The sequence below is a fragment of the Schistocerca cancellata genome, chromosome 6, assembly GCF_023864275.1.
Source record: "Schistocerca cancellata isolate TAMUIC-IGC-003103 chromosome 6, iqSchCanc2.1, whole genome shotgun sequence".
NCBI lineage: Eukaryota > Metazoa > Arthropoda > Insecta > Orthoptera > Acrididae > Schistocerca > Schistocerca cancellata.
Window position 1 is genome coordinate 394,697,596 of NC_064631.1, and position 144,179 is coordinate 394,841,774.

The window sequence follows — 144,179 nt, forward strand, 5'->3', positions numbered from 1 at the left end:
ATTCCACCTGCGGTATTTTCCCTGTCTGGTGGCCGCTAACGCCCCAGTTACCTACCCTGGGGATTAGTGTATGTAACAGCAGTGTCCTTTTCCTCGTCTTGTCGCTGCTGTCCGGTAAGGCGTGTAGTTTTGACAGCTTTCTTGATTGTAGGCCGTTTGTGATTCTTCTACTCTGGTGGTAATGGTTCCTTTCTCGTTCCAGATGCTCTAGGCACAGTATTCTGGGTGCGTAGTGCATTCCGCCGGTTCCGGCTTTGACGTGTTGTTCCATTCTTGCAATTGGTTTATTGGACGTCAGGTAGCTTCAGCAAGATTATCATTAGTCATTCTTTAAACTACCACTAGTCTTAGTTACCATATTGTGAAGTGAAAGCAATTATTGGTTGCCTATCTCATCGCTCGCAAAAGTGTTTCTTGCTGGACTTTCTCAGAGGTCGATTCCTGGAGCACTGTCTGTGAGTGGTCCATGTGTTTTATTATTGTATTATTTATTACCATACCTTGTAATGCCTACATTAAAGGTTATGTATGTCTAGTTAATAGTTCCAGTCGCCTTCTGGAAGAAATCTGGCAGTGTAAGGGTTGTGTTACAAGGTTACCATAATCTCATTTCACTCTTTTGGTGGTCAGTTGCTTGTTTGTCTTAATTAACCTTTGCCTGTCTTCACTGTTTTACAGCAGGTTTCTAATTTTTTTATATAATTATACTTACTGGCGTGTAAGGCTTTCAGCTGTGATTGTTGTCATTTGCTTTTTAAAAAATAATTCGATATTTGTATTTTAGCAGTTACCTCATTTACTGCCATTCCTGGCGTCTGATACCTTCTGCTCTGCTTGTGGCCACTTACCTTTTAATATTTCAATACTTGTAATTGCGTCGAGTTCTTAAATGTTCTTAATTTAGCCATTCTTGACATGTAAGGCCTTCAGCCGTGATCACAGTGACTCGCTTTTTTTTTAACATTATCTTGTAAGTAGGCTGTTTAGGTTTTTACATTGGTAACGCCACGTAGAGCTCTGTATGAAAATCACTGACTGTGCTGTGCGCAGTCTTTGGCTGGTTTGTGTTGTTGGAATATTTGCTATCGTAGTGTTGGGCAGTTGGATGTTAACAGCACGTAGCTTTCCGCAGTTGGAGGTGAGCCGCCAGCAGTGGTGGATGTGGGGAGAGAGATGGCAGAATTTTAAGAGCGGACGATCTGGACGTGTGTCCGCCAGAAAGAGTAAATTTGTAATATTGGTTATCATAAACTGATATATATATATAGGGTGTTACAAAAAGGTACGGCCACACTTTCAGGATACATTCCTCACACACAAAGAAAGAAAATACGTTATGTGGACATGTGTCCGGAAACGCTTACTTTCCATGTTAGAGCTCATTTTATTACTTCTCTTAAAATCACATTAATCATGGAATGGAAAAACACAGCAACAGAACGTATATATATATATATATATATATATATACTCCTGGAAATGGAAAAAAGAACACATTGACACCGGTGTGTCAGACCCACCATACTTGCTCCGGACACTGCGAGAGGGCTGTACAAGCAATGATCACACGCACGGCACAGCGGACACACCAGGAACCGCGGTGTTGGCCGTCGAATGGCGCTAGCTGCGCAGCATTTGTGCACCGCCGCCGTCAGTGTCAGCCAGTTTGCCGTGGCATACGGAGCTCCATCGCAGTCTTTAACACTGGTAGCATGCCGCGACAGCGTGGACGTGAACCGTATGTGCAGTTGACGGACTTTGAGCGAGGGCGTATAGTGGGCATGCGGGAGGCCGGGTGGACGTACCGCCGAATTGCTCAACACGTGGGGCGTGAGGTCTCCACAGTACATCGATGTTGTCGCCAGTGGTCGGCGGAAGGTGCACGTGCCCGTCGACCTGGGACCGGACCGCAGCGACGCACGGATGCACACCAAGACCGTAGGATCCTACGCAGTGCCGTAGGGGACCGCACCGCCACTTCCCAGCAAATTAGGGACACTGTTGCTTCTGGGGTATCGGCGAGGACCATTCGCAACCGTCTCCATGAAGCTGGGCTACGGTCCCGCACACCGTTAGGCCGTCTTCCGCTCACGCCCCAACATCGTGCAGCCCGCCTCCAGTGGTGTTGCGACAGGCGTGAATGGAGGGACGAATGGAGACGTGTCGTCTTCAGCGATGAGAGTCGCTTCTGCCTAGGTGCCAATGATGGTCATATGCATGATTGGCGCCGTGCAGGTGAGCGCCACAATCAGGACTGCATACGACCGAGGCACACAGCGCCAACACCCGGCATCATGGTGTGGGGAGCGATCTCCTACACTGGTCGTACACCACTGGTGATCGTCGAGGGGACACTGAATAGTGCACGGTACATCCAAACCGTCATCGAACCCATCGTTCTACCATTCCTAGACCGGCAAGGGAACTTGCTGTTCCAACAGGACAATGCACGTCCGCATGTATCCTGTGCCACCCAACGTGTTCTAGAAGGTGTAAGTCAACTACCCTGGCCAGCAAGATCTCCGGATCTGTCCCCCATTGAGCATGTTTGGGACTGGATGAAGCGTCGTCTCACGCGGTCTGCACGTCCAGCACGAACGCTGGTCCAACTGAGGCGCCAGGTGGAAATGGCATGGCAAGCCGTTCCACAGGACTACATCCAGCATCTCTACGATCATCTCCATGGGAGAATAGCAGCCTGCATTGCTGCGAAAGGTGGATATACACTGTACTAGTGCCAACATTGTGCATGCTCTGTTGCCTGTGTCTATGTGCCTGTGGTTCTGTCAGTGTGATCATGTGATGTATCTGACCCCAGGAATGTGTCAATAAAGTTTCCCCTTCCTGGGACAATGAATTCACGGTGTTCTTATTTCAATTTCCAGGAGTATATATATATATATATATATATATATATATATATATATATATATATATATATATATATATATATAGAGAGAGAGAGAGAGAGAGAGAGAGAGAGAGAGAGAGTGAGAGAGCTCGTCTCCGCCATTGCCATGGTTCCCCCCTCTGAGATGTCAGTGTCTGTTGGTGAATCAGTATCTGGATGACTTGGGATGGTCATTTACCGTGACCCAATAGGTGCCGCAACTGGACGTCGTCTGAGAAGCGACAGGTGACCTTTTCAAATGAATCAAGTCTTGTACCGCATTCGACAGATAGTCTTTGGCGTGTATGGTGTCATACTTCTAACAACAAACACCTTGCAACAATAGTTGGGGAGGACAGTGCAACGTGTGGTACAGCTCGCAGCTACGTGCGTGGTTCGAAGAGCATGAGGATGAGTTTACCGTCCTCCCCTGGTCACCAAACTTCCCGAATTCAAAGCCCGTCCAGAATCTGTGGGACCATCTGGATCGGGCTGTTAGCGCCGTGGATCCCCAACCGAGGAACCTGGCGCAGCTGGCCGCTGCACTGGAGTCGGCGTGGCTGCACATCCCTCTCGGTTGCGCCGAGGACTTCACTGACTCTCTTCCTGCACGCCTCGCAGCGGTCCGAATTGCAAAAGCTTGTCATTCAGGCTTTTGACAGGCAGTCCTATTAATGTGACTGGACAGTGTATTTGAATATGCAAATAATTATCTCATTTTACAATGCAACAAACGGCACTGATTACGTATTTGGTTATATGTTCAGATGTGCTAACAAAACTAACGGGGTTCCATTTTTAAAAAACCGTAGGTTTGTGTTAAAAAACATACTTCCATGCATTTTTTTTTATGGTTTGTATTAACCAGTTACACTAGCCCTCTCCTCACGTTCGGTCTGTGGAATCGATTCGTCAGTATTTGATGTGGTTTACAAAATATATGCAGCGGAAATGTTAGGTGACTCACCCTGTATATATATATATATATATATATATATATATATATATTCAGTTTGGATTCCGTAGAAATATTGGAACACGTGAGGCAATACTGACCTTACGACTTATCTTAGAAGAAAGATTAAGGAAAGGCAAACCTACGTTTGTAGCATTTGTAGGCTTAGACAAAGCTTATGACAATTTTGACTGGAATACGCTCTTTCAAATTCAAAAAGGTGGCAGGGGTAAAATACAGGGAGCGAAAGGTTATTTACAATTTGTACAGAGACCAGATGGCATGAAAGGGAAGCAGTGGTTGGGAAGGGAGTGAGACAGGGTTGTAGCCTCGCCCAGATGTTATTCAATCTTTATATTGAGCAAGCAGTAAAGGAAACAAAAGAAAAATTTGGAGTAGGAATTAAAATCCAGGGAGAAGAAATAAAAACTTTGAGGTTCGCCGATGACATTGTAATTCTGTCAGAGAGAGCAAAGGACTTGGAAGAGCAGTTGAACGGAATGGACAGTGTCTTGAAAGGAGGATATAAGATGAACATCAACAAAAGCAAAACGAGGATAATGGAATGTAGTCGAATTAAGTCGGGTGATGCTGAGGGAATTAGATTAGGAAATGAGACACTTAAAGTAATAAAGGAGTTTTGCTATTTGGGGAGCAAAATAACTGATGATGGTCAAAGTAGAGAGGATATAAAATGTAGACTGGCAATGGAAAGGAAAGCGTTCTGAAGAAGAGAAATTTTTTAACATCGAGTATAGATTTAAATGTCAGGAAGTCGTTTCTGAAAGTATTTGTATGGAGTGTAGCCATGTATGGAAGTGAAACATGGACAATAAATAGTTTGGACAAGAAGAGAATAGAAGGTTTCGAAATGTGGTGCTACAGAAGAATGTTGAAGATTAGGTGGGTAGATCACTTAACTAATGAGGAGGTATTGAATAGAATTGGGGAGAAGTTTGTGGCACAACTTGACTAGAAGAAGGGATTGGCTGGTAGGACATGTTCTGAGGCATCAAGGGATCACATATTTGTCATTGGAGGGCAGCGTGGAGGGTAAAAATCGTAGAGGGAGACCAAGAGATGAATACACTAAGCAGATTCAGAAGGATGTAGGTTGCAGTAGGTACTGGGAGATGAAGGAGATTGCACGGGATAGATTAGCATGGAGAGCTGCATCAAACCAGTCTCAGGACTGAAGACCACAACAACATATATATATATTTGCTGCCATGAAACTGCCAGGCTGTGGCTAAGCCATGTCGGGAGTGCTATTCCTGCATGGTTCGCAGGAGAGCTTCTGTAAAGTTTGGAAGGTAGGGGGCGAGGTACTGGCAGAAGTAAAGCTGTGAGGACGGGGCGTGAGTCATGCTTGGGTGGCTCAGACGGTAGAGCACTTTCGCGGGAAAGGTAAAGGTCCCGAGTTCGAGTCTCGGCCCGGCACACAGTTTTAATCTGCCAGGAAGTTTCATATCAGCGGACACTCCGCTGCAGAGTGAATATCTCATTCTGGAATTTGCTGCCAGTTGCTACGATATATATCTTCGATATGCTAGTGTATTACGCGCGTGCTGGGCCGTCTCGGGGGCTCGTCCCTCTAGCATTACTAGGGACGAGCTGGGCTAATAGCTCCCAACCAAAAGTTGATAAGGGACTCGGATCGCTGCTGGCGGCCGGAAGTTTCGGTCTGATAACTGGCAGCTGTATAAGTGACCTTTCTGGTAAGACGGCGTCAGTCGTCGAGCAGCCGCACGTGCAGCAGCATTGACACAGACTAGTTATGTCGTGTTATTTTTGGAGGAGAAGGCGTTCGCGCCTTACAGTGTATAAAGCTATTGATACTGTACTTATTACTACGAAGAGCGGAGTAGGTGCGCAAGTTATTCTTCATGCTCCTTCAGTACTTTGTGGATGCGTACTGAATTTTACTCTTACTAATACTGATGCTAGTGCACATGGTAATGGTTGGGTTACTGTGGCTATAGTTCGTGGTGGTAAAGTGGAGACTGTATCAGGGCTGGAGATTTTTAACAGCCGAGAAATTATTGCTTATCGTACATTTCAGATATGTGAAGTGTATAACAGAGATCGTGGTGCATATTACTACATGTCTACATTGCCGTTGGTTCTTCGGACAAGGAATCGTCGTAAAGTAAATGAATCACAGTCTGTGTCTGTATCGGTTAAAAATGCACTGAATTGTGCCAAGATTAAAGTCTGACGTCCCGTGCAGTTGCTGTGCCCTCGAGAATGAAGAGAACACTTAGGAACGAAACAAAAACATTCCCCACACCATACCGGTCCCTACTTCGACCTAGACCCTCCCAACCATGCGAACAGTTTATAAACTCAGCCATTTCGGAAATGCTTTTAGCCTTCGCCGAAAGCCATTGATCATGTCCTTTTCGACGTCAGACAAATTGCTCCGTTTTCGGATTACGACAACGACTGCACTATTGTCCACGTCCGTCCGATACGTTTTATAAACCCTCCACTGCTAGTGCTGCCACTACCGTCCGTGAGGGGTTATCGCACGCTGTCGTGCAACGCAGGCTGTCGTCACGTTAATGTGACTGGGCTGTGTATGTAATACACTTCATGCTCGTTTGACATTCGTTGCATGCCACCTACATGGTGTTGCAGTTTCAATCGTCATTGGTGCAGTTTCTTATTATAGTTAGTTTGTCTGAGTTTTTTAGTTCAGATGCCTGTATACAGAGCTCTTTTTCCTCTTCAGCACGTGTCGGTTACCTCAGATCACATCGAACGCACTGCTCTTATTCTATTCGCTACTGTTTTCATTTTTAAATGTTTCTGAATCTCAGGCCATGGTACTGTCTTCGATATATTTTGAATGACGTAGCTCATTACGGCTTAGCGTACTCCTAAGTAATCGATCTCACACTCACTGTCGAACCTCTTTATTGTGGGACAGGGGTTTTACTATGGGTTAGAAATGTATCACGGTGAATATTATGTTACAGAAAGGAACATGCAGAGTGTCACCACTATTATGCACCAAAGGATATCTATCCCGCTTAAAGCGAAAAACCATAATGATCATTCTAACTCATAATTATTTTCACATCGTTTGGTTGCAGATTCCTTTAAGAACTAGCTACTGTTTGAAAAGAAATAAATAAAAAGCAAGTTTTAGAGCGAAATGATCTTGAAACACCACACCAGGATCAGATGGAGCCACTATATCTTCAAAAATGCCGTAACAGTGATTAAACAGGAGCAGGTAAGATAAATAATAATGAACACATACCCCTGGCACATATCATCCGACCAAAGAAATTGCAATGATTATTTCACACGCACAAAGACAACATTCTAAATTATGTAGAGGATTGGTTGCATAACGAGAGCAAACTGGAAAGAGGATAAAGTCAATGCTGACAAAATTACATTATAATACTTACACTGCGAATTGTGACTCATTCAGTTCGAATGCAGCGACGTTTCCTAACTGACTGAACATAATTCCGCACAATAAATCAAAGAAAAACCAATATAATTTCGAATCGCAAGATTCAAGAATACGGTCATGCTTCACAACGGGCGTATGAAGGCAGAATAACGCAAGGATTTATGCTAAAGATGTCTGTATCTATTGGATAAGAATTCAGTATCTGCAGTTACTTCAGAAATAAAACATTTACATCCATACAAATTCAGTAATACGAAGGTTGACGTAAATACACAATAAAACTTGCAACCTAAGCAGTAGTAACTGTCGCCATCATCTTCCTTTCAGGGTTAGGCACCTGCCTGCTCCAAACTAACAAAAAAAATTGCTTATTTTTTCTGAGGTTTTCCAATGTATTCTTCTTCCCATTCGGGTTCTGGGGAAATATATGAAATGGCGTTACCTAGTGTTGCCTCGATTTTCACAGTACTTTAGAATTTTTTCCTTCATGTTGAAATTAATTCTTTCTCATTTTATTTCAGATTGCGTCTTTTCTTGTTCAGCCCGTCACCTTCCTCAGGAATCTCATCTCTGCTGTTTGAATATTATTTTCTTTCTTTCTTTTGTGGTAGCCCAGACTTGGTTTCCATAGGATAAGACAGGAGTAGTCATCACTTTAATGAGTTTCGTAGTGATCTTTTATTGTTTTAGATAATTCAGTTTTAGAACAAGTGTCTCGAATTTCTTATTTAGGCTGTGATATAAGTTTTGATTTTGGCTCCGATATTGGAAATAAATTCCGATATTGGAAATAAAGTACATAAATTCCAAGCCTTCTGTGGTAAAATTAGCAGAACAATGGGCTTCAAAAAGCAGTACCAATATGAAGCATTTTTTTCTGTAGAACACATCTGGCATGTTTTATAAATGTTTCCAGAAAATAAATTTTTAATTTGTGAAATAGTAAATTAGAATGCAAGTCTTTTGGGCTCACAAGAGAAAGTTTTAATAACGCAGTACAAGTAAATTCCAAACCAAATTCTTTAAATAATCCAACTTCCATGGATAACGCGTCACATTTCCCTAACTATGTGTCGTCCAATGATAAAATTTTTCAAGTTCAATCAATGGTATTGCGGACACTGTCTACAAAATGTATTGCGAACGGAGTTACTAGCAAAGTAGTAATAAATCAAAACGACACGCTACATTCTGAAGTTTTGCCACACGAACAGTGAAAATTAGTAAAAAATAAACCTTTTTTTCCTTCATTATGTTGTTAAATAGTCAGCCAGAAAAAGTTTCGTAAATGTATGAAATTTTGTGTAAAATTTGATTCAAGTCGATAAGTGCTCTCAGTCTCAAATATTGTATGAATTTAGTCTTGAGGCAGAAAGACTTGCCGTGGCATCACTGAAGTTAAGCCCTGTCGGGCTTGATTAGCATTTGGATGGGTGACCGTCCGAGTCTACCGAGCGCAGTTGGCAGGCGGGGTGCACTCAGCCCTTGTGAGGCCAACTGAGGAGCTACGTGACTGGGAAGTAACCGCTTCAGTCAGCACAGGTGGCAGCGGCTGGGAGAGGGGTGTGCTGACCGCATATCAGCCCCCCCCCCCCCCCATCCCACATCCTCGTCCAGAGACACCTATCTTTGGAGTATGACACTGCAGTCGTTCGGTACAGCTGAGTCTTCAAGACCTGTTCTGATGGAGTTTTCTGACAATTATCACGCCGTGAGTTATGCCGGCTCAGGACATATGCACAGTTTCTAAGTATTATATTTGTCTTACAGTGTTAAACCTTTAACATAAGATTATACTTGTCAATTAGTGGATTACGAGAGCATCTTACATTTTTAAATTCAATCAATAACTATATGAAATACTGGAAATCAAAGTTTTGCTGCCCGTGGTAGCTGTTAGATAGGCAACCTGCCAGTGGGACTAAAATGGCTCTGAGCACTATGGGACTTAACTTTTGAGGTCATTAGTCCCCTAGAACTTAGAACTACTTAAACCTAATTAACCTAAGGACATCACACACATTCATGCCCTTGGCAGGATTCGAACCTGCGACCGTAGCGGTCGCGCGACTCTGGACTGTAGTGCCTAGAACCGCTCGGCCACTTCGGCCGGCTCACTGGGACTGTGTTCCGGATTAGCCATTAGTAATATAGATAATCTGCATACGCTGTTTAACAAATGCATTCGTGGGCTGTCAAACTGCTCATCTCGAGTAAGTAACCGACTGTACTATCTCATGCCATGAACACATGCTTCGACTCGCACTAGGCATCTACACACATCAAAAAAAGGTTTGCATCACCTCGGTTTCCAGAACTCCTGAAGATAGACGTTGACTGTGGATATTGTATCACTAAACTCGCCCAGAGTGTAAACAACCACGCATGAGCAGCGCCTATTAGACGGAGGGGGTCCGACAGCCGAGCACTTCCAGTCATTCCACGAGGACGGAGGTACACGGCTCATGTTATCTGTAGTTCAACCATGCCTAGACGGTCAACACCGCGGTTCGATCGCGTCCGCATTGTTACTTTGTGCCAAGAAGGGCTCTCAACAAGATAAATGTCCAGGCGTCTAGGAGTGAACCAAAGTGATGTTGTTCATACATGGAGGAGATACAGAGAGGCAGGAACTGTCGATGACATGCCTCGTTCAGGCCATCCAAGGTCTACTACTGCAATGGATGACCACTACCTACGGGTTAGGGCTCCGAGGGACCCTGACAGCAACGCCGCCGTGTTGAATAATGCTTTTCGTGCAGCCACAGGACGTCGTGTTACGACTGCAACTGTCCGCAATAGCCTGCATGTGCGCAACTTCATTCCCGACGTCCATGGCGAGGTCCATCTTTGCAACCACGACACCATGCAGCGCGGTACACATGGGCCCAACAACATGCCGAATGGACCGCTCAGGATTGGCATCACGTTTCCTTCACCAAAGAGTGTCGCATAGCCGGCCGAGTGGCCGTGCGGTTCTAGGCGCTACAATCTGGAGCCGAGCGACCGCTACGGTCGCAGGTTCGAATCCTGCCTCGGGCATGGATGTGTGTGATGTCCTTAGGTTAGTTAGGTTTAATTAGTTCTAAGTTCTAGGTGATTGATGACCTCAGCAGTTGAGTCGCATAGTGCTCAGAGCTATTTGAGCCAGTGTCGCATATGTCTTCAACCAGACAATCGTCGGAGACGTGTTTGGAGGCAACCCGGTCAGGCTGAACGCCTTAGACACACTCTCCAGCGAGTGCAGCAAGGTGGAGGCTCCCTATTGTTTTGGGGTGGCACTATGTGGGGCCGACATACGCCGCTGGTGGTCATGGAAGGCGCCATAACGGCTGTACGATACGCGAATGCCATCGTCCGACCGATAGTGCAATCATATCGGCAGCATATTGGCGAGGCATTCGTCTTCATGGACGACAATTCGCGCCCCCATCGTGCACATCTTGTGAATGACTTCCTCCAGGATAACGACATCGCTCGACTAGAGTGGCCAGGATGTTCTCCAGACATGAAGTATATCGAATATGCCTGGGATAGATTGAAAAGGGCTGTTTGTGGACGACGTGACTCACCAACCACTCTGAGGGATCTACACCGAATCGTCGTTGAGGAGTTTGACAATTTGGAGCACTGAGGTCATCAGTCCCCTAGAACTTATAACTACTTAAACCTAACTAACCTAAGGACATCACACACATCCATACCCGAGGCAGGATTCGAACCTGCGACCGTAGCGGTCGCGCGGTTCCAGACTGAAGCGCCCAGAACTGCTCGGTCACACTGGCCGGCGGAGCAACAGTGCTTGATTAACTTGTGGAGAGTATGCATCAATGCAAGAGAACGTGCCACTGGGTATTAGAGGTACCGGTGTGTACAGCAATCTGGACCACTACCTCTGAAGTTCTCGCTGTACGGTGGTACAACATGCAATGTGTAGTTTTCATGAGCAATAAGGGCGGAAGTGATGTTTATGTTGATCTTTATTTCAGTTTTCTGTGCAGATTCCGGAACTGTCGGAACCGAAGCGACGCAAAACTTTTTTTTTATGTGTGGATATTGTTGCTTGGGACGTATTGTCTTAGAAATGAATTAAAGGTCGCTCGGTTTTGACCAATGGCTTCGGAAGGCTTCACATCGTTGTAGGACAAATTCCGCAACCAGAAATTCCACTGTCCGGAGGCTGATTCGAGTGATGTTTTGCCGTAAAGAACTGTGCTGGTCACTCGGTCGGTTCTCTTATTGCCCACTCTAGCCTTCGTTGCAGATAATGGAACTTATTAAAACTGTAATAAAGCGCTGGAAAAGTCGGTTACTACGTCCACACACGATAATTTATCCCTTATAAATTGTCTTTTTCCGTTTTGTAAACCTGAGAACTATCACAGACATGTGGAAAGCTCAGCAGAGATGCAGTCCAGTTTCATACGAAGAAAGAGCTTTTAAATACGTAATAAGAAAGTATCTAAATAGGTAATAACAATGTTTCTAATCAGGGAGTAATACAGTATTTTTTTTACGATTCCAGTAATAGTAATGTCGGGCCTGTTGCTTAGTTAACTGTGAGGTCGATAAATTTAATCGACAAATTTATACATTAAGAACGATGTTCGTCAGCTAACTGGACCCTCTGATGTGTTTAATATCCAACGAAAGCCACAAGATGGTGTGAATCACTAAGGTTTCGATCTGTTCGTTCAAATTTGGGCTGCAGAAGGGCCGTTGCAGATGTATACGCTATTCTCACGTGACCTTTCTCTGGCGCGACGACATGTTAGCCAACCTTAACGCCGAGAGGTCTGGCCGCCTCACCTGCCAAAAGCTGCTGGAACAGTCTTAATCGCCAACTCCGGTTAAGGTGGTTACAGGAACTGCAGTCTCTCTATAGGAACTGTAGTCACTCGGAGCAGGCGCACTACCGTGCTCTCGCCGAGTCCATAGAACCACAGAGAGACGCTCTGCGAGCCCCATTTCGCTGCGGACCTGAGACGGTGTCACTTCGTTACAGCATGCGACGATAGTGCGGAAGTTGGTGCCATCTTTGCGCAGGTGCTGGCTTCCATCACCTTGGAATCAGTTTTGTGTAAATTCAGATTAGTAACAGCTAGGTCGCTTCGCGGCAGTATTCCCCTGCCTATTTCGCCCACCTTCATTGCGCGAGTAGGTAGCTTGCACCGAAGCTGCTGTTGCCACCCGTACCGCGATGGTGACGTAAGAAATGTTCTCACTTGCCCTTCCTTGTGTTCGGATCCTGTACTTCTCATGGGCAACTTCGATCTCTCTTGTCAGCTACTAACAATAATTCGTCTCCTTAGGAAATGGACGATCCATTATTACTCGTTTTATAGTTTTTCTTATGTCATTAACTGTTTCATTAGGAGAATGACTTACCGACGAGTAACCCAAAATAGTGAGTTCATGTCATCCCGTGGCGTAACAAGTCTATGTGGCATTTAATCTATTCTTGATGTTCAATACACACTGAATCCTTCAATTGCTGTTTTGCCACTTGTAGCTCCTTCTGTGCCTCAATCATGAGGGAGGCAGGGGAGGGTGGTGGGGGGGGGGGGGAGGGTGACAGTGACTCGTGCTTGAATAAAACGGCGAGGCTTTCTCTAAGAGCGCCAAGTTCGGCAACACACTCGATGCCATCCGCCCACCTTCGATGAGCGCTTTAGTAATGTATCTGTAGAGTGATAATCCTAAGCTCCCACATCAGTCCACGCTGCTGCTATAGCCCCTGCTAGTGGGCATACAGAATAGGAGAAGTGTTGCGCATTTGCATGCCTGCAGGCGCATACGATAACGTCATGGATTGTCTCAGTAGGAGATTTCTAAATTCCTCAACCAAGGTGAACGGGTGGCATCGAGAGAGTTGCCACACTGATGGTCTTTGACGGATCCTTTGCCATTTTAATCATGCATGTGTCAATTTTGCTCCCCCCCCCCTCCCGATCATGCCGGAGGAGGGAGCGAAACGGGATGGCTGGAAAAACATAAACACAATTTGCTTTTCCAGATCACGCTCCGATATCGTCGAACGGTTTTGAATGGCTCCTATTGGTTCCGTTCTGTTCACCAGAGCAAAACTATTGGTCACACTGCACGAAAAAGCGTTGAAATGCGCTGTTCTTGTCATCAGTGTCAAAGGTTATCAAGAACATCGTCCTGTTGCTCGTCGCACTGCCAACTGTCGTTTATGGAAATCAGTGCCCGAGGGAAAGGGGTGGTTTCATTGATGTCCTTTATGCCGCCGTTGAGGTCATTTCGTGTCGATTCTGAGCGGTGGTGTATCTATGTTTTCCTCGGCCATCCGTAAGAAAACTGTATTATTTCAACGCTGGCTTCCCGGTTCTAACTTCCATCTCGAAAGCTTCAAAAGAAGGGTTGAAATGCGGGTAAGAGGGGTTGTGACGACCTTCCCATTGTGTCAGACAGTCCACTGCGGCTTTGCCAGAATTCTGATGAGATCTCACGCCAACGTATGATCGTTAACCCACGTTCCACCCCACCTGAACTTCTGAGCTTTGGCCTCTTTTTCGCATACGTCGACTATTCCCGTTTGAAGCGTCGCCAAGCCCGAGGGTGACATTTCAGAGCACCACGCATTTGCACAATTTTAGAAGAAGGTTGTAGGCACCTTTAAGTCAAATTACAAACTTCTTCCTCAGAACATGAGACCATTACGGCGTTTCGAAAAAGTGATCCTTTACTTGTGTTGTTCAGTGTAAAATGGTCATATATTTTGTCATGTGGTCTTATTGACCATATAGAAATCCACATATTACAAAGTTTATTAACACAAGTACTTTACAAAATTTTCTTTTCGTGCTTGTACTACCGATTTGTTTAAACAAATATATTATACTCCTGTAAAAACTAGCTAAAATGTTGTATACTGGTATCGTTGGTGGTTAACAAATAGTCATAGCAGTTGGTAGTTGTCAGCCATATTATACTGAAGTACCAGTAGAGCTCTTTTATCATATCACCCACAGGGAAAAAAGAAAACAGAAAAACTACACGGCGAACCCTCCTATTGTTGTCAAACACTCAACAATGGGACTTAATAACACTGATTCGACTCATATAATTAAGAAATGAGCTGTGGGGAAATTTTATCCTCATTAGCGATTTTATTTGCATTCTGGTTTCTTTTTGAAATGGGTTAGCAAGGCGATCCGGTAAACATCAGTAAATGCAATAAGATTACCAATAATTCGCTAATATCTGGAACTTAAACCATTTTACGTTTATGGTGTGTAATTATGCCATTACTTAGACCTGTCACAAACGTGATGATGCCCAGTGTGCATTCAGGCCTTACAAAACATACAGAAAAACATTTCAGTTAACTTGTATTCGAAACAAAAATACATCAGTCCCCACTTGAGACGGCCGGTGTCGCCGAGTGGTTCTAGGCGCTACAGTCTGGAACCTCAAGACCGCTACGGTCGCAGGTTCGAATCCTGCATCGGGCATGGATGTGTGTGATGTCCTTAGGTTAGTTAGGTTTAAGTAGTCTAAGTTCTAGGGGACTGATGCCTCAGATGTTAAGTCCCATAGTGCTCAGAGCCATTTTGAACCCACTTAAGATTTGGTCTACATGTCAACTGACAACTGTGAGCTCAGCAGCTGTAACAACCAATGGGCAATTATAAATAATTTAAACTATAAATTTTATCTAAATCATAGAAATACTACGTGCTCTATTTTAGTAACTCAGGATATTTTTATAAAAATGTTTAAATAAATTTAAAACACTTGCCCACCAACCTTTTTTCTAAAACAGCAAGCAGTGAAATTAAATACTGAGTACAAACACAAATTACATAAAGCCAGCACAACTAAAATTCATAATTTACAAACTGGGCACGAACCTAATAGGAATAACTAACGCATAGACAGACCAAATCACTTAGCAATGTAAGCTAGCCGTGTTGGAACCGATAAACTCATAAAATAAAATAAGAATTAACTCCAGTCTAAACACTTAATGTAAAGAACCTTGTGAGGTAGTGGATAGCTCTGAATAACTGTTCACACAGTCTACATACAGGATGGGGCAAATAAAAGTGGCCCCGACTTCGGCGCGTTACATTGCCAACATTTTGAAGTCATTTGTGGCAGCATTAACAGAGGGGGAAAAGATCTACATTAACTTCCCACAGGATGGAGAAACTGCCCATACAGCCGAAGGAACCTTGGAGCACATTTACACTCCTCTTCACGCCTGACGGTGTTGTTAGCAGAAGTCTGACTGGTCGCGGCCCTAGCTGGCCATCAAGGTTACCTGATATGTCAGTGTGCGATTACTTTGTGTGGGAAGCCCAAAGTCTACGGTGTACCGCAACAACCCTCGTAGTCTTCAAGAACTGCAGCAGAACATTTGGGATGAGACTGTAGCTTTTCCAGCAGTTCAGCTTCAATCTGCCTTCAGCAACTTGCTGACCATGGCCCAAAAAAGCCAAGAGATGAATGTTGGTCACTTTCAACATCTGCTGTAATCAGGTTAGTACTGTATTTCCTTTCCTCTGCTGTGTTGCACCCTGGAACTCTCTTCTCTGGGCCACTCTTATTTGCCCCACCCTGTACTACGGTGCTCAACGAACGAGTCAAACGAGTGCTGATGAGTAAGGCTCAGTAATCGCACTTTACTTGTGAATTCTGTGGCCGCATATAACAGAAGAAGTCCCAGAGTAGTCTCCCACAAAATCTAACAGGTATGTAAGTTGACAGACTATCGACATACACTCACTGAAAACGATATTCAACTATAGTACACTACTGGCCATTAAAATTGCTACACCAAGAAGAAATGCAGATGATAAACGGGTATTCATTGGACAAATATATTATACTAGAACTGGCATGTGATCACATTTTCACGCAATTTGGGTGCATAGATCCTGAGAAATCAGTACCTAGAACAATCACCTCTGGCCGTAATAAGGGCCTTGATACGCGTGGGCATGGAGTCAAACAGAGCTTGGATGACGTGTACAGGTACAGCTACCCATACAGCTTCAACACGATACCACAGTTCATCGAGATTAGTGACTGGCCTATTGTGACGAGGCAGTTGCTCGGCCACCACTGACCAGACGTTTTCAGTTGGTGAGAGATCTGGAGAATGTGCTGGCCAGAGCAGCAGTCGAAAATTTTCTGTATCCAGAAAGGCCCGTACAGGACCTGCAACATGCGGTCGTGCATTATCCTGCTGAAATGTAGGGTTTCGCAGGGATGGAATGAAGGGTAGAGCCATGGGTCGTAACACATCTGAAATGTAACATCCACTGTTCAAAGTGCCGTCAATGGGAACAAGAGGTGACCGAGACATGTAACCAATGGCACCACATACCATCACGCCGGGTGATACGCCAGTATGGCGATGACGAATACACGTTTCCAATGTGCGTTCACCGTGATGTCGCTAAACACGGATGCGACCATCAAGGTGCTGTAAACAGAACCTGGATTCATCCGAAAAAATGACGTTTCTCAATTCGTGCACCTAGGTTCGTCGTTGAGTACACCATCGCAGGCGGTCCTGTCTGTGATGCAGCGTCAAGGCTAACCGCAGCCATGGTCTCCGAGGTGATAGTCCATGCTGCTGCAAACGTCGCCGAACTGTTCGTGCATATGGTTGTTGTCTTGCAAACGTCCCCATCTGTTGACTCAGGGATCGAGACGTGGCTGCACGATCCGTTACAGCCATGCGGATAAGGTGCCTGTCATCTCGACTGCTAGTGATGCGAGGCCGTTGGGATCCAGCACGGCGTTCCGTATTACCCTCCTGAACCCACCAATTCCATATTCTGCTAACAGTCATTGGATCTCGACCAACGCAAGCAGCAATGTCACGATACGATAAACCGCCATCGCGATAGGCTACAATCCGACCTTTATCAAAGTCGGAAACGTGATGGTACGCATTTCTCCTCCTCACACGAGGCATCACAACAACGTTTCATCAGGCAACTCCGGTCAACTGCTGTTTGTGTGTGAGAAATCGGTTGGAAACGTTCCTCATGTCAGCACGTTGTAGGTGTCGCCATCGGCGCCAACCTTGTGTGAATGCTTTGAAAAGCTAATCATTTGCATATCACAGCATCGTCTTCCTGTCGGTTAAATTTCGCGTCTGTAACACGTCATCTTCGTGGTGTAGCAATTTTAATGGACAGTAGTGTAATTACTTATGGCATTGATGAGATAGTGACTTGCGCAATGGAGAGAAGGAACAGAATCAGTCTCTCGTGCTGCTGACGTCAGGCAGAGAGACGGCCGATAACCTGACCGTGGGCCATGATCCTGAGGTAAGTTATGCTCTGTTCTGTGCTTGGATGTGGTTCTACAGTGGCAGACGTCCACACTTGGGCAGCTCAGGCCCGGCAATGTCTACTGCAAGGGCGAAGGAGGCGGCCGTGCGCTGGACACGACCCGCTGCCCACTTGACCCAGTCTGATGGTAGTAGGTCTGGATGGCAGGTCAGTGGTGCTGTGGCACATTGTCCCATAAGGAGACTCAGTGCTAGCGGCGGCTGGCCTGACCAGGTCTGAAACCCATGGCTGCAGTCAACAGTGTTCAGTCTTATCATTTGACATGGACCTGGCATTGTGGTGGTGCTGCTGAACTCTGCCTCAGAAGTTGCTACTATTTATATGGTTTTAGCGCTAACTTGATATACTAAAACCCTGCACCCAATCAAATAGCTCATAACAAGAGTCTCTCCCTGGCGTGGTGACACTGTACAACCCTCTCAAGCTGTTACCGTTGCATGGTGCAGTTTTCTGCTGAGAACGGCTAGGCCGTTCACAGTGCTTTTGCATACATGGTGCGATGACCCATATGCTGTGACACAGTGTTTACTGTCCAGGTGAAGCTTGGCAAATTATTCCAGTTTCTACTAAAACTAGGTAGTGACACTACGCTGTGGACTCCTTATCCCCACTAAATATAGGATTCAGTGCATCAGCCAACTGGTTGCCATTAATGTGTTTTAAAGCAAACTGAAAATCGGAAATTCGAACAACCCAGCGTACCATCGAGTCAGTATTATGGGGTTTAGAGGTTATCGATTTAGCACCTGATTGTCTGTTTCTAACAAGAAATATACATCCTCCAAACAGAACTTAAATTTTTCCATGCTAATAAAACTGCCATTGCTTTCATTTGGACTCCTTTGTCGAGAGAGACCTTGAAGCGCATATAAATGAGTGACAATCTCCCTCGAATTTTTGTAATAGGCAACGAAGCTCAAATGAGAGGAATCAGTCTGTAGAATAAATTGTGGCTGAAAATTGGAATGGCTAGCAGTGATACGTTACCAAGAGGCAGCTTAAATGTATCGGAAGCTGACTGCAGGATATCTGACCACTGAAATAGTTCTCCATAACGACGATATTGGTTTTAGCGAGCAGCTAGTTGGCTGGAGTCGGGAATGAACTTCCTGAAGAAGTTAAGCATTCTAATAAAGACCGCAATTCCCTCGTTATCCTGAGAGGGCGGAAAACTATAATGACTCTGATATGTTCACTACCAACTTTAACACCACTGGCCGAAACTATATGACCCAGCAAAGAAATCTCGGTACACGTTAAATTAACATTAATAGACTTGACTGTTGATCCCACCACCTTAAAGCGGGACGCCACGTGCCAAAGATGTTGCAGGAGCTCCGCAAAGGTCTTGGTGCAAACAACATCATTGAGGTAATTATATACATAAAAAACTTCAGTTCATCCGAAATGGAATCTAACATATGTAGGTAGGACTGCTGCAGCAGTTGAAAAATAAAAGGAAGCTGCTGAACTCAAACAAGGTCCCATCTGTGCAGAGGTGCAGGGCATTTGGCGACAGGCTTGGTTCAGATCCAAGACTGTGAAATAGTGTGCTCCAGCAAACCAACTGAAACATATGTGTAGCTGAGACGAGGGCGCCGACTGAAAAACTATCTTCTCCTTAAGTGTTTGGTAGTCCACGATGGGCCAATAACTTTCACCTCTGTCTTTTTGGGACTAAAAACATTGTCAATGCATACAGAGAGGTAGAACACCTAATGACCCCCTTTTACGAGTTGTTTATATATAATCTTCCTTAACTCGCGCGTTTTGGATGGCGATAATCGATAACGAGGATGACGTACCAGAACCTGGTTAGTGAGGTAGACCTAATAATTTATTTGTTACCGCCAAGCGATCTATCAAAACGTTCAGAAATTTACTTGCACTTAATAACTTTTGGGCTTGTTCGCCCCCAAGTGCAGGACATCAAATTGTAAAACACTGAAATCGGCGTTATTAACAGAAGGAGATTGACCATGGCTACACAATTGATAGACCTTACCTGAATGAAATTTAAGGGCAAACTTATTTCCGGAGTAGCCTATGAGAAACCTGTTTCGTCAATTAAATCGCACCCCAATAGTAACTCTGTAGACAGATATTTGTCTGCAAAGATTTTAAAAGACATCGAGAATTATTCAATTTCCAAATTAATTAGCGTCTCTCTAGACAAAGGTAATGACTGAGCACTGTCGGCCTGTTTATCGAGTAGTTTTAAAGTACAAAATTTACAAATCTTTCTATTCTTGAGATACTATGCGTGAATAAGGAAGGAAATTTTGCTGTGAATCGAACAATCCACAGACTGATTCATGCCACACATCAAAGGCTGAGAGGACTTACTGATTCCACTAACTGCTTGCGCCTCATTGGTGGCCACCCTGTTCGCCTTGCCCAACCCTGCTTCTGAAAACATCATTTGCAATTACCTTTTCGCCTATAATTGGACAATCCTAAGCAAAATCTTCCACTTTATTACACCTAATACAATTTCCACTACCTCGTATATGTTGACTAATCCTGTGTTGTTAAGGGAAAGAGAGGGCAAGCAAGTTACTCTTTTTGTCGGCGACCCTTCTATTCTGATCAGTAAAAGTACGCTGATGTGACAAAAGGGATGCCTCCTAGTTCAACGTCGGACCTCCTTTTTCCTGGCATAGTGCAGCAACTCGATGTGAAATGGACTCAACAAGTCGTTGGAAGTCCCCTACAGAAATATTGAGCAATAGTGCCTCTGCAGCCATCCACAATTGCGAAAGTGTAGACACTGACGGATTTTGTACAAGAACTCACCTGTCGATTATGTTGCAGAAATGTTGGATAGGATTTATAGAGGGCGATCTGGGTGGCCAAATCATTCGTTCGAACTGTCCAGAATGTCCTTCCAACCAATCCTAAACAGTTGTGACCCAGTAATATGACACACTGTCAGCCATAAAAATTCATCGTTATTTGGGAACATGAAGTCCATTAATAGCTGCAAATGGTCTCCAAGTAGCTGAACATAGCCATTTCCAGTCAATGGTCGGTTCAGTTTGACCACAAGACCCAATGAATTTCTTGTAAACACAACCCACACAATGATGGAGCTACGAAGAGCTTGCGTAGGGTCTTGTTGACAACTTGGGTCCATGGTTTTGTGGGGTCTGCAACACACTTGAACCCTACCATCAGTTCTTACCAACCGAAATCGGGACTCATATGACCAGGCCAGGGTCGAACTGATATGGCCATGAGCCCCCAAGGGGACCTCTAGGCGATGTCGGACTGTTAGCAAAGGTACTCCCTTCAGTCGTCTATGCTATAGACCATTAACGCCAAATTTTGTCACACTGCCATGTCGGATATGTTCATCGTATGTCCCACATTGATTTCTGCGGTTATTTCATACAGTATTGTTATCATTGACAAGTCTAAGCAAACACGACTGCTGTAGGTCTTTAAATGAAGGCCGTCGGCCACGGCGTTGTCCGTCATGAGAGGCAATGCCGAAAATTTAGTATTCTCGGCACAGTCTTTACACTGTGGATCGCCAAATACTGAATTCCATAACGATTTCCGAAATGGAATGTTGCACGCGTCTCCTCCAACTACCATTTCTCGTTCAAAGTCTGTCAATTTCCATCGTGCTGCCATAATCACATAGTAAACCTTTCCACACAAATCATATGAGTACAAATGACAGTTCCGCCAATTCACTGCTCTTTCATATGTTGTGTACGCGAGTCTACCACCATCTGTGTATGTGCATATCGCTATTCCGTGACTTTAATGAACTCAGCGTAGTGTTCTCTGTATCTTGCACAGTTTGATGTAAGTCAAGGAAATTACTAGGTTTATTAGCAATGATCCCAGCCGCATACTTTCAATTTTATTATTGACAACGTGGACAACGTGGTTTTCACCGGACTCAACAAATAATGCTTATTGAGCACAACTAATATTCTCAATATAAGTCACAAAGCTTTCTTGTTGACCTAGTACCAGAAAATAATTTTTGATAATTCATTTCTCAACCTTCTGACAAAGGTGGGTTAACAGTCGCACGATGAAAACCAGTCAAAGTACCGCCTTCACCTGATAACCTGATCAATATTACTAACCAACGGCCTCTTGGGTAAACGATCTGAAGAACTACAAGATCGGGAATTTGATGCGCGTTAGCCTTCTGTTGCGATGTAACTGACGGACACAAAAGTTCTAAAATTTGAAAGTTTGGTAATTCCTCGTGTAATAGCCATTACAGAGTTAGATGAACAATTGAAATGTTCCCATACTTCCATACTAACACCATCCCAAGAAATAGCCATCGGTTCAAGATCCATCTTCTACCCTTTTCCGATAGTCAGTAATTTCATTCCACTGACATAAATTAATACGATTTTGAATTTCCCTAACTCCCTCTTGCAACTTTTTGATTTCTGTGGGCTCCTTTACATCTTTATTGATTTTATAAAAACTCTATCCCGTTACTTGAGTGGTCGGGAAGAACTTACACGCGAAATAACTGAGACCATCGACGTGTTGCACACTGGCGAGATACTAGAGGCAAACAACGATGGTTTGACTCACCTGGCGCAAAAGACAGGGGTTCCACTATGGGGGCAGACCATCTAGCAATGGAGACATTGTGCCGACTCATTAACACTGTCACTGACTGCCTGGTCCTGGATCCGTGTAGCTTATATTAATCTTTCTTCAGATGCCCAATCCAGGCCGCCTCTCTTACAGCCATGATTAATAACAGAATCACCTGGGAACAAAAAACACTTGAACAGTACGCTTGGTATGGCTCTTCTGGTATGACAGATCACTGAACAGCGCAACCATGCTCTGCTCCTACTGAAATGCGTTAGCATGAGAGGAGCTGAAAGCTCCAAACTTATTATGAATTCTTTTTAACATGTGAAATCTAACAGACACCTGTAAATGCAGTAAGATGACCAATAAGTCGTTGATATTTGAAACTTAAGCAATTTTCAATTAAGGTTTGCAATGGTGACGTCATGTAGACCTTTCTCAAATTCAGTGAAGGCAAGGGTGCATTCAGGCCGAAATAAAACAGGGAAACATTTCAGGTAAGACATGTTCCGAAGGAAAATACATGTCATTCAAACAATTAGTGAATACATCAGTTGGCACTTGTGAGTCCAGCAATCAAAACAACCAATGGACAATTATAAAATAATGTACAATATAAATTTCATCTAGATAAGAGAAACTCCACTTGAATTCTTTAAACAGAATCCAAATTACTCAAATTAGTTCTATAAAACAATATATACATAAAAATTATACACAACAGCCGCAAGGTTTCAACTAAAACGGCGAGCAGTAAAATTAATCTTGAACACAAAAATAAATTACACAAGGCCACCGCAAACAAAATACATAAATAACAAAATGGGCTCAAACCCGACGGGAATAACCGTAGCAACATTAAGTTAGCCACCTTGGAACCGGTAAACTCTTTCAATAAATTCGGCATTAACTCAGGTCCTCCAGGATAGAGGATATCTCTGAATTACTGTTCATATAGTCTACATACTAAGGTGTTCACCAAACAAGTCCAACAAGCGTTGACGATTAAGCTCAGTAATCCCACTTTGCTCGTGAATTCTGTAGCCACAAATAGCTGACCAAGTTCCAACGCGTCTTTCACCAAATCCCACCGACGTCCTTTTCAGGTTTGTAAGGTGATAGAACATCTACACACAGTCGCTCAAAATGATGCTCAACTGCAGCAATTGCTCATAGCGTACAGGTCCCATATGAATGCCAGTTCTTTTCGTTGGATGGCGCTCCTTCAGTTACCGGCGGAAAGCGACTGACATCGAACTCACGCACATTGTTGTTAAGTTGGCTTGATAGAGAGAGGACATGCTCCCTGGCTGGTCGTCAAGGCGGTGCTTGCTTATCTACAAACGGGAACAGAAATTACATATTACTTTCAATATGATATCGAAGTACCACACGGGTCAGTTTTAGTGATGTAAACGAATGTTTTTTGCGGCATATCTCCAAGTACTTATGCATAAAATTTGTTGTACGTTCATTGCCTCTTTTGCTACAGTGTCCACACGCTCATTGAATGTTATTTGTATGTCGCTCCTTAATTTTAACTGTTGGCAGGCTACGTTGTTTTTCCACGTCTTGCTTGATATCCAGCACAAGCTTAGGTTATGTGGTGTTTATATCGTACTGGACGACTACAAAGATTGAAGTACACTTGCTATCTGATACACTTGCTCCTTAGGCGAGACAGTTGTTTCATACGTCACTGTTTCACAAGTGGCACACGCTCCCACGAACAAGACAGTCATTTCTTTGGGGATGGAAATTTGTTGGTGGTACTCAGTTGTTCGGCAGAAAATCCAACAAGCTGCATTGTTTTCATTCTGAGATTTTGCTTCATCAGTAAAAATTTTGTGGAAGTCTTGGTACTTTCCACGAATGACATTTCCCATTTATATTGGTACTGTGCTGTTTAAGTGGCACTTAGATACCGCCAAGCTGGTAAGTAATACTGCTACGTACTTCGTATTCCGGTGAGTAAGTTACAAGTCGTTTACATGTATCACAGCGGTACTTAATACGTGTTCAAAACAGTGTTTTGGCGGAGAATGAGATTTTCTCTAAAAGTATAATCGCACCCAGCATTTCGACTTTCTAGAGGAGTCGGTATGTTTTGCCAGTTTCCCTACTGAGGATGAATTTTACTAGAAACATGAGCCTTCTAACTACCCGTAATATTTTTACAGATTCCAGTACGTATACTCCTAGAAATTATGTGGCTATCACAGTTTCTAGGAAGTGATTACCAATAGTCAAACAATAATTACCGACTATTAATACACAATGATCTTCCTACCAAGTGTCAGTCTGCTAAGATCTTCCTGCATTTTGGTACTACTCTTTAACGACCTGTATTCATCAGCATCCCTTAGCTTTGGACGTTATCCTCTAGGTTACTCATACGTATCGTGTACAGAATTGAACACTGGAGCGTGTCCGAAATTGCTTTCACGTTTTAAAATTTCTCCCCATTGCGACGTTCAGAGTTAAGGTTTTAAGTATTCATTTCTGTCTCAAAAAGAATTCGATATTTTGTAAGTTTGATTTTTTTCGTTGGGTGATAGTGTGGGTTCATACGAAAAGTCATTTGGAAGTCAACAGTCTCATCAACCAGAGCTCAGCTATATTCTGCCTTATGGCTCTTTCAGACGAGCGGTGAGAACTGTGTTTCACAAGACCGCTATTTGCAAAATCTATATTGATTCACTCAGAAGAAATGTATTCTCTAAAATACCAATGATAGATGAGCGCAAAACGTTTTCCCATATTCGTAAAAGGGCTCATGTTATATGCATAGTTCGCGAGGACAATTTCTTTATCTGCGTAACTTACACCTATCTTGTTTCCTTACAGTCCATTTTTCAGTATAAGAAGGAAGTGGTAAAGACGGCGCTACAGCTCCATACACCAGAGCCAGAGATTGTGTCACGGAAAATCAGTACAAATGACTGCTACGATTAGCAGGTCTTTGATACTGCTAGCTATATACTTGAGAGAAATATCGGCGATAATAAGCTACGATAGAAAACAACATGTAGGAACTGAGAAAAAGAAAAACCTTGCAGTAAATTGTGTAAACTACAGCAGTAGATCTAGTATTTTCTTTCTGTCATTATTATACATGTTTAATTAATACAAAGACAATTATTTCCGTTATCTTTTGCCAAGGTCCTCTATTCAGTGCAGCCTCTGTGCTACACTGCGAACCTCTATCATTTCTCTGGTATGGTCATTCGAAGAAAGTCATGATTGCTGTCTATCTTGTGTTTTCCACGGAGAAATTATCTTTGGCCACAGATGATCTGGTATTCTCAATAACTGCCTATAGCACTTTAATGATTTTATTTCTCTGCCATCTATACACTGCTGTGGTTTCCAGAATTTACTGCAAGATTTTTCTTCTTCTCAGTACTTACATGCTGTTCACGCTAAGGGGGCCTAAGGCTTCCATCCAGTCACTCGTTGACCAGTCTGATGTGGCAGCTGAACACAGAAAAAGTAAAACCGAAGTTATAAATTTCACATTTAAGAAATCGTTCACGCAGGAGAATCTTACAAACATACTGTCGTTTGACCATCGAACAGACTCCCGTATCGAGGACGTAGTAATAACCATCCCTGGTGTAGAGAAACAACTGAAGGAGTTTAAAGCGAGTAAGTCGCCAGGTCCTTATGGAATCCTAATCCGGTTTTACAAAGAGTGCTCTACAGTATTGGCTCCATAATCAGCTTGCATTTGTAGCGAATCTCTCGCCCAGTGCAAATTCGCAGCGACTGGAATAAAGCGCAGGTGACTCCTGTACATAAAATGGGTAAAAGAACGGACCCGCAACATTACAGATCAAGATCTTAAACATGGGTTTGCTGTAGAAGCGTTGAACATATTCTCAGTTCGAATATAATAAATTTCCTTGAGAGGGAAAAGGCTTTGGCCACTGATCAGCACCGTTTTAGAAAGCATCGCTCATGGGACACTCAGCTTCCACTTTTGTCACATGATATACTGCAAACTGTAGAGGAAGGGCAACGGGTGGATTCCATATTCCTAGATTTAACGTAAAGCATTTGACACTGTGCCACACTGCCTAATGTAAACGAAGGTACAAATAGGACTAAGTTCCCAGATACATGAGTGGCTCGAAGACTTCTTAAGTAACAAGATCTAATATGTTGTTCTCGACGGCGAGTCTTCCTCAAGGACAAGGGTATCGTCCGGGGTGCCCCAGGGAAACCTGATAGGACCACTGTTATTTTCTATATACATAAATGATCTGGCCGACAGCGTGAGCAGCAATCTGCGGTTTTTTGCTGGTATAGCTGTCGAAGGTGTTGGCTTTGAGTGACTATAGGAGGATACAAGGTGACTTAGATAAAATTTATAGTTGGGCGATGAATGGCAAATGGCTCTAAATGTAGAAAAATGTAAGTTAATGCAGGTGATTAGAAAAACATACCCGCAAGAGTGGCGCATTCCAGAGATAAATAAGATAATGTTTTTGCTGGGGTAAAAAATAACGCCACGATAGTAACTGGGGGTTAATCTCTGTGTTACATTATTACTCTACTGTACGACAACAACAAATAAGTGAAATCAAATTAAGAAGATGTTTTATAAAAGACCAGTTAAAAGTTAAAAACATTTTGATATAGAAGCTGTTGGTAGCGAACACAAAATTTCATTTTCGAGAGGTTCACGATTATGCGTAACTGACGGTGTGTGGCTTAACTGTCTGCACGTTATGTAACTAATTTTAAAAATGTGCAGACTTTTAATTACCATAAAACACTGTGAGTGAAGAATTAACAGTATCCTCCAATAGCTTTGATGTGTTATACGACAACTCGACTACCTAGATATCGTAATAGCTACAAACGCTGCACAACACGCGACTTCCCCAAAACAACAATAACAGTAGAAAGTACCGGAAACTGCTTATGACGTTCTCTAGTGCGCTTTCCTTTACGTGATTCTAAAATCGGTCCCCAGGCTGAAACACTGACCAAGAAGCATCATACGCTCCTAGGTACACTGTCCTCCAGGTATAACATTCTTCCCTACTCCTTCCTTACTATTATAAATGTCTTCATTAGCTGTTGTAAAATACGATTCGACATTATCTGTACAGGATGTATTCTGTATAAACTCACTTTGATTTTCCCTCATATGTTGGCTAACATTCTTCCTTATTTTCTCATTCATAATTCTGCGAAATAAGCAATACCTCTACAGCAGTTACGGTCTCTTCCATTCACCTTCCTGAAAAAGGAAATCATGTATATTTCCGCTCTGATGGTATTTCCATTCGATGACAACAGTTGTTATAAAGTGAGTTTTAGTTTCTTCAAACGATGTCGTCCAGCTTTCAATGATTCCCCAGGAATAATTCCAGGAACTGGTGACTGGCCATTCATTTTAGCTAATGCGCTATTCGTCTTCTTTATTGCAATGGTCACATTTCGAACAGTTTCTTCAGTCTTACCTTCTTCCTCCTTTTCGTGGTAGGGTCTCTCTTGAATTAGATCAAGCTTTGTCCTCTCCGTTAAAAGGATTGAGTTGTCAACTGCTTCATTTACTATGTTTTATTCATACATGTAATTGTCATCTACACTTCTGTGGTTAATAACCCAACTCTAAAAACTCTCAACCTGACTGCATTTCTGTTGCCACAACTTTTCTTTTCTGTTTTAATTTTGTGCGTTGACTCTTGTTTCATTGTCTAGTAATTTTGTCCGTCTTGAGGTTATTTAGTTGATAATCATTTCTAATGCCTTCTTCTTTTCCCATATCAACATGTTGAGGTCATCCACATCCATGGTGAATCCTGTTTGGGCATACTCTCATTCCCTATACCTCCCAGTGCTATTTTTCTAACTGGGCTTAAAAAATTATTGTTTTCTCTTTCATCGTCATTATGTTCTGGCATAATTTTTAGTTCGCACTCTATTCTTCATTCATGCACATCTTTATTCTGCATTGCTGCAGGAGGAAGAGGTTCTTGCTGCGTCTGCTCCAGTTTCTCTTCATAGCATGATTTGCCAGTTTTCCTTTTGGCGATTTTTTTCTACACGGCTGTATCATCTTCGGCAAACTAAGTAGTGATCAGATCCACAGTTGGCTCCGTGGACGAGTCTATAGTCTTGGACTACAACTGTTGAGGTTTGATTAATAATGTATATTATGAATCATTTCTGCTGTAATGAGGATCTTTCCCATTTATGTCTGTGAATATATTTATGTGGATAATGCGTGTTTAAAATTTTCGAATTATGTTAGTTACAGAATTGTATAAGCGCTTTTTCTAGAGTCGTTAAGACATTTTGTCTGTAACTTCCTACAATTGTATCATTTACTTGTGAGTCCACTCTTGCATTAAAACATCCTATTGTTATTGCGTCTTGGTGGCTTTTAACTTGATTCAGTAAATGATCTAAATTCTGGTAGAAATAATCCGTTTGGTTCCATAAAATTCGATGGTAATGATGACAGTTATTTCAAATAAAAATGCGTAGTCTTTGATGTACGTTCTCTGAGCTTTGTTAACTGTAAAGAAAACCCTCTTTATACTCATTTGTGTCTATCAACCTGAGAACGAAAATTCTGATTTATCATTCCCTTCTCCTTTTTTTTCGTATTTTATTTTCAGACAAGACGATTACGTCGATATTTAGTCGATACATTTCATTCACTATGTCAGTGTATTTTTTCTGCAATCGAGAAAAGATAGCATTCTCCAGTAACTGCTTTGAACTTTGAGGGTCGCACGCCAGAGAAACACCACAAATCGGTACATGTAACCCACTGTTAATAGATAGCATTGTCCGACAATACTTACGGGCACATATACATTTTACGTGCCACACTGACTGTGTACTGTGAAATATTGCGTTTAATAACTGTGGGACTGCCAAACGTCCACTGCGTGTCGTAAACGCTGTCCACTCAGAGCAGCCTATTATAATCTGGCGACCGTGACAGGATCGGAAGTCAAGAAAGGTTAACCAAAGCCTTAATTGCTGTTTGATGGCGCCTAGGTTCGTTTTCTACATGACAGGATGCAGCAATTGTTTTAGTTCTGTACAAAAGACTCTTTCATCACGAAGAACAAAGTGGATGACGGCGGCATAATCAGTGCGGAGAGCCGGCTCGTGCCGTGCAGCTGCCCTGCAATTAGCAGAGCCGGCGGCCATTAGCGAGAGAGGCGCAACCAACCCCCTCTCCCCCCCACCGCCCCCGCCGACCCCCTCCGCGGCGACCTCGACACGCACCGGCAAATTAAATCTACCGGCCGGCTCATCTGTTGCCCTCCCAGGCGTTTGAATCATTATTGCTGCTGCCATCGCGTATGCGCGGAGGGGGTCAGGGTTCACCGCGTGCAGACAACGCCGCGAACAACCCGTGACGCCCCTGCTGTTGGCCCCCGACACCAGCAAAACTCTGAAACTCTGAAAGTTCAGTCCGTCGGGCCGTGTGTGGAAAACGGGTTAAGTCTCACGTCACCTGAAAGATTAAGTGCCAGACTGACTCTCGAACTCGGGTAGTTGTCTTTTGTTAGTGGGATTATCCTAATTGAACCAACCGAACACGTTTGACGACGATATTGGGAGCTTATATCTAATAGTATTATTCGTCTCCGTTGTGTCGTGCGGTTCCAGCAACGTTAGACTAATAACCTTTCCCTGGAGTTTGGAACCTAGAAGTGAGAAAACTGGCAGATGAAAATTTGGTACCTAGCCATGAGACTTGATCCAGCAGCTCACTTAACACGGGCGCTACACACCAAGTAAGTACAGGTGGTGCATGGAATATGGCTTGAGATTCATGTCAAGTGATAAATTATGCGCCAGACTGGCTGTCGAAGCACTTAAATCGCCTAGGAATTTTCATATCAACTTTCACTCTGCTGTAGAGTTCGAAATGTCACGGATGTCGGCTTAACCAAGTATAAGTAGGTTTCCAGCATATGCCTCATGCAGTTGTTGGAGTGAAATAAATTGTACAAATTTTCTGCTGAATGTGGGCTTAGTCGCAGGAGAGCTTCTGTAAAGTTTGGAAGGTAGGAGACGAGATACTGGCAGAAGTAAAGCTGTGAGGACCGGGCCTGAGTCGTGCTGCGGTAGCTCAGATGGTAGAGCACTTGCCCGCGAAAGGCAAAGGTCCAGAGTTCGAGTCTCGGTCGGGCACACAGTTTTAATCTGCCAGGAAGTTTCATATCAGCGCACACTCCGCTGCAGAGTGAAAATCTCATTCTGGTGTTGATTGATCGTCCAATCATTCCAACATAAACTTTTTCGCATGTGCGAGGTATGCGGTATATTCCCAACATTGCAAGTGGGTTCCTTTAAACCTTTGCAGATCTAATACACTCTTTGATCTTCTTTGTCGGTTTGTACATATTCTTTATGCAGTGCGTGTGGAATATACGGCCGATTCTGTCCGTCACTCCGGGAATGCACGGCAAAAAGTCCATACCCGGCATTTATTTTTCTGATGTGTCACTTCGCCGAGTGCGATACGCTACATCGGATTTGCGCTTAGTTTTCGATACGTCGTCAGATCTAAAAGGTCCCGGATCTTCTTTCACCAACTGAAATAAATACGTTCGCGGAACACTTACTGGTTGCGGATGGAGACAAAAAAAGTTCAGTGATGTTTTTGACTGTCTGTGGAGGAATGGCAACCAGTTCTTTCTCAATAGCCGAAACCGGGAATTACACATTATGGCAGTTAACGTTCTCGTAGCCTTTGCCAAGCCCAAACCCTTCCATCGGATTTCCACTGGTTGTGACGTGGTTCATCACTCCAAATAAGTTGTTTCCAGTCATCCAGTTACGTCAATCTTTACACCATCTCAGGCCGCGCTTAGAAATGACTACAGTAACGTGTGGCTTACGAGCTGCTGCTCGTTGTAACTCTCTACGCACAGTCATTAAGGTAGCGGAACTGCTTGTAGTCTTTTGAACTGACGAGTGATTCCTTGTGGTAATTTCGTGCGACATTTTACAGTCACCTTCAGCAATGTTCGACGGTCTCTGTTCGTCAGTGAAGGAGTTCTGAATGGTCTTTGTTTAGCTGTGTTTCCTTCGTGTTTCCACTTCACAGTCACGTCACCAACAGTCGACTTGGGTAGCTTTTATGCTGACAACAAAATACTCCCCGATTCCTTTTATGATATATCGTGACGTTTATGGTCGATTCTGCATTCGTATGGGTGTGCGGATACTTTTGATCAGATTACTAAACGAAATCGTGAGGAGGTTCCGAATAGACACTGCTGAGAAACAGCTCCCTAAGACCTACCTGATCCTGGTACGTAGTCACATGCGCCTTGTTTTTAGTTACTATAGTGCCACTTGTTATTCCAAGTGATACTTTATGTCCTCTACTCTAAACCGAAAACATTTAAAAGTAATTTGTCTGTTATTTCTGTGACAGAATTATATTAATGAATGTACTCATCCAAATGTATGGCTAACATGGGAGACTCCCATCCTACGAATTATCTTTAGCATCTATCTAGCAGACATGTCAGTATATCTTTTGTCACAGTAGAACAAGTGCAAGCGGACCGACTTCAACCTTTTTTTTTTTTTTTATTCACTGTACAGCCAACGCGTTCTCATCATCATGAAGTAGCAACAACACATACGTAGTCTCTATGCTAGCCACTAGTGTCGGAAGCAGTAACACTCGTGTGGGGATCACTTTGCATCACTCCGTTCGAGGCTTAACTACCATCTGTTCATTAGCAGGATGCTGGAAAAATGCCTCCCGCCCCCGCCCCCTAGGGGAGGGGGGCGGAAGGCAACTTTAATATTTCAAATGGGAACTCCCATTTTTTTTATTGCAGAATCAGATTCTACATAAAAACTACGTAAATTTTGTCTTAAACATTAGTTTTGATTCTTGGTAGTTGGCGCTGTAATTCAAGAAAATCCATGTTCTCATTTTTGCGTGGAAAATATTTACGGATAAATAAAAAATACTTATTTACTACGTAAATTTTGATTCGCTAAAACTAAAACTCTCCCTCTCTCCCCATAAGGTGAGGTTTGAGAGAGAGGAATTAGAATTTTACAAATGTTTACCCACGAAACAAACGAAACTTATCTGAATCTTCGGAAAAAATTAATATGTGCGTCAACATTTGTTAAACTCTAATTCCTCTCTCTCAAGCCCCACCTTTGGGGAGAGAGGGAGAGTTTTAGTTTTAGCGAATCAAAATTTACGAAGTAAATAAGTATTTCTTATTTATCCGTAACCATTTTCCACGCAAAAATGAGAACATGGATTTTCTTGAATTACAGCGCCAACTACCAAGAATCAAAACAAATGTTTTAGACAAAATATACGTAGCTTTTTATGTGGAATCTGATTCTGCAATAAAAAATGGGGGTTCCCATTTGAAATTTTAAAGTTGCCTCCCGCCCCACCCCTAGGGGGCTGGGGTGGCGGGCTAATCTTAGCACCAGCAGATGTCCCCCTCGAAAATAATCAACTTTGGATTCTACACGTTTTTTCGTGTGAAGCTTATTTTTCGAGTTATTCTTATTTGTCATCTTAAATTTACACCATGTATATAGTGTAACGTCGATTTCAGTACAGATACGTAAACGAAGGCATTATGCCTGTTCCGAATGACCGTCTGCTGTCTACAAGGCTGCTGTCTACAAGGCGGAGCCATCTATGATCGTGGGACGTGTGATCGACATGCCGTTAATCACTTCAGCCATTTATTCGCAGTAGATGAATCCTCATTCTGCATTCATGCCGTTCCTCAGTTGGCTTCAAGAGGCTGAGTGGATCCCGTATCAGGCCTTCGTACTTCGGAAAAATCTGAGGATGCACAGGGAATCGAATCCGGGCTACATTTTACAGATAAACAGCACAAATAACGACAGCTATCTGGAATACGTCAAACATATATTATTAGCACGAGTAAATACAGCTGAATGCAGTAAAATTCCATTTAGCAAAATGAATCACAAGAAATGTCACTGTTTCATTAACTTCTGCGCGGACCGTACCAGTCTTTATTCCCAATTGTATTTACGAACTTTTTTTCTAAATCTGGTTTTCTTTATTTTAATTTGAACACCGAGCAGACGTCTATTTTAGTCGACTGCTTTGCTTGGAATTATAGTCTTTATTTAACGTTTAATACCAATGAACGTTCAGTTTGTCTTCGACTTTGCTAAATCTGCGTAGGGTGTTGTGCTTCCACCATAAACTCAGTTGCTGGAAGAGTAAAATATCATTCATTTCAAAAATATGCAAATTTTGGGTAAATAAGACTTTAATCAGTTATTTCAAGAGGATGCTAAAATGAACAGTATACCTGTATACTTCACAGGAACGGTCTGTGAACGATGCTATGAAGCTGAAACATGCTAAAAACTTTTATTTATGATTTTTTCTCAATCTTCTTTCTCAGTATAAAAAAACCATTAGACATCTATTTTATTCGGTTACAGTGAGTAAAAATATTACGCTTTAATATATCAGTAACAGATTGCAAATTTCCAACACAGTTGAGCGGAATGAAATGACGTACTAGCGATTTTAGGTAGTGTATTAAGTAAAGAGGCAAAGTGTTCAAATAGTTCAAATGGCTCTGAGCACTATGGGACTTAACATCTGAGGTCATCAGTCCCCTATAACTTAGAACTACTTAAACCTAACTAACCTAAGCACATCACACATATCCATGCCCGAGGCAGGATTCGAACCTGCGACCGTAGCAGTCACGCGGTTCCAGACTGAAACGCCTAGAACCGCACGGCCACACCGGCCGGCGGCAAAGTGTTACGTAATGCAATGTAAACCATGTGAAAACAACAGATATAAGAGGTGAGACAGGAGAAGCGCTTATTGAAAAGTGTACAAGCTCAGTATCAATAAACATGTTGAAGAGCCAATGAAGACTGCTCCAGAACTGGAATAAAAGAACAAGGAAGTAACGATAACTTAGACGAGCTATTACATTTAATAGCAGATAATGCTTACTTAGCACAGGATTCAGATTAAAAAGCACGAAAATAGCAAATGAAATGACGAATAAAACGTGTGAAAATCAAAATGCGAAAAAGTACCGTAGAAAACAAGAAGGTATAAGATTGTCCTGAAAATAAAATCACTCAAGACAAGCGAGATAACACAGATGTAAACTGAAGACTGAAAGTAGCTTGTTTTAACAAAATGAATCTCCTATTCTCCATCACTGAGAAGTTTCGCTTCTCTCTAGCACAAGTAGGACAAATATGCAAAAACAAACTGAAGGGAAATGGAATACAGTGTCTAATCCGATGCAGTTAGCAACATACTTACTTTAGAACCTCAGACTCTTATCAGAGGTGAAGCAGGATCTTTGGTCACCCGTTCCTTGGTAGACGAGTGGCTGGCTACAGGAGTGAAATAGCGACCTGTGGTGGAAGATGGTACAGAATGACTCGGACGTTAGGATAACGAGGTTGATGAGAGGTTGACAGCAGAAATGAGACTCTCGTTTTGCTTACTGGCCTGCTTTTTGCACGTATTTGCAACGAACATGCACTGGTTTCTATAAGAACATTGGTGATGCTTACTGGATTCTCCAATCAATTACCAGAACAAATGGCCATCCTGGCCTATAAATTAGTTACGAATGGGGTATACGTAGTAATGCATTGTACTACAGACCACAAACGATGGAGGTGCCAAATTCTATTGTTCTAATCGAAACCATTAGGTTCAAATACTCGTTACAATATAGGTGACATATAGACACAGGTACATGTAAAGATAAGGGCGGTTCAAAATGGTTCGATTGGCTCTGAGCACTATGGGACTTAACATCTGAGTTCATCAGTCCCCTAGAACTTATAACTACTTAAACCTAACTAACCTAAGGACATCACACACATCCATGCCCGAGGCAGGATTCGAACCTGCGACCGTAGTGGTCGCGCGGTTCCAGACTGAAGATATGGGCGGTGGAAACCAATAACCGTAGCCCATGGTACATACAGGCAAACTTGGCAAATTCTCTTTAGTGCACAAAATTAAGTAAATTCTCACTTACCAAGTATGTGCTGTAGGCTCGTCCATCCGAGGCCGCAGTCGCCCTCTCTTAAGAACTCTACCTTGCTTGGCATTTGAGTGCCTCTATGTATGGAGTTTGAAGCTGTTTCCTCATAGATGATATGTGACCGTCGCTTATCACTTCCAATTCGCAATAGGTGAGCATGAAATCAGCGATTTCTCTATGCGTATGACCTCTTATTGGACTGACGAAAGCGTCTTGCACTGTGCGCTTCTAGCTAAGTTACAAGACTTGCAGTAATATTTATACATGGATGACAATTTTTCCTTTTTTTCTGGCAACCTTTCATGATTCGGTCCTTACAACGAAAAAAATTGAGAACTGAAAGTGTTGCATGTCATGCTACAGAAGTATGTTGAAATTAATGTGAGTGGTTTTAAAACTTAGGATGAAGACCGGGACGGCGAGATTTTTGATTGAAAACTAATGCAATATTTACTTGGCAAACCCGCTCCCACCCCTAATTACGTGTCATACTGGCGTTTTTTTCGCTGTACTAACAAAACTAAAGGTAAATATATGCACCTAACTATACGGGCTAACACCATTCAAAGGAAGAGAGGAATTTTAGGGTCTGTCGACGATGAAGTCATTGTTCTCTATCCGGGCATATTTATCATCTTGGAAAATCATGGGACACTTAAATCCGGATGGCTGTACGGTGCATTTGACCTTTACTACTCGGAAATGTGACTCCAGTGTGTCGATAATTGTGCTACCTATCATAGTCATGGTTTTCGTTATCAGTTATAGAGGACGAACAGAATTTCACAATCTGAATCTTTCGAAGCCGCTGGTTGCTTAAAAGAGATACAGATTCAATGCAGCATGCAACAGGGCAATAAAGTCGTAGATGTTGAATCCTGAAGTTGATAAGGCGGCAACATTTGGAAGATTGCGGATAGCTTCCGGGAGACTTCGGTATTCTCATTATTGATACGCGAACTTCCGAAATCAATGACTGTAATGAACTTTTTATTCACAAAATGTTTTATCGACGTAATAACTTACAACTTTTTTTTTTAACGCAAAGCTGTTTCCGTTATCACAATATAAACATGAACTTTAAGTAACGTTTAGAGAGAGTGAGAGATGAAAAAGGTTACTTGAGAAGCTAATTTCCTAAAGTCGGTATCCTAGTTGGGCTTTCAAGAAGGGACACTACTGAAGCTATCTCACAAGCTTATTTACTAGACGCCACTGCGGGATCGCGTCGCCGGTTGACAGGTTCCTGTTCCACGCGAGCGTTGAAGTCTCCACCCGGCGCGGCGCGCCGAGGCGCGCGAACTTTCACTGGACTTCCTGCAGAGCCTGTTCGGCAGGTGTACTACCGGCCGTGAGGTAATACGTTATTACGAGGAGCGGCATGTGCGTCATTGATTCCACTGTATGGTCCCCCAGAATACTATCTGAGTTATATGTTTGACGTTCGAGAAATAACGGCTGTATAGCACAGCCGGGGGCAGTTCTGCATCATTAGCATCTTGCTTGAGACCAAGTTTACGACAAGAGATACACGCACACACACTTCCGTCCAACTGCTCCTCGTATAATCAGGCGAGCTTCAATAACTGTATTTAAGCAGATGAGTCAACAGCTTAGGTTCGTGGGAGAGGAGCCTCTTCGTGTCACCCACATTTGAAATTTAAATTTTTAACCGAGCGAGGAATATGAGACTCACGTTTTTCGACTCTGATGTGAAATTATGATTGCAACCAGCAGGTGCCAAACGCCATAGTGCATTGGACACTCTGTCTTGATGGAGCTGTAATTGAAGTTGATTACCGAAACAGTGAATGGTTTTACAGGTGATTCGAGCTAAACCCAGTTTCGACGTGAATACTTTAAAGGTAATTCTGTGTTTCCACACAACCATGTTGTTGCTGCGATTTTTTGACAAGAAATTTGGGGTTGTGGGCATGAAAAGCAGTACTGGTAATGACAGTCGTATAGGTTTCTGGTAATGCAGTTCCTATACGGCAGAAAAGAAAATAACACTGGCGTGATATATGAATTAAAGGTGTACGTCACTTTTTCACTGTGTATGTTTCTCGCTTTTCACATGTTTATGTGACAGCCAAATGCTGAATGAAAAACTCACTTTCATCTTATTGTAGAAAGCAATAGTGACAGGTTCAGAACAAATAGAAATCCCTTTGTGGTCAGTAGGCTACTTGAGTCATCTGAATGACTTGCTTCTCAACAACGGACAATGTTTGTCTGAAAGGAGACGGGAAGACAGCAAAATATGACAAGGGTTCAACAGTTACTTGCAGTCATATGGTGTTGCGGCACTTCAATTTCTCCTGCCGTAAGTGATGAGAAATTAGTTCTGGCCTCATATCTGGGAACCAATTTCTCAGTAGTATGGTATTCTTGTCTACGTGACTCAGATGTGTCTAACAGCATGAAGTCTCACAAATGGCTCTGAGCACAATGCGATTTAACTTCTGAGGTCATCAGTCGCCTAGAACTTAGAACTAATTAAACCTAACTAACCTAAGGACATCACACACATCCATGCCCGAGGCAGGATTCGAACCTGCGACCGTAGCGGTCGCTCGGCTCCAGACTGTAGCGCCTAGAACCGCACGGCCACTCCGGCCGGCGAAGTCTCTCATATTGTCACCTTTCTTTCCTGAGTACCGATCAAAGTTAGGGAAGTCATCTTGACATACATTACCTGCGGTTTTCCTTAAACGATTAAGGCGAATACTGGAGTGGTTACTTTGTAACGAACATGAACGGTTTCTTTCTCCACTTAGCTTCTATTCCGCCTGTAATGATGTCGTCATCGACAGATGTTAAAACCCGATCTTTTTCTCTTCGATTTCAAAGTAATTTTTATGTTATTGCAGCTGTTCACTACAGATGCCTATGATGAATGTCTGAAGAGTGTAGTGTTTATGTTTGTGTTGTTCAAATGGTTCAAATGGCTCTGAGCACTATGGGACTTAACATCTATGGTCATCAGTCCCCTATAACTTAGAACTACTTAAACCTAACTAACCTAAGGACAGCACACAACACCCAGCCATCACGAGGCAGAGAAAATCCCTGACCCCGCCGGGAATCGAACCCGGGAACCCGGGCGTGGGAAGCGAGAACGCTACCGCACGACCACGAGATGCGGGCTTTGTGTTGTTGACGATGGGAGAATAGAAATAAGGAATCAGATGCCAGCACTTCTCGATTCAGCAGCACCATGTAATTGACATACTACGATCAAGGAAATAGCCATCTCGAACTATTTAAGGAAGGACATTTGGGCAAAAATTTACAATAGCACTTCTTTTCCCATGGATGATCAAATTTTGCAGATGAAAATTTCTTCCAACAGCGGAATCTGGGGACAGACCCGTATTTCAGTACAGGCCACACTGATCAGTAAAATTCACGACAAGGGGAGACGTTGTGCATTGTGTGTTATCGTTTGAGAGCGTCACACACACAACGACTTTATGAATGTACTGGCGCAGGGCCATCACGCACACAGCAAGTGTTACCCAAGGTCAGCGGTACAATTCGTTTCGCAATGCCACGTAACAAACTGTTAGTAAGGTACCATTTGCGCGTAAGTTATTGTCATATTTCATTTCGTTTAGTGGATTTCAGCGACTTTTTAATTTATGTTCATAAAGGCAATGAGACCTGGTGGCCAAGGAAGGCAGGATTCGGTTACGATTGTGGACGGGGCCGTAATCAGTTACTATTGGTTGGCTTTTCTTTTAATCACACACAATTTATTTAAAATCAACAACAATGGCGAAATTTAAGACTTGTTTCACGGCTGAAGGCCTTAATGGCAATAAATTAAGAACTGATTAAACTTGCTGCAACTAACAGTTACAGTTATTACAATATTAAGACAAGTGACCAAGGTCTTAAAGGTTAACTGCTAAAATACAATTGCCACATTAGAATTTTAAGACAAGCAGCGACAGTCACGGCTGAAGGCCTTTAACGCCAAGAATGGCAATTATTAAGAAATTGAACAAACATACTAACAAACAACAAGGCAATAACAAAAGTCAATTTAAAAGACAGGCAACTGATCACCAAACAGGTGAGAAAATGATGGTAGCTTGATAATACAATAATAAAATAATAACAATAATAAAACACAAGGGCTAGTCACAGACGGTGCTCCAGGAATCGACGTCCGAGTAGATCAGGCCAAAAACACTTTCGCGAGCAATAAGAAAGGCAGCCAAGAGCTGCATTCACTTCACAAGATGGTAACTCAGACCAGTGGCAGTCTAACAAATGGCTAACGATAATCTGCTGAAGCTACCTAACGTCCGGTAACCGATGCAACGATGGAACACCACGCCAAAGCCGGAACCGGCGGTCAGCACTACGTCCTCAGAATGCTGTGTCTAGAGCGTCCGAAAGGAGAAGGAACCACTACTACGAGAGTAGAAGAAACACCAACCGACCTCCAGGGCAGGTCACTGGGGCATTAGCGGCCACCAGGCAGGAAAAATACCGCCGTTGAACTTAACAAATAGTAACACACAGGATGCAGCAATTAGTAACAAGAAGTGGAGAAAAATTAATTAAATCCTCCTTCGCCAAGCACTCCACTCGCTCCTCTTCGTCTTGGCGACACTGCGAGCAGCCACACGTACCCAAGTCACTGGAGAATCGCGAGACCTCACAATGGTGGAAGTTTCACTGTTAGGATTAAAATGCACTTAACTTAAAGCTTGTTGGATCCGTTTGACGACTAGGTCGTGGACCCTCGTGACCACAGCCCTTCCGTCCGGCAGTGCGTGCGTGCCGCCAGCGGTCCCGGCGTGTTGCCGCACTGCCCTCTTGGCTCCTCCAGAGTCCCCAACCGAACTGCTTACTCACACGACCTGGAAGAACAACGACGTCACACCAAAGATAGGGCCACAGTTATTACATATCGATAACGCCGCTGCTGCCGCTAGTGGACAGGCAACGCTTGCGAAACCAAGTGGCGCCAGTCAACACAAGAAGAATACAAACAACCGCAACCATGTCAGCTGAACGATACAGTCTGGCCTCCAACAGAGAATGGAAACCTACAACAGCACCAATGCGAGCCGCAGCACGTCTCAGGCAAGACTATGAACCAGGCACTAGTAACGTCATTACCAGTTGAAAGGCTAAATCAGGTTAGTATCTTCAAGCTCCTGATAGCCTAACAACGGCAGGAGAGTACTGAGTCGAAATAGCGTCGAAAGTTTGAACCATAGAAGCTTGTGTAGATTTCATTCAGATTGGAGAAATTACTGTAAAATGTTGCTTTCATACATACTCCATATTCAGCCGATTTTAGCGCAAATGGTCGATCCTGAAGGAAGATCATGGTTCATTGTAATTACAGACGAAGCACAACTTGATTTTGGAGAAGTATGGGGAAGAAAGTTAGACTTGTCGTATTGAAAGGAATCTGCCCAGCATCTTCCTTACACGATTTACCAAATGTGTGGCAGTGGGTAGATGACCGGAATAAGATTTGCACTACCATCCTCCCACACACAACTCCAGAGGGCGAACCACTGTAACATACGAGTGCCATTTCTGGGCCGACGACTGTATGCTAGTTCTTGACGCTGCAACGGCAGCCACATCACGTATTCGCTTGTATGGGGCTTTTGTCCGGCCTGAAGATGGTGGGCCAATCTATTCCTAATCCTCCTTAATGGGTGGTGGTCGAAGCTGATAGGTAGATATTAAGGTCGAGTACTTTCGCTGTGTCGACTGGTATTTGCCGACATCTGTGGCAATCAAATTTCTTTATGTTCTGCCTTGAAGCAGCTGTTCACAGAGGGGCTGTAATCTCGAGCTGAAATTGAACAGTGAAAATGAATGTATTCTGCTCCTGCTTCTGAGTGGGTGAAAGCCTATATGTTAAATAGTTTCGTGGAGCGCTTTTGAAACTCACGAAGTCGAGACGTCGGTCAGCAGCTCAAGTGATGTGGCCTCTGGACCAGAGGCGTTGTTTTTACAGTGCATTTCAGAAGTTGGAAGAAAGTGACCCTTCACCGTCAATCGAGTTATACTCAGACTGGGAGATTCCGAAAATGCGTTCCCTGTGCGAATTATGGATTGTTCTTTCCGGTGTTAGCCGGCCACGGTGGTCTAGTGGTTCTAGGCGCGCAGTCCGGAACCGCGGGGCTGCTACGGTCGCAGGTTCGAATCCTGCCTCGGGCATGGATGTGTGTGATGTCCTTAGGTTAGTTAGGTTTAAGTAGTTCTAAGTTCTAGGGGACTGATGACCACAGCAGTTAAGTCCCATAGTGCTCAGAGCCATTCGAACCATCTTTCCGGTGTTACCAGGCGAGTGTTTCCTTTATGTGGGCTTGTACGTGCTTGGTAGGCGGAGCGCGAAGCCCAGCAGCTAACTGGACTGTAGCGTTTTAATAAAGGAGACGGACTTGACGAGGTTTAGTAGAATACAATAAATCACGACGAGCGTTCAGTAAGTAATGCAAGGCAATTTTTTCTGAAAGAAGGTTGGTTTTATTCAGGATTCCAGTATACCATATTATTCCCCATTCTTTTGTGTACAATTCCCTATTTTTCGACATAATCTCTGTTCAGCGCGATTGCCTTACGCCACCTTACTGGGACGACCTGTATGCCTGCATAGTACCACTCAATCAGTCGACGTCATAGCCAACGTCTTGCTGCTTCAGTAACCTCCCCATCAGCCACGCACTGCTCCTGCGCAAGCAACTCCGCACAGATGGTCTTCCGTTGCTCTTTATGGTCTTCTGTTAGGCGGCGAGGAACACAGACGACACACACCATTGAGTACATCAACTGCTGGACGACTGTGCAGCACTGCCAACAGAAACGTCCAATTTTGCGGGGAGTTGTTGATTGTGATCCGTCGATCACCTCGAGAGTGTCCGCACGTTCCAACATTGCAAGACTCACAGCTGTGTGCGGCGGGCCGGCGCGCGTGATATGGGACAGGTTTGTGCAACCTTGTTGTGATGATGACAGACGCCTCGTCCAACGACTCACCGTGATTTTGTTCACTGATAGGTAGACATTCTGCAAGCGTCTGTGAATATCTTCGATGCTCTGGTTTACCGCCAAAAGAAACTCTGAGGGGGCCTTGTGCTTTGAAGGCACATCCAAAACAGACGCTATTTTGAAGGCTGCGTTTAGCGTCGCCATCTGTCGTAACTTCATGAAACCATAGCGGCTGGAGTGGGAATATTTCACAATGTCCCATAACAAATTCCGCATTTTTTCAACCGAAATTGGCCGAGGAGAAGATATTTTTTATTAGTTACTGAACACCCCTCGTATATTTATTCCGTGGCAGTCTGAGAACGGTGTTCTTGTGTCACACTTCGCTATTAACTTTCAACTGTTTTGCTGCTCGTTGTTGTGATTTCAAATGGGACTGCCAGTAGCTAGTTGGAGGTGATGTGTCCAACTGTTTGGGTGAACACATTCCAGTCTAGTGCCGGCCGGAGTGGCCGAGCGGTTCTAGGCGCTTCAGTCTGGAACCGCGCGACCCCTACGGTCGCAGGTTCGAATCCTGCCTCGGGCATGGATGTGTGTGATGTCCTTAGGTTAGTTACGTTTAAGTAGTTCTAAGTTTTAGGGAACTGATGACCTCAGAAGTTAAGTCCCATAGTGCTCAGAGCCATTTGAACCATTTTGAAACAGTCTAGTGGTCGGACAATGGAATCTTCCTAGGAGCGATCAGGGAGTTTCAGTGCTTTTCACTACCGTCTTTGGGGTTGTAAGAAGTTTAACTCTCTCCTTGTGGCTGGTGACCCTTGTTTGGAGTCACTTTATAGTATAGTAGAACGTAGAATTAATCCGGACCTGCCAGTAGACGTTTACGATTAAATCCGTGGAACAGTGCTTCGCGTTATTTGTTTCACAAGTCGCACGTCGTAAGGGTGCGTTCATTCTGGCAGCGGTCGCAGAGACTGATTTCGCGGCACGCTACGGCAGCTCCGAGACACGGACGAAAGTAACGCTTCACCAATGGCCCACGTCGCTCAAGCTATTGACTTCCACAACCAGACATTGTAACGAAAACGACGTGACACCCTAACGAATAAGTTTGAGGTAGAAGTTGGGGTGATCTGTATAGCTAGCACCAGCCTACCGGAGTTTGACGTTCGCAGCCGACAGCTAGCGCACCCGTTTGGCGCGTCTGTTGCCGCTCGGCGCATGCGCAGTGAGCCGCGTTACGTGGCACGCGACAGCTGGATTTGTGTCAGGGCGGAAGATAAGGCCGGCTGCGGGATGCGCAACCCTAGCCCCCGGCGCTTCTGCATTTTCCGCGTGGCCGGCCAAGCGTCGCGGGCGGACACGCGCAGCGGCGTAGGCGGGGGAAGAAGCCCCGGGCGGGCGGCCGGCAGCCGGCAGCGGCGCACGCGCCCGCAGACACACCGGACACCGCGGGCGGGCGGCGGCGGGCGCCATGTGGCCGGCGCGGGGCGGCGGGGCGGCGGGGCGGCGGGGCGGCGGGGCGCGCTTCACGCTCCGAAGACGCCGGCGTCGTTAGCGCCCGCAGGGCTCCGGCGTTCAGAGTGTCTCACTGTCCAGCTTTCTATTTATCTGTTACGTACGTGGCACCGTGGCCTCATTCTAGCAACTGTATCAGAAGCACAGATTAGGCTTTTACAGCAGGCGTTTGCTTCAGTTGAGACCGAAGCACGCGTGGTCTTAGGGGTAGCGTCTTTGATTCGTAATCAAAACGTCTTCGGTTCCGGGTTCGAATCGCGCCGCTGTTTAACTTTTGATTAATAATCTTCATTGGCGGCCGAAGACTTCCGGCAGAAGAAGTCACCCTCATTCTGCCAGCAGCTTTGTCAAAGAGGGCAGAGCAGCGGACAGAGGTTCAGGGCACTCTGCTGTCTTAGAGGTGGGAATCTGCCCCTGAAGGTGGAAGAGTCAACAAAGATCAGCGACATGAGGATGCAGAAGGCAATGGAAACCACAGCATTAAACACACGTAACGTGTATACACTGGACATGTGCCCCTTCGGCAAAAGATTCCGGAATAGTCCCCCATTCAGATCTCCGGTAGGGGATTGCCAAGGGGGAGGTTACCATGAGAAAACGATTGAATAATCCACGAAATAATAATATTTTACGAGTCGAGACGTGGAATGTCTGAAGCTTCAACGTGTTAGGGAACCTAGAAAATCTGAAAAGGGAAATGCTCAATCTAGGTATAGTAGGGGATGAGTGAAGTGAAGTGGACAGAAGCGAGGATTTCTGGTCAGATGAGTACAGGGTAAGATCAACAGCACCTGAAAATGGTATAACAGGAGTAAGAATAGGAAGGTGGGGCAGAGAGTGTGTTTCTGTGAACATTTCAGTGATAAGGCTATTCTTATCAGAATCGACAGCAAACTGACACTGACAACGATAGTTCAGGTATACCTGCCGACGTAGCAAGCTGAAGATGAAGAGATAGAGAAAGTGTATGAGGATATTGAAAGGGTAATAGAGTATGTAAATGGAGATGAAAATGTAATAGTCATGGGGGTCTGGAATGCAGCTGTAGGGGAAGGAGTAAAGAAAAGGTTACAGGAGATAAGGAATGAGAGAGGAGAAAGATTAATTGAGTTCTGTAATAAACTTCAGCTAATAAAAGCGAATACTCTGTCCAGGAATCACAAGAGGTTCAAATGGCTCTGAGCACTATGGGACTCAACTGCTGTGGTCATAAGTCCCCTAGAACTTAGAACTACTTAAACCTAACTAACCTAAGGACATCACACAACACCCAGCCATCACGAGGCAGAGAAAATCCATGACCCCGCCGGGAATCGAACCCGGGAACCCGGGCGTGGGAAGCGAGAACGCTACCGCACGACCACGAGATGCGGGCGAATCACAAGAGGAGGAGGTATACTTGGAAAAGGCCTGGTGATACGGGAAGATTTCAGTTAGATTACATCATGGTCAGACAGAGATTCCGAAATCAGATACTGGATTGTAAGGCGTACCCAGGAGCAGATATAGACTCGAGGCACAACATAGTAGTGATGAAAAGTAGGCTGAAGTTTAACACATTAGTCAGGAAGAATCAATACGCAAAGAAGTTGGATAAAGAAGTACTAAGCAATGACGAGATACGCTTGAAGCTCTCCAAAGCTGTAAATACAGCAATAAGGAATAGCTCAGTAGGCAATACAGTTGAAGAGAAATGGACATTCCTACAAAGGACGGTAACAGAAATTGGGAAGGAAAACTTACGTACAAAGAAGGTAACTGAGAAGAAACCATGGGTTGGTTGGTTGGTTGTTTTGGGGAAGGAGACCAGACAGCGAGGTCATCGGTCTCATCGGATTAGGGAAGTACGGGGAAGGAAGTCGGCCGTGCCCTTTGAAAGGAACCATCCCGGCATTTGCCTGGAGCGATGTAGGGAAATCACGGAAAACCTAAATCAGGATGGCCGGACGCGGGATTGAACCGTCGTCCTTCCGAATGCGAGTCCAGTGTGTAACCACTGCGCCACCTCGCTCGGTGAAACCATGGGTAACAGAAGAAATACTTCAATTGATCGATGAAAGGAGGAAGTACAAAAATTTTCCGGGAGACTCAGGAATACATAAATACAAATACCTTTGGAATGAAATAAATAGCAAGTGCAGGGAAGCTGAGATGAAATGGCTGCATGAAAAATATGAAGAAATCGAAAAAGGAATGTTTCTCGGTAGGACTGACTCAGCATACAGGAAAGTCAAAACAACCTTCAGTGACATTAAAAGTAAGGGTGATAACATTAAGAGAGCAACGGGAATTCCACTGTTAAATAGAGATGAGAGAATGGATAGGTAGAAAGAACACATTGAAAGCCTCTATGAGGGGAAAGATTTGTCTGATGTGATAGAAGAAGAAACAGGAGTCGATTTAGAAGAGATAAGGGACCCGATATTAGAATCAGAATTTAAAAGAGCTTCAGAGGACTTAAGATCAAATAAGACAGAAGGGATAGATAACATTCCATCAGAATTTCTAAAGTCATTGGGGGAAGTGGCAACAAAACGACTATTCACTTTGGTGTGTAGAATGTATGAGTCTGGCGACATACTATCTGACTTTCGGAAAAGCATCATCCACACAATTCCGAAGGCGGCAAGAGCTGAAAAGTGCAAGAATTATCGCACAATCAGCTTAACAGGTCATGCATCTAATTTTATGGCAAGAATAATATACAAAAGAATGGGTAAGGAAATTGAAGATGCGTTAGATGATCAGTTTGGCTTTAGCAAAGGAGAAGCAGTTATGACGTTGTGGTTAATAATGGAAGTAAGACTAAAGAAAAATCAAGACAGGTTCATAGGATTTGTGGACCTGGAAAAAGCGTTCGACTACGTAAAATGGTGCAAGATATTCGAAATTCTGAGAAAAATAGGGGTGAGCTACAGGGAGAGACGGGTCATATACAATAAGTACAACAGCCAAGAGGGAATAATAAGAGTGGACGACCAAGAACGAAGTGTTCGTATTGTGTGTGAAATCTTATGGCACTTAACTGCTAAGGTCATCAGTCCCTAAGCTTACACACTACTTAACCTAAATTATCCTAAGGACAAACACACACACCCATGCCCGAGGGAGGACTCGAACCTCCGCTGGGACCAGCCGCACAGTCCATGACTGCAGCGCCCCAGACCGTTCGGCTAAACCCGCGCGGCTTGTTCGTATTAAAAAGGATGTAAGACAAGGATGTAGTCTTTCGCCCCTACTGTTCAATCTGTACATCGATGAAGCAATGATGGAAATAAAAGAAAGGCTCAGGATTTGAATTAAAATTCAAGGTGAGAGGATATCAACGATACGATTCGCTGATGACATTGCTATCCTGAGTGAATATGAAGAAGAATTACATGATCTGCTGAATGGAATTAACAGTCTAATGAGTACAGAGTATGGACTGAGAGTAAATCTAAGAAAGACGGAGGTAATGAGAAGTAGTAGAAATGAGAACAGCCAGAAACTTAATATCAGGATCAGTGGTCACGAAGTAGATGAAGTACGGAATTTTGCTACCTAAGCAGTAAAATAACGAGTGACGGACGGAGCAAGTAGAACTTCAAAAACAGACTAGCAATGGCAAAATGGGCATTCCTGGCCAAGAGAAGTCTACTAATATTAAATATCGACCTCAAATTGAGTAAAAAATTTCTGAGAATGTACGTCTGGAGCACTGCATTGTATGGTAGTGAAACATGGACTGTGGGAAAAGCGGAACAGAAGAGAACCGAAGAATTTGAGATGTGGTGCTACGGACGAATGTTGAAAATTAGATGGTCTCATAAGGTAAGGAATGAGGAGGTTCTGCGCAGAATCGGGAGGAAAGGAACACGTGGAAAACACTGATAAGGAGAAGGGACAGGATGACAGGAGCTACTAAGACACCGGGGAATGATTTGCATGGCACTAGAGGGAGCTGTAGAAGGCAAAAACTGTAGAGGAAGACGGAGATTGGAATACATCCAGCAAATAATGGAGGACATTGGTTGCAGGTGCCACTCTGAGATGAAGTGGTTAGCACAGGAGAGGAATCATTAAACCAGTCAGAAGACTGATAACAAAACAAAGGGACTTCTCGGCTGACAACCTGTGGTCGATACATACTGGCTGACAAAAAAGGTGTATAGGTATGTGTGTATGTCCAGGATCTTCTCCCAAACACTTGGATTGATTTAAACCAAATTTGTCACACAGAAACGGCGGGCCTCACGAGTATCAGCAACCTCCTCGCTTCAATAGGAGTGGAGATATGAGGCAAAACGTGTCCTTTTTTTTTCACCCCTAGCGTATAGACTATCCTGAACGACAGGCATGTTATGTGGCCTGCCAAATCAACGTGCTTACAGGGCAGCCGACATTTCAGAGGCAAGAAATGATTTCCTGGCTCTGAGATGAAGGCTGTTCTGCATGACAAGTGTGTTGTGCTGGGGTAGTGTTGGCCTACTTTATTGAATTTTACTGCGGGGATTACACATAGCGATAAGCATTATTCGGTAGAAGAGCGGGTGGACAGAAAGAGGGGAGGAGGAAATGGACAGAGAGAGGGGAGGAATGGCAGACGCATGAGGCAGGTGGAATGTGTAGGTGCTGTGGTGGGCGGCTGGAAAAGGAAGAGGGGGATGTGGAGGTGGATAGAGAGAGAGGGAGGAGGGAGGAAGACATGGTGAGAGAGAGTTGATGGAAGAAATGGACCAAAAAAGTGAGAGGAGGAAGTAAATAGACAGGGAAAGTCAGGAGGTGGAGACAGACAAATAGAGGGGAGAGGATGAATTGGACAAATGGAGAAAAGGTAGACGCAGAGATGAGGAGGAGGAGGTGTGTTTAACATGTGCATCGAACGCATGAACGAGTGAAAAGTACCAATAATGAAATAGCCACAGGCTGCTGGTATAGTGTTATAACAAACAATCCTGTTGGAAGAACATCCGGAACTGAGCATTATACCAGAGGTTGAAAATACCGCTTCAGTTGTAAATGGCTTTTACTATCACGAGCGATTTCGGGCTCTCATAAGCCCATTCTCAGGTGTCGACACTGTGCTGTGACCCCCGAGCGCCGCGGTGGACGTGTACTAGGCGCGGTGTGCTACCTATGAGCGCAGAACAGGGAGTCTTCTGGTATATTGTTATAAGTTTTAATTCATGATCAATTCCGAGTTTCACGTTTTATAATCTTATGCACTTAAGTACACATCTAACTCACGGTTATGTATTAGGTTCCCAGGTCACAGCAGGTTCTCAACCAAAAGACAGATGAATACATCTTACATCTAAACCTTCAAGCGAGATGGTATTATACCCGAAATTAACATGTAACGTGTACTAAGATACACCTATATTATAGCAGCAGCCTGAGACTATTTTGTTATCATTATTACTATTATTATTGTTACTATATGTGGCTGCAATCTCACCATCTACTATGATCGATGTCGAAGAACTAAAACTTATTTCAATGATTACAAAACTGAGTCAAATTTACAAAGAACTTGGAAAAATGAGCCTACTTATAAGTAAGAGGGGTGTTCAGTAAGTAATGCAAAACATTTTTTTCTCAGATAGATCCGGTTGAGAAAATACGGAATTTGTTGTGGGACATCGTGAAATACGCTCGCTTCAACCCCTGTAGTTTCATCAGGTTCCGATAGGTGTCAACACCATACGTAGCCTGTAAATGGAGGTGCGTTCCATCCAGAGAGCTGTCTCTGAATTTCTTTTGGTGAAAAATAAGAGCATCTCGAATATTCATAGGTGCTTGCAGAATGTTTACCTAGCAGAGAAAAATGGCACGGTGAGTCGTTGGCCAAGTCGTCTCTCATCACTGCGACAAGGTCGTGCAAACCTGTCCGATCTCCCGCGTGCCGCACACAGCAGTGACTCCTGCAACGTAGGAATGTGCGGACACTCTCATTCGAGGTGAGCGATGGATCACAACAAAAAACCTCACTGCACGACATGACGTCTCTGTTGGTAGTGCAGGCACGCCCCTCCAGCAGGTTGGCGTACTCTACAGTGTGTGTCGGCGTGTTCCTCGGCACCTAACACAACGAAGCACCATCTATGCAGAATTGCTTGTGCTTTTCTGTCGAACATCGTTGCAGGCGACAAAACGTGGATTCACCACTTCGAAGCGGAAACAAAACGGCAATCCGTTGAATGGTGCCATACCACCTCTCCTCCAAAGGAAAAGTTCAAAGCCGCACCCTCAGCCGGTAAAGGCATGGCGACGGTCTTCTGGGAATCTGAAGGGGTTATTCTGTTTGATGACCTCCATCACTGCGCAACGATCAACTCTTAAATTATTTTAAAACCCTGAGGAAATTGAAGGAACCTTCTTCATGACAAGGCCTCACGCAAGTCTGCTCAGCAAGGAGGAGCTAACGAAACATCATTGGACTGTTCTCCCTCATCCATCCTACAGCCTGGGCGTCGCATGTTCCGACTTCCATCAATTTGGCCCAATGAGGGATGCACTCCGCGAGAAACGGTACGTGCATGCAGCAAGATGTTGCCTCCGAAGTCGACCGCTACAGTGGTACCATGCGGTCAAACAGGCCCTCCCAATAATGTGGCGTAAAGCAATCGCATTGAACGGAGATTATGTTGAAACATAGTACCCGTACTTGTAGCTAAAAGATTGGGGAATATAATGTAATTCTGCTTTTATAAAAAAAAATTGTTGCGTTACTTATTGAACGTCCCTGGTACAACGTTGCACCCAATCTCGTTGGATGTATGCACTGGTTAGATTAAGCAAGATGTCATAAAGCCGCTGTATCCTCTCATGAGGCTGACTCATAACTGTTATACACTGAAGAGCCAAAGAAACTGGTATACCTGCCTAATATCGTGTAGGGGCCCCCGCAAGAACACAGAAGTGCTGCAACACGTGACATGGGCTCGACTAATATCTGAAGAAGTGCTGGAGGGAATTGACGCCATCGATCTTGGAGGGCTGTCCATAAATCCGTAGGAGTACGAGGGGTTGGAGATCTCTTCTGGACAGCACGTTGCGAGGCACCCCAGAATGCTCAATAATGTTCATGTATGGTGAGTTTGATGGCCGGCGGATGTGTTTAAACTCAGAAGAGTGTTCCTGGAGCCACTCTGTAGCCATACTGGACGCGTTGAATGTCGCATTGTCCTGCTGGAATTGCCGAAGGCCGTCGGAATGCGCAATGGACATGAATGGGTGCAGGTGATCAGACAGGATGCTTACGTACGTTTCACCTGGCAGAGTCTTATCTAGACGCATTATGGGTCCCATATCACCTCAACTGCACACGCACCACACCATTACAGAGCCTCCACCAGCTTGAACAGTCCTCTGATGACATGCAGGGTCCATGGATTCATGAGGTTGTCTCCATACCCGTACACGTCCATGCACTCGATACAATTTGAAACGTGACTCGTCCGACCAGGCAACATGTTTACAGTCATCAACAGTCCAGTGTCGGTGTTGATGGATCCAGACGAGGGGTAACGTTTTGTGTCTTGCAGTCATCAAGGGTCTTCGGGTCCGAAAGCCGTATCGATGATTTATCGTTGAATAGTTCGCATGCTGAAACTTGTTGGTGGCCCAGTATTGAAATCTGCAGCAATGTGCGGAAGCGTTGCACTTCTGTCAGGTTGGAAGATTCTCTTCAGTCGTCGTTGGTGCTATTCTTGCAGGATCTGTTTCCGGCCGCAGCGATGTCGAAGATTTGGTGTTTTACCGGATATCTGACATTTACGGTACACTGGTGAAATGATGGTACGGGAGAATCCCCACTTCATCGCTACTTGGAGATGCTGTGTCCCAGCCCTCGTGCGCCGACTATAACACCACGTTTAAACTCACTTAAATCTTGATAAACTGCCATTGTAGGAGCAGTAACCGATCTAACAACTGCGCGAGACACTTGCTGTCTTGGTTAGGCATTGCCGTCCGCAGCGCCATATTCTGCCTGTTTACATCTCTCTGTATTTGAATACGCATGCCTATACCAGTTTCTTCGGCACTTCAGTGTGCGAGGTGCCGGGGCTAGTAGTGTATTTAACACTAAATTCTTCGAGAATCTTCATATATAAATGATGTTCTAAGCCGACTTTTGCTGTTGCACGTGGATTAAAAAGAAATGCGAACTGACTGTAATTGACCCTGCAAGTGGGGTAGAAAAGAGTTTGGCACCTGCAATAATTTAATTTGATAGACATTAATTAAATAAAGGAAAGTTTCAGTAACGTAGTGAGAAATGAAAGGGTTGCTCTACCGATTAACAGAATGAAAGTTCTGTCCAAAATAACAATTTGATTTATTATGACTAAACTCAAAATCATAAACAAAACACATGAAACATTTACAATAAATCAAAATGTATCAAATTGGATACTCAAATAAATGCTGTGAAGGTGAAGTTGTCCATAAACTAGATTGTGACATTTATGACGAAGTGGTATGTGGAGCCAATCCCTTGCAACTCAAATCTTAAGAGAAAACACACAACCAACCCAACATTAATTGCTGCTACAGTAGTGAGCACTCAGACAATGAAGACCCAAGACAGAACAAAGTTAGAAAAAGACGAACAGGCGCGCTCTGCTGAGCTCTGATTATCACAGTGCAAATTCCTAATCTTCCGGTGCTGCGGACATACATTACCAAGCTATCTTCTTAACTGCAAGGACACGATCTGGCGTACCGGAAGCGATGGCTGGTTGCTTCGACATCCCATCGTGGTGATTATAATGTCGCGAGTATAGCCTGAAACAAATTGTCCTGGTCTGGTTGTTCCAGGCTAAAGACTTCCTACCAATACAAATGCGCCTCTGAGGGAGACGAAGAAGGCTCGTCACACAATCACTGACGGTACAGTGATTGATTTTAAGAAGCGAAGTCACACAGTAACTCCGATACAGTCAACTTTAGCCAAAACTGCCCAAGACAGACAACATAGGCCTATTGTACGCAGAACGCTCAATTGGCAACTGTACTCGGAATGTTACGTTGAAGTCGAAACTTCAGCAACTTCGTTAAACAGTTACAATCAAATAAAAGTATATTAGACAGCCAACGGAAGGCAGGCTGTCCAGAGCAGCGAGAGCTCAGTCTTGTAACCTACTCCGACCGAAAGGCGAGAGCCGACTACCACAAGAGCACCCGTACAAACCGAACACAGAACATTCCCGCCCCCACGACAGTGACCGTGATCAAACGTTCCAATCAGCAACTCGAAAACCGGCGGAAAATTCCACTCTATTGCCGAAGCACTACCATTCCACCAATGGAGATTCTTGGCGCCAATTTCTGCGCCGATTTTGCTACGTCATGGAGTTATGTCCTGAGCAAGCCAATCACAGTTACGATTTGGCAGAAAACGCGGGAATTTGCCCGCCAAGACTGCCTGGGGACACAAGTCATTCCCACGCCTCGCTGGTAGCCCGCCAGAAAGTGTTTTCGCTAAGTTTCTGTGAAGTAACGGAATCTCTAGCCCAGCCGCTCCTTCAGGTCCCTGTGGGCGTGTCTCCGCCGGTCTACTGACAATGTCGGCGTCTGGAAAGCATTCACTCGACTCCCTCACACCCGTCAGCTTAACCCTTTCAAGATCAGCAGATCCCACCTGTCACCGGACCACCCGGGTGACGAGAGACGCTGCGTGGGAAGTCCGCATGTGAAGTAATAGCAACTTTTCACCGCATGCAATTAGAGAGGAAAATCGAATTACTCAGAGTAAGATATAAATATGAGAGGGGGCTTCTGCCACCTCTCAAGTGTAGCCGGTCCCTGAGATCCTGAATACAGATACTCGAACAGATAAGGAAAAATCACCAAGTTGACCTCATGTTTTAAGGAGAAAAAAGTTCACATACAAGATATCTGTCCAAACAACTGACCCAGTACGCAAATTTGGGCCATAAGAGTGATAGCAAGCAATTACGAGTTTCTGAAAGGACAGCTCTTAAATTTTCGTGTGCAGCGTTTGTCACTTGCTCCGCTCCACAGACGCCGCTTTGTGTCCGAGCGTGAAGTACATTGGAGTGACAACCAGAGCTCTCTTATTCGTGGATTGGTGAAAACTAGGGAAGAGATGTGGGAATGTGGACGCATCTGCCCAACGAGTTTCCAAATCTTATTCGAGAACACATGTTATTTTATGCGAAAAACAGGACTATGTCAACGTCATGCACATTACCGTTCGATATTACTTAAACAATATTATCGTAGTGACACTCTGGAGCTACATATATGCCTCAAAATCAAAATGTGTATGCCAAAGAAACTGAAGAATTATTGCGATATAAAGGTTTATCGATTTAAAGTGTAATTATGCCAGTCAGGATGAGAATTAGCACCACCTCTTGCAAATGCGCTTCGCTTTAAGTGTGCCAGTTTTAAAATCCAATGAAGATAACGCACAACAGCGATATTAATAATGAAATAGCCCTACGCGACTTTTTTAATGACACTCTCATTTTTTTCAGTCATTTACACTGTTTTTGTGAATCCGAACATAGATATGTTCAAAGCAAACAACTTGTTGGCACCAGCTACAGGTTAGAAAATGCGCACTTTGGCACAATGAGGAAATCATATTACCCATACCAAAAGAGATTCACAAACCTCTTCCCATCTCCACTGCATAGTGCTTCCCACTCGGGTATTAGACGGCTGCAGTGGGACAGCGCGAGTGACAAACCATGCCCGCGGATGTTTAAAAGCTGAATGTTCAGATAGCCATAACCGCTTAGTACCACAATTGTGGCCGATATTTTCGCATGGAATAAATTTGTGGGGCTAATATCTTGCAAGTGTATTTTTCCATCCCTAAAACAAGTGGCCAAATTGGTGATGTTTTCTTGTGAGCTGACCTCCGAGCTGCTCGTATACATATTCCAACATGGGCAGATCTTGCCGGTCACAGGAGTACCTCAACATCAAACAGGCAGTTCATAGACACATGCCACATGGGGTAGCTACGTGGTCTAAGACGCTTTGCCATAGTTCGAGGAGCTCGCCCCGTCGAAGGTTCGAGTCCTCCCTCGGGCATGTGTGTATTGTGTATGTGTTGTCCTTAGCGTAAGTTAGTTTAAGTGTGTAAGCCTAGGGACCGATGACCTCAGCAGTTTGGTCCCATAGGAACTTAACAAAATTTCAAATTTCATAGAGATACGTGACATGAGTGGACGAAAAATCTCTGTGGAAAAAAATAGTACCACAGTACTGTCGCATAAGAGGCAAACACAGGAGGACGCAGTATGCCCGTAACGTAGCACTGTGCTGTCACAGTTCCCTCAGTCACTACCAGCCGTGACCTGATGTCCTACGCGATGGATCCCCACACCATGACGCCGGTTGTAACACTGCTGTGCAATTCCAAAACATTGGAAAGAGTGAGAGATCTCCCGGACAGCTGCCATACTCGCCGACGATGATCATCTGGAATAACGCAGAATGTGATTAATCGCTGAGCACAATGTGATGCCACTCATCAGAAGTCCATGTTTCCCGGTCACAATACAACTCCAAATGGAGTTTTGTATTGTGGTGCTAGCGGCAGCTTACGCATGGAACGGTAATTCCTTTCTCCGACTGCTTCCACTCTCACATCAATGGTGGGGGATTAAGCAGATATTCCAAATGAGTTCATTACTTGTTTCCCGTTGGCAGGTGCAGACTTGAGGAGTGCTTGGTGCACAATACAGCTATGCTCCCTTTGGTGTTCACACGTGGTCAGCCGGAGGCTTGACGGTGAGTACTAGAGATGGGGGATCCGCTCCTGAACTGATACATAGAGTTGAATCTTTCAAAGGAGTGAACAATCAGTGATTCAGAAAAAAAGAACGGTAGCTCCAAACGTTTCCCCCGGCAGAGAGAGAGAGAGAGAGAGAGAGAGAGAGAGAGAGAGAGACGGAGCATATCAGCGGCGCCTCTGCTGGTCAGAGCACAGTGCACGCCACACAACACAGCCAGCGCCGGCCTCTGCCCTGCTTCTACCTTGGCTGCCTGCATTGTGCAGTGCCCCATTGGATTTTGTGTTTCACATATGCCGTGCCGTCTCTGTGCATCGTCTGCCGCATGCAGTGTCTGGCGCAGCTTAACTTAGCATCGCACTCTGTCGGCGATCGTTTCAGTCGCACGTCCTGCCCTCTGGGCAGTTTATGCGAGCAGCAGGACAGAGAGCCTCCTAGCGGAGAACATAGGAACTACTTGCAACAACCTGCTCGCAAGAGAACGGACTATTTGTCTCGGAGCGGGTGACTGGTGGCCATTCACCGCTCCCCCCACCCTCGGAACTCGCCCGCTCAACGCTCACCCCACCGTTCTCGACTCTAGGCAGAGTGTTGAGCAAAGCAACTCAGGTGTCACTCTGGTCTCTGCCGTCTTAGCTCACGCAGTAATACAGCTCGCGGCTCGACCTGCACGACTCAGTGCTTCTGCATCGGAGTTCGTCTCTACTGGATATTGTTCTTCGTAGTAATACCACTATGTATATTATATTATTATGTTATGTATACATCATTTATTTTAATTTTATTTTTATTTGTTTAAACATCAGATTAGGTTCCTGACGACTCCTGTTACTATAGGATTTTTACTATGGACACTCGAATTTACGCTTTAATTACGAGCGAACCGATAAACGTATCGCAAAATGTGATACACCAATATTTTCCTTTTTTTATTCTTTGTAAGGCTATATGCAGCACTTTCGTCTTACAGTCAAGTTTATATTTTTTTCTTATTCTGGTACGGATTTTGCGATTTTAGGCGTCTTCGGAAGGAAACGTTCACTTTAAAAATATATGGCATGTGATGTATTTGTATGAGGTTAATGAAATTTTAATACATTATAGCCAAATATATTGTTAATGTAAATCTCAAGTTACAACATTTTCCGATCACCCAAAAAACCATGATAGTGCAAAATAAATCAATAATCAAAAACTTTGTCATATCGTGGAAATTTCAATAAACAACACAAAATTCTTACTCATTATCTGTGTTACTTCAAAATAGGATCAAATAAGATCAAAATACAGGTATAGTACTGGAATAAACCAAGTTTAAAGGGCAATGTGCCTTCCATTTATTTTCTATTGTAAATGAGTGGTGAGTCATGAAAAAGAGCTAATTCATTTCAGGGAGTGTACAGTTCTGATCCGATCTCTGAAAAGAACAGTTTTTCCCATCTCTAGTGAGTACGCCTGCTTTCAAGCTCCCATGCAGTCCACCATCAGACCCCCGTCAAACATGAATGCTCCACTAATATGGATATTTTAGGATTCGACCGACTGGCTAAATGGCGACCCAGAATGAGGCTCCTTCCCGACTCTCTTAGGCGCTGTCTCAGTCGTGTAGGCAGCATCATCATGTCCTCCAGAGTGATCACTCAACATCTGCCTCTGTTCACGCCCCTTATACACCCTGTCAGGCCTGGTAACAACACTACACACGAACAACATTAATGCACACTGGTGGCCGTTCTACCTGTCGCAGAGAATTGCGATTCTAATTACTTACATAGCCGCCGGTGGTGCATGTGTGTAGGAAGTTACACCGGCATCCGACCGTGTCATCTGGGTGCTTCACTTCTTTTGTCAAGCAGTTTATGAAACCACTTACTGATATTTGGTCCGCATGTGTGGGAGACGTCTTCAGAGATGAATCGGGAACTGCACCGAAAGCGCAAGACTGCATAGAGCTGTGTAGAGGGCAGCACCATTCATCACCTGATGTTGAATGCATGATTATCTCTGGCTGGTGACAAGGTTCTCGATTAAAAATAATCAACAGTTGCACTGTTGTCTGTGGGGACGAAAAGTCAGTGAATAGATCTATATATCGACCGCGGCTTCTCGCCCTGCAAATTTTATTTGAAATTATGTTTTTAACGGCACAAATATAAGTTACTGGGCAACATCCTCGTTTACAGTGCTTGTTACACTATTCCCGGCCGCGCCTGGCTGCTCTTCATGTTCCCTAAAGTGGAAGCCAAAGCCAGATTCCGATGTCTCGGGGATGGAGGCTTTTGTCCAGCCTGGAGATAATGTTTCAGTCTTTCTACCCTAGTTCTAAATGGGTTGTGGTCTGGCCTACTATGGTGACTTAAGGTAGAATGAGTTTCCGATAATGGATGGTGTTTTGCAGAACATGTTGAAAATGGGAAGAAAACTGGTGGGAAGCAGCTCTTTGCTGATGAGGGCTGTTAGTGGGAACAGGAAACAGAAGATGAAAATGCCTGTATTCCGTTCCTGAGGTTGCCTGGCTGAAAGGCTTCAGAGTTGAAAGAATTTTCGTGGAGCAGTTGGGAGCTTGTAAAATCCGGGAAGTCGATCGGCAGCCCTGCTGGGTGTTTGAGTCTTAGACTCCGTGAAACGGAGGTGGTGATTCGAGGAGTAATGATTTTCGAAGATTTACTGAATCCACAAAGCGTTTCTTTCAGTGCGACAAACTCAGATAATTAGCAAGCCTATTTCCTGTAGGAGCGTGGGAAGTGCTCTGCGGATTTCAGCATACTGCATGCAAGAGTGCTGTGTAGGGTGTGCGAAAATGCTCTGTAACCACAGGGCCTCATATCCGATTGCGAAGCCAGTAACTAGCTGGCGTTATCACGGCACTGCCTGCAGCCGCTCTCCTGGACTTTTGATCTTATCGGTTGGACACTAGACGGTTGGAAAACCGTGGCCTGGCCAGATGATTCCCACAATGGACTTGGAGTAGTTTAATTTAAACAAATAAATTCCACTAGTTTCACGTGGACTGTAGTGTTCTTGTGTAATTTTTGACCAATTGACTTTGCCGGCCGTTGTGGCCGTGACGTTCTAGGCGCTTCAGTCTGGAACAGCGTGACCGCTACGGCCAACCAATTGACTTTCATCTGTATTTTTGATTTGTTTTCCTGAAGATTATCGGTGAATGCCATTAGGAGTCAGCTGGAGGCGGTGATCATCGGCCGTGTACTTCTTCCGTTCAGGTGGTCGGTCCTCCGAATCTTTCTGGAATTGCAGGGAGTGGACAAAAATAAGGAAACACCAAAAACACAACTCATTATCAGTGCCCAGTATGGTGCTGGAAAACTATTGTCATTCAAAATAGCTTCTAGCGTCTAGTAATGTATAAATACACGTCCTGTACGGTTTTCTGCCTGTAAAATATTGGCAAGTTCAGGTAACGGTGATCGTGATGAACAGCGAACGAGCACTCTTTTCTCCAAAGTAGAATACAAAGGCTTAGTAATAACGAGACCTGGAGACTGTGGTGGCTGGGGCAGATGCGACGATTCACCCTCGTGCTTACAGAATCAGCACTGGACGATGCCAGTTGCGCCCTATCGTCTTGGAACGCAGTCTCACATTATTTTTTGGGATGGACCTGGACAGCCAGAATGGTCACATTATCCTTGGCAGTAATGCGATCTTGCACAATAACCGTGGCGGCCGTGGAATACCACGATATGGTTGCCAACTTATCATCGAGCCCCGCCGTGTGTCACTCTTGGGACGCAAACTCGGCCAGAAGTTGGAAGCAGTGTGAAGCAAGACTCATCCGACGAAATGACTTCTTCCGTTGCTCTATAGTCCAGATTTTATAGCTTCGGCAACAGGTTTTGCCGTCATGGGCATTTGCATTACTGACAAGTGGTTTTCGAATTCCAGCTCGCCCTCCAATTAACTTTGTGTTGCTGTGGTACTGAAACCCTTCGCGAGTACGACAGTCAATTCTATAGTGACTTTTCCGGCTTGTGTCCTTTCATTTTTTTGTCAGAATTCTGATCAACGACCGCCCCATCGCGATCACTCAGCACATACTTTCGTCCGCATTGTGACTTCGCGGATGATGATTTTTTCCCTTTTCCCTGTATATGATATAAACGTTCGACATAGTGCTTCCTGCAAAACCAAACATTTCGGCTGTCTTGGTTGCGGAAGCTCCTGCCATACGAGCACCACCAATATGGCCATTTTCGAATCCAATTAACCTCATTATAATGCACTCACTATAAACAGTACACAGTTCTGACCACGAGTAACAATTGGAACGTATTAAGGATAGTACGCGGGTGCCGTTCATAGTTAAATACTACAGTGCAGCCAGCAGTCTTGGCTACCATCTGGATTCATGTTCAAGCATGCATTTCTTGTGGTGTTTCCCAATTTTTGTCCAGTCCTACAGCGCTTTAATTATTGACGTCAGAGGAATGAGAAGTTTAACACCGGTGGCAAGCAAAGCGAGGCTATTTCCAGCGAATTTGTAAGTGTCGTAGCGAAGAGAATTGATCAGTGTCCTCTAATAACTGCTTCCGTTGTGGCGCAGTGGTTGGCACGCAGGACTCGCATTCGGGAGGAGGACGGTTCAAAGCCGCGTCCGGCCATCCTGATTTAGATTTTCCGTCATTTCCCTAAATCGCTTCAGAAAAATGCCGGGATGGTTCCTTTTAAAGGACACGGCCGACTTCCTCCTCATCCTTCCCTGACCCGATAGGACCAAAGATCTCGCTGTTTGGTCCCCTCCGCCAAATTAACCAACCAACCAACCGCCCCCGAGTAAATCTATGGAGCAATATGTCGAGTAATCTGTCTTGCTCGTCACATAACGCAGTGTGTGTCTGGACTCGGACCGCAGTTTGCAGTGGGGCTTCGAGCCACGCGAAATAAGCTCCGTAGTCGCACGAAAGGAACGTTTACTCTGACTGCTGACTCCATGTTGCATACATCTCACTCGACACAGTCCCATTGGAACCTCTTGCAGAACATTGTCAGTTATCCAGAATGAGATTTTCACTCTGCAGCGGAGTGTGCGCTGAAATGAAACTTCCTGGCAGATTAAAACTGAGTGCCGGACCGAGACTCTAAATCGGTAGAGCACTTGCCCGCGAAAGGCAAAGGTCCCGAGTTCGAGTCTCGGTCCGGCACACAGTTTTAATCTGCCAGGAAGTTTCATATCAGCGCACACTCCGCTGCAGAGTGAAAATCTCATTCTGGAAACATCCCCCCGGCTGTGGCTAAGCCATGTCTCCGCAATATCCTTTCTTTTAGGAGTGCTAGTTCTGCAAGGTTCGCAGGGGAGCTTCTGTAAAGTTTGGAAGGTAGGAGACGAGATACTGGCAGAAGTAAAGCTGTGAGGACGGGGCGTGAGTCGTGCTTGGGTTTCTCAGCTGGTATAGCAGTTGAAAGGCAAAGGTCTCGAGTTCAAGTCTCGGTCCGGTACATAGTTTTAACTTGCCAGGACGTTTCATTGTCAGTTATGTTTCTAATGTGTTCCGTAAGAGAGGAAACGGGAACAAACGTGCTGGCGGCATGTCTCCGTAGCCTTTACCTACAAAGCACAATGACAAAAGTGAAGGAAGATTGCAGATTAACGTCCCATCAATGATAAGGTCGTTAGAGACGAAGCACAGCCTAGAACGGAAGGACACGGAAGAAAATTGGCAGGGTCCATTCAAAGGACGATTCTGGTATTGACTTTAAGCGATTTTCGAGGATTTAAACCACCGTCCACCAGAATAAATTAAGATGAAAGGAACTGGACCGGGGGGGGGGGGGGAGGGGAAATAGTTCCTTTACTAGTTCTTTTCACTAAACATCTTCGTCTGAATACGCTCCTGGTTATCTAGGGCAAATATCCTGACCTCTTTGATCGCCCAAGAATGTATTCGTGACCGCCTCCGTCACCTTCAAAAAAATGGTTCAAATGGCTCTGAGCACTATGGGACTTAACTTCTAAGGTCATCAGTCCCCTAGAACTTAGAACTACTTAAACCTATATAACCAAAGGACATCCCACACAGCCATGCCCGAGGCAGGATTCGAACCTGCGACCGTAGCGGTCGCTCGGTTCCTGACTGTAGCGCCTAGAACCACTCGGCCACCACGCCCGGCCCGTCACCTTCACAACCCGGCGTGCTCATCAAAGCAAATATGGGTTCCAGGAATTGACTGGCCCATTAATCAAAAATGTTTTATTTCTATGATACGCAACGGATAACTGGGATGGAACAATTTACTTCACAATATACGAGGAATAAAAGGACAGTGCATTGGTGGTGGTGTCATTTACACTCAAATGGTTCATGTGAAAAGTGTCCGACGTGATTATGGCCCCACGACGGCAGTTAACAGACTTTGAAAGCGGGACTGTGGTTGGAGCTAGACGCATGGGACATTCCATTTAGGGAATCGTTGTGCAGTATTCCGAGATCCACAGTATCAAGAGCGTGCCGAGAATACTAAATTTCGGGCATTGCCTTTCACCACGGACAACACAATGGCCGACGGCTCTCACTTATCGAACGAGAACAGCTACGTTTGTGTAGCATCATCAGTGCTAACAGACAAGCAACACTGCGTGAAATAACCGCAGAAATCAATGTGGTACTTACAACGAACGTATACGTTACGACATTGCGGCGAATTTTGGCGTTAATGGACTCTGGCAGCATACGACCTACGCAAGGGCCTCTGCTGACAGCACGACATTGCCTGTAGCGGTTCTCCTGGGATTGTGATCATATCGGTTGGACACTAGATAACAGGAAAACAGTGGCCTGATCAGATGATTCCCGATTTCGGTTGGTAAGAGCTGATGGTAGGGTTCGAGTGTGGCACAGTCCCCATGAAGCCATGGACCCACGTTACCAACTAGGCACTGTGCAAGCTTGTGGTGGCACCATAGTCGTATGGGCTAAGTTCCCTTATAATGGACTGGCTCTTCTGGTCCAACTGAAACGATCATTGCCTGGAAATGGATATGTTCGGCTACTTGGAGACCATTTGCACCCATTCATGGACTTCATGTTCGCAAATAACAACGGAATTCATAAGGATGACATTTCCCCCTGTCACCATGGCAGAATTGTTCGTTATTGGTTTGAAGAACATTCTAGACAATTCGAGCAAATGATTTGGCTATCCAGATCACCGGAATTAATCCCATAGACTAGTTATTGGACAAAATCGAGAGGTCAGTTCGTGCACAATATCCTGCACTGGTAACAGCAACTCTTTCACAATTTTGGACTGCTATAGGGGCGTTATAGTCCAGTGTTTCTGGAGGAGACTTCCAACGACTTTGAGACCACTCCACATCGATTTTCTGTACTACTCGGACAAAATGAGGTCGCACACGATATTAGGAGGTATCCCATGACTTTAGTCACCTCAGTGTAATCATGTGAGCGAAAGTAAGGCTGATGTACAAATGGAGTGTGTTTTACGTTCATGACGTGGTCGAGGACATGGTCAAGGTGGGATGCAGTGTGAGGAAGTAAGGAAACTGATAAATCAAGACAAGAGATCTTCGAACAAACAAACTGAATTTTATTTCCAGTATACTATCACAAAAGGATAGAGAGGCAAGGGCGGTATGTGGGAGGCCATTGACAGCCAGACCGAGGAGCTTGGTACCCGAATAAGGAGGGGTGGAAAGGAGGGATGTCTGGTTGGGTCGTGAGCTAGGTACGAGGAGAGTATCTCGGCGTAGCCGGTTCACCCTCTCTAGTCCATCGTGCATCCCCCCCTCCCCGGTGACCATTCACAGCCCTCTGATTCGCTGTTGAAAGGTATTTCGCTAGGTACCCCAGTCAGCGACTGAGGCGTAGCACTACGCCAGAGCCAGGAGGGCGATGTGTAAATGGCTGACGTATGGGAATTTACCGCTGCCATAGTTTCTGTCTCTCTCTGACACTATGTCAGAAGCGAGGGGAAAAGCGGTGTAAATAGACGGGCAGTTTTAGCTGAAGAGAAGTGTGTGCCAGGTCAGTCGAGAGTCGCTTCGCACCTGTGCTGGTCTGCACTTATAGGGGCCAGTCTGGCACCGATGCTGTAAATATTCTGGGTAACCTGTTCTTTATTTCAATGTACTTTTTCGGGCTGTATTCCACCTCCAGGGACTCAAAACCGTGGCGGGACGGAACGGCAGCCGGGTACTTGGAGACTGCACGGTCTGCCTGAACGAGGGCAGTGACAGTGGTCTGCAGCGGGTCCAGGATGGGCCACATTCGCTTCCCACCTGGAGTACCAAGGTCCGGGCGAGGTGATCGCTGCAGGAAGCGCAGCAGTGCTGAAGCAGCGCCAGAGATGGCGGAGGGTGTTGCCACCCAGCAAGGATCACTAATGGCAAGTTGTGGCACCGCATCCAGGAGAGCGCGTGTTTGCGTCCGGGCCTGTCCTTGGAGCAGTGGTGGCCGAGGACCATGGGTGACCAGTACAGCCACCTTCGTCTCATGTTCGGACAGAGCAGCCCAAACGGGGTGGAGGGTGGAGGGGACCAGGGACTGTAAAAGTCTCCGGAATCGGGGGTAGTAGAGCAGTGCCTGTCGCTACGGCTTGGCGAGGCGGCGACTGGATAGAGCGCGGCCGACTCCCAGCTGAGTGGCCTTACTGACAACAGCAGCAGCTTCCACATACCAGGGGTTGCTGAGCCGGCCGCACTCACGGAACAGTGCTGCGAGCGGCACGTTGACGCTATGCTGCACCCATTGTAGTGCTGTGAATTATATGAATAAAGGAGTACTTCCGAATACCACTGTATCACTCTGCATGCCCCTAAACGTTATTGAGCTTCCTCGGCCTCCTAACGAAAAGCGTGGCAGTGGGTTCTGGCTGCAGCTCTGCCAACCTGAGTCCCGGGTTCGACTATCGACACCCCCGCAACACGTGAAATGGATTAGGGATGAGTATGTGAAATTTAGGATACTTTTGAATAGCATGAGAATCAGAAATTAAAGTATGAATTTATTAATTTAGCAATGACAATCCATGTCTATATGCATTAACGTTATACATTCATGGCGTTTAAAGGAGAAATGACTCGATGGACAACAGGGCTCTACCGTTAAACTTTTCATTAGCAGTTCCGTACATAAACCTTCAGGTTAAATAAATTGCCGAAACAAATAAGAGCACATACACTACTACAGTCTGGCAGTTTGGAAATGGGGAACTACACTCCTGGAAATTGAAATAAGAACACCGTGAATTCATTGTCCCAGGAAGGGAAACTTTATTGACACATTCCTGGGGTCAGATACATCACATGATCACACTGACAGAACCACAGGCACATAGACACAGGTAATAGAGCATGCACAATGTCGGCACTAGTACAGTGTATATCCACCTTTCGCAGCAATGCAGGCTGCTATTCTCCCATGGAGACGATCGTAGAGATGCTGGAGGTAGTCCTGTGGAACGGCTTGCCATGCCATTTCCACCTGGCGCCTCAGTTGGACCAGCGTTCGTGCTGGACGTGCAGACCGCGTGAGACGACGCTTCATCCAGTCCCAAACATGCTCAATGGGGGACAGATCCGGAGATCTTGCTGGCCAGGGTAGTTGACTTACACCTTCTAGAGCACGTTGGGTGGCACGGGATACATGCGGACGTGCATTGTCCTGTTGGAACAGCAAGTTCCCTTGCCGGTCTAGGAATGGTAGAACGATGGGTTCGATGACGGTTTGGATGTACCGTGCACTATTCAGTGTCCCCTCGACGATCACCAGTGGTGTACGGCCAGTGTAGGAGATCGCTCCCCACACCATGATGCCGGGTGTTGGCCCTGTGTGCCTCCATTCGTCCCTCCATTCACGCCTGTCGCGACACCACTGGAGGCGGGCTGCACGATGTTGGGGCGTGAGCGGAAGAAGGCCTAACGGTGTGCGGCACCGTAGCCCAGCTTCATGGAGACGGTTGCGAATGGTCCTCGCCGATACCCCAGGAGCAACAGTGTCCCTAATTTGCTGGGAAGTGGCGGTGCGGTCCCCTACGGCACTGCGTAGGATCCTATGGTCTTGGCGTGCATCCGTGCGTCGCTGCGGTCCGGTCCCAGGTCGACGGGCACGTGCACCTTCCGCCGACCACTGGCGACAACATCGATGTACTGTGGAGACCTCACGCCCCACGTGTTGAGCAATTCGGCGGTACGTCCACCCGGCCTCCCGCATGCCCACAATACGCCCTCGCTCAAAGTCCGTCAACTGCACATACGGTTCACGTCCACGCTGTCGCGGCATGCTACCAGTGTTAAAGACTTCGATGGAGCTCCGTATGCCACGGCAAACTGGCTGACACTGACGGCGGCGGTGCACAAATGCTGCGCAGCTAGCGCCATTCGACGGCCAACACCGCGGTTCCTGGTGTGTCCGCTGTGCCGTGCGTGTGATCATTGCTTGTACAGCCCTCTCGCAGTGTCCGGAGCAAGTATGGTGGGTCTGACACACCGGTGTCAATGTGTTCTCTTTTTCATTTCCAGGAGTGTATGTTGAAGAAAAAACAGAAAACACTCCATTCACAGCACACACCCACATGCAGAAAACCAGCAGCTACTTTGCAGTCTGTTCTTATTCCAGTGGTCAAAGAGCAATCGATAATGTTGGTGATAGGATGTGGAAGACACTACAACAATCAACACCCAAATGGGAATCGAAACAAATTAGCAAACGAAAGAAATTTCTCAATTGAAAGATAATGATTTTGCTCAGTATAAGACGCATGATAAAACGATAGGCTGTACAGATCCGAAATAGAGCAACTCCGGACATGTGGTGGGGTGGTAGTGAAAAATCAGTTCCAATTCAGAAAATGGAAAACTAACAAAAATTCAAGCCACAAGTAGGAATGCAGTCAATTTGGCACCTTGTGATCTACATCTCTACAGCTTGACTCCAATAGCAGAACGTGGGGCACGATGTAGGGTGAAGGCCAAGTTCACTACATTTCCTAGGAAATCCAGAAATGGGAAACTAGCAGATGTTCCTGTCATGTATATATACTAGTTTGACTTTAAACAATGTAATCTTCAGTTTTAACGACGCAGATAGTAACCAACACACAAAGACGTGGCTAAGTTAACACTCAAGTGGTACTCCAGTGAACACAAAGACAAACCTGTCAAGATATCCGATATTGACGATTCACAAATCAACATTAACAGAAGGAGTGATCGCATGATCAACTAATACGTTACAGATACCTCATCGTTCTATGACAAACTGAGAACGAAGTAAACATCTCTCGTACAGCTATCACAGGAACAAAGCGCTCCATTCCAAGTTCACACAAACACCTGAAGTTAAACGAAATTACGTAAAAGTAAAATCGATATTTAGATTGCGATGCGACTACATAAGCATCACCACTGGCATAATAGAGATTAACCATCCTCTTAAATTAGCTAAGCCAGCGACAGAATGCCCTAAGGCGTGCGAGCTAGCGCCGCCCACCCTTTGGCCAGTGGTGGGAGAAGTTACCATTAGTCCAGAGGTGGAGTACCAACCACTTTCCTGAGATGTAATGACCTACTCTCGCCCTGTCACCGATTTACAGACTCTTTGGATTCTACTTTTTCCTTCTGTCAAGTTAGGATGACAATGCAGACGTTCGACTCTACGAACTCTGGACATACTAGAGGCGTCTTCAAACTACTCTTATGCACGATTCACTGACACATAAGCATGGAAACAAACCGGGTTGCTCCTCCCTTTTCAAGATGCTACGTGTAGTTGGGACCAAGTGAAATGTCGAACGGACTAAACACTGCACGTATGTTACGAAGTCAAACGCTCTTACCATTTGTGAAACGGATTCAGCTGCTACAACAGCGCGTCGCTAAGAGTTTTATTCAGGCAGTGACAGAGTGCTGTGGTTACTGTCGGCTGATTATGAAACTGAAGAAAGTATTGTGGATTTCTTTTTCACTGCTATAGTTGGAAAGCGTAAACCATCTGGGTGTGCTGGCATTTTTCGGGGCGCCCGTATGCCCTTGAGAGGCAATGAATGTTTTTTTGTGTGTCCTGTTGCGTTCAAGTGAGTGTCGCTAGAAGTGCAGCTAATAGGAAATAAGTTTATGCAGAAAAAAATTGTATTTTGTCTGTTATAGAGGAAGAGTGTTTTGTCACGCATATTCAGAAACTGTGTTTCAGTTTTCTATAGAGGAATCACCACAATCAATACCACGCCATTTAATTACTGTCCGCTACACTGTCTGGCACCAGAATTCGCACTTAACGCGGTAAAATATTTTTGGATATTATATTTGGCACCTAATAGCCTGACTACCGACAGGCGGGATTTATGTCTTTATTGTTTTGCGTTGTACACTTCATACAGGTGAAGAAATTCCTATAATTTATGTGGGATCCTACAACAGGAACCATTTCCGAAATTAAGTATTGTTTGAATTACGTTCTGGTTGGCTTAGTTACTTTCTTGGTTGTGGTCTATCAGCGGGTTTTATGTAACCAGCAACTGAATGACCAAATGTAGTAGTATTATCCACTTTCATTACTACATCACTCAAGTATTGCGTAAGTCGCAGATGTGCTGTTTCAGGACTTCCAGAAAAGAAACTCGCTATTTGATTTTTCTCGTTTTCATTTTCCCTGTCGTTCCTGCTTTGTCGTATTGGAAGAAACATTAGTACCCACAGGATCATCCCGCAAATAACGGCTTTTTGGAAATATTTCCTAATAGTGTTCATGCACAATAATTATAAATTCGTTAACATTATTTTCTTAAATATTCGATTTCTTTAATGGTATCTAAATGTAAAAAAGTTGTTTCATTATGCAGCAGACAGATCAACAATATGTCTAAGAGCTATCTTTCTTGGTGTTAGGACATTAATCAGAGCTAGGCGATAGGTTCTCGCTCAGGAACAAGAATCACTCTGGAACGGAATCCAAGTGATCGAACGGCAGTAAATGTGTTTCAGAAATGTGTCTTTGCGGAGAGTACCTGTCTGGTTTTCAGTTTTGCACATTACATATAGGGTGCACTAACAATTTCGTTTACGCACAATGTAGACAGCTTACACAGTTCACAAACAAACATGTGCTTCCACAAACGGCTATGTCCATCAAGGCACTCTGAGTAGTTGATACTTGAGAGTTGCGGCTGGAGAGAATGAGTTACCGGTCATCTGCTGCATCGAGCATACTGCTACACGTCGATGCAACACGGGCTCTTACGCGTAAGAAGAAAGGAAGGCAACGTATCACAGGGCCGAAGGCGTCCGGAAGTTAAGAATGGACGCGCACGTTATCTGTTTTCCATTTCATCTCAATTCAGAGATTGTACATGTGTTCCGCCTCACTATCAACAGTGCAAAATTCTTGAAACTGCCCGAAAATATCAGTTTTCACTTTATTTCTTAGTTAGTAGAATTCATGGACAGTACGTTCCCAAAGTATCAATGAAATCGCGTCCGAATCGCCTGAAAAATAAATGTGTGACGCGACCTTCCCGCCACGCCCACCTTTTGAAGTAACACTTCAAATCTACAGGCTCAGATGGGTAACAATCACTAAATTCACAAGGAGAGGTTTCCAAATCGTGTCCTGGATGTTATGAAGCCCACTTACTGGTCTCTGGTCGATCCCTAACTTCTAAAAAAGTGTGTTCATGGCAAAACTCATAATCTAACGAGTCTCTAAGTTCACTCATATGGAAACGATGCCTTAAGACCATATTTTTCATCTGCTATGGTCGTCAGGATTGCAACTTATGATGCAGTTCTTGTACTTAATGATGCGAAATTAGGGAGTATGAAACTATTAGACAGCATGGGCTTTACGATAGAAAATTTCACCCAAGACATCTAGAGAAAACTAGATTTGCAGGGCCTCTCTGCAGCTGGAAAGTCAGTTGAAGACCTGGTAAAGGAAAGAAGGCAGAAAACAAGAATAAATCTGGTGCCTTCTTAAGCGATGTCATAAGAGAAAACGTTAAGTTGAACATTAAATTGCGTTTTTGAAAATTTTGTTTTTTCAAAGCTGATGTACCTTTTTCTCAGAATCTGTGAAGGCCAGAATTATAAAATTTTGTACACTTGTTTCTGCAAGCACAATAAGTGTTGCATCACGACGAAAGTTTGAAATTCGGAGTATGGGCTGAGATATGAGGCAAAGTGCTTGGAATTTTGCACGAATTTTGTACTGTACTTACAGAATTATAATTAAAAAATTATGAATACTCTCTTAACCGATATATTAAAAAAGACTCATGAGACGCACTTACTATTTGCAAAGAGATTAAACAGAAAAAGCTTTTTAGAAATGGTTTGACTAGTTTCTGAGATAAAGGCACACATATTATTTTTTGAAAATAAAATTTTAAATTCCAAAAAAATATTATATATAAGGGACTTAACAGTAAAAGCGTTAATTTCAGCTTAAGCGCTATACAAAATTTCGTTACTGTATTTTCAAAACTGTGGATTTGGTGCACCTTTTAAGTAGTGCCTTTTTCACGAACTTCCCCCCCCTTAAATGACTTTCTGAAACAAAGAAAACCTCCTAAATCAGAGATTACAAGTCTCTGAAGCAGCACAATAACGACCTTCATGTTACTATCGTCGTTAAACCGCCTCAAGAATACACATCCTCAACTGAAATTCTGAGGAAGTGATTACCCATATGACAAATATCGTGCACATTTCCCACTGCGAATAGAAAGTTTCTTGATTACTTTACAAACAACTGTCTACATTACTGTTGCACCCTTCGGTGTTTTTCGCAGAGAAAATAGTATTTTCACCGTGGAGTCACCACCAAAACTAAGAGTTTGTGACGTTAAGCCTGGTTGCACGTGTCGAAGGTTGCAGTAGCGGGTATGGGACCCAGCAGGACGTTGATAAACGGCGCAGTGCCCCAGTTCCTGAAGCAGCCCTCGCCGCGCTCTCCCAATTAAGCGTTATACCAATAACGGGCAGGCGGCCCTTCCATTATATAGGCCGGATGAATAAATCCCGCCCGTCTATCTTCGATCGGGAAATCCCTGCACCATATGTTGGACGTCTCTCTTGACGGAGCACTGCCCTCATCAATACCTACGCCGCGGGTTAGACTTCGCCTAAAGAAAGATCCATCTCCTCATGATTTAGTAGAAGTCTTCATTGTACATTACTCAATCCGTGATTTTCACTGACTCTCTCTTAGAACACAGAAGCTGCATTAAGTACTTTATCTATTATGTATGTGTCAAATTTAGACTTTTCTGTAGCTGTAGAAGTGTGAAATGAGCGAAAAAAGTTTCAGTTTCACTTTTGTAAACTAACGTGGTCGGATAATGTTACGTATATCACCTTCGGATACTCACAGTGTACGCTACAGTTGATCTACGAACTCGTGTGTAAGGGCGTTGTTTTTTTTTTGTGAAAACTCTTAAACCTTCTGAAATGAAACAGTGGCGACTAACACATTTGCCCCAACGAGGGACCAGTTTGTTAATCGTTTGACTTTATTAGCTGCATCATTACCTCATCTCTGCTTACACCTCTTCATCACTGTTAAAATGAAGTCCTCGAAGGTATTCTTTAAAGTTTCAAAACACTTGAAAATCGGATAGGGTCAATTCGGGATTGTATGAAGGATGACAGTGAACCCATGGTGGCATTGTTATGCTGAAGGAGAGGCTGGTTCCTGTGTGGACGAACTGCTCGAATTCGAAACTCGATTACAGCACGCTGTGTCTCATAGTTACGTCACGCATCGCCGTGTTACACGTTACAATTCGGAGCCCTCTAGCGGCAGAGGACCACAAATGTGAAAACATCTATTTTAATATTACAAATGAGAAAGTAGGTCCGTCTGTTACGTTTTCACCACTAAACCGCTGAACCGATTTGGATGAAATTCGGCATGGAGATAGCTTGAACGCTAAGGAAGAACATAGGCTAGTTTAGAAAATGGGTAGTACAACATGTACATTGATTTGAAGAATATAACGCGAAATATCTAAAAATAACTACCTCTGAAAAAACTATTTATTCTTTGAAAAGGCTGAAAAATATCAACCAACCAGATGCAAACAAAACAAAGGTTTGTTAGGCCTTGACCTAGGTTTCGATATTTCTAAAAATATCTTCTCCATAAGGAGTGGGCCTCGTTACATCACATGGCGAAATATCGAAACCTAGGTCAAGGGCTAATAAACCTTTGTTTTGTATCTGGTTGGTTGATTTTTTTCAACCTTTCCAGATTTATACAGTTGCTGATTTGCAGCCATGCTTGAGATTCTATTAGTTCTTTGACTTTTGAACTTAATCATATTTGTTAAAATGCTTTTGTTGTTTGATATGTTCTACATAGTACGATTCAAAGTACTGAATTCAATGTTTATACAATCCATATTTCCATACTAATATCAGTCACAAACCCGTTACATCGTATATGTGTATGGAGTCTGTTCTTTTGGAAATGTCCGAAAGAACATAAACCATGGTGGATCGTGATAACCGTGAAGAATGAAATTTCGATGAATTACAAACATCAGTTGTGTACGAGACGTTTAAAATGTGTGCCCGACCAGGATTCGAACCCGTGATCTCCTGCTTACTAGGCAGGCCCACCGAGGACACAGGAAATACCGTCATTGTGCGGACTTATCCCGAGCACACCTCCCCCCCCCCCCCCCCCGGCAGGCTCACATTCTCTTCTTACTCCACACGCTACGAAAGTAGTGCTCCCTGCCCATTAATCTCAATGCTCGTAGCAAGGCCTATTCCCGTATGAGTTCGAGTGCATGTGTACATCCACACAGAAATGATCCTGGCTTGTGAACGCCGTACTTAGTGTCTATTCTTTTGGTCAACTGTTCTCTGGGGAGGGCAGTGGTGACATGGCGCCCTCTGCCCTGACTGAAGGCGGGCGCCGGCTCTGGTAACAAAAGCCCAAAATCCGTGAAAACTACCCAACTCCCTGGGAATGGTTGCCCTTCCTAATCCTCCTGTCAACCAATGGGAACTCAGACCACACTGTTAGAGCACCTTCCTATGTCATTAGAGATGGAGCACAAACTTGGATTAGGGAAGTATGGGGAAGGAAATCGGCCGAGTACTTCCAAATAGACTATCGCTGCATTTACCTGAAGCAATTTAGGGAAGTCATGGAGAACCTGAATCAGGATGGCCGGACGCGAGTTTGACCCGTCATCCTCCCTAGCAAGAAAAACGCAATGTTTCCCTCCCAGGCACTCATAATCAGTACATTCAATAAAATAACCACAAGATCATAATAGAAAAAAAAATATATATATATACAGGGTGTTACAAAAAGGTACGGCCAAACTTTCAGGAAACATTTCTCACACTGAAAGAAAGAAAATATGTTATGTGGACAAGTGTCCGGAAACGCTTACTTTCCATGTTAGAACTCATTTTATTACTTCTCTTCAAATCACATTAATCATGGAATGGAAACACACAGCAACAGAACGTACCAGCGTGACTTCACTTTGTTACAGGAAATGTTCAAAATGTCCTCCATTAGCGAGGATACATGCATCCACCCTCCGTCGCATGGAATCCCTGATGCGCTGATGCAGCCCTGGAGAATGACATATTGTATCACAGCCGTCCGCAATACGAGCACGAAGAGTCTCTACATTTGGTACCGGGGTTGCGTAGACAAGAGCTTTCAAATGCCCCCATAAATGAAAGTGAAGAGGGTTGAGGTCAGGAGAGCGTGGAGGCCATGGAATTGGTCCGCCTCTACCAATCCATCGGTCACCGAATCTGTTTTTGAGAAGCGTACGAACACTTGGACTGAAATGTGCAGGAGCTCCATCGTGCATGAACCACATGTTGTGTCATACTTGTAAAGGCACATATTCTAGCAGCACAGGAAGAGTATCCCGTATCAAATCATGATAACGTGCTCCATTGAGCGTAGATGGAAGAACATGGGGCCCAATCAAGACATCACCAACAATGCCTGCCTAAACGTTCACAGAAAATCTGTGTTGATGACGTAATTGCACAATTGCGTGCGGATTCTCGTCATCCCACACATGTTGATTGTGAAAATTTACAATTTGATCACGTTGGAATGAAGCCCCATCCGTAAAGAGAACATTTGCACTGAAATGAGGATTGAGACATTGTTGGATGAACCATTCGCAGAAGTGTACCCGTGGAGGCCAATCAGCTGCTGATAGTGCCTGCACACGCTGTACATGGTACGGAAATAACTGGTTCTCCCGCAGCACTCTCCATACAGTGACGTGGTCAACGTTACCTTGTACAGCAGCAACTTCTCTGACGCTGACATTAGGGTTATCGTCAACTGCACGAAGAATTGCCTCGTCCATTGCAGGTGTTCTCGTCGTACTAGGTCTTCCCCAGTCGCGAGTCATAGGCTGGAATGTTCCGTGTTCCCTAAGACGCCAATCAATTGCTTCGAACGTCTTCCTGTCGGGACACCTTCGTTCTGGAAATCTGTCTCGATACAAACGTACCGCGCCACGGCTATTGCCCCGTGCTAATCCATACATCAAATGGCCATCTGCCAATTCCGCATTTGTAAACATTGCACTGACTGCAAAACCACGTTCATGATGAACACAAACCTGTTGATGCTACGTACTGATGTGCTTGATGCTAGAACTGTAGAGCAATGAGTCACATGTCAACACAAGCACCGAAGTCAACATTACCTTCCTTCAATTGGGCCAACTGGCGGTGAATCGAGGAAGTACAGTACATACTGACGAAACTAAAATGAGCTCTAACATGGAAATTAAGCGTTTCCGGACACATGTCCACATAACATCTTTTCTTTATTTGTGTGTGAGGAATGTTTCCTGAAAATTTGGCCGTACCTTTTTGTAACATCCTGTATATATATAATTGCTTGCATAAGGGCCAGAGATATATATAAACTAATGATTACATTTTCAGAAAAACTGGAAGATTTATTCAAGAGAAAGAGCTTCAAAAATTGAGCTAGTCAATAACGTGTTGGTCCATCTCTGGCCCTAATGCAAGCAATTATTTGGCTCGGCATTGATTGACAAACTTGTTGGACGTCGTCCTGAAGGATATCGTGCTAAATTCTGTCCAATCAGTGCCTTAGACCGCCAAAATTCCGAGCTAGTTGGAGGGCACTGGTCATAATGCTCCAAGCATACTGATTTGAGGAGAGATACGCTCACCTTGCTGGCCGAGTTAGAGCATGGAAAGCACGAACACAGGCAATAGAAATTCTGGCCGTGTACAGATGAGTATTATCTTGATGAAACATAAGCCCAAGACGGCTTGCCCTGAAGAGCAAAAAAAAAAACAGAGTGTATAATATCACCAATGTACCATTGTGCTGTAAGGGTGCCGCGGATAACTAAAGGGATTCTGTCATCACTTGTGCAATATGGCGGGCGACAATCAGGTTGATATCTCATAGCTGTGCGGGGCGTCTCCAGATACGGACTCGGTATGAAATCTCATTGACTGGAGTACAATTGTCTTCAGTGGTGACTCCCGCTTCTAACTGAGCCCCGATGACTAGCGAAGACGTATCTAGAGACGCTCTAATATGCCATTTGGACGGAATTTGGCACGATGTTGCTCAAGAGGACATCCAACAACTCTGTCAATCAATGCCAAGCCAGTAACTGCTTGTGTAAGGGTCCATAGGTGCACTAAAGCATTGTTGACTGCCCAGTTTGTGGCGTTCTTTCTCTTGAACATGTCATCCAATTTTTCTGAAATTGTAATAATTTTCATTTCTGTGCATGTACATCACATCTACCAATTTCCGTCCCATTCAAATAATTCCTTCGTGGTGCATCATTTTTGCTTTAGAGTGTATATGATAGCTTGACGAACACTGAGGTACCCCGCCCTGCTCCTCAACTGGTCCACTAACTCATTTAGTCTTAATCGTATGGAAAATATTGAGGACTATGTGCGCAGTTGGGCAGAACATAACGAACATCCCCGTAATTTGTAGATATAATCAGCAAATAGTAGCTTCAACTGGATGTGACACACATGAAGGAACTTCTGGAGTGTCTTCCTCGCTGGAGTGTGGCCATTATTATGGTTGGAAGCAGTGTTCCACGGTATTATCGAGATATCACCTGCGGGTGACTACTTGTTTCTGCAGTGTGCATATAGCTCAAAAATTCGCACGAAATCCAAGTCCTTTCTTACTGGTTATTTGACGAGGATGGCTACAGTGTTTCCACGGCTGGTCAGCCTCTTCGCTTCAAGCACAGTGGTGGAACGACTCACTCGATTGTATACACCAACATTTTGGAATCCATTTTCCCAAGCTGATCGAGCAGCACTACGGCATCCTATGGTTGGACGTACATACAGAAAAGGCAGAGATGTCATACCGAATTATTCCCTGGAGACGGCAGTGACGGCACAGCGCCCTCTGTCCTAAGTGAGGGCTTGGGCCCGCTCTGCCAAAGAAAGCACAGAGCCGGCCGCTGCCCAGTTTCCGAGAAAACTGCAAAGCTTTCCTCAGGTGCTTGACCCTCCTAATAAGACTCATTGACTGCCTCCTATTATGAGTTGAGTGGCTTCCTAGAGAGAAAAACGCAAAGCTTTCCTCCCAGACAAACATTTCCAGTACACGCAACAAAATAACCCCAAAATCGTGGTCGGAAATGAAACAAAATAGCATAGCAGTCACGCCCAAACATACACTCTAAGACAAAGAAAAAGACGCACCACGAAGAAATTATCCGAATGGGACAGAAATCGGTAGATGTGGTGTACATGTAAACAGAGGATTACAATTACAGAAAAATTGGATGGCTTATTCAAGAGGAAAAAACTTCAATACTTGAGCAAGTCAATAACGCATTGTTTCACCCTTTGCCCTTATCAAAGTAGTTATTCGGCATGGCACTGAATGACAGAGTTGTTGAATGTTCTCTGAGGGATATCGTTCCAAATTCTGTCCAATTGTCGCTCTAGATAGTCAAACTCAAGAGCTGGGTGGATGGCTCTGCAGATAATGGTACGAACGTTTTCAGTTGGGGAGAGATCCGGCACCCGTGCTCACCAATTTAAGGTTTGGCAAGCATGAAGACGAGCAGTAGAAATGCCCGCCTTGCACGAGTTGGCATCATCTTGCTGAAATTCAAGCCCAGGATGGCTTACAATTAAGGGCAACAAAACGAGGTGTAGAATATCGTCGTCGTACCACTAATATCACACCACCGTCTGGGGTGTCTCCAGACACCTCTTCACTGGTCATCGAGGCTGAGTTTGAAGCGGGATCCATTACTGAAGGCAATTCTACTTTAGTCAATGAGAATCTGGGCCAACAAGGTCACCAGATCTTCCCCCAATTGAGAGCGTTTGGAGCATTATGGGCAGCCCCACCCCCTCCCAACCAGCTCGGGATTTTGAAGATCTAACTTACCAGTTGGACAGAATTTGGCACGAGGACATCCAACAACTATTAAAAAATATCAAGCCTAATAACCGCTTGCATAAGGGCCAGAGGTGGAGCAACGCCTTATTGATTTGCCCAATTTGTAAACCTCTTTCGGTTTAATAAATCATCCTACTTTTCTGAAATTGTGATCATTTGTTGGTCTGCCAGCCGAAATGGCCGAGCGGTTCTAGGCGCTACAGTCTGGAACCGCGCGACCCCTACGGTCGCAGGTTCGAATCCTGCCTCGGGCATGGATGTGTGTGATGCCCTTAGGTCAGTTAGGTTTAAGTAGTTCTAAGTTATAGGGGAATGATGACCTCAGATGTTAAGTTCAAATGGCTCTGAGCACTATGGGACTTAACATCTATGGTCATCAGTCCCCTAGAATTTAGAACTACTTAAACCTAACTAACCTAAGGACAGCACACAACACCCAGCCATCACGAGGCAGAGAAAATCCCTGACCCCGCCGGGAATCGAACCCAGGAACCCGGGCGTGGGAAGCGAGAACGCTACCGCACGACCACGAGATGCGGGCTCAGATGTTAAGTCCCATTGTGCTCAGAGCCATTTGAACCATTTGTTGGTCTGTTGGTGTACATTAATCTACTGATTTCCGTTGCATTGCGTCGTGGCGAGTCTTTTTTTTATTTTGGTCTTAGAGTGTACATGTTTCCTGTCTGATGAACATTGAGGTACCCTATCACTCGTCAACTGGGCTGCTAAATCATTCGATGTCAATCCAACAGAATATAATTGGGACTGTGTGGAACTCGGGCAGAACTTAGCAAACATCTCTGTAATTTGGTAGCGATTATGATGTAATCATCAATTAGTGACTTCCGCTGGATGTGGCATACATGAAGGAACTTGTGGAGTATCTTCCTCGCAAGAGTGTGTCTATTATCAATGCAGGAGGCATCGTTATACAGAACTGGTAGGATGTCACATGGGACGACCACCTGTTTCTGCAGTGTGCGTAAAGTACAAGAATTCGCCACCTAGTCAGTGTCTCCTCTTCCTGGTTATTTCACGAGGATCGGCTGGTAGCTGCGCGGTTGCTGGTACCTGTAAAGTAAGCCATCTGACGATTACGGCAGGCAGTAATCAGGCTCGGCCCAGTTTGCTCGCCCTCGGCTCCCCGCCCCGACGACAGGCGCGCGCAGCAGACAATAAGCCGCAAGAACACTGGCCGCTCGTTAATCGTGATGAGAAGCGGAAAAAGGGCGCCACCTGCGCGACAGTAGTCGTCGATCAATCAGGCAGGCCGGCTCCTCATGTAGATTACCGCCGCCGCTGCCCGGCTCACCATACGGGCAGGCGCGCGCAGGGCTCGGGGCTCGCTTATTACGGCAGAGCCGGCGCGCTCGCCGCCTTTGAGGGGGGCCGCGGCAGCTGCCGGCCGCAGCCTCGTGCCGGCCATTACGGCGCGCCGCACTGCCCGTACTCGGACACGTCGTCACTCTCCCGGCTCTGTACAGCCCGGACCCCGCACGTTCACGTGACTCGTCCGCGTCTGCACTTAAACAATTGCAGCTCCATCCAGGAAGCGTACACTTCATGTTGTAAATTATGTACTGCTGGCCATTAAAAGTACAACACCGGGAAGATGACATGGAACAATTGTCAAATTGGCACGGAGTGTACCAAACGCTTCCCTTTAACCTCATGACTAGCTGAATAACCGGTATTGCCCGGGTACGTATCTACCCCAATCTTCTATTACTCCCACTCCTCCTGTTTCCTTCCTCTGTCAATCTCCTCCTTCACCCCCTCTCTGTCCATCTCCTCCGCCCCACTCTCTGTCCATCTCCTCTTGCCTTCTCTCTATTCATCTCCTCTCCTCCTACCCCCCTCTCTGTATCAAATCGATCCACTCCCTCTCTCCACCTACTCTTTCCCCATCCATCCATGTCCTCCTCCCCCCTCTAATTCCACCTCCTATCCCATCTCTCTTTGTCCATGTCCTCCTCCCCTTTCTCCTTGTCCATCCTCTCCTCCCAGTCTTGTCCTCTCCTCTCTGCTCCATGTTCATCTCTTTTTCTCTGTTCGTTTCCTCCTCTCCCTTCTCTCTGTTCATCTTCTCCTTCACCTTCTTTCTGTCCACCTCCTCCATCCCATCTCTCTATCCATCTCCTCCTACCCTTCTCCTGTCCATTTCCTCCTCCTATCTCTAATGTTATCTCCTCCAGCCTCCTTACTTTGTCCACCTCCTAATCCCCCTATACCTGTCCACCTCTCTTTGCCCACTGCCTGTACATCTTTCCTTTCTCTGTCTGACCATCTCCTCCTGTCCCCTATCTCTGTCCATGCATCCTATCCCCTCTCTCTCTGCCCAATTCCTCCTCCCCTCTATCCGTGCCAATCTCCTCCGTCTCCACTGCCTGTCTGTCTTCTCATTCCGCCTTTTCTCTCCACGTTACCACTCTCACCTCAATAGGAGGCTCGTGGTTCTTGTTCCCTATAATATTTCACTTCAGATTGTCACTAGCACGTCTACAAAATTTGGTTTAAATCGTTCGAGGAGTTTAAGATGACCTTTTTACCTGTGTACGCACCTTCCAAATATATTTCACGTATATTTAACATATTTCACACGTATTTGTGCATATGTTTCACCTGTGCCTTCGAACATAAACCTGCAATTTTAGTTTCACCCAGCTCAATGTTTATGATGTCGTATCTCCTGAACTGCGTGCTATACAATGATATAATTTTCCAGGAACCTGTTAGTACATTTGGCTACCGTCTGGGAAATGTGTTGCGATTAGACTTGGTAGTAAAGAACTAATAAAGTAAAACGTCATACAAATGGCACCGAGCATTAAGGGACTTAACATCTGAGGTCATCAGTCTCCTAGAACTAAGAACTACTTAAACCTATCTAACCTAAGGACATCACACACATCCGTGCCCGAGGCAGGATTCGAACCTGGGACCGTAGCAGTCGCGCGGTTCCGGACTGAAGCGCCTAGAGCTGCTCGGCCACCGCAGCCGGCAAACGTCATACATGATGAGACAATTTTTCACGTATCTCCGTGTTTATGACGTCATATCTCCCGAACTATAGGGTTATACGATCATATGTTTTTGTAGGTACTTTTTTTTTAATTATGGGACTTAACTGCTAAGGTCATCAGTCCCTAAGCTTACACTCTACTTAACCTAAATTATCCTAATGACTAACACACACGCCCGGGTTCCCGGGTTCGATTCCCGGCGGGGTCAGGGATTTTCTCTGCCTCGTGATGGCTGGGTGTTGTGTGCTGTCCTTAGGTTAGTTAGGTTTAAGTAGTTCTAAGTTCTAGGGGACTTATGACCACAGCAGTTGAGTCCCATAGTGCTCAGAGCCATTTGAACCATTTGACTAACACACACACCCATGTCCGAGGGAGGACTCGAACCCCCGCCGGGACCAGCCGCACAGTCTACGACTGCAGCGCCTAAGACGGTTCGGCTAATCCCGAGCGGCTTTTGTAGGTACAATCAGCGTCCTATCCGATTACTGTCTGCGAAATGTGTTGCTAATAGAGTTAATAGTAGAGAAATAATGTATTAAAATGTCACGCTTCATGGGACAGTTTTACTGCACGAACAGCGAAAATGTAGTAAGCGATAAACTTTATTCCTTAAATCATTTTGTGGAGTCGTCAGCGAGAAAATGTTTTCTTAAAGGTTTGAAATTATATGTAACGTCCGTTACAAATCTATAAGTGGTCTCATTCTCAAATAGTGGATGACTAAAGTATGATTGTTCGCCCGTCGTGGGCTACACTGCTTTCTCACCCCCACCCCCATCCCTTAGGTAGGCAATTGGTTGTTAACCCACAGCAATGATTTCCGGTGTGTTAGTGACATGTACATCAAGTTGGGCTGAAGTCGGGTCCAGTGGGTTAGGAGGAGATGAGGAACATACATACATACATACATGCATACAAAAAACAGCAATCAATGTTTCGGTTGTGGCAATGTACCTGCCACGGGCGGACATTTTACCTCATCAGTTAAACTAAAGAAAATATCATATGCATAACTAGTACTAGAAAAGATAAGGAATTAATATAAATGTAGATGGCTTAATATCGACAATCACTGAAGTTACTTATTACAAGCGTTGAATAATTATTAACTGACAGCGATAAAACGCAGATTGTGATGAATTTGAATCGCTTATGAATGGATCAAGACTAGTAGTTCAGTAATGGACTGACATGTATCGGATGGTAATACACAGACGGAAAATAATTCGCAGTACGAAGAAGGAGTTGTGCGACGTAACAGAAAGTTGGTAGCCGTGTTTATGCATCTGAAATATGATTTCTATTCAGATTTCGTGCCAGTCGCATAAGAGTGGCGCTCAGATTGGACGTGGTGAGTTGATGTTAGTCAATAATGCCTTTCAGGTGACAAAGGTACGATTATAAACCCTCACTGACATTGTACGAGGTCGTTTAATATGGCTACTAGAAACTGGATATTTCTTCTGCGATACTGCAGAAAGATTTGGCAGGAATGTAGCCACTGTACATGACTGCCGGTAGCGGTTGTCACGAGAATGTGAGGTCGCAAGAAGACCGGGGCTTCGGACGGCCTCTTAACACTACCAAGAGGGAAGATCATGGTGCTCGGAGTATGGCTCTGGTGCACTGTACTGGATCTGCAGCAGCAGTTTGAGCAACCGTTTCCAGCTCAGTGACACAACGAACTGTTGCAAGTAAGTTTCATCAAGGACAGCTCCAAGCCAGACGCCCTGTTGGGTGCATTCCAAGACCCCAAACCACCGCCATTTGTGATTTCAGTGGTGTCAAGCGAGAGCTCACCTGAGGGCAGGGTGGAGCTCTGTTGTGTTTTCTCATGAAAGCTGGTCCTACTTCGGAGCCAGTGATGGCCGTGAGTCTGTTTGGCGGAGGCCATTTGAGGGCCTGTAACTAAATTGTCTGCGAGGTAGACACATTGGCCGGCCGGTGTGGCCGTGCGGTTCTAGGCGCTTCAGTCTGGAACCGCGTGACCGCTACGGTTCGAATCCTGCCTCGGGCATGGATGTGTGTGATGTCCTTAGGTTAGTTAGGTTTAAGTAGTTCTAAGTTCTGGGGGACTGATGACCATAGATGTTAAGTCCCATAGTGCTCAGAGCCATTTGAACCATTTTTAGACGCACTGGATAGACACACTGGACCTACATCTGGAGTTATGGTTTGGGGTGCGATTTTATATAACAGCAGGAGCACTCTTGTGGTTATCCCGCACAACCTGACTGCAGATGTGTACATCTATCTGGTGATTCGAACTGCTGAGCTGCCATTCATGAACACCATTCCAGGGGGTGTTTTCCAACAGGATAACGCTCGCTCACATACTGCTGTTGTAACCCAACATGCTCTACAGGGTGTCAACATGTTGCCTTGGCCTGCTCGATCACCAGATCTGTCTCCAATCGAGAACATACGGGACATAATCGGAAGACACCTCGATAGTCATCCACAAACGGGATTAACCGTTCCTGTACTGACCGGCCAACAGCAACAGGCAAGAAACTCCATTCCACAAACTGACATCCAGCACCTGTACAACAGAACGCATGCACATCTGCATGCTTTCATTCAACATTCTGGCGACTACCCGGGTTACTAATATATAGCCTTTCACATCTGCAGTGGTTTATCTCGCGCTCACAGTAACCTATGTTCTTGCAATGGTAATGACTTAGATACGTTACCCTAGACAAATTGATTCCCGAAATTTCATTACTCTACATTAATTATTTATTGGTATTTCGATGTTTTCCATCAGTGTATTTGATCTGACCCACCAAGATAGCAGGGCGAGTTAGCTCGCCACTTCCAGAATTCATGATGGCGCCCCAGGTCCAGTTCGAATCCACTCCGCAGATTAATGAGGACCGTTGTGACAGCCCGACATAATATGGCGTTTATGTGGTTTCCCACAACCGATTAGGAGAATAGTAGGGTGATATCCACATTCTGTCTCAGTCACACGATTCGCAAACGTTACAGAACGTTTACAGCGTTTCACATCGGGTAACACCAGGGGGTGGGTTGGGGGGCCGGGGGAGGCAGCGAAGGGGGGGGGGGTGGCGATAGTAAGAGCATCTGGCTACACTTTATCACAAGTCTTAAAATTAACATGCCTACCCGGTGGTGATGTGGGCTGAAGGTTAGGAAACAGAAATGTATTGGCTTTTGAGGGCAAAAGGTCTACTACAGGTCTAGAGGTCGCGCAACAGCTGAGATACATCCGATGAAAACTTTGTTTTGTGCAGAAAATGACATGAGAAGACGCAGTGACTCGATCATCCCGGAAACCATATTTTTGACTCAGGAACCTTGCAAACTGAGCGGCGATGGCTTTAAGTAGGGGACTCCCACAGCCAGTCTATGGGATTTGCTAGATGTGCCGTCATGATTCTCTTATCCAATGGGTTAGTTGTGTGTGACGCCAAATTATATACAGTCATGAGGGGACTGGAACGGATGTGATGTAATTGTGGCAAGTGATTCCATAACTGCCCCAATTTCCTACATTCTCGACAAGTTAACTTAGGCTGGTAATCAGCTGATAAAGTAGTCTAAATCTTAACTTATCTCAGGATAAGGAAATGTTCCATGCCGTATGGGTTCCTCTTTCGGCGAGAGCACCCACCGGTGTGCGATGCCTATTGTATGAAGATATTTGTACACTATTTTTAACAGAATACGTGTTACATCGTGACAAGAGGGCAGTGGTGGTTTACGACCTAATCTGTCCTCCAGTTTAAATATCGACAAGATTTAATTAGTAAAATGGTTCAAATGGCTCTGAGCACTATGGGACTTAACATCGGAGGTCATCAGTCCCCTAGAACTCAGAACTACTTAAACCTAACTAACCTAAGGACATCACACACATCCATGCCCGAGGCAGGATTCGAACCTGCAACCGTAGCGGTCACGCGGTTCCAGACTGAAGCGCCTAGAACCTCACGGCCACACCGGCCGGCGTTTAATTAGTAACTGTTCTAGCATTTTGTGCTAAGTCTTACCTTTTACGTAAATTCTTAAGATATTTGTGTTTTATGTATTGATTGGTTTAATGCATTGCCACTTCAACTTAATTTCTTTCCCTTCACTGTCTGCCAGCTACATAAAATTTTAACAGTAGATTTTATAAAATGAATATAGAACGAGTTTTATATGGCCCATGTGCTTTGCTTCTACGTGAACGTATCAGTATAATGAGAAAGGGACAGACAACAAGGAATTTCCGTCGGGGAATTAGGATGCAGTTTCACATGTTTGAACCACATTCGTGTCAAAACATTTGAGTAAGGATGCTGATGACTTGGATGCTGGTTGCTCTAATCATATACCATACTGTGCAGAGATCAACGAGGCCGCTGTCAAGAAGAAAATATAAAAAAATTAAGATGTGAGTTACAGTTCACAAACTGCTTAAACGCCTTGGTCCAGAGTTGACAGGAATATGTTTCAAAAGAAATTGTTTTGCACAGTTGGGCCGTAAAGGAAACGCAATCATCTGCCTAATAGTAAGTAAATGAAAGTGATATGAAGACTGGAATGGATAACGTTCTATGTTCCAAATCTGATATTTATATGGAGAATGAAGAAACAATGTATCTATGCTTCTTCGTAAATGATTTGTATCCATAATATTCACAAGGTGTTCTGATATCACAGGGTCATGATTTTCAGCGCTTCGCAGCAAAAAATGGTGAGACAAATTAGGAAATAAATACTTAATTACAAACGTTCTAAGAGCCATACCAGGAAACTGAGGGGTTCTAATTGGCAGCAAAGCAGCAACCTTTTAAACAGACAGGTTCATCTTCAGACGGTTGTTCCAGTTTACATTACATTTGGTGCTGATTACGTTGCTTGTTGGCTGTTTCCCAAACAGCTAATTTAACAACAACAGATGTAATACAAATGTGAACAAACGTCTGAAGACAAAACCTGTCGGTTCGAAACAGGTAACAGAATGCTAATTGGGTAAATATAGAGCATTATTAACAATTGCTAGCTACTATTTCCTTCTCTTTACTAATCAGCTTATATTTTGTACCTCCCTTCTTGTGAAGCGAACTACGGCAAACTCGGGAATCACGGAAGAGGATGACGAGCGGTACTTTGTAACGTGTGCCCACTGACTGCGGATCCAGTATGTCAGCGACGGTTGTCCTCCGACAGGTGACGCCTTCCCGGTATTCGTCCAACGTTGCAGCTGGAGTCAGTTACCTCGATCTCGGCCTGTAGGAGCCCTGTGGTTCTCCTTAATAGCGTGACTTGCTACTACTTTGTGTGGTGAAGCTTTCGAGTGCTGGTGCGAGAAGCGTCCGAACATTGGTGCCACCCACCGCCTCTGCCTACCGCGAGCGTGTGCCAGCTAACTGATAATTATTCTTCCGCTTCCGGCAGTAATTATGATCATTTCGTCCTTCATTTGGGAACTATTTCGTAAATTAGGTCGTCGATATTCGGCGTCAGCATAAAAAATGGCCTTGTCGAACAATTTCACCCGCATCCTCTTGCTGCCTTGATATAATTTCTAACGTCCAGCAACAAACCCACACCGCAACCGGGAGGCAGGTGCCGGCGAATGCTTTGTCGTACCATGCGTGGTTTTCTTCAAGCGGAAATAGTGTACTATTGGCGGTGATAGCAGTACAAGGATAGTCTGTGTTAACTAATCTATTGTTTTTGACACTGAATAATGGCTGGGAACAGAAAAACAAGAAAAGAAAGAGGAAGTGCACGAATTGTTCTAGTTTCAGGTAACTGGCTCGACGAAACGTTTCCTTTCTGAATAGACCCTCTCTTTTTACAAAGGACATGGTTCCATTAAACTTTATTGATTTAATAGAAGGAAGGAATGAAGGAATCAAGCTTCATATCGAGCACATAGTCATAATACGTAGTAGTAATTGTGTCGATAAAAATAAGGATGGACATGGAATCGACTAGGGCCATATCGATGGTTCGATTCCGGCATTTACCTGAATTTAAACATGTTTACTTTTATTCGTAGACAATGGTTGTCGTTGTCAACTGGCCCACACTCCGCCACGGCTATCCCACGATCGTTCCGAAGACATAGTCTCATCTACATCTGTGACTATACCGTGATAACCTCTGTGAAGTGCGAGCTAGAGGGTACTTCCTACTGTAGCAATTGTTCCTCCTGTATCCACGTATGGACCAGGGGAAGAATGGCTGCTGGAATTTCCATGTATGAACTTTACAGGTGTTGGACAAAAATACGGAAACTCCACAAACACAGCACTTTATCATGCCTAACACTATGCAGGGAAAATTTGGTATTCAAAACAGCTTCCATTAGTACCGGAATGGATAAATACAGGTCCCATATGATTTTCAGGAGAATCTCATACTCTTCTGCCTGTAAAATAGTGGCAAGTTCAGCTAACGACGGTTGAGGTAAATAACGATCATACATCCTTCCCTCCAAAGTAGACCACACAGGCTCAAAGTCACTGAGATCTGGTGTCTATGGTGGCCAGGACAGATGCGACAGCTCATCGTGGAGGGACCACATCATTTCTGAACACAGCATCACCACTGCAGAATGACCATTGTAGCAAGGGATGGACGTAATCAACCAAAATGATCACACAATCATTGACTGTAATACGAGCTTGCAGAGTAATCATGGGCTGCAAGGGTTCACGATATGGCTGCCCAAAACGTCACCGAACCCCCACCATTTTTCACTCTTGTGACGTAAACTCGGCCAGAAGTTGGAAACACTGCGAAAAAAGACTCATCCACCAAATGGCAGCGTTATTAGTTAGCAGCTGATGTTTCGGCTCTTTCCCCACATGCGGGATAAATCTTCGATATACTGTCTCTTGCAACACCAAGAATTTCGTCTAAGTTGTTTACTGAAGATCCAACTTTCACACGTTCAAATTCACTTATCTCCGACATAATGCTTTCACAACCACACAGAACGCTGTTCCGACCACGACGGATACTTGGAACGTGATGAAGACGTTGTAAATCTGCCGTTCGTGGTCAGATACGACCGCGCAACCTGCAGGCTCGGCTAGCGTCTGCATTTATGTGCAAGCATGCTTTTCAAGCGATGTTTCCATATTTTTGTCCAATACCTTTAACTATTGCACTCTTGCCCATGCGATTGTTGAGAATTACGCATTAAAAGCAATGTTTGTTACTAGCCATAAGCCTGAAGTTATTTCAGAAAATAGTGGTCGAACAATGAGGAAACAGTTGCTGAAATTTTATGCCTTATGTCTGAACGAACAACTGGTGAAACGCAAAACCGTAGGAAAACCGAAGATGATGAAAGCGGAATAGGATATTTCATAACTATATTTAGTCATTAAGTTATGCAGACAAATCAATTCCTTCTCCCGCGTCTCCCACGAAACATCAGCGCCATCTTTGTTTTTACTATATCACAGGACCTCCTCAATTCGACAACAAAAAGTCTTCCTAATTTTGTTCGAGAAACGTCGTAGCACCTTTTTTTAAGGCGATAAGCAAAGAAAGCCAATATTGTGGCTGACAGGGTTCATTATGGATAAGAAACCACTATCGTAAATTTCTCTTCACTTACTAAGAGGAGTGAAAAATTGTTATACATAACAGAAGAGGAAAGAAACACGTGAAGAAACTTTGTCACAAGAATAGATGACACATCGGGACGTGTGTCAAGAAACTGACAGCATAATGCCCGACTTTTCATAATGTTTCATTGAGATGCATGCCAGTTTCGTTTATCCTTTATCTCAATAGTTCCTTGTTCCTACTGAGTGATCTCGGTTTTGTAACATCCCATTTTAGAAGAAACGAGACCGTCTTTGGGAATCGACCATGAAACAGTCGTGGTTCACGGAGACGCTCGACACATGTGTTAAGGCGTCTATGACTAAATTAGGAGAGCAGCGGAATTTAAAAATCGCAGAAAGCAAATAGCGTACTATTTAGAACGAATTACAATGTTGCATGTGTCAAGTGTACAGAGATGGAGGTACCGAGGAATGGCGAACAAAGTGAAGACAGTTTGAGGATCGCTGAGTCATATGTAGTGAAGGAATACTACATTCCAGTCGAAAAGTTCAAATGGTTCAAATGGATCTAAGCACTATGGGACTTAACTTCTGAGGTCATCAGTCCCCTAGACTTAGAACTGCTTAAACCTAGGCTATCATACACATCATTGCCCGTAGTAGCAGCGCGGTTCCAGACTGAAGCGCCTAGAACCGCTCGTCCACAGCGGCCGGCCAGTCGAAAAGTAGTTAAACGGAGACACTCATTGTTTACTCGGATAAAATTATTGGGTATCATCTCAAAAGAAAGGTCTTAAGATACGAATTAGCGAATCACTGAGGTGCAGCAGCAGCTTTGCAATTAGCGAGTTGAGGTGCCTTGATCAAACAAGTTAATGGCGCCGCCGTCGATCATTATCCTGATTACAGGCCTGCTTAATGGGCACATCTGCTGGAATCCGGGCGGAGACCACGTCATAGCAAAGAAACCGGTCCTTCCAAATTTTTATTATGTAACTGCTGGCCCGTGCAACGGTACAAACTCGTTCGTCGAGGCCCGGGCCTGCCGTCCAGGTGCGTCTTATAATAGTGCGCAGTCAATGAAAAGTCGGAATTTCGAAGCAGACTCTCTCTCCGCGTTGTTATTAATTCAAATGTGTCGGCTGTAACGGGACAAACAGGTTGAAGCAGTGTCGGTAGCTATGTCGTCATTTATCATGCACGAATTTTATGTCTTCTTTATCGGTAATCTCCAGCTGTTATGCAGTTTCTTAATAAAATAATGACATCCGTCCAAAGACGAAACAGATACCGATAAAATAAAACTTCTTGAAATTCGACTAAAATGTAGATTTATTAGAAAACTGTATCTCTCTCAAAACTACTTTCAGTTTCATGAGCTTCAAAAAAATGGCTCTGAGCACTACGGGACTTATCTTCTGAGGCCATCAGTCCCCTAGAACTTAGAACTACTTAAACCTAACTAACCTAAGGACAGCACACACATCCATGCCCAAGGCAGGAATCGAACCTGCGACCGTATCGGTCGCGCGGTTCCAGACTATAGCGCCTAGAACTGCTCGCCCACCTCGGCCGGCTATGAGCTTCAGATACTCGCCTAAATGGTTTTCAAATTTAGGGTGTTCGCCTTGTGAGCGAGTTCTGCCTTTGAATGATGTACAATAAGGAAATAATTCGAAAACGTGTATTTGGCTTGCATTAGATAAGCTTCGCACGATATTGGGTGCCCGAATTTCTTAAAGGCTGTAATTCATCGTTGTGACTGCGCCCTAGATCATAGAGATATGTACGTAGCCTATGTCGTGGAGTAGCACAATGTTTAGGATATAAACCTCACGTGTGTAAGTTAGTGGGTTCGGAACTTGCCAAAGGGAGCGAAATTTTTTTGTTTATAAATCTAATCGAAAGAGTTTGATTATTACTTGTTTTACAAGTATTTTCTTTATTTCTAATTCTTTACCGCGTCATTTTCATCATCATATTGACTTTTATGTTTGCACCTATTTTTCTTCCTGTCGTTCTTTTCTCGTTTGTAATCTTTCTGTGTCGTCTATAATCTGCAACCAGGTGCCAACGAGAATTGCTCATCGGTTGGTAACGCGGCAGCTTGTATAACCAGTGTGAGGATAGTTTCATGTGACCGATGATAACGAGAAATTACAGTTTACCTTTAGCGCTGACACTGATTTTTTTTATGTATTGAGTTTGCTCGTATAGGTTGGCTGTAATCGCTGTGAGCAAAGCGATCGTGAGTTTAGTTCTGCCGTCGACGGAGTATCTCGCATTTCCGTCGTACCTCGCTCCGGCCACTCCCAACATTGCTCCGCATTACACATAAACAGCATTTGTGAAGTGACCCGTCGTGTTTGTGGGTTACCGATAACCGAGCTGTAGTCGGCAGCCGATGTGGCTACACTGTAGTGGCAACTGACACACATCAACTGTCAAATAGTTGTAATCGGACTATGATGCAAGTTTGTAGACTCTGAACTTTCCTGACAGATCCACTCTGCTGTTGCTGGTTCTCCACTGACAACACAATTTTCTCCGCGTCGTTTTCTACTTTAGAATCCACCTCTCGTGACATTAAGTGGTCAATTCCGCATTACATAGAGGAGTCCCGATAGTAGCCGAGCGGTCTGGGGCGCTGCGGTCATGGACTGTGCGGCTGATGCCGGCGGAGGTTCGAGTCCTCCCTCGGGCATGGGTGTGTGTGTTTGTCCTTAGGATAATTTGGGTTAAGTAGTGTGTAAGCTTAGGGACTGATGACCTTAGCAGTTAAGTCCCATAAGTTTCACACACATTTGAACAGTCCCGATAGTTTTGATCAAATCATGTATTTCCTAGACTTCCTCTGACCTCTGAAATGGTTTACTTATCCCATTACAGGAAGACTTACAGTTTAACTGCGACTCCGAACCACAGTTCACAAATCATCGCCGATAAATGGCAGAAAGAGCCATAAATCCGAGTGAGGACTGAAACCAGGATTTCTGTATTTGTAGTATATCGTTACGTACTTAACAAGCGAGCCGCACACTTAACATGTTAACAAAACTTTCAAATACCTGTATTTGAAATAAGTTACCATTCCTCGCCTAACTACTTTACTTTTGACCAAAAGCATTTTCTGCAAGAATATTTTTTTCTATTTTAACTGAACCATCATAACCGTCTAGAAACTTATAGTTTCGGAAACTACTCGTTGTGGAAATTGGAACAGTGTTTTCTTTCATGGACAGCGTCTGGTCGAGGAACCAATAAATAACACTGGTCTACTGAAGTTGTTTACGCCTTAAGTCATGAAACTATGTACCCACAGTGTGACAATTATTGAACTGTATGACATAAAAGCGTCATAACTTCTGAACGGTTTGCGTTAGGACGTTCAAACTGCACGGTTGGCCGCGGGGCGTGGTCGGAATTAGTATATGCAAGCGCACTTGCACGTGAAAACGTCACGGTAAGGCGTGCCTGAGCATATAACAGTAGTGAAGGCCTACTATGCGAGCAGTAACAGTCCAACCGCCGCTCAAAGGCAGTTTGCGACCGAGTTCAAGCTGAAGACAACCGGTCCAAGTATGCTAACAATCAAGACTGTGATTCGCAAGTTTGAGAGAGCGGGTAGTGTTCATGATGACAGTGTTGGCAATGTCACTCGTCCAAAAAGGGTTCAAATGACTCTGAACTCTATGGGACTTAACATCTGAGATCATCAGTCCCCTGGAACTACTTAAACCTAACTAACGTAAGGGCATCACACACATCCATGCCCGAAGCAGGATTCGAACCTGCGACCGTAGCGGTCTCGCGGTTCAAGACTGAAGCGCCTAGAACCGCTCGGCCACAACGGCCGGTGGAAAAGGGGTGAAAGTGCCTGAAAACATCGAGAAGACACGGGCTGTGTTTCAAACCAGCCCCAGAATACCGATCAGACGAGCTGCATAACAAATGGGAATCAACCGGCAGACACTGCGGCAAATTGTTGTTGAAGACGTGCATCTCTTCCCATACAAAATTCGAACTCATCAGCCACTAAGTCCCAGGGCCATGGAACAACGATCGCGTTTCGCCAACACTATTGTCCACAGAATTGACGATCAGGGCTTTGCTGTGAATGTGGTTTGGTTTAGCGACGAAGCCCACTTTAATTTGGATGGGTTCGTCAATAAGCAAATTTGGCGCGTTTGGGGGACTGAAATCCGCGTTTCGTGATCGAGAAGTCTCTTTATCCTCAACGGGTGACTGCGTGGTGTGCAGCGTCCAGTCACGGAATAATCGGTGCGAAATTCCTTGATGGAACTACCTAACAGTAAGTGAAGGTTTTGTAAAATAGTTTCATCGCCATTATTCAAAGTGATCCTGATTTCGACAAGACGTGATTCATGCAAGACGGAGCTCGACCCAATCGAAGCAGGAGAGTATTTGATGTCCTGAAGAAGCACTTTGGGGAGTACATTCGGGCTCTGGGTTACAAAGGGGCCGCTGATACGAGCCTCGGTTCGCTGCCATATTCTCCGGATCTGAACACATGCGACGCCTTTCTGTGAGCTATTTTAACAAGGTGCACAGCAATAACCCCAAAACCATTGCAGAGCTGAAAACAGATATTCAGGCGCTGTTCCGACACTTCAGCGGGTCATGTAGAATTTCGCTATTTATCTGCACCACATCATCGCCAATGATGGTAGGTGTACCACATCTCATAACCTAAATCAAAATATCTGTAGTGACGTTTACATCTTGAATGAAGTGTTTGCACGCCGTAGTTTGTAACTAATTTAGTTTTTTTCTTGTAGTTTAATAATTGTCGCTCTTTGTAATCAGTTCTGCATTTAGAATTTGTATTTTATTTTCCCTCATTCATCTGTTTCTGGTAAGACGCCAATTTCTTCTCTTTCCGCTTGCGAGTAATTCTCTACAAATGACACATTTAAGCTGTTTCGTAACTGACCTAAAGATTTAAGCATCAACAAATACAGACGGCACTTTATTCTTCTCCTAGCCGAATACCAATGACGAAGGAGTTCTATAAACAGATCTGAAGAGAGAAGCCAACAACTTGTCTCCAATGGAGTGTTCCTTCAGACATGCATGCCTGTGCGAACGAACACTGCATCGTTTTCCTCAACAACACGACCACTGCGACATCGTATTTATGCCCCTGTACCAGGCAGCGACTTCCAATTAAAATGTCCTGCCCTGTACGGGAATTACATAATGTGTGTACGAGTATAGTTTGTGACGCAGAAACTATGACATATGGAAGTTCGAGTCTGGCCGTGAGTCTTGCATGGATAGCCAAAACGGAAATTTCAGTTTTGAGTATCAATCTGGCACAAAATTTCATTGTCGCCATTCCCTTAAACAGCTGATGGTTGTCTGTATTCGCTACTGTGAATACATGTCATGTATACAAAGAAGGACAACATGACCCGTATGAGAGTGCCACAAGATGCTGAGGATCGTAAAATGGCAGACACTTGAAGATTAGATGAAAACTACCAGGAAAAAGCCCATTTACAAACTTTCGAGAACAAGCTTTAAATGATGAGTCTAGGAATATAACACAAACCCCTACGTACGAGTCCAGCAGGGATCTTAAAGACAAGATTAGACCGATGACAGCGCACGTAGTGGTGCTGAACATTCGTCCAACGCTCCGCACGTCAGTGGGACGGGAAGAAGCCCCAATAAATGTCAAAATGCAAGTCATCCTCTGCAAATACAATTCAGAGTAGCTTGCAGATTATGGATGTAAATGTAGAGTTACAAGACGCAGAAGAATTGTTGATTAGAATATACAACTGCTATACCACGACCTTCTGTTTCAGGATAATCACCAAGAAGATGAATGCAATGAACAGAAATAGGAGAAAAATCGCCACGTTGCAAAAAATAAACTCGAGAAAGAGATGAAAGACCTGCAGTATTTTACTATTTAAGAAAACATGGTTATTCTAGATAGCCAAAGCAACGGGAGTGGTGCTGGCAAGGACAGCTCCCTGCGATGCAAGAAACGCTATTTCAGCTCCTTTATTTTTGTGTGGCTCTACTGGTTTCGTATATACACATACAGTTGAAAAATATGTTCCTGAAGCTGATGTCAGGAGCATAGACGTGTATGGAAGCGATTGGGAAAACAGGAATAAAAGAACTAGGAGCGCTGGAAATACGGTATCACAGAAAGGGTTTACTAATTAAAAAGACATCTGCAGTACGACATGAGTAAGTAGTAAACGAAATGAAATTCGGCAGAAAGCTGGTGAAACGTTTACTTCAGAACGGGAAATGAGCAGGAATCGTAGAGGGGAAAAGTAAAGAAAGAATCAAAGAAATGCGAACAAAATTGTCGAGTGTGTGCAAACGGCATTAGCTTCGACCAGCACATAATATTGAACGCACAACTGGTAGAAATTCGCGTAGTTCATGAGAAAATGTTACATAAATGTGAAATTAAATGTCCAATAACGATGTCGATAATGTGTGAAAAAAATAAAATTTACAGATTTAAAGAAAACGCATTCTGTAAACAATCTGTAATGTTCACGTACACTGAAGTGCCAAAAAATCTGGTACAGGCGAGCGTATTCAAATACAGAAATATGTAAACAGGCGGAATATGGCGCTGCGGTCGGCATCACCTACATAAGACAAGTGTTTGGCGCAGCTGTTAGTTCGCTTACTGCTGCTACAATAGCAGGTTATCAAGATTTAAGTGAGTTTGAATGTGGTGGTACAGTCGGCGCACGAGCGATGGGACACAGCATCTCCGAGCTACCGATGAAGTGGGGATTTTCCCGTACCACCATTTCACGAGTGTACCGTGAATATCAGGATTCCGGTAAAACATCAAATCCCCGACAGTGCTGCTGTCGGAAGAAGATCCTGGAAGAACGAAACCAACAGCGATTGAAGAGACAGGTTCAACGTGACAGAAAATTGCTGCGGATTTCAGTGTTGGGGCATCAACAAGTGTCAGTGTGCGAAACATTCAACGAAACGTCATCGATATGGGCTTTCGGAGTCGAAGGCCCACTGGTGTACCCTTGATCACTCCACGACACAAGGCTTTACGCCTCGCCTGGGCTCGTCAACACCGATGTTGGACTGTTGACTGGAAACATATTGCGTAGTCGGACGAGTCTCGTTTCAGATTGTATCAAGTGGATGGAAGTGTACGGTATCGAGACAACCTCATGAATCCATGGACCCTGCATGTCAGCAGGAGACTATTCAAGCAGTTGGAGGCTCTGTAATGGGTTGGGGCGTGTGCAATTGGAGTGATATCGGACCAATGATACATCTAGATATGACTCTGACAGGTGATACGTACGTAAGCACGTAATCACCTGAATTCATTCATGTCCATTGTGCATTCCGACGGAGTGGGGAATTCCATCAGGACAATGCGACACCCCACACGTCCAGAGTTGCTATAGAGTGGCTCCAGAAACACTCTTCTGAATTTAAACACTTCCGCTGGCCGCCAAACTTCCCAGAGATAAACATTATTGAGCATATCTGGGATGCCTTGCAACGCGTTGTCGAGAAGAGATCTCCATACCCTCGTACTCTTACGGATTTACGGTCAGCCCTGCAGGATTCAGAGTGTCATTTCTCTCCAGCACTCATTCAGACATATCTCGATTTCGTACCACATCGTGCTGCGAAACTTCTGCGTGCTCGCGGGGACCCTAATGATATTAGGTAGGTGTACCAGTTTCTTCGGCTCTTCAGTATAATTCTCTATGTACCGTTCATAAAGTGATTAATAATGGAACATTAAATAAAAAGAAGTCACTTTTAGGCCTTATGAAAGTAATAAGAAGCACATAAAAATATTTCGCGATGTCTGTTACTGGCAACGACAGTTTTCGGAAGAAAATAGTTTTAACTGTACGAAAACAGTGCTGTAGATCCGCATACATTTTTATTTTCATACACATGGTATTGTACGACAGTGGATTCAGAAGATGAAGGACTATTTGCCTAATGTATGCTATACTTAAGAATAAATTTTTTATTCATGAATGACCTACTAATATTGACACGAATTCTTATAAAGCGGCGTCATAAACTTCACTTCATATCTCTGGATAACAGTTTGAATATTTAAACCAATGAGACTGAAGGCATGCTATGTGGAGGATCAGAGCCTGTTAACCTTTTAATGGAGATAGATTATTAACTGGAAGATATGTTTAACTTCCTAGGATACATCTTACTATTCCAAAGATTAGTGGACATCAGGTAGACAAATTAATTTGCATCCATGGTCTACTTTAGTGTTTTTTTTAAATAAGTAGAAAGATAGATCATGAATAAATTTTATAAAACGTTTCTACGCCGTATGGAAGAGAGGTATGGGTTCTAATGAACGAGGAAAAAGCTTTAGACAAGAAAACGTGTTTGAGAGCAGAAAGAAATGCAAGATGAGAGAAAAGTGAACTAATACAGAGATAAATGTATACCTACAAACAAAGACTGTTTGAGTACTTAAAAAATAGTTTAGAACAAAGCGAACAATCCTCTTAGAGACGATGAGCCTCAAGGCGAAGGAAACGGTGGGCACACGGACACGGCTAATCAAAAGTAGCAGTTGTAACAAGCTACGCAGCTGAATTCATGAAGAAAGAAGAACTTTAATTATGCGTACTCAAGCGTAAAGGATCGCTCCGTCCATTACGGTGGAATATTTAATGGAAATGTACAGTGAAAAGTACGCTCTTCTGTCCGCTTGACAACCGTCACGCATGCAGGTGCAGTTGAAGGATGTCGACGTTGTTTCTCGAACAAAGCCTTCAGGTCCTTGTTATGACAAATTTACATGGGGTATGGACAGATGCTTCCACTATAAGCACATCCCTACCGACAGTACAATAAATATTGACCAAAATATTAAATGTTTTGGTGACCGGACAATGGAGTGCGCAGTATCTCTGTAGCTACCAGTAACTTACTTTTTCCACTCGACCGGTCCCTGATTAATGTCAAACCGGTCAGGTCTCTCCCCTTTACAAGTTCGCAAGTCCAGTCACGATTTGGCGGCGGTTTTTCACTGTTTCCTCCACGATGAAGACATTAGCCTCGCGCGGGCAGTACGAACCCTCGCCGCGCCGCAGCGCTCGGCCAATCGGCAGTCGGTGCCCGCACCACTTGCGCCGGCCGTTTCGTCGTTGCAGGCCTTCTTTGCGGGCGCAGCTGTTTGCCACCGGCCAGCGAGGAAAGCAGGTGCAAACAGCGGTTTGAAAAGCTTCCTATTAATAGGGACGCCAGTGTGGCGAGCAGAGCGCAGAGGAAAAGGAGGGGGAGGGGAGGGGGTGGGGGGGAGGGATAAGGCATTAAGCTGCCGGACGATTTTAACCGGCTGACCCACTTTAATCCGGCAGAGTAAGGCGCGTTTTGGGAAGCGTAAAAAGGCTCCTAATGGCGAGACCGCTCTTAAAACCTGGCGCTCGGCGACCACGGCGTCCGTTTCTTACTATGCAGAGAGAATAGAGTGATTCTGGTGGGAGGGGGAGAAGAGGGGCAGCAGTGTCGCAGGCACGTGGAATCAACAAGTGGCAGCGCGTTCCGGCTCTTCACGCTTTAATGACAAACGAACTGCGGCCTCACCTGGGGGCGGAAGTGGCGAGCTTAAAACGCTTCCGTTGTTCCGTTTTATCTGGAATGACGTCTTCCGAGGCCTTCCCCCACTTTGCATTCTCCTCGTTTTGGCTTGTTTCTCTATACAATAGAGATATTTCCCTTGCGCCTCGCCGCCGTCTTTTACTAAATCGTAACAGACGATACGGTTCTGTGCAGGTGCGGACCGAAAAAGTAGGCCCATGTGCGTTTCATGAGGCTCACGACCCCTGAGAATATTGTAGTAGAAGTGTTTATTGTTTTGCGTGCACCATTTTCAAATTTCGCAGTATTCCGAGAATGAAGTGAGAGGACAACTATGAGTCTCGAAAATGGCAAGAAATCGGGAAAGATGCTCACGTAAATAAAAAACAATAACAAAAATGTCACAGAATGACTAAACTAACCAACATTCCCTTCATTACATCCTCGCATAGCTAGGAACTGAAGATTTGTGTTCATAATCGCCGTGCTAATTAAAATGCAAGGGGTGATTAAAAAGTTTCCGTCTGAGAGCGTTGCTGCGGCATATATGCAACATAGCGCAAGTCCCTTGCGGGTGTACACTGTGGTGATACAAGTTATGGGAAAGCGATTTGCACGAGTAATGATGGTGGTAATATCGCATTCACGAAACGGCAATATATTGACGGAACTGTCATTTGTACCCAGGTGATTCATGTGAAAAGGTTTCCGACGTGATTATGACCATCATGACGGGAATTAACAGCCTTTGAAGGCAGAATGGCAGTTGGAGCAGGACGCATGTGACATTCCGAGTCGAAAATAGTTTGGGAATCTAATATTGCGAAATCTACAGTGATAAGAATGTGCCGAGACTACCAGATTTCAGGCATTAGTTCTTACCACGGCCAATGCAGTTGCCGACGGCCTTCACTTAACGACCAAGAGCAGCGTCGTTTGCGTAGAATTGTATGTGCTAAAAGACAAGCAAGTGCGGCAGAATTTGGCGTTAATAGCCTATGGCAGCAGACGACCGACGCGAGTGACTTTACTAACAGCTCATCGCCTGCAGTGCCTCTCCTGGACTCGTGACCATGTCAGTTAGGCCCTAGACGACTGGAAAACCGTGGCGTAATCACATGAGTCCCGATTTCAGTTGGTAAGAAGTGATAGTAGGACTGTGGCGCACACGCTGCGAAGCCATGGACCCAAGCTGTGAACAAGGCACTCTGCAAGCAAGGTGATGGTTTCGTAATAGTGGGGGTTGTGATTACTTGAAATGGGGTGGGTCTCCTGGTCCTGTTGAAACTATCATTGACGGGAAATAGTTACTTTCGAATAGTGGAGACCATTTGGAGCCGTTCATGGACATCATGTTTCCAAACAACAATGCACCTTTTCAGAATTGTTCGCAATTGGTTTTGAGAACATTCTGGACAATTCGAGCGAATGATTTGGCCATCCAGATCGCCCAACATGCATCCCATCAAATATTAACAGGACAAAATCGAGAGATCAGTTCGTGCACAAAATCCTGCACTAGCATCAGCTTCCTAATTATGGACGGCAATAGAGGTAGCATGGCTCAATATTTCTGCAGGGGACTTCCAACGATTTGTTCGGTCCGTCCCACATCGAGTTGCTGCACTACACCAAGCAAAAGGAGGTATTCCATGACTTTTGTGACCTCAGTGTATAATCAACGATATGTAGGCAAGGGTTTAATGTGGCATTCGTGTCTTTCCGAAGTTTTTGCGGTAAATGCGGAAACGTAATCAATGGCGACGTTATTATCAAACCCGTCCAAACAGGAGTAACGTGCTGGTATTCTTTTCTTGGCTGCCGAAGGACATACACGGCAAACATCCATCGAAAAATGAAGAAAGTGTGTGGGGCTGCATGTCTGTCGAAAACCACCGTTTTTGAATGGTGGGCTAAGTTCCGTGCTGATCGCGTTTCAACACATGACACCGGTCGATCTGGGAGACCAGCATCATCCATTACGGACAACAAAAAGCAGGCGACCTATAGTCCTGATCTCTCCCCACTCTGGTCACGCGTTGTCCTTAAATAAAAAGGTCCTGAGAAGGCTACGATTTCCGTCCGACAAGGATGTGCAGTAAGCAGCAGGACATGGTGTTTTACCAAGCGGGTATGTTCAACCAGGTTTGTTAGTAGGCTAGTTTCCTTAATCCTCAGGGCGATTTTGTCTGACGGGCATATCGATTCTGGACTGTACGGCCTTCTAACGGAAACTGATCGCCCTTTGTACTAATAACGTTGAATGCACGTTTCGATTTTATACTGCATAGGTTATGATGTATCCAGAACTAAGGCAGACTGTAGCTGCTGTAGTTCTGAAATCAAGTGCAAGTGCACTTCTCAAATTTTCGAGCGATTAAAATGCTGTATGTATCTGAATAATAGTTTGTTGAAAATTATGCTAAAGCCATTTTGTTAGCCAAACGTGAACAGATTAAAAGATTACACTAATTAACCATCTAATATTATCATGATAATAAATGTTTTATGTATTTTTAGTGTTACTATTAAAACCTAGCCCTCTGTGCAACGATAAAAGTGAGGATGATGGCCAGTTATGCACTGACTGAGAAAAGGAAAGAAAAAAAAAAGATGGGGCACCCTGGAGACATGGTCGGATATGATTCTAACTTCGTACTCGTGTACCGCATCAGGGGATGGGGGTGCCATAATTAGACTTCCAGTTGTCTATGACGGGTGGAGTGGCCACCACATAGTATTAGTGTTGATCTTGTTTAGTGTTGTAACCATGCCACGTAGCATGTATAATACGCGTGAACTGTGTCAGATGTTGAGAGATCACTGTGAAGGAGGCTTACAAACTGCGCACTCATTTGAGATAGCGTTATAAGCACCTGAGAGTTTGGAAGGAACCTCACTGTGGGCATCTGTTTTGCCGGCTAGTCGTATCGTCCAGTATACAGGTTTATGGGGCATTCGGAAGTAACAGTGGCCTGATGCTGTACATTATGGGAACGTGAGGGCAGGCAAACCTGTTACTGAGGTTCTGGTCGACCAAGTCGAAAAATCACAAGATAGGTTCGCTGTACCGTGCACCAGGCACATTGAACTTCTTCAAATCTGCGGCTGCCATTGGAGAAAAAATAAAGTACTCCCTGCAACATTCTGTGTACAACTGGTCGGAGACTAGCAAATTGGACTAGGGAATTGCCGTCCCATGCGTAGGCTGCCGTTGACACCACAACACAAATGGTTGCGTTTGGAGTGATGCCGTGACCGGCTACCAGGAACTGCTGATGAGTGACATCGCACTGTGTTTAGTGATGAATCGTGGGGTCCGCAGCTCGTGGTCATGCGGTAGCGTTCTCGCTTCCCACGCCCGGGTTCCCGGGTTCGATTCCCGGCGGGGTCAGGGATTTTCTCTGCCTCGTGATGACTGGGTGTTGTGTGCTGACCTTAGGTTAGTTAGGTTTAAGTAGTTCTAAGTTCTAGGGGACTGATGACCGCAGACGTTAAGTCCCATAGTGCTCAGAGCCATTTTGATGAATCGTGGTTCTGCACTATCCTGCATGACCATCGTGGGAGAGTATGATGGCGACCAGGGCCCAGGTCTCATTCTTCCAATGTTTTGAAGAAGTAAATCTGTGTCACTCCTGGCGTCCTGGTGTGGGGAGCCGTTGGGTATTTCACGGCTGGTAGTAATTGAAGCAACTTTTGTGGCAACAATACTTCAAGGACTTCGTGTGTCCTCAGGAGTTAACTCTCATGCGAAATTTGGTTAGTTACATGTTCCGTGGCTGCTCATTTGAACGGTTCCTTTATAGAACTGATGTGGAACTAGTCAGTTTAGAGGAAATGTAGACACGATTAGCGCCATCATTAATGAACATATCTTTTAGTCCTACTCATGGAACTACACTTAAAAACTACGTTATAATCGTCCGCAGCTCGTGGTCGTGCGTTAGCGTTCTCGCTTCCCGCGCCCGGGTTCCCGGGTTCGATTCCCGGCGGGGTCAGGGATTTTCTCTGCCTCGTGATGACTGGGTGTTGTGTGATGTCCTTAGGTTAGTTAGGTTTAAGTAGTTCTAAGTTCTAGGGGACTGATGACCATATATGTTAAATCCCATAGTGCTCAGAGCCATTTGAACCATACGTTATAATCGTGGCGTCATTTTTCAACAGCACAATATTAGTCCACACATGGCACATATCTCTATGATCTGTGTGATGCTGGGGTACAACCCCCCCCCCCCCCCCTTGGCCTACAAGATCTCCTGTTCTGCCCCAGATATAACATGTTTGGAGCCACCTTGGATGGAAATTCCCTCCAGTGCCAACTTTCGTCAGGAGAGGATACGACGGCTTTATGACATTCATCCTAACCGAACCCGTGCATGCAGATGGGGAGCAACCTCACGCTGATAAGTGGGCACATACTATCAATTGTGACGTAACTGTTCATATCACTTTGCGGTAATAAGTACTATTGGAAGTTTCATTTTCTTAACTTTACTAGGAGGAAACACATAGTTAGTGGCTACTGGTGTAAGATTAGTGAATTTTCTGTCCCTTGAGGCAAAACTGAGAAGATATGCCAGAGACCTGGTTGGTCGCAACGCTTTGAATACGGGATGGCACAAGATCCCATGTTGATCTGCTTATTTCTAGAACTCTTAGGCCACAAACTGACTGGTTTCTGTCGCCTGCAAGGGGCATGGGCCTTAGATTTAAGAGTAGGTCTCCTAAGTACAAATGGTGTGACGAATCTGCATTTCCTGTCGGCAGTGGTAAACACGTGACACCATTTTGCAGTTTTCGGGAGGACCGTGGCCAGGTGGGTTCTCCTGGACGCTAGACAGATGTTGACATAACATAACCAGTGGACCATGTTCAAATATCACAGCAAGTTGCTACAGATATCCATACGTATGCCCTATAGGGTACGAGCATAGGTAAGATATACTGTCTGTTGACTGTCATACGTAAAGATAACCCCCAAACATTTGATCGCGTCCCAGATTGGGTGTGGGGCCGATCTCCGTTCTGGGAAGCCGCTGCCGATGGCCATTGTTACAGATTTCTCCAAGTTCAAGAGGCTACCGGCGTTAGTCGCATATTGGGCAGTCCAGTTCAGTGATCGTTGGACTTCATCTGGCGTACACACTAAGAACACCAGATCATCGGCATACACATGGCAGACAAAGGTATGGTCTCTCAACGTAAGTCCCTGCGGCTGACATCGTAGTCCACTTGACAATGGCTCCATGGCAGTGGGATTCATAACCAGTGACAGCGGCAACCTTGCCTCACAGATCGGGCAATAGTGATCTTGCCCACTATACGTCTGTTGATCATAGCCTGTGACGTCACACCACGCCGACGACGCATGAAGGTGTATATGAAGGACTGGGGAAAGGCCAATTGCTACAGCATCTTCTCGAGATAATCGTGGCATATCCTATGGAAAGTGAGGTCCAAGTCGATTGACACTAAGACTCCAAATAAGTGACACACCTTCACCAATGTGACAGTACGATGGTAATCGCTGAGGGGCGCCATGTTTTGCTGTTACCGCCGAGGTATGTCTGATTTGTAGAGACGACTTGGTGCAAGATACTCCGAATGCGGCCATCCAGAACTCATAAATTTCTTGAAATCGCTGTTGAGCAGTGTAGATCCTCTTCCAGTTGATGGCTTGGGGACCGATAGAAGGATGCCATCGACATATGCAGGTGGCATCTGCACTGCAGGATTCGTCAGTTCTTGGCACATTGTAACCCATTGGGGCATCACAACATCACGAAACGTAGGATAGCACTCTTGCGGGAGACGATCTGAGTCTGACGATTTGTTGGTCGTCCCTTTCTTGAGGGCGCTGGTGACGTCCTCTATAGTTATGGGTTCCGTGAGGGTCGCCACTGCCTTTCCACCGAAGGTCCAACAGAGGAATTCATCCGTCGCCGTAACAACCAGGTCTTCCGCGGCGTAGAACCGCTGATAGTAATCCAAGAAGGCGTTGGAGATATCCTGTTGGGCTGTCAGTGCTGGCCATTTGGCATATGCAGCCTGGCGATCAATGCTCTTCGACATCTGCGACGTTTGCAGATAATGTGATCCATGGCCGGTAGTTCATCCCCGATCCGGTCTTGACTATGCGCTCATACAAGCGTGTCTTCAAGACGACATATTATAAGCTTTGTGATCCTTGCTTGCAGTCGACAGACCTCAACCTGGCGTCTTTGTGATGGTGTTTGGGTGGATACCGCCCTCAGTAGTGTAAAATAATACTCCTTGGTGTGCCGTTGCCAACACACAGCCTCTCGACCGCAATTCATCATCACACACTGCAGTGCAGGTTCTTCGCAATCAAGTCACCACGGTGGATGTCGCCTCTTGAAGCTCCTCCAGGTCTCCTGTATCCTCTACTGACACTCTGGACGCTGTGGCCGAGCGGTTCTAGGCGCTTCAGTCCAGAACCGTGCGACTGCAACGGTCGCAGGTTCGAACCCTGCCTCGGGCATGGATGTGTGTTATGTCCTTAGGATAGTTAGATTTAATTAGTTATAAGTTCTAGGGGACTGATGACCTCAGATGTTAAGTCCCATACTGCTCAGAGCCATTTTTTTGACGCTCTGGATCCTCGAGGAACGCTACATTCATCTTTCTTGTACACCTACTTCATTTCACTCTCTGTCGTGGGAGGGAGGTGATGCAGAGATAGGCATCATGAATCGTAAAAACTGCTGGCCATATTGCAGTATCAAGTGTCCCTAACGCAAGTCCCTGATAGACATAGACCAGGTCAACGCCACTCGCCAAATGCCCGGTAACGTATGTGTATCCCTGTGTTTTGTCATGGATACTCTGCCAGGTATCGACGAGGGCCGAAGGTCTTCCACCAGGCGCTGCAGTTCCCTGGATGTGCTAATATGTGATATTGGATCCTATGGTGATAGGAGACAATTGAAGTCGCTCCCTAGAATGGTATGATCGTAGTGTCCCTCGAATAAAGGTGCGACCTCCTCTGTACAAAATCTTGTATAGTCTCTCCTGTTGTCCATACCGGAGGGCACACATTCATAACCATGACGCTCTGATATGTGGTATCAAGTCTTCGTGCTGACGTAAGGCAGGTCACACCATCGATCACGATGTCTTTCTTCACAAGAATGGCAATACCACTGCCATTATTCGTGCATGGCATCTTATAAACGTCGTATTCATAAATAATCGGGAAATAGTCGAGGCGCGCTTCCTAGAGGAATGGGAAGTCGAGATCTGCGGCCTGGAACAAGCCGGGAAACATCTGCAGCTTGACTTCAAAACAGATGGTACTGAAATTGATGGTGCCAATCCGGTGGGCCTGGCACAGGGAGACGGTATTTCTGACGCCTGCTGGGACGGGTGGAGGTGGGAGACCTGAAGAAGGTCCCACCATCAACAACGGGTCCTCTTCTACGTCGAGTGGTATTTAATTGTTGTGATGTGAAGCAACCTCAACCGCTTTAGCTACGGCAGCAGACGTCACGTCCTCGACATTGTCAGACAACTGAGTAAGGCTTGTACTGTGATCATCCCCAGAATGAACGGGGTGGCTGAAGGTTGCAGTACATCTGTCATAGGCTCAGATACTGAATCCATCCACTGTCCATCACCCAGAAGCATGGCACTGAGAGAGGCCTCCTTCGAATCTGTTGCTGATCGAATCCCATTAGAGGAACCATCTTGCTGCTGGGGATGGTCGTCACTGTCGAGAGCTTCATCTTCTGTTGACATTGTCCTGGTTCAAATGGCTCTATGGGACTCAACGTATGAGGTCATCAGTCCCCTAGAACTTAGAACTACTTAAACCTAAGGACATCACACACATCCATGCCCGAGGCAGGATTCGAACCTGCGACCGTAGTGGTCGCCCGGCTCCAGACTGTAGCGCCTAGAACCGCTCGGCCACTCCGGCCGGCTGACATTGTCCTGCACGTATCGAATGGAGCCAGTTTGAAATTTCTTCTATCTCTTTGGACCCCGTCGTTTTCGGACATGAGCGTCGGTATCCGACAACAACTGGAGGTTGTTGCCATCAGGGACTAAAGCGTCGATTTTTACTACCAAATCTGCAATGTCCAGCCTCTACTGCAGGGCTGTACTCCCCCAGCATTACAAAACTGTAGACATGAGTTGCTCTGGCAGTACAGAATGTCCGTCTGTAGTGTAAGTACGTGGTAAAGTATGCCCATTTTCCGCCACATGGCTTATAACAGTGCCATAGCGACTCAACTCTGCGATCGCTATCTCTGTTGGCACCTCAAACGGCAACTCGAACACACAGACCGTCCTCTGGTCTAGACCTGTATGTTCTACGTTCACAGGGCCAATATACCCATCCGAATGTCTGAATTCAAGGTCGCTCGTCCTTTTGAGAACCCTCTCACAAGCTGCTTAGTCCACCAGTTTCACGTAGACCACGCTGCTCACGATGGAGAGGTGAACCTCTGTTAGCTCGTGATAAGCATTGTGAATGTCGTCAACGCGCATAGTCGATAGTAAATCTGAACTTCATTGTCGGCATTCGTTGTGAATGTCATGGTGAATCGAAGGGATAAAGCTGTACGGAGACGGCTGTAAATCACAACAACACCGCTGCCGCGCTAACACGCCTTGGACGTAAACGGGACGTTCGAGCCGCTGCCCTGCCGAAGGCAGACTGAGCCCCTTTGGCTCTCAGTGTACGACTCACGGCTAGACGTAAACTTCCATTTGTCGTCGTTCTTGCATCACTGCAATATCGTATTTATCCGCCAAACCTAGGCATTTTCAACTAAATTGTCCTCCCCTGTAAAGGAATTACATAATGTGTGTACGAGTACAGTTTGTGACGCAGGAACGACGACATATAGAAGTTCGGGTCTGGCCGTGAGTCTTACACGGATAAACAAAGGTGTTAAGGTAATACCTCGAGTAAAGTCGGAAATCCGGGTTCGAGTCCCAGTCCGGCACAATTTTTCATTGTCGTCATTCCCTTATGCAGCTGATGGTTTTTCATATTCGCCACTGCGTACATATTTCATGTCTTTCATAACGGCAGTTGTCCGTGGGAATATTGTGTCGTTCCTAACAACTCAGGCACGGCAATATCGCATTCACTTTCAGTTGCGAAACTAATTAACTTGAAAATGACCATCGGGAGGCGAGACTTACAAATGGCCTCCACAGTTTATCACAACTGGTACGACTGTAGGACTGGATCTCAATCGAACCATAATTCAAGTGGTTCTAATACATCTTATAGACTCACTGGTTTTCTTTCATTTCTACAGAAGGAAGGAAGACCATGATTTAACGTCAAGTTGAAGGTGGGGTGTCTTTTACCTCTAGCCCTAGCTGCAATTTGTCTTCCTCAACAAAGATTTTAGCACTAGTACTAGCCGATAACGAAATGCGTTCCACACAAGCTACAAGGCTCAAGAAAGCACTACCATTTCTCCATGCATTACAAAAATATGAAAATGTTTCACTTTGGACCTTACACTTTAAGTTGTTGACTGGAGGCTTTGCAAGGACTTTGTCAGGAATACTTATGATGCTTGTAATTTGTTACTACTGTGTGCATACGAAATTGGAAATTTGTGGTAAGGTTTTATGGAACCAAACTGCTTAGGTCATCGGTCCCTAAGCCTACACACTATTTAATCTAACTTAAACTAAACTAACTTACGCTATGTACAACACACACACACACACACACACACACACACACACACACACACACACACTCATGCCCAAGGGAGGACTCGAACTTCTGATAGGGGGAGCCGCATGGACCGTGACAAGGTGCTCAAGACCGCGCGGCTACCCCGCGCGGCAGTATGCATACGACATATCTGTAACGTACGTCAGTTTTTTCACATTTCACTATCTTACGGATGGGGTTCTCGGTTACGTGTAGTCAACACTCTGACCGATGTAGAATCTTAATACTGCGGAAACAAGACGCTTCTTGTACAACTCTGTCACACGATCGTCTTTCTACGTATATTTCATAGCGGGAACGCGATCCTGAAATGATCTCCACGACACTGTCACAGGACCGACTAACATGTTTTGCTTAAAAAAAAAAAAAAAAAAAAAAAAACACATAACGACACATATAAAAAAAATTATTTTTCCTCTCTACTTTGCACTTACTCAGTATGCAACATAGCTTAGCTACCAACCATTTCAGACATCCCGGAACCTGTGGTGAACCAGTCCATCTGTATTTCTCTTTCTTAGCTTGTTTATACTTTTGATAAGCCAACACTGGTTCAAATCACTCTTCACAATAATATTATCGTTGCCGGTAATATTTTGGAAAAATGTATGATTTACTTGTACTGAAAGTTGAAGCTGTTTGGGTGGTCAGTCAACCCTAGACCCGCGTTATGCTATGAAATTGTTATAAATGTTGTTGCTTATTATGCCTGAAGCCTGCACAATCGTTTACCAAATAGTCCTGAAACAACACAAAGCAAACTGATAATCCTAGGGAAAGCAACACAGCTCTCCCTAGTCGATAGAGAAACTTAAACAAGACGAGTGAGGGCAATGCTCTTTGCCTTCACTGGACAACAAGAGAATAACCGCTGAGTTTTGCCACTGTACACAACGATAACGCAGTCACACTGAGAAAAACTACCTTATTGTGGTGTGCGTACTGTAAGACCTTGGGTACACACACCATCAGATTATTTGACTTGTCGCTCTAACGAAGTAGGCGAGTGTCAGCAATATGTCTCGTGGTCTTATCGTGGCGTGTTTATCCTCTGCCGTTAGGTCAGACGATAGAAATGCCACTTGCACGCTTAGAGTAGCAGATTGACGGTGACCAACTTTAAACAGAACTTGATTAATTTTCACACACATTTATTAAAATAATAACAAGCATAAAAACAACTTAACTTGGTTCTGGATGCTATTTTCAATTGACAATCTGAAGTTCCTTTGGTCTTGGTACGTTAATCTTATTCTCACATATCTCTGATACTTGAGAAAGTGTCTATACATTTATCTTCATGGCTATGTACAGGAATATGGTAATCTTATTAGGCGCAGACTGAAACTTGAATGCAGACTAATACAGACTAATGCAGACTAGTACAGACTGGTGCAGACTGACTAATCGGAGATCTGTACACTCGTTATAATACCTCGCGCGTTCAGGTATCACTACGCGAGTGTGATCCGCGAGGTGAAAAGGTTCTACGTTAGCAGCAATCTCATAGGCTGCGTTACATATTAATACGCGGATCGGCAGAAGCAAAATTTGGTCAGTCTCTATGACAGCGCCATCTCGTAGTGCGGAGACGGACGAGCGCTGCGCCTGCGCTGTTGTGCTTAGCGGGGCGCGCTATAGTGAGAAAGTTGTGTACGTGCTGACTACGCGGAACTATGTACACAACACTTATGTTTGTAACAGATTACACTTATTATTAGTGAATCGCCTAACAATGCAAAAGTTGTAATATCATTTAAAGAATCCCGTAATTTAAAACAATTCTGATTAAAACATACTTTTATTTGCTCAATTTATTGGGCATGATATACAAGTAATTACGAGAGAACAAAGTTTTCTAACAATCTGGACTCGATTCACACAAAGACGCTACTAACACTGTGGGGAGTTACCAAATTATGTGCCGGCCGGTGTGGCCGAGCGGTTCTAGGCGCTTCAGTCTGGAACCGCGCTACCGCTACGGTCGCAGGTTCGAATCCTGCATAGGACATGGATGTGTGTGATGTCCTTAGGTTAGTTAGCTTTAAGTAGTTCTAAGTTCTAGGGGACTGATGGCTTCAGATGTTAAGTCCCATAGTGCTCAGAGCCATTTGAGCCAAATTATGTGGACGACTCTATGGAGTAAACACATCAAGTTGTCTTTATATGGGCAACTCATGAATCCATTGTTAATGATAAAAGTTTGCGTGCCAGAACAAGCAAGGCAGTCAGCTGCAGGATGCAAACCTTACATTTCCCCAAATCCAGGAAAGCGTGCATCCATCAGCACCAGACGACAGCCAGAACAATCGCTTGGCGAATGTTACGAAACTTACTCCTCCCTCCTCCTTGACTTTAAATTGAACTGTATACGGAGGTGATGATTCAGTGCTAATACCAACGTGACAACCGAAAGTATCGCTTATTTCATGAAAGAAAAAAGAACCAGAGGAATGCAGCAGGAGCATCCCAATCCCGGCATACAAAAAGGCACACTGACAGACACAAGGCTGTTATTGGTCTGGAGCAGTATCTCCTCAGCTGGTCCACCGCTTCACGTCAAGAATAGTGGCGGTGTGACTCACATGAATTACATGATTAATATTTTTGGGCGAAAGTAACTGTCTTTCAGATGTTGTCGGGCGGGGGGTGGGGGGTGCGGGGGGGGGGGGGGGGCAGTGTGCTTCGGCCTCTCGACCTTTAATGTTTGTGTGAAAAAGGTAAAATGTCATACTCAGTTATTCTGTGGCGACGGCAGTGGTGGCACAGTTCTCACTGCACTCAACTAGGCCAGGGACCAACTCTGGCTGCAAAAGCACGAAGCAGGTTGCAACCACATTTCTGCGAAAACCGTCCATTTCCCTAAGGAAGTTCGCCTCTGCTAATGAGATAAACTGACTGCTTTCTGGAGACAACAGGACCCTGAGACCCAATGGAAGTGCACCTTCCCAGCGTGAGAAATGCAAAGTATCCTCTCTTGTAGAACTACTTAAACCTAACTAACCTAAGGACATCACACACATCCATGCCCGAGGCGGGATTCGAACATGCGACCGTAGCAGCAGCGCGGTTCCGCACTGACGCTCCTAGAACTGCTCGGCCACAGCGGCCGGCAGTGTGCTAACAACTGTGCCACCTTGCTCGGTATAAGCACTTTATTTATTTTCCGTAGACATACCACTATTTAACCCTCAGCTTGAGGATGGTGTAGTTCAGGTCACAGGTTGTTCTACGATGTTTTTAGTTTATTTTTAGTAGAATGCCTCGGGCTCTCACACAGCTTACCGTGATCATGAACCAGAATGTTTATTTCATTGCGACCAAGTGTTGCCATTTCTCCACAATGTCTATGCTGTGGAGATGCTGTTTTTCCAATAGAACAGCAGGTCAGCGCACTTGCTCTCGTCAGGTCTTTATCACGTTTCGGCTGGTCGTCTGTGTCACCCAGTCTTAATCACAAGTCAAGAGGAAACGCAATGAAAGTACATGGACTGAGAGAGAGTATAATATTATTTCAATGACAATATCGAGTCAAATTTACAAGAAGTTGGCAGTCTGAGCCCATTTACGAGCATGATTTTGCATCTGCCCTGGATTCGATGCATGCACGATTCGGCTGGGAAGGACCTCTTAGAGCCTTGGTATCCACTCCTAATGTAAAATGGCCCACATCTGTTGTACTGGTCCTTGATGTGTTGGACACTGGCTCTCGGACAGTGGCGACAGAGCTGGTCCCGCCCATGAGCTATAGGACATATCTGGTGATCTGGATGGTCACGGAAGTACCTCAACAACAAGCTGGCAGTTCATAGATATACATACCATGTGTGGTCGGGCACTGACCTGTTGAAAAAACGGCTCCAGGATTCTGTCTATTGATAGGAAGCACATGAGCACACAGCGGAAATTTTATTCTTTTCTCGATGCTTCCTTTGTCTTTCCCTATCTTGCATACGTTTAAGTTTCTTTTGATAATCCTGCAAGGCAGCTTTATTTTCTTCTCTCCGTAATTTATCTCTTTTGCGTTCCTTTTCTAACATTGCCCGATACTGAATTGGAGATTGCTTCAGTTTTTCCCTAGACTTGCGGCACCTTTCAGTGGATGACATGCTTGTCCTATAATACATTAGAAGAATGTATTATAGGTTGATAATAACAACAATAAAATCAACAATAACAAAAACTGTGTCTGTTGTTGCGGTAAAATTTCCTTGTTACAAAGTTCTGGTATCACGGTACAGCTCTAACGCTTCGACATGTCACACCCGAAACGCGTTTCTTGGCATCCTGGAGTGTTCCTACAAAAAAATATTATAATTCAAAGATGTAGCCCATGTAACTAACCTCACTTTTACAAACTTTCAACTTTACATAACATAACTGTAAGCAGTAGCTATCATACCACTAGTGATACATGCTTATTTTGTCCTGCTTAGCCATTTTGCACTTCCTGCCGATCTCATTTTTGATACGTTTGTATTCCTTTTCGCCTGCTTCGTTTACTGCATTTTTAAATTTTATCCTTTCATCAATTAAGTTCAATATCTCTTGTGTTACTCCCTTCTACTAGTCCTCGTCTTTTTACGTACTTGATCCTCTGCTGCCTTGGCTATTTCATCTCTCAAAGCTACCCATTCTTCTTCTACTGTATTTCTTTCCCTCGTTCTTATTTGTCTTTCACGAATGCACTCTCTGAAACTCTCTACAACCTCTGGTTCTTTCAGTTTATCCAGGTCCCGTCCCCTTAAATTCCCACTTTTTTGCAGTTTCTTCTGTTGTGGACTGGCAAGACAGCCAATCCACTAGGAGGAAGCCGAAAGGCACGCGTTTAAGCTCACGCAGGCTGGCGTGAGGTCTGGAACAGGACAGGGAAATGAGACTAGCAAAAATAATACGTAGCTGCTGGAATACTTAACTTTAATCCATAATTGGTGAACATCGCTCTTGACGGTACATGTTTTACAGCATCAATAGTAACTGGTAATGGCGCCTTGCTAGCACGTAGCAAATGACGCAGCTGAAGGCTATGCTAACTATCGTCTCGGCAAATGAGAGCGTAATTTGTCAGTGAACCATCTCTAGCAAAGTCGGCTGTACAACTGGGGCGAGTGCTAGGAAGTCTCTCTAGACCTGCCGTGTGGTGGCGCTCGGTCTGCAATCACTGATAGTGGCGACACGCGGGTCCGGCGTATACTAACGGACCGCGGCCGATTTAAAGGCTACCGCCCAGCAAGTGTGGTGTCTGGCGGTGACACCACATCTTCAGTGTTAATCTACAGCTCATAACCAATAAATTGTGGTCAGAGTCCACATCTTCCTCTGGAAATGTCTTACATTTTAATACCTGGTTCCTAAACCTCTGTCTTACGATTATATCATCTATCCGAAACCTTCTAGTCTCTCCAGGCGTCTTCCACGTATACAACCATCTTTCATGGTACTTAAACCAAGGGTTAGCTGATTAAGATATGCTCTGTGCAGAATTCTACCATGCGGCTTCCTCTTTCATTCCTTACCCCCATTCCATATTCAATTACTACTTTTCGTTCTCCTCCTCTTCCTACTATCGAATTTCAGTCCCCCGTGACTATTCAATTTTCATCTGTCTTCACTATCTGAATAATTTCTTTTATCGCATCGTACATTTCTTCAACCTCTTCATAATCTGCGGAACTAATTGGCGTATAAACTTGTACTACTGTGGCAGGCACTGGCTTTGTGTCTATCTTGGCTACAATAAAGCGTTCACTGTGCTGTCCGTAGTAGCTTACCTGCGTTCCTATTTCTTTTATTCATTATTACACCTACTCCTGCATTACACCTACAACCCTATATTCACCTGACCATAAGCCCTGTTCCTCCTGCCACCAAACTTCACTAATTTCTACTATAACTTTAACCTATTCCTTTTTAAGTTTTCTAACATACCTGCCCGATTAAGGGATCTGACATTCCACACTCCGATCCGTAGAACCCCAGTTTTGTTTCTAATGGGGGACTATTTTACCTCCGGAATATTTTACGCAAGAAGACATCATCATCATTTAACCATACAGTAAAGCTGCATGCCCTCGGAAAAATTACGGCTGTAGTTTCCCCCCTGCTTTCAGCCGTTCGCAGTACTATTACAGCAAGGCCGTTTTGGTTAGTGTTACAAGGCCAGATCAGTCAATCATCCCGAATGTTACCCCTGCAACTACTGAAAAGGCTGCTGCCTCTCTTCAGGAACCACACGTTTGTCTGGCCTCTCAACAGATACCCCTCCGTTGTGGTTGCATCTGCGGTACGCCTATCTGTATCGCTGGGCCATACAAGCTTCCCCACCAACGGCAAGGTCCATTGCTCACGGAGGGGAAACAGATAATACAGGTACCTAATTGTTAAATGTACAATGTTTCAAATGGATTATTACACATGCACGCTAACATCTTGGCACAGATTGATGAAATTGGAAAGGAGATGATAAGAATTGGAAAGGAGATGATAATAATGGCGTTCAATTAGGTGTGTCCACATAGACCGCCAATGATTGAAGAATTAGCTAATAGATTGAAGGAGAAACCTAGTAAAGGACATTTGAGCACCAGTTCCAACTGCCTAAGTACATGTTGCGTTCTCTAGCAGAGTGTGTGAATTAATTCAAAAAAGAAAAACTCTAACTTGAAACAAAAGTCTCTGTGTCTGCCTCATCACACTGTGTACAAATTCTGAACATGCTTACCATCTTTCTGAAACTCAGATGCAGAGAATGGTTGTGTTCCTAACGGAAAGAATTCCAGCTCCATAAACTATTATCAGCTCTGAGACATAGTCTCAAAACAGTCATCAGATACTGCGTTGTCTTGTGGACAGGCAGATGATGACAATGTGTTCACTCTCTGGTGCTCTGGCTACAAATGTCTGTATGCCCTCCTTCTCAAAATCTTGCTGGTTCTGGCAGCACCAGAGTCTAGTTAGCCAATAGCTTTGGACCTTTCAGGTTCCGTCGAAAGATAAATCCATGGAAATATTAACTATTTCCCTCCTATTACATAAATTATTGTGATTAACCAGTAACACACACTCTCTTAGAGTGGCAGAAAGTAGAAATTCTCTCCCTCTATGAGGTTGGTTCATGACTCTGCCAATGATAGCAGCTGCACACAGATACTCGCAAGTTTTCAACCTCGCTTCAAAAATAGTTTTGATAAGTTTATCCTGGGCTTTCTTACAGAAACTAAACATCAGTTACTGGTGACCTCCTTTGAATCTAGCAGATTCCTCTCACTCACTCTCACGTTTTCTCCTCCCCTGCAGATCCCTATCTTTTTAGAAAACATTCTTTTCAGTGCTTCCCACAATTCGGGTTTACAACTTGCCAAGTTTGGCTGCTTGCTCCACGCTGTGACCATCACTGGTGTGCCGAGCACATTTCAGACAGCAGCCGTCGCCCAATGTGTACCAGTCCGGGACTCTGTCTTCTAGCGAAAAACACTTTTACGACCCTCTTCGCGTACTATTCTAGTCTTGTTGCCATCACATTCTCACAGTCAGCCAGCGAATTCAGCTCAAAGAGAAATTTAATGTAGCTTTCACAACACTATAGAAATGAAATGAGGAAGTACTTATTAAATTCACAATCAGTAGTGTTTGTTTCAGTTACACGTACGCTTTCCTGCATCACTGAAATGAGGAGCCAGTAATTCGGATACTTTCAATAGAAACTGTCGCACGACGCAATTCCGGCCAACATTTTGCCTCTGACACATATGAATGCGTCACAAATCTGGTTATTATAGGATTCGACCATCCGGCGTAATGGAGACTGTGGCCGCTTTCAAAACTTTGTAAGGTGCTGATAATGCTATCTCATGCGTGTTTACGTCATCTAAGTGTGCGTCACAGAGATTTCTCAATATATAAAGCTGTTAACGCCCCTTGTACACCCAACCACGCCCGAACAACACTAAGCACGAAAAACACTAATGCATTTTTTAAAGGACATCATATTCGTCGTTTACTGTGAAATAATTTTTCCACAGTTGCAATTTCAGGCTTTGGGACTTCAAAAGATTTTGCTTCAGCACGTGTCAGACTTTGATATCCTACTATATGTATACATGTTATCGTCAAAAATAATATATATGTCGGAGGCTGTTGAAGTCTGATGTGCTGAAACAAAATCTCTTGCAATGTCACTTGAAAATGGCCTAGAAGCAGAAATTGCAATTGGGAAATAAATACTTTCTACAGTCAACGGTGAATATGTTGTCCTTTAAAAAAATTCTACAAGGCTGTGAAGCCTGACCAGCAGAAATTAATCAAAATTAATGCAACCTCTGGTGACCGTACTGAGTACGATAACTCTAAGGCCGATATTACACAAAGAAATAGAATCAAAGATTCGTCAAATTTCTTTGATAAATATCTTTGACGTGGCACTAAACAGGGGTTTTACATTGCCGTCATATTTTTCGTCAAATCTCAAGATGGCGGACAACAACAACTTGTTATTAACCACAGCAATTGTTTCTAGCACAGTTGCATTGTGTGTGCATTTGAAAGAAAAAGTGGCGGAAAGAAAGGAAGCATACTTAGGTGAAGCCGTGGGTATTGCGTCGAGACAGTAAAAGCATTCAGCAAAGTTTGTTACGAGAGTTGCAAGTGGAGGACGTCAAGTCTTATATAAATTACTTACGAACAGATGAGAGTGTATTTCAGTATTTCCTCAGTAAGGTGGCTTCTCATATTACAAGAGAAATGGTGTATATGCAGACGACAGCCTCACCGCCGGCCGCGGTGGTCTAGCGGTTCTGGCGCTGCAGTCCGGAACCGCGGGACTGCTACGGTCGCAGGTTCGAATCCTGCCTCGGGCTTGGGTGTGTGTGATGTCCTTAGGTTAGTTAGGTTTAAGTAGTTCTAAGTTCTAGGGGACTTATGACCTAAGATGTTGAGTCCCATAGTGCTCAGAGCCATTTGAACCATTTGACAGCCTCACCCTGACACTGCGATTTCTTGATACAGGAGAGAGCTACTCTAGTTTACAACGTAGCACTCGAATACCACCTTCCAGAAACGTGTGAAGCGATTTATACAGCACTGAAGGGGGAATATCTGAAGGTAAATAAATGTATAGTACGCTATACGGGCTATAAGAACTGTTTTTGGTTTTGAATAATTTAATTATTAGAATTAGTGTTTCAACAGCTACAAAATTAATAAAAGGTACGAAACAGACGAAGCGCCTTTGTGGCATACAGAATTCAAAAATAGACAAACTGGAATGGGAAGCGAATAAAAAAAATTATTTTACATTGCGACCACATCCTCTATTCCCGTTTGCTGTTTCCGCATGTTGAGGTGGATGGCTGCAGCTGCGATTGTGGATACGAAGTCGCCTCCAGCGTTTCCACCTGACCGTCCACACAGGATTAATAGCATGCATTGTGCCCTTTGCTCACCCCTCCACCCCAACCCCAGTCGGAGCAAGGTTGTTAAAACGACCTGAAGGAACACAAGAACTTTGAAGCCATTTTTACAAACATACTAAAGATACGGCAGATAACTGTAGCGATGCTAGTGCTCCAAGTGGTTACATTTCACATTACACTGAACAGAAGATGAACGACTTCTATGATCAAAACTACGGCGAGGCTATAAATTTGATCACATTTCTTTGACAAAAGGCGAGATTTAACAAAGTTCCCTATCACACTGTCAAATTTCTTCGACATAAGTATTAGGCATATGGACATTGACAAAGAAGTATGAAATGTAATACCGGCCTAATCAGTGAAGATCAGCTGATGGTGAGTATCTATACGTTGTTAAAATTGACGTCGAACCACATCTCTTGGGTGCTTCACTTGTATTATGAGGCAGTATATTTGCTTGCCTGGTGTGCTTAAAGGAAGCGTGGTGAGAGTTGTGGAAACAAGTAGAACGGACGTAAAGTGTGAGCAAACACATGAGGCTGTTTTACTAGTTTGCATACAAATCAGAGCCCCTTGAGCTAAGAGAATTCCAGCTGTGAAAGTTGCACGAAGGTTTGTGGCCTCTGATTACCAACACAGCTGTGATGGAAATACATAAATTCCGCATCAACCACCAGTCAGACTGTGCTTAGAAGAGAAGAGCGTGCATGAGTGAGTGTGTTTTTGGTTATCTGCTGTGCAGACAAGCAAATGTTACCCGAAACTCTATCCAGTTTCGAAGAGATTAATTGGTAAATTGAGGGGAGGGCGCGCGCACGTGAATGTATGCGTGTGTGGGCTGGGGGGGGGGGGAGGGTACTGGAGAGAGGGAGGGGGGGACAGAGAGAGGGAGAGAGAGAGAGAGAGAGAGAGAGAGAGAGAGAGAGACGGAATAAGATAGGTAGGCGGAAGCCGAGACAGGCTGGCAGGAAAGACTGAGGCGTTCATTACTGTTTGGACAAGGCGGCTGCAGTGCCCGGCAGCGCGTCCAGTGCGCGCCGTTAATTCGCCGCTAACGAAGGCGCGCTATCTGCGTGGCTCATCTGCGCCCGTGGATCCTATCTGCCCCGTGCGGCGCGGCGCGGCGCTGCAAGGGGCGTGTTTTAATTTCCAGTCCGTCACGTAGCCAGCGCCGGCGCCCGGCACTTTGCAGCTCGTCGGCATCGCTCTGAATTCTCCAGGGCCACAACACAAGCCCGGCGGCCTATCCTGCGAACAACAGTCATTAGCGTCCGTCCCTTTGTCCGAGATAACGATCTCAACTACACTCTTTCGTACTATGTGAGCTGACCTGATATGATGCTATTGCTTATTAAATACCCCGAGTATTAGTCAGTTCTATCAGGTCTGGGGATATCGTTTGAACTGAAGGAGAATTCTGTAATGGATACCACTCTTTCGAACTGCGTGGAATAGCTTATGTACGTGTCGTTTAGTAGCTGTTGTGGTACGACCGCCGTCGAATTGTGTGCAGCCCTGTCAGGCTGATAAGCACTGATGTACAAGTTGATCTTCATATTCTGAATCATCATAAAGATAAAACAATGTTCTTACTGGTGGATTAGAACTGTGAGACGAAACAGGAAACAGGACTTTATCTTACTGGGAGAAAGCCCTTACCGAACTACCTAGTTACGACCCACAATCCGCCCGCACAGCTTTACTTTTGATGGTACCTGTCTCCTACTTTCCAAACTGACATTCTTGAATGTGTAAGGGGTGATCGAAAAGTCTCCGTTTGATTGCGTTGCTGCAGGGTATATAAGCACGGACACGTAGGTAGTTGGTCATGTGACCTTCTAACAGAAATTTTTTGATTGTCCCTTATATGATATTATATCAATTAAACGATGTATTTCGCGAGTTATTATTTTTATGTAATAAAATGAAACACCTACAGCCGTACTTATGATGTCATTTATTGCATGGCTATCAGTTGCGGTGCTTCAGTCTACGATTTTCATGCCTTAGCTAATGCTGAAGTGGTTAACACCATCCCTATACACGATGCTCATTGGCCAACGTCTACAAGTGGTTTACGCAGACTACCTGTAACCGCGACATTGTCTCTCCATCTGTCAACTTGATAGTAAATGGTTGGAGAGACAACATCGCGGTTCCAGGTAGTCTGCGTAAACCACTTGTAGACGTTGGCCAATGAGCATCGTGTATAGGGATGGTGTTAACCACTTCAGCATTAGCTAAGGCATGAAAATCGTAGACTGAAGCACCGCAACTGATAGCCATGCAATAAATGACATCATAAGTACGGCTGTAGGTGTTTCATTTTATTACATAAGTGAAAGGCCGAAGTGTCCCCCCCCCCCTCCCAACCTGGACTCGCATTCGGGAGAACGGCGGTTCAATCCCGCTTCCGGCCATCCTGATTTAGGTTTTCCGCGATTTCCCTAAATTGTTCCAGGCAAATGCCGGGATGGTTCCTTTGAAAGGGCACGGCCGATTTCCTTCCCCGTCCTTCCCTAATCCGATAAGGCCGATTACCTCGCTGTCTGGTCTTCTTCCCCAAAAACAACCCAACCCTTAAGAGTGAACATACAATAATTTACCACTTTTATGTTCATACCGATGATTCACAATGGGAAAAAACTTCAAAGTACAGGACGTACAAACCTTTGTGAATGGTTGAGTTGGATACATGCCAATATCAACCGCATTCCATAGTAATTACTGCGCTATCCAGGCATACCAGCCAGCCACTGTGACCGAGATGTTCTAGGCGCATCAGTCTGGAACCGCGCTGCTGCTACGGTCGCAGGTTCGAATCCTGCCTCGGGCATGAATGTGTGTGATGTCCTTAGGTTAGTTAGGCTTAAGTTGTTCTAAGTCTAGGGGACTGATGACCTCAGATGTCCCATAGTGCTTATAGCCATTTGAATCATTTTTGAACCAGGCATATCGATACTCTCATATCAAAGGCTAGTATTCCTAACAGCTGTTTCTTACTTCCAAAACTCATGTACAGCGCTGCTGGGAGAAAGGACGGAGAAGAATGACTTAGCCACTGTCAAAAGTTTTTACTAGAATTGTAAGTAGGCTGTTTAGATTTTTATATTGGTAATGCCACGTAGCGTTCTGTATGAAAATCACTGGCTGTGCTGTGTGCAGTATGTGGCTAGTTTGCATTGTTGTCTGCCATTGTAGTGTTGGGCAGCTGGACGTGAACAGCGCGTAGCGTTGCGCAGTTGGAGGTGAGCCGCCAGCAGTGGTGGATGTGGGGAGAGAGATGGCGAAGTTTTGTAATTTGTCATGAACTGCTACATATATTATGACTATTAAGGTAAATACATTGTTTGTTCTCTATTAAAATCTTTCATTTGATAACTATCCCTATCAGTAGTTAGTGCCTTCAGTAGTTTAAATCTTTTATTTAGCTGGCAGTAGTGGCGCTCGCTGTATTGCAGTAGTTCGAGTAATGAAGATTTTTGTGAGGTAAGTGATTTCTGAAAGGTATAGTTTAATGTTACTCAGGGCCATTCTTTTGCAGGGATCTTTGATAGTCAGATTGCGTTGCGCTAAAAACATTGTGTGTCAGGTTAAGCACAGTCGTGTACAATTGTTCTAAGGGGACGTTTCATATGTCGACCCTTAGCCTAGGATACCTCACTGGAATCTTCTGATTTTTTTTTGTAGTTTGTGTATTTAGTGTAGATTTTGTTTATTGCTAGCGCGTAATTGTAGAGAGAATCTCCTTTGTATTTGCAGTCTTTCATTGTTGTACTGTAAAACAGTTGTGGCATGCATGTAGATTTGCACCAAGTATTTCGCAGCTGCAATTAACTAGATATTATTTTCAGTGCTATATTAATGTGTTCTCTTATTTTTGCTCTTCAAATGGTGTTTTTCTGTGTTATCGTGTGAAATATTGTCACAATAATGGCGTGTGAAAAACGTAACACTAGGCTCCAAAGTAAACTGAGGAATAATAGTGACGACGAGCGTAGCTTATCAGCACCACTGTGTAGTGAATTAACAGACGTTCCAAGTAGTAATTTGGTAATTGTGCATAGGGAAATGGAGCGGGCGGCAAATAATGGTGTAGACAGTGAAACAGGTTGTGAACAGGGAAGCATTATCGATCGATCGGTCGGCAACAGCTCGCCTCAGGAATCCGAAATGACAGGACACAATTTTACAAATACTGTAGATTCAGGTTTTGCGTCCTCACCGTTTTCTCAAATAAGTCAAGACACATTTTCAGCTTGTCAAAATGTGAATGTTGCCGGTGCAAATGCACTGCCGAAAAGAGTAGAGGAACAGATTCCAGACACTAATGCATTGTTATTACAACTAATGCAACAAATGGAACAAAATCAGAGACAAACACAGCAACAGTTAGACACAATGGGACAAAATCTTCAAAAGTTAGACACAATGGAACAGAATCTTCAAAAGTTAGACACAATGGAACAAAATCAGAGACAAACACAGCAAAAGCTGCAAAAGTTAGACACCACACTTGAACAAACACGTGAAGATTTAACTACTGAGTTACATAACATTGAATCGAAATGTCAAAGAGTCTGTAATGACGTAAAAACACAAATTTGTGAGCAGTTTCAGCCTATTTTTTCGCGGCATGAAAATGCATTACAGAATCACGTAGCAGCCATAAAAGAGATGCAAACCATTGTTCATGAAAATCATGAGACCTTGTGGGCTAAAATTGACTCAGTTGCATCTACCGATTCGGTTACGCAACTGGCAAAAACTCAGGAAAACTTAAAGGACACAGTAGAAAGACACACTGAGGAAATGTGTTCACTATCGGAGAAAGTAGCCGAACTTTCGGATCAGGTCACTAACTTATCTACAAAGGTAGATGATGATCTGAATGACACAAGACCTGTAGCCATCACTGACACAGAAGAGTGCGAACAAATTAGGAAATTCAAACAAAATCAGAATCAAATTAATACGCAACACCAAAGAGAAATCCGGGAAGTACAAAATCAGCTGACACAGGTAATACAAGAATTACGTATTTCAGAGGCCACTCACGCTCCAATACGGGAAGAGGGACATAGAAATACGGAACAGCCACAAAATAATAACACAGGGCATTTCGGAAGTTATGAAAGAAATTGGCAATGTGCACCGAATTTTGAGACGGAACCGCCGACACGACGTAACAATGACCGATATGCTACTCGCCGACACGATGATTTTGACTATAAGCTGTTCATTACTACACGTAAATTCAAAACGTTTAAGAATTCTGACAACGACATTCATCCACAAGCGTGGCTCCATCAATTCTTTCATTGTTTTCCTCCCAACTGGTCATTAGAACACAGATTAGAATTTATGTGTGGCTACTTGGAGAATGAACCAGCTGTAAGAATGCGATCGGTCATTCACGATTGTCACAGAGAAGGAGAATTTTACCATGCGTTCCTCTCAGCATATTGGTCACAAGCTACACAAGACCGAGTAAAACATAGCATCATAATGATGAAACATTTCGAACAATCTGAATTTTCCAGTCTTGTGAAATATTTTGAAGACATGTTGCACAAGAATCAGTACCTGTCAAACCCATACAGCCCCTCAGAACTCATTCGCATTTGCTTAATCAAATTACCTGAACATTTACGGCATATTATTTTGGCAGGACGTTGCAAAGACGACATTGAAGCTTTTCAGGGACTGTTACAAGAACTAGAAATTGACACTGACAATCGCGTGACGCGAAAACAGGAACACAGCAACTACAGGTCACATCCGTCGCAATTCCGCGATGAAAGAAATAATAACTGGACACGAAAAGGCTATTCTTACAACGCAAATCGTGATCAAAACAGACACCACCCATATGACAACCACTGGCAGAGTAATAATAGTTACAGAGAAAGATCGCACTTCCATAGTAATGAATATGACAGAGACACTCATAGAAACAGACAATTTGGCAACCAGAACAATTTTTATCACGGGAGACAGAATAACTTCAGACGCAACGGTCCAGCGCGCAGTTACGATTCAGGGAGAAATTCTCCACCACGTGACCGACAGGAAAGAAACTGTGTGAACTACCGACAAAACGACAGACCTGAATTCCATCAGAACTGGCGAGCTTTAAACAGAGCTGGGCCCTCTCGGCAAGGCGAATTTGTGGAAGTTAGGCCTCCTAATCCCAGTAACGACGAACGCCAACAAAGAAACAATGACTCACACCGCAGGCAGCCGCGTGCGCTCGCTGGCTCAGGGAAAAATAACATTGACGCTAACCTTGAGAAAAATTCCAGTATTCTTTACCGACGTATACCACATGATAATTGCATTAAAGTTGAAACTCTGCGTACTAGGAAGAGCAAAGGGCTACACCACATTTCACATGTGAAACCATTTACTGAAAGATAATCTGCTTTTTAACTTTGTCTTTGCCATAAAACGTTTCACTTCACGTTACTAGTGTGCTTTAGAAACTGTTACCATGCAACAATGTTTGAATGCATTGTTATGGTGAACAGGCGACACAGTGTTATTGTGTGTGTGCATTCTTGCTTGTTAGTTGCACGATTATGTAACGACTATAAGGCTCACATACTTGGAACATATACCGGCACTGCTAATGAAATTTTCATGCAACATTTTGGTTTGCTTGAGAGTGGATTCTGGATTTCAGGTACTTTCAGTGAGATACCAGATGAGACAGTGGTTAGTTTATGTGACAGCTACACTATTTTATCACGACGCTACTAATGAGCGACAATTTACAATGTTGCTTTTGCGGTGTTTCTGTTTCATATCTGCACAGTTTTTCTGTATTATTCTGGGAAGTAAAACATGTTTTAGTAGTAACCTTTGTGGTATAGCTACAATGAGACAGCCTGTTTCGTAGCACAACAATACGTTACAGCACAGTACGTTCTTCACCACGACAATAAGCGTAATAACTAAGATATCTATATGCAAAGCATTTAACTTTTGTTTATTATGAGGTAAGTACATTGTCTTCTACAGAACTTAGCTTTTGGAGGACGATAACTACGACACTTCCACAGAGATTATCTTACAGCAAGACGCACATTTAGCGCTATAGGACACGTATTTGAGTGATTAATTTTGTACATAAAACATTTATTTTTTAAGATTTTTGAATTACAAAGTTTTCCGTGATACATTTCATTCCATTGCTGTAATCTGTAATACCTGAGGGTACAATTACATTAAACCTCAGGGGTGTACACGCCTACTTTGTGTACCATGTGTTTGGCAAGCACAAGGAGCCCTAGCTAATATGGTATTTGCTTATACAATTTAACACATCGGTACCATATTGCTCTAACACATAATTACACAGCTATCTGATCATTTAACTGAGAGATAAACATGTTTTTTACTACATCAGTGACACATGTTTACGCAATTACACAGCTGGATGATTTCACACTTACGAAATTGTATTTTGTCTGTACTGTGTGAACTCTTCATATTTTTTTGGAACCATTGTGATACTATGAGAGCTTTGAATGATGTATTTGGTATGAGATCATGATTTTTAAAGTACGTTTGAGGCAGATGACACTATTGAAATGAGCAGAGAATATTTTTTATGTTTTGAAATTATTGCAGAAAGCGACGACCTTTTTGAGATTTGACTGAGGTGTTATGATGTTATTTTTTTTGACGACGATGTCTATTATGCTGTTGAGGTATGTTTATGTCAATAAGATGATGCTACCATATATGAGGAATGTGATTACGTGTTTATATGTATATGAATAATGAATAGAAGTTAGGGACTCTTGACTTGTGAAAAAGGATGTTGGAAACCAAGAATCGTACTTGAAGAGTTATGAAATGTGTGTGTAAATGCGTGAACGTGTCACAATGCCGGCGAAAATTTTTTTGGACACTGTTATATTCATAGGATTTTGTTTCTACACATTTGCAACGTAAATTCTCGACCTGTGAAATTTTTATATGAGACTGTCACTGTAGCGGAAACTGCTGTTGTAAATATTTCCATAAGAAAGTTAAGTGACCACCTGCACGTGCGTCGTCGGCACATAGCTGTGTCAGACACCTGGAGAACAAGCCATTAGTGTGAGTGCCTCGTCAGAAGCACAGGTAGAAAAAAAAGAAAGGGGAGGCCATTGTCAGCGCTACTGACATTTCCTTGTTGAAAGCATACTGTGGAGCTCGTAATTTATGATATTTACTGCAATGCCTAATGAAATGACGAGAAATATTTTTACATCTGCACATCTGATTACGACAAGCGTCTTTCTACGAGAGTTGAGAGAATTTCCACTAACTTATGAAATGTCACATGACTATTGAATGATATTTTTATGCTTTGGTTTGCGTAATTGCTTATTTCATTTGATATCTGGTTTCCAGCTGTGTTGCAGCATTGCTTTTATAAAATAAAATGCATTTGCTAATGTGAACACTTTCTGTCAACAGATCCATTAAATAATAATTTTGTAATCCACATTCTTTAAAAAAGGAGCACTTGGAAAGGAAAGAACAATAAGAAGGGACTAGTAACAGTAACTGGACACATAATTTTCTTTTCAAGTACATGGTAATATTTCTTTTCACAATAAGTTGTTGTGGTGCACCACTTTAATTACATAGACATTAAGATGTGAATATACATTTTCCTTAACTGCATTGTTGTTTTTACTGTAATATTTTTTCTGCTTGAGCTATGTCATGTTTAGGTATAAGTTACTGCTGTTTGCCAGGCATAGTGTTACTGAATTTGACTTTGTGTTACTCTTCTAAGCTTATTTTTATTGTTTGCTGCGCATTGCCTTATATTAGTTGTAATATTGCACTTGCTTTGCTAATTTATGCTGCTAGCTTTGCCAATTTGCATTTTTTGTCATTGCTGTTTGTGATAATTTGATATGTGATGCTGCATTGCCTCGTCCCTTGGTATATATATCTGAGCTCAGTAGATTTAAGTTAGCTTAAGAGGGGTAGACTATATAAGAAACTAACTATGATGACTTGGAAGAAATGTATTGAGAAGCTATATGAAAATGGTTTGGGCAAAAAAAAAAAAGAGGGTACTGTACAGTGGAGAAAAACTATTTTTGACAGTGGATGTGAACAGGATACAGAAAGCAGGCTTAGATAGGACTTTTGGGAATAATGATGAGTGAAGGGAGATCTCCATGCAAAATACTGCAGTAAAACAAACCCTGTCCTTTCCTTTTGTGTTATCCCACTACGTGTTTGTGTACCCTTGTGTATTTGTTTTCTTCCTGTCTCTGTGTAGTTTCATAGAATTTTTTCTTCTTTTAATATTAAGCTACATTCACTATGATGAGGAATACTGTTCTCCTCAAATATAATTGCCATTAATAATATGTTATTTACCTTGTAAATATGCTTAGACATTATTTATTCTGTTTTGTTTTAATGCTCATGTGTAAAGTTGATGTTTCAAAAGTTATTCTGATCTTTTATGTATGTACTCATGTCATAAATCCTGTAACACTGATGTATATCTTATTTCGATTCTTTTGTAAAGCTTGTACTACAAATGTTATCTGTATTGTTATGTTCTTTAATGATGTATTTTGTACCTTTGTAATTGTATTCTCATGTTATAAAATGGTAATTGACACCAGTTCATCATATTATTAACTTGTAAGTTCCATTTCACTGCACACGTTTCTGTTGGTCATAGTATATGGACAATATGTGAGAAGCAGAGACTGTTAGTGTTTGCACGTGTGTTGATAATTCAGCAAGGGACTGGATAACAGCATTGCTGGTTCTAAGGACAATTCAAAAAACTTTGTGAGTGCACGAGTGGTGGTTTATGGACTTGCTATATTATCCGCAAGACTCTTCACTGGTGATTGTGCACCCCCACAGTCACAACAGATGGCTGCTGGTCATCTCTACCAGGACTACAGTGGGTCTACATCTTTAATGACCCACCAATACCATTATTTCTACAAGGACTACAGTTGGTCTACACCTTTGATGACTCACCAATACCATTATTTCTACAAGGACTGCAGTGGGTCTGCACCTCTGGTGGCCCACCAATACCATACTCTCTACCAGGACTACAGTGGGTCTGCTCTATAATGACCTACCTACCAATCTTCTTCAAAACGTCGAATGACTCTGCTGTGGGTTTGCTCTGTTGTGGCTCATTACCTGTCAGCATGTCAAGAGTCAGCACTGTCTTTCTGTTGGAAGGACAACACTACTTCATCAAGACTGCATGGAAATCCACTACTTCTGTGTGCAATTTTTTTTTACTAATGAGACTTTGTGAAAAAAAACTGTAATTACTATTATGATGAATGATCAGGACTGTCTTTATGGACTGTGAGAAAATTTTAGCTTTTGACCAACATTGTATCAATAAGTATGTGCATTGGATATCTTTGTTAGTGTAATTATAAAAAATTTTATCAAATCATTATTGGCCACTGGCCAAAAAAATTTGTAAAATTTTTTGTGGGGAGCATGGGGGCTATGTAAGTAGGCTGTTTAGATTTTTATATTGGTAATGCCACGTAGCGCTCTGTATGAAAATCACTGGCTGTGCTGTGTGCAGTATGTGGCTAGTTTGCATTGTTGTCTGCCATTGTAGTGTTGGGCAGCTGGACGTGAACAGCGCGTAGCGTTGCGCAGTTGGAGGTGAGCCGCCAGCAGTGGTGGATGTGGGGAGAGAGATGGCGAAGTTTTGTAATTTGTCATGAACTGCTACATATATTATGACTATTAAGGTAAATACATTGTTTGTTCTCTATTAAAATCTTTCATTTGATAACTATCCCTATCAGTAGTTAGTGCCTTCAGTAGTTTGAATCTTTTATTTAGCTGGCAGTAGTGGCGCTCGCTGTATTGCAGTAGTTCGAGTAATGAAGATTTTTGTGAGGTAAGTGATTTCTGAAAGGTATAGTTTAATGTTACTCAGGGCCATTCTTTTGCAGGGATCTTTGATAGTCAGATTGCGTTGCGCTAAAAACATTGTGTGTCAGTTTAAGCACAGTCTTGTATAAATTGTTCTAAGGGGACGTTTCAGAATGAAAGTATTGAAAAGTAAAATTGCATACTACATGGACAATAAGTAAAAGTGTAATAAGTGATCTCTCTTGTCACTGACGGATGTCACACTAATGATCGGATTTCCACAATGTTAAGGGGAATGTTAAGTCAATTATTCTTCTAAATATGTAATGTTTGTAGTCTTAAATGTGACTGTAAACTGATATCGATATTAAAACGCATCCTGTCAATATTCATCCCGGTTGGAACTAGATACTGATCCGAGCAGATCATAATAGTATTGCTCTTTCTCGTTCAATCATTCACCTATAGTGTGCGACTGAAACATGCTGCAAAGTTGAAAAATGCTAGACAAGACGATTCTCGTGTAAAACTGCTACAGTGCCCAGAGTAATCACGAAATTCTAGCGGTACATGGACCAAACGCACGTAATATCGCGTAGCGAAATGATGGCAACACTTTGACCAAGACCGCACATATGTGGGTGATTCTGGTCGGGAAGTCCAAAGCTTGGACCATCCGACTTTCGGAAAGTTCAAAGAACATCTGAAAGAGACAGTTGTTGTTGTTGTTGTTGTCTTCAGTCCTGAGACTGGTTTGATGCAGCTCTCCATGCTACTCTATACTGTGCAACCTTCTTCATCTCCCAGTACCTACTGCAGCTACATCCTTCTGAATCTGCTTAGTGTATTCATCTCTTGGTCTCCCTCTACGATTTTTACCCTCCACGCTGCCCTCCAATACTAAATTGGTGATCCCTTGAGGCCTCAGGACATGTCCTACCAACCGAATCAATCTTCTAGTCAAGTTGTGCCACAAACTCCTCTTCTCCCCAGTTCTATTCAATACCTCCTCATTAGTTATGTGATCTACCCATCTAATCTTCAGCATTCTTCTGTAGCACCACATTTCGAAAGCTTCTATTCTCTTCTTGTCCAAACTATTTACCGTCCATGTTTCACTTCCATACATGGCTACACTCCATACAAATACTTTCAGAAACGACTTCCTGACACTTAAATCTATACTCGATGTTAACAAATTTCTCTTCTTCAGAAACGCTTTCCTTGTCATTTGCCAGTCTACATTTTATATCCTCTATATTTCGACCATCATCAGTTATTTTGCTCCCCAAAGAGCAAAACTATTATTATTATTATTATTCCTTTCCTCACAAGGAAGACTTTCCGTAGCACCCCGTCAGATTCAGTGGTAAGATGGGCCAGTGGATAACCCGTCAGAAACTGAACACAGATCAGGCTTGAAAGCCGCAAGAAGTGAAAAAGAAGCAAAACAAAAACAGTGAACGGTCCACGCTGAAGAAATGCAACATAGATCGTACTTTAATAGTCACAGTGTCGTGGTTATGTGGTCGCGGTGTTGGACTGCGAATTGAGAGATCCGCGTTGAAATCTTCCTCGTGCTCAATTCTTTCTTTTTTTTTTTTACAAAATTACGAACTGTCCTTCCGGTCACTGACGTGTATGTTCGATGTTCTCAGATTTGTGGCTGTGTCATGGTGTAACGTCCGTTTGCAATAGCTAGGTGTAAGGAAGGGACGTCCAGACGTACGTACCTCCTACTTGTTCTACATAAGTACCACATGTTATTAATCTTGCGTTCCGTTTTGGAAGTTTTGACTTTTGAATTCCTTTGTTGTAACATAATTCACACAAGTTTATTTGTACTTTTCAATGCTGCGAGACGTCTATGCAGCATCTGACTACTCATCACATTTACTTGCGATGGTAATGTTCTACCACATGACTCCTCATATACTATAACCAGTGAGTAGAATGACAGTGACCAAGATTACTGAAATGGAAATGAGCGTTTGGCGTCATAGGCCGGGAGGCCGGGAGGCTTACAAAACACTCTTTCGACTTATACTTGAGTATTGCTCATCAGTGTGGGATCCGTACCAGATCGGGTTGTCGGAGGAGATAGAGAAGATCCAAAGAAGAGCGGCGCGTTTCGTCACAGGGTTATTTGGTAACCGTGATAGCGTTACGGAGATGTTTAACAAACTCAAGTGGCAGACTCTGCAAGAGAGGCGCTCTGCATCGCGGTGTAGCTTGCTCGCCAGGTTTCGAGAGGGTGCGTTTCTGGATGAGGTATCGAATATATTGCTTCCCCCTGCTTATATCTCCCGAGGAGATCACGAATGTAAAATTAGAGAGATTAGAACGCGCACAGAGGCTTTCAGACAGTCGTTCTTCCCGCGAACCATACGCGACTGGAACAGGAAAGGGAGGTAATGACAGTGGCACGTAAAGTGCCCTCCGCCACACACCGTTGGGTGGCTTGCGGAGTATAAATGTACACTCCTGGAAGAACACATTGACACCGGTGTGTCAGACCCACCATACTTGCTCCGGACACTGCGAGAGGGCGGTACAAGCAATGATCACACGCACGGCACAGCGGACACACCAGGAACCGCGGTGTTGGCCGTCGAATGGCGCTAGCTGCGCAGCATTTGTGCACCGCCGCCATCAGTGTCAGCCAGTTTGCCGTGGCATACGGAGCTCCATCGCAGTCTTTAACACTGGTAGCATGCCGCGACAGCGTGGACGTGAACCGTATGTGCAGTTGACGGACTTTGAGCGAGGGCGTATAGTGGGCATGCGGGAGGCCGGGTGGACGTACCGCCGAATTGCTCAACACGTGGGGCGTGAGGTCTCCACAGTACATCGATGTTGTCGCCAGTGGTCGGCGGAAGGTGCACGTGCCCGTCGACCTGGGACCGGATCGCAGCGACGCACGGATGCACGCCAAGACCGTAGGATCCTACGCAGTGCCGTAGGGGACCGCACCGCCACTTCCCAGCAAATTAGGGACACTGTTGCTCCTGGGGTATCGGCGAGGACCATTCGCAACCGTCTCCATGAAGCTGGGCTACGGTACCGCACACCGTTAGGCCGTCTTCCGCTCACGCCCCAACATCGTGCAGCCCGCCTCCAGTGGTGTCGCGACAGGCGTGAATGGAGGGACGAATGGAGACGTGTCGTCTTCAGCGATGAGAGTCGCTTCTGCCTTGGTGCCAATGATGGTCGTATGCGTGTTTGGCACCGTGCAGGTAAGCGCCACAATCAGGACTCCATACGACCGAGGCACACAGGGCCAACACCCGGCATCATGGTGTGGGGAGCGATCTCCTATACTGGCCGTACACCACTGGTGATCGTCGAGGGGACACTGAATAGTGCACGGTACATCCAAACCGTCATCGAACCCATCGTTCTACCATTCCTAGACCGGCAAGGGAACTTGCTGTTCCAACAGGACAATGCACCTCCGCATGTATCCCGTGCCACCCAACGTGCTCTAGAAGGTGTAAGTCAACTACCCTGGCCAGCAAGATCTCCGGATCTGTCCCCCATTGAGCATGTTTGGGACTGGATGAAGCGTCGTCTCACGCGGTCTGCACGTCCAGCACGAACGCTGGTCCTACTGAGGCGCCAGGTGGAAATGGCATGGCAAGCCGTTCCACAGGACTACATCCAGCATCTCTACGATCGTCTCCATGGGAGAATAGCAGCCTGCATTGCTGCGAAAGGTGGATATACACTGTACTAGTGCCGACATTGTGCATGCTCTGTTGCCTGTGTCTATGTGCCTGTGGTTCTGTCAGTGTGATCATGTGATGTATCTGACCCCAGGAATGTGTCAATAAAGTTTCCCCTTCCTGGGACAATGAATTCACGGTGTTCTTATTTCAATTTCCAGGAGTGTTGCCCCTTGCGGGGCAGGTCCGGCCGCCTTGGTGCAGGTCTTATTACATTGGACGCCACATTGGGCTACCTGCACGCCGGATGGGGATGAAATGATGATGAAGACAACACAACACCGTCCCCGAGTGGAGAAAATCCCCGACCCAGCCGGGAATCGAACCCGGGCCCGCAGGACGGCAATCTGTCACGCTGACCACTCAGTTATCGGGGCGGACAAGATTACTGAAGGAGAAGACACACAGCAATGACCGTACGGACAGTTCATAAATTTTTCAAAAATAATGCTGGAGCTTTGAACACGACTCTCCCGCACTGCAGTGGAACACCATGATCACACAACGACGACCCCGATGTTCTTGCAGCTTTCTTGATGTCGCAGGCCTTGAGCTTGAACCGTTTACTGTTTCTGTTTTGCTTCTTTTTTCGCAGTTCAGTACATGTTCTTCTTGTTTTCATCTTGACCTGTGTTCAGTTTTTGACGGGTTATCAACTATGCCATTTTACCACTAAGTCTGAGTGGGGTGCGATGCAGAGTTTCCCTTGTAAGAAACGTGAATCGTTGAACTGGTGCAGCTGGCTCATGGAAGATTAAAAGAACAGGGAAGTGAAAAGATCCGAAGTGTGCTTGTGCTAACACCGCTGCTCGACGTCTGAATGTTCTTGTACAATTTTGTAGAAGGAGAAGATACACTGAACAGTTGGTACTTTCCTTTGAACTTTATTCGCACACCGGTTTCATAAATCTTTATTTCTATTTTATATATGTTTCCCAAATCAGTCTGCAAATAAATTTCAAAGAAAATATGTAGCTATTTGCTCGATCTTCGTCCCTACAAAACTGATTACACAGCTGAGGACCCAATCTAAGCATACAGCACATGGAAATTCATCAAAGCTCGTAAAACTGTAAACACTAATTTATCCAATACACCTGAAGAACGCATACTACTAGAATAACATTTCATACATCCAACTACAGCGAGGCGCGAAATAGGTGTTAGAAAGTTTTTATCTACTACAACGTAATAGGTGGTGATGTATTCTTGTTACCATATTTATGCTACAGTAGACCACCTGAAATTTAACACGGAAAGTTTTCATAGTGTTTTCCTTCTGCAGCAATTAGTGTGTAGTGCGTTGAATTGTATTCCGTGATGAATTTCTGAGGAATATCATTTTCGGCTGCGCGAATCACCCTGGAATCAGCTGTATGAAGATCCCGTAGTGTTGCCGGAGCATTTTTGCAGATCCTGTCTTTTAGATAACGCCATAATAAATACACGGTTAAACTCGTGACCGCAAGGGCGTCATTGCACACAATAGCATGCTAAGGTGTCCAGGGAGACGATCCGATATCTGAATGTCGCCCGACAAAAATAGAAAACTTCTGTTGTACGGTGTGCACGTGCTCCATCCTGCATGAACCAGTAGTTTCAGAGCATTCGATAGCGACGTGTAGCCAGTAAAAAGTCGCGTTCCAAGAATTGTCTGCATTTGTCTTGTGTAAGAGATTACTCAGTAAAAACGGGCTCAATAACGCGTTGTGCACTGGTGACTCCATTCTGAAATGATAACTGTGATAGCAGCGAGTGAGCTATAGAATTTTCGCAGCTATACTACAACAATACCACAAGGAGAATCATTTACGGTACACAATTAAATCACAGTATACAAACACTTTTTAACACCTTTATGCCGCACCACATATGTAAGCCCAATGAACAAAATACGACCATATGGTTAGACTAAAGAGTTCCTAGCGATCAGAACAAATTAGCTGGTGGATAACATCGGAAGTTTCATGAGACTTTTTTCGGATGATGCTGTTGTATACATATAAGTCACAAGGTTGGAAAATAACAGCGAAACGCAGGAAGAGCCATAGAGGATCACCGCTTGGTGCAGCGAGTGTAAATTGACTCACAACCAAAACAAATCTGATGTAATCTTCATAAATGAACCGAAAGACCCATTATTCTATTACTAAACGATTGCAGCACTATCACTTGAAGACGTTACTTCCCTAAAATGCCTAGCAGCATGCGTATGGGGTTATTGAAAGTGGAACGACCACACAAAAGTCATCGCTGTTAATACATATATCAGACACATTTTTGGAAGTACCCTCAGGAAATGTAATCCATGCACAAAGGATGTAGCTCACAAAACACTCGCTCGACTAGCACTTGAATAATGCTCGTCAGTCTGCGATCCGTACCAGATAGGATTGATAGAGGAAATAAAGAAGATACAAAGAAGAGCAGCACGTTTCATTATCGGTTCAATTAGTAAGCACGAAAGCGCCACAGAGACGCTCAGTGACCTCTAGTAGCATACTCTGCATGAGAGGTTAATGCAGCAATGTGTGTTTCGTTCTTAAAGTTTCTGGAGCGTATCTTTCTAGAAGAGTATATCCTACATATATCTCGCACAAAGACCAGAGAGATTTACATTTAGCTTACAAGCAGTCGTTCTTTCCACAGATCAATCGCGACTGGAACAGCATCTATATCTAAATCTACGTGATTACTGTGCTATTCATAGATAAAGTGCCTCGCAGAGAGTTCAATGAACTACCTTCAAGCAGTCTCTCTACCGTTCCACTCTCGAACGACGAGCGGGAAAAACGAGCACTTAAATTTTTCTGTGCGAGCCCTGATTTCTCTTATTTTATCATGATGATTATTTCTCCCTCGGTAGGTGGGTGCCAACAGAATGTTGTCACAAGCGGAGGAGAAAACTGGCGATTGAAATTTCATGGGAAGATCCCGTCGCAACGAAAAAGGCCTTTATTTTAATGATAGCCCCTTCAATTCACGTACCATGTCTGTGATACTATCTTCCCTATTTCGTGATAATAGAAAACGAGCGGCCATTCTTTGAACTTTTTCTATGTCATCCGTCAGTCCCACCTGATGCGGATTTCACGTCGCGCAGCAATATTCCAGAACAGGGCGGACAAGCGTGGTGTAAGCAGTCTCTTTAATAGACCTGTTGTACCTTTTAAGTGTTCTACCGATGAATCGCAGCCTTTGGTTTGCTCTACCCGCAACATTATCCATGTGATCGTTCCACTTTAGGTTATTTGTATTTGTAATCCCTAAGTATTTAGATGAATTTACAGCCTTCAGATTTGTGTGACTTATAACATAATCGAAATTTAGAGGATTTCTTATAGTACTCATGTGAATAACTTCACACTTACTTTTATTCAGGGTCAATTGCCACTTTTCACACCGTACAGATGTCATATCCAAATCATTTTGCATTTCGTTTTGGTCATCTGATGAGTTTACGAAACGGCGAATGACAGCTTCATCTGCAAACAATCTAAGAGGGCTACTCAGATTGCCACCTATGTCGTTAATATAGATCAGTAATAATAGAGGGCCTATAACACTTCCTGGGGAACGCCGAATATTACTTTTGTTTTACTCGATGACTTTCTGTCTATTACTACGAACTGTGACTTGCTGACAGGAAATCACGAATCCAGTTGCACAACTGAGGTGATATTTCATAGGCAAGCAGTTTGGTTAGAAGACGCTTGCGAGGAACGGTAACGAAAGCCTTCTGGAAATCAATTTGACATCCCCTGTCGTTACCACTCGTTACTTCATGAGTATAAAGAGCGAGTTGTGTTTCACAATAACGACATTTTCTGAATTCTTGCTGACTATGTGTTAATAAATCGCTTTATTCGAGGTAGTTCATAATGATCGAAAACAGTATATGTTCCAATACCCTACTGAAAATCGACGTTACTGATATGGGTGGTGATATTTGCCTGTAACTCAGCAGATTACTCCCATTTCTCTTTTTGGATATTGGTGTGACTTGAGCAATTTTCCAGTCTTTAGGTACGGATCTTTCTGTAAGCAAGGGGTTGTAAATAATTGCTAAATCTGGAGCTAGTGTATCAGCAGGAACCTGACTGGTATACAACCTGGACCGGAGGCCTTGCCTTTATTAAGTGATTTAAGCTGCTTTGCTACACCGAGGATATCTACTTCTACAGATGTGGGAACTGAGAATGGTACACAAAGCACACTCCGCCACACACGCAAGGTAGCTTGCAGGATTCAGATGGAAATGTAGATGCAGAAGTAGTGGCTTGCAGGGTTCAGATGGAAATGTAGATGTCGAAGTACTACAATTGTGCGATAGATGAGCTATATCAATCACCTGTTGGACGTACACTGAGATAAAAAGAAATGTCATGGGATACTTCCTAATATCTTGTCGGACCTCCTATCGACTGGCGTGGTGCAACGAGTCGACGTGGCATGGGCCCAACAAATCGTTGGAAGCCTTTGCAGAAATACTGAGCCATGCTGTCTCTATAGCTATCCATAATTGCGAAAGTATTGCCAATGCAGGATTTTGTGTACGGTCTGACCTCTCATTTACCTCCCATAAATGTTAGATGGCATTCATGTCGGTCGGTCTCCGTGGCAAACCATTGGAATTGTCCAGAATGTTCTTCAGACCAAACGCGAACAATTGTGGCCCGATAACATAGCGCATTGTCATTCATCAAAATTCATAATTGTTGGGGAACGTGAAGAAAATGAATGGCTGCAAGTGGTCTCCAAGTAACCAAATATAGCCTTTCCAGTTCAGCTGGACCAGAGAACCCAGTCCATTCCATGTAAACACAGCCCACACTATTATGGGACCACCGTAAGCTTGCACAGTGCCTTGTTGACAACTTAGGTCCATGGCTTCCAGGGGTCTGCACCACATTCGAATCCTCCCATCAACTCGCACGAACTGAAATCGGGACTCATCTGACCAGGAGCCAGTTTTCCAGGCCGAGCGGTCGTAGGCGCTTCAGTCTGGAACTGCGCTACCACTACGGTCGCAGGTTCGAATCCTGCCTCGGGCATGGATGTGTGTGATGTCCTTAGGTTAGTTAGGTTTAATTAGTTCTAAGTTCTAGGGGACTGATGACCTCAGATGTTGAGTCCCATAGTGCTCAGAGCCATTTGAACCATTTTCAACCAGTTTTCCAGTCGTCTAAGGTGCAACCGATATGATCATGAGCGAAGGAGAGGCGCTGCAAGCGATGTCATGCTGTTAGCAATGGCATTCGCGTCGGTTGTCTGCTGTCATAACCCGTTTACGCCAAATTTCGCAGCAGTGTCCTAAAGTATACCTTCATCATACGCTCCGCTATGATTTCTGCGATTATTTCATGCAGTGTTGCTTCTCTGTTAGCTCTTACAACACTACGCAAACACCGGTCCTCTCGGTCGCTAAGGGAATGCCGCTTTCCGAAATGGAATGTCCCATGCGTCTTGCTCCAACTACCAATCCACGTACAAAGTCTGTTAATTCCCATCGTGCGGCCATAATCATATCGGAAACCTTTACACATGATTCACCTGACTTCAGCTGACAGATCCGCCAATGGACTCCCCTTCTATACATTGCGTACGCGATACTAATGCTTTCTGTGTATGTGCATATCGATATCCTTTCGTCACTTCAGTGTGTGTTTCCATTGTTAGCTACGTCCAAGTTGTGTCTGCTGCTAACTTCTGCAATGGAAACGGAGGTTGACAATCGCACCTATGCGCACAGCCGAGATCAAACAGGCCGCGCTGACGTTTCGGTCCACTGACCTGCTGCCCCGCTAAAGAGGCCAAGGATCCCAGCTGCACTGGCCGCCGTAACGATGTCGATGTTGAGGCAGTACTAGAGCCGCCGCCCTCTCCCCTATCCCTCTCGGCCGACAGAGTACCACCTGTACGGCACAAATCGTCGCTCTGAATCAAGCTTTATGCCTTCCGTGGCACCAGGAGCGATGCGCCGCCGCGGAGTCGGCCGTAAGGCTGCCAGCGCTGAAATATTCGGGACGGGGGGCTTTGTTACCGCAGAACGGCTGTTAATAACGCGACAGATGCGCACGCGCCGACCTCCCCCCGCCCGCAGACACGCACTGTGCGTAGCCGCCCCTGACAGCCACCCTGAACCCTCGGTGGCATCCTTCCTGCGCCCTCACGGCTATACATATTTATGTGCTACCATCGTCGATGAATCCATCACCCCTTATTAAGGAAACAAGGCAATTTATGTTTGGTTTATGCGGTGTTTTTGATTTCCCCGCTCCGTGAAACAGGCGTGACTTTTTATATGCAGGTACCAGGTGGCCGTTAAAGGTTAGTCCCATATGGAAATGAATGTCGCATCTCTTATCCGTTTCGGGAGTTACAAGCTCTGTCGGTGGAACATATTTCTTTCCTCCCGATGGAAAAAATGTGTCCACGACGGGCGTTGAACCACCAAGAGTAACACTGGAACTTCGGCCATCTGTATAGACAATTTTTTAAACACTTTTAAAATACAGTTATCTCGAAACATGAAGACGAATATACATTGCTTGACAAAAAAGTGAAGATCCCACAGCATGGGTTTCGAAAAAGACGATCGTGTGAAACCCGGCTCGCGCTATTCGTCCACGAGACTCAGAGGGCCATAGACACGGGTTCCCAGGTAGATGCCGTGTTTCTTGACTTCCGCAAGGCGTTCGATACAGTTCCCCACAGTCGTTTAATGAACAAAGTAAGAGCATATGAACTATCAGACCTATTGCGTGATTGGATTGAAGAGTTCCTAGATAACAGAACGCAGCATGTCATTCTCAATGGAGAGAAGTCTTCCGAAGTAAGAGTGATTTCAGGTGTGCCGCAGGGGAGTGTCGTAGGACCGTTGCTATTCACAATATACATAAATGACCTTTTGGATAACATCGGAAGTTCACTGAGGCTTTTTGCGGATGATGCTGTGGTACATCGAGACGTTGTAACAATGGTAAATTGTACTGAAATGCAGGAGGATCTGCAGCGAATTGACGCATGGTGCAGGGAATGGCAATTGAATCTCAATGTAGACAAGTGTAATGTGCTGCGGATACATAGAAAGAAAGATCCCTTATCATTTAGCTACAATATAGCACGTCATCAGCTGGAAGCAGTTAGTTCCATAAATTATCTGGGAGTACGCATTAGGAGTGATTTAAAATGGAATGATCATATAAAGTTGGTCGTCGGTAAAGTAGATGCCAGACTGAGATTCATTGGAAGAATCCTAAGGAAATGCAATCCGAAAACAAAGGAAGTAGGGTACAGTACACTTGTTTGCCCATTGCTTGAATACTGCTCACCAGTGTGGGATCCGTACCAGATAGGTTTGATAGAATAGATAGAGAAGATCCAACGGAGAGCAGCGCGCTTGGTTACAGGATCATTTAGTAATCGTGAAAGCGTTATGGAGATGATAGATAAACTCCAGTGGAAGACTCTGCAGGAGAGACGCTCAGTAGCTCGGTACGGGCTTTTGTTGAAGTTTCGATAACATATCTTCACCGAGGAGTCTAGCAGTATATTGCTCCGTCCTACGTATATCTCGCGAAGAGACCATGAGGATAAAATCAGAGAGATTAGAGCCCACACAGAGGCATACCGACAATCCTTCTTTCCACGAACAATACGAGACTGGAATAGAAGGGAGAACCGATAGAGGTACTCAAGGTACCCTCCGCCACACGCGGTCAGGTGGCTTGCGGAGTATGGATGTAGCTGTAGATGTAGATGTACCTGGTAGGATTTCATTGTAATTTCGTTAACGTACACACCATTGGTGAGTATATAAATGATTAAAGAGTTGCACTGTTCTCTGTGACAGGTAAAGTCTACCGCAGTGCATTAGTGTTGTTTGCGTTTAATGTTATTGTCAGACAGGGTATACGATGTGTCAACAGCATCAGATGTCGCAGGACGCGGAATCGCCGCGTACTCTCGTGAAACATCATTACCAGCATTTTACAGGGTATGAAAGGAGACTAATTGTGGGTGTCCATTTGTCCTGCTGGTCGAATCGTGGAATATGCAGATCTGTGGGCCATTCGGATGTGAACAGCGGCCTTATGTTGGAGTGAATGGGAACTTGAGGGTAGGCATGCTTGTCGTTAAGGTCCAGTCGACCATGTCTGACCAGGGGAACCTTGGACTGGTGTTGAATGGTGTCGCACACTGCTCAGTGATGAATCAATGTTTTGCACTGTCTTGATGCCTAACGTCGGTGAGTATCACGGTGACCTGGGGGGAGGTCGCATTCCTGCAAACGTTTGGAGAGGCGCAACGGTGTTGTTCATGGCATTATGGTGTGGGGAGGTGTCGGTATGACTGCGATTCACTGCTGATAGTGATGAGAAGTCTCTGACAGCACAACTATACGTCACGAATATCACGCTTCCTCTCGTGTTGCCACTTACGCGACAATACAGCGCTAGCATTTTTCGACAGGACAATGCTTATTCCCAAACGGCTCTTGTCACCATGACCTGTTCGCGTGATGCTGTGGCACTTTTGTGGCCAGCGATATCTACCGATGAAACATTTGGGAGGCAACTCGGCTGTTAAAACAATCCCAGTGACAGTATGCACATATGGACAGCTACAACAGTTGTCGGCCAGGAGAGGATAAAACAGCTTATGACACTGTTCCGAACCAGAGTGCAAAACATCCAGGTCAGATGGAATGGAATTCCATACCGATAAGTGGTCTTATTAGGCTGTGTAAATATGAATAGATTTTCTAATCGCTGAAATATCGTCACATACCTTCTCAATATGTAAATTTTCGTTTCGTTTCCTCCTCCATTTCTGGATGCTTCGCTTCTTTTGTCAGGCAGTGTATTACACGTATTTTTTTACGATTTTATCTCTGACCTAACAGGTAAAGCAGACTGTTCGAATTTTGACCCTTTTTTTGTAGCCAAATCCTACGCGAGCTGTCAGTGTGAAAGAAAAATTATGGAGGGAAATTCCAGCTCCGGCATCTTCCTTAAAATCGAGAGAACCCCGAGAAACCGTTGGCCGGAACTGGGGAATGTGAAACATTTTTCAAATTCTGAAACTATGTCTGATACAAAAATATAAAGGCTTGGAGCAAGTTTATGAGTGTATCAGAGTGAAGTTGATGCTTGGTCCACATGCACATGTGAAGAATATGTAGGTCGCTACTCTCAATGCAATGTCTTTTTTTTTTTTTTAAATAAAGATAAACAGTCTTCGTTGCAAAACAGGGTTTCTTATTTTATATGTTGCCAATTAGGTGTTTTCGATTGTTTAAGGCATCTTCAGGTTGGTGGAGACAACAGTTGTTAAACATACAGGCTGCCATCGATACAAATGTCTCAAGCGGCAAACACCTGTTGTGCCAGCCAGTGCGAAGATACCTTAAACAAAGCGAAACTCGTTACTGACAAAATGTAAAATGCAGCTAAGACTGTTTATCTCTTCAAAGCATTTATCACTGGTTTCTGTATCGGCCCACCATGAACTGGAGAGAGTTTAATTATTTTTTTTCATCATATGAATTGCAGAAAAAGAAGAAGAACGAGAAGTTTTGTAACCTCCACAGGGCAGTCCATGGATTACTCTGGTCCGGAAATCTTGGCTGCAACGAGGTGTTTCTGGTATTTAGTAATTAATGAGTCGATGGAAATACGTTTGGCGGAAGACCTGATTAATCGTAATGTTGTCTTTCATATGGATGAAGCTTGAGATCTGATAAATTCTTTATCTTCAGAAAGAAATCATTTTATGAGCGATGACACGTCTACCGACAGTTAATTTTATTAATTTTCCATCTGGATTTTAGCTCCACAAACACACATTTCGACAGAGAGCGCGCAGGTATTATCACGATAACGAATGCGCCTGCGCGCCGAAGATGCAGCAATTTTCGAAGAGGCGCGAAACTCGACAGAGATCACTCATATAGCGGCTGCCTTCACGCATGGGTCTCCGTGCCAGTTCTTTGATAAAAATTTAGTGGCGTTGACTAGTAGCCTAAAATGTGAATACTTACCTGAAAATGGATGAGTGCGTGTTAACCGAAATGTGGCAAGAAGTCAATGTTATCCGGCTACAATCCCGATACATCATTGCATACTATTCATGCTGGAAAAATTTCGAGTTCACATACTACCGACAAATCAATGTCTGCCAACTTTCTTAAGTACAACTGACCTAATGTGATTGTCCCAAAACATATCCTCACAAAATTTCACACCCACTATTTGCACGAGTCAGCTGTTTCCAGTTGTTACTCATTGATGTTGCAGGCATAGGATACTACTTCCTTATGTTTTGTGAATTGTGGAATTGCACAACTTTGAAACCTTGTCAAGAACTGCCTGGATATTGACGAAACACCCTCTGCTTACATAACATAATTCTCAGGGGGCTGATGAACTTCTGCGGGTCATTCACATTCCTAACTACCTCGCTGGACATGCACTTTCATAAAGCGTATTATATAATACTTTTGAACTTTACGCGTTGATACTGCTCATCCTCTTCACGAGAGTTGGATGGATTTGTTTATTGCTCAGGTACTCAGCAGTCTGTTTCTTGTCACACATTGTAGCAAAAAGTATCTCCCTGTCTTTCAACATTGCTTTTAACGCTTCTACTCTTTTATATTCTTAATCCTTTCTATTCAATAACTGGAGTGAAAAGCTGTGTTCTGTTTGTCAATCGGTAAATCTAAGACCCTGCCCTTACAAGTGAGTTCCCTCACTGCTCAAGGTGGTTTTCAGGTAAGACGTTCAGTACAGTCTCTCAGGAATCGCTATCCCTGGAACCTGATCAATACAATAGCATGACTCTTTCAGTCCATAGCTGGCAGAGGGAAATATTCTTCTATCAACGCAGCATGATCGGGAAATTTACATGCGATATTCTTCAAGTCTTCTCTGAAGCGTTCTGCCATAATCGCTGCTGAAGAGCGGGGTCTGTGGGAGCATCCGATTACATGTTTCGTTCATTTTTGATTCGTAAAATCACTAATATTACTTCGCATATAGAACCTGTAATAGCATGCCTATATAGTATTGGGTTCCTTAGTGTGATACACTGTTGGCCACTTAAATTGCAACGCTAGGAAATTTAGCAAATAACTTACTGTGTATATACAGTACAGTAGTATAGTATATACAGTGTAGTAGGAATAATACATGGTCATAGTGTAGATGATTTGGGGGCACACAGGGTGCGAAATTTTGTGCACAGAGGTGTCACCTCCAGCAGCGGAAACGGCTCTGTCCCGGCTGAGTATCGAGTCGAACTGAACTTGGTACGTCATCCCATGCTGTTCATCAGTGATGTTGGTGAGCGAGTAGTTACGTACCAGTTTCTCGGCAGCCCATGACCAGGTGCTTTCAGTGGGTGAGATGTCTGGAGACCGTGCTGGCCAAGGAAACAGTCTAATACAGCAGTCGGGATAGTATGGGCAATATCAGGTCTTGCGTTATCATGTTCAAAGATAATTTCACGGAGACCTCGAAGAGAGAGCTCAATACTGGTCTTAACACGTCACAGATTTATCGCCTGGTGTCGAAATTACTCCTATGCGAATGACATACTGCGGGGCGGCGGGGGGAAATCAAGCTGTTTGTTTGTTTCCTTTCCTAATTTATAAATCAAAATATTTTGTATTTTTTTTATTTTATTCTCTACCGAGCCTTTTACATGGGCCTGAAAACTCTGGAGCAATGGAGAACGTACTGTCCATAATCTTCATTCCACAGATACACTTCTCAGCTCGCCTAAACTGAAATAAAATATTCTAACTCCCTAAGAAAAAGTTAAAGGAGTCAGGAACCACGACGATGAATAAGAGTCTACTGTCGTTAAAGAAACAGTATACAAGGTGTACATAAAGTCCGAGAACACTTTCAATTATTTATTGCACAAGAACTAAAAATTGTACAGATGTCATACATACTGCATTTTGAAATGTTTTTACAAACATTCGATATGCGAACCATGAGTGACCCGGCAGACATCAATACGGTAATCGAATCTCTCCATACCCGTCCCAGCTTGGCATCATCGACTGTGGCAGTCGCTTCCCGTATTCTCTCCCGGAGCTCTGCTACATCTCGTGGTAGAGGCGGTACATACAGTAGATCTTCAGTGTGGCCCATAGAAATAAAGTCACACGGAGTAAGATCTGGTGATCGCGGAGGCTATTTCATGAAACAGCTGTCTCCTTCTGTAGCACAGCCGATCCATCAATGTGGCAGCTCCGTGTTCAGATACCCAAGAACTTCACAATGAAAATGGTGTGGAGCCCCATCTGCTGAAAGATGAACTGAGAGTCCGGCTGCATTTGAGGCATCAGCCATTGCTGCAACATGTCTTTGGACTCTTTATGAATGTCTCTCGTACGCGCACCACATTCACTTCACTCACACTCGGACGTCCGCTTCTCTTTGCCGGGCACAAGCAACCCGTCGTAACGAATTTGTCGTGCGAGTGGTAAATGTCCTTCCTTGTTGGTGGCTTCTTACCGTACTTGGTTCTCAATATCCGTTGAACAGCTGTAGCACACTTGTTCCAACACACAGAAAGCTCGCTCCCCACCTGAACTCACCATGTTTGCGACTAGCGCTGACTATCGGCAAATTACCAAACTACGCTGTGGCGGTATACATGAAAAAAAAAAACAAAAAAAACTTTCAGGGTTTCTCTTTAAAATGACATATGTACGAGGTGCATTCAAGTTCTAAGGTTTCCGATTTTTTTTCTCTGGTCTGGAAAGAGATAGAAACATGCGCATTGTTTTAAAATGAGGCCGCGTTCATTGTCAATACGTCCCAGAGATGGCAGCACCTTACGGCAGATGGAATTTTACCGCCAGCGGCGAGAATGAGAACTGTTTTAAATACTTAAAATGGCGACGTTTTCCTTACTTGAACAGCGTGCAATCATTCGTTTTCTGAATTTGCGTGGTGTGAAACCAATTGAAATTCATCGACAGTTGAAGGAGACATGTGGTGATGGAGTTATGGATGTGTGGAAAGTGCGTTCGTGGGTGCGACAGTTTAATGAAGGCAGAACATCATGTGACAACAAACCGAAACAACCTCGGGCTCGCACAAGCCGGTCTGACGACATTATCGAGAAAGTGGAGAGTGTTTTGGGGGATCGCCGAATGACTGTTGAACAGATCGCCTCCAGAGTTGGCATTTCTGTGGGTTCTGTGCACACAATCCTGCATGACGACCTGAAAATTCGAAAAGTGTCATCCAGGTGGGTGCCACGAATGCTGACGAGCGACCACATGGCTGCCCT